The following is a 137137-nucleotide window of genomic DNA, read 5'->3' on the forward strand; positions in this document are numbered from 1 at the left end:
CCTGGTGAGGAAGGCACAGCTCAGGGGAGGGCTCAGGAGCCACCAGTTCCATGCCCCCATGCAAGGGCGGGAGGGAGCTGGAACAACCAGCCATAGGGCCTGTCAGCCCTGACACTGGCCCAGCCTGACACCCTCCAGAGGTCAGCCAGGACCCCACGGGGAGGGTGGGGGCTGGAGGGACACAACCCCTCCAAGCCTTGCCCTCCTCTTGCTGGAACCCAGGCCTCTGGGGGCCCAGTCCCACCCTGAGGGAGGTGGGGTCCAAATGAGGTGTGGGGGGAGGGGAGAGGGCAAAGGGTGGGTGTGGCGGGAGGGCAGTTGGCGGGCAGGGGAGCTGGGGTTGCCTCTGTAAGAGAGGAGGTCAGGACCCAGGACCACAGGATCAGGAAGCCTCAGGTTCAAGTCCCAGGGCCTGTGGCTGCTGAGCAGGGTCTCCCTAACCAGGGCAAGAAGCCAGGAGGCCTCCCGCCTGGTCCCAGCCTGCCTCCCCGAGACTCCCCTCCCCCAAATCAGGGTCAGGGGTTGGGGGGAACCCTGGGCAAAGAGGGTGTGCCACCTGTCTGCAGGCCTCCCACTCCCCCACAGGACACAGCAGGTGGTGGCATCTGGGACAGAGTTCCCACTGCCCACCTGGGACCCCCCTGCCCCAGCCAGCCCAGCCGTGCCCGCACACACTCAGAGATGCACACACTCCCGGCCCCAGTATCCAAGGGCCATCCTCACTGCAGGGGCTTTATTACCACTAACATCATTAGGAGGCAATGTGAACACAGGAAGACTCATTTCCAAACTGTCACTCCAGGCAGGTGGGTGCAAAGAAAACCTCCCGGCAGACGCCAAGCTCGAACGACTGTCCTCTGGGTCACCTGGGCCCGCCCCCCACCCCAAGGGCAGAGCAGCAGGAGACTGAGGGGCAGGGGGCTGGGCCGGCCCAGGAGGACCCTACATGGCAGGCTCCACCAGAAATGTGTCTACACACCTCTGCTACACGCTCCCACACAATTAGTGTCTTAAACACATATATATTTTTTCTCTGAACTGTGTCGGTTACCGAATTAACAACTGACCACTTCTCTTTATGTTAACTTCACAGTAACTGTTTGCAGAAGACAATGAATCCAGTGTTGATAACTCAGGGCAGACTTCCTGCCCCAGGAAAGTAAGTTTCTTCCCCCCTGGAAACCCCATGGGGAAAACCAGGGCTGCTGCCACATCTCCCCGCTGCCTGTGGGGGTGGGCGGCACGGCTGCCCATCCCTGCCGGCTCCGCTCAGGCCCTGCCATATGCTGGATAACGCACACACACACACGGACAACCGATCATGCCAAGCCTGAGGCCCCACCAGCCCTTCTGGAGGTGGAGGGCCGGGGCCAGGACAACCAGAAGCGGGGAGTCCCCTTCACCCAGGTCTCTCTCTGGTCCGCAGGCAGCCCAGGGCCTCTGAGGCCTGAGCATCACGAAGAGGCGCTGTGCAATGAGGCTGGCCGCACACAGACCAGGGGAGCCATGGCGCTCAGGGAGACGAGCCCGTCTGTCTGTCCACCCACTGTGAAGGCCCACGGTCCCTTGACTCCAGACAGGACAGACGAATAAATATGACATCAAGTGTTGTCAGAAGAGAAAATAACTTAAACTTGGTGGACTCTGTCCTCAGCGTCACTTCCAGTTACAGCAGAAATAGCCCCCAGGGGCTGGGGATCCACGAGTCCAGGCAGCTCTGCCACCTTCGGGACACCCAGAAGCTGGGGCAGCCCCCCTCTGCCCACTCCCCTGCCATAACTACTGAGCTTCCGGGAGCAGGATGTGCCCAGTGAGTGGGCGGGCGAGGCCGGGTGACCCAGCCAACAGCAAAGACAGCAGCTCCTCACTGTCTAGGAGCGTCAGCCTCCCAGGGCTGTGGCTGAAGGTGCGGGGCTGTGACCCCAGGCCAGCAGCCACCTGCCCTCCCCCTACGGTGGCTGCTTTCACCTGCACCCCACTCTAAGGCAGGGAAACCTGCAAACACCACTGCTTGTAAAGGGAGCAGCCTTTGGCCCCCTGCTCAGTGCTCTGGAAATGACCAGTAGCTCCAGGGAGACCCGGAGCAAGAGAAGGACCTTCAGGGTCAGCCCTACCATGGCCCAGTGGTGGCTTGTGATACTCCAGGAGAGTGGCTGCATTCCCAGGCCCCTTCGGCCCCACCCTGGGGATGCTGAGAGGCGCCCTGGCCCCTGTGTGCAGGCAGGGAAGCAGCACGACCCATCACCCACGGGCAGACAGCTGGCAACCACCAGGATGCTCTTTGTGCATCTAGAGAATCGTTTCCAAATGCCGACTTTCTCTGCCCTGAGTTACAGTGCGGTCAGGATGGAAAGCTCGGGGGACCCACCCCTAACCCAGCGCCGGTAACTCCAGAGCCACTTGGCTTCCAGCTGGTTCTGCCCCACCACCCTGGGGTCCCTGCTGGGGTCTGCACCCCTCTGCAACACCAGCTGTGCCCTGATGGTCCCCGCTGGCACTCACAGTGCCCGTCAGGGACTCACACCGACAACTTCTGTGATGCACGCATCCTGCACCAAGTGCGGTGCCAGGCTCACGAGGGTACCCAAGTGTGCAAGTGAGGTGGTCTGGGAAGCCCCTGGAGGGAGGACAAACACGCCCTCACCCCAAGACCCCTTCGGACACCCCTCGGAACCGGCTGGAGGGGACGGAGAGGAAGACAGTGTCATGGTCAGGGCATAGCCTGGGGGCAGGAGTAAGTTGGAGGGTGGGAGGGCAAGGTATGGGGGAGGGTTGCCCGCATCCCTCTGAGTCATCCTGAATCTGAGGCCATGTTCCAGGAGCAGCAGGGTTCTTTCTGCTGGGCAAGTCCAGCCGCAGGGGCTTCCACAGGGCTGAGCTCTGGGTCCCTCACCCTCCATCCCAGTGTCCCTCTGGGGAGGTCTTGCCCCTCCCGCCCACCCCCAGCCCCACAGGGAGGCGTCACACCAGCAGGGACTTGACCAGGCCACAGTGGAACTTGCGGACGTGGCGGTAGAGGTCCCCGGACTGCGTGAAGCGGCGCTCACACCAGCGGCAGGCGTGCGGCTTCTCGCGCGTGTGCACCACGGCGTGGCGGCTCAGGTTATGCGAGTACTGGAAGCTCTTGCCGCACTGCACGCACGTGTAGGGCTTCTCGCCAGAGTGCGTGCGCTCGTGTCTCTTCAGCGTGTACGTGCAGGAGAAGGTCTTCCGGCAGAGCGGGCAGGTGGGCACGGCGCCGTCGGGCGAGAGCCGGGCCCGGGCGCCGTCCCGCTCACGGAAGTGGGCACTGAGGTGCAGCTGCAGCACGTGGGCGCTGGGGAACAGCCTGCTGCACAGTGGGCACATGCAGAGGTGCCCGCCAGGCCCCAGCTCCACCCCGCTCACTCCCCGCTCTGCATCCAGCTGCAGCTCCCCGCTGCCCACCACGCTGACAGGCGGCGGCTCCAAGCCCCCTGCCAGGCACGTGGCCGAGGGAACACAGGGCGGCTGCAGGGAGCTGTGGGGGCTCCGAGGACCACTGCTGTCCTCCTGTTCCGACAGTGAGTCTGGCTCATCCTTCACTAGTGGCTGGGCCCCTGGCTGCATCTGGCTGCTGGGGGGCGTCTGGAGGATGCAGGGTGGGTGGACTGACTTCCTCCTCAGGCCAGGCTTCAGCGACAGGTCCAGGGCCAGGTCTGACTCTCCTGGAGCCTGCCAGGAACAAGGCGCCGGTGCTCCCGGAGAGAGGGCAGCCTTGACCCCAGCCCGACGGAGCCTGGCCTTCTGGGCAGCTGGGCAGAGCTCAGGGGTCCAGGCGGGCAGGGGGCACGGGGGCTGGCCAGGCGGCTCTGCCCCAGGAGCGGGCGTCTGCGGATGCAGAGCGCGGTCCTTCTCCCTGAGCCGGCCCTTGCAGACCTGGACGATGTCGTACATGTGCAGGTAGCTGGCGGCGGCCAGAACGTCCTCGACAGGCAGGCTGCGCAGGTCCAGGCGGCCCTCGTACATGAAGTCCAGCAGACGGCCGAAGGCGGGCGCCGTGACGATGTCGCCGTTGAGCCGCACCGTGTCGCGGCTGCCTGCGGGTCGGTCCCTGTAGAAGAGATGGAAGTAGACGCTGCACGCGGCCAGCACGGCGCGGTGGGCCGGGAAGCGCGCGTCGCCCACCAGCACGGTGCAGTCGCACAGGAAGCCAAGCTCGCGCTGCTGCCTCAGGCGGCCCAGCAGCCGCCCGCCGTGCTCCGGGAACTCCATGCCGCCGCCGTCATCACCTGGGCACAGACGGGACGCCCGTGAGCGCGCCTGGAGACGCCGCGGCCGCCGCTCGCCCCCGGCCGCCCGACGCGTCCTTCCCGGGGGCAGGCAGCGCGGGGAGAGGGGCGCGGGGCGCCGTGCGTAACTGCCCGCCCCGAGCCGCCCTGGGCACCTGCCTCGAGCAGGAAAAACTCGATCGAAAGTAAACAGAAGCCGCTCCGCCGCGGGGGCGGGTCCTGGGGCGCGGGCGAAGGGGGCCCGAGCCGCGCGAACCTGTTCGCGTCCCCGCCCGGGACGCCTCTCCCCGCCAGGGCACCCCTGAACTTCACTCTCGGGCGGCCGCCTGCCGCATCTCCCCGACGCCCGAGTCGCCGCGCCGCCGCCGCCCCCGGCCCGCGCCTCCACGCCGCCTCCAGCTGCCGCCCGGCCCGCCAGATGCCGCCGCCGCCGCTGCGGGCCCCATTTATGGCAGCGCGGCCGCGGGGAGCGGGCCGGCGGGCGGGGCGGGCAGAGCTGGGCGCCCGCCCCCGCGCTCACCTCCGCCGCCCCGTGCTTCTCTCCGGCCGCCGCCCGCGCCGCGCGCCCTCCCCGGTCCGGCCCCGGCGCGCGCGGAGCTACGGGCTGCGCGCCCCGGCGGGGAGGGCGCGGGGACGGGGAGGGCGCCACGCCGGGCGCGCTCCAAGTTGGCCGGCCCGGCACCGCCCGCCGCTCGCCCCGCCCCGGAGAGAGCGAAACTCGGGGCGGGGGCTGGAGGGGGCGGGCCGAGGCGACTTCCCGGAGCGGCGGAACCGCTGAGGTCACCCTTGCCGCCCCTTCCCTGTCCGCCCCTCCCGGCTGGGCCCCGCGCGCCGCCAGCTGGGGCACTGGGGTGGGAGGGGATTCGGGGCGCGGCGAGGAAGGGGGCTCTCTCGCGATACTTGTCGCCTCGGCCTCGGTGTACCCCCAGGGGGTCCCAACTGCGCCCGTCTGCTAAGGGACCCTGTCTGAGGACCAGCTCCTCTTCCAGCCGGCGCTGGGGCAATCACCCAAGGGCGAAGCTGCGATCACGGCCTCCTGCCACCTCGCGGGGCGCTGGCCTTGGGATGGAAGAAGGGGTGCGTGAGAGGGAGGTCTTAAATTTTGAAAAGGTGGCATCCCCTTCTTGGTTGAAAGCCTCTTTTTGAATTTAAGTTAATTTAGCTGGGACCCTCTTCCGAACACTCAAGCGGGGTCCTGACCTTGGAGTCCAGAACAGGGGACTGTCACCCTCTCAGCGGACCCTAGCTCAGCGTTTGCTGGGGGCCAGGCACGCAGAGCTGTGTCCTAGTGTCTCAGGGACACAGCGGGGTGGGGGGATAAACGCTGTGATAGAAGGGCCCCCAAGCGCCTCCAGAGCCCAGAGCAGGTGGAAAAGTGTTCAGGGAGGGGGAGACACCGTGGAGGGGCAGGGTTGACAAGCTGGGGACAGGGTATTTCAGGTGCAAGAGCACCATGAAGGGGTGAGGGGACACCTAGGTCTGCAGGGAGAAGGACATAGCCCAAGAGAAATGGAAAGCAACGATTTTGGAGAAGTTGGGGCCCCCAAGGGGGGTGTATTGCTGGCTGCGAGTCTTGCCCAGGGGCAGGAGGCAAGGCGCTGCCCTTGACGGAGCAGGACTGAGGCACTCTGGACCGCTGCTCAGCTATCTTTCCAACAGTCCCGTTAGTTAGATGCTCTTGTTATCACACCTGCTTTGGTGGGCAGGTTAGGTAAGGTGCCTACCGCCACACAGCAGGCAGTAAGTAAGCTAGAATCCCAGCAGTCTCCTGAGTTCCCACCTGCATGTCCGGCAGCCCCGGAGGCAGGATGGTCTGGGGAGGGGGAGCCCCAGCCAGGAGAGGTTGGGTAGAAAGGAGGCCTTGATTAGTGGCGGGAGTGGCACTGGGGGAGGGCCTGGATTACAAAGGATGGGACACCAGCCGGCCTGGTATATGCAGGCAGAGGAAGCACCGGGAGGAGGGGGGAGCCCTCCAGCCGTGCTCCTTGATGCTCCAGAGGTGGGAGTGCTGGCTGTGAGATGGGGGGTCGCCACCCAGGAATCCTGTTCAAGCCTGGTGGGTTGGGGGCCTGAGGAGCGGCCAGAGGGCCTGGGGCCCACCACAGTCTGTGTGGGAAGGAAAGCCACATTCTTACACTAAAAAATTATGCCTTGTTTATCTGAAGTTCAAATTTGACTGTGTCCTGTATTTTTATTTCCTAAATCCAGCAACTTCAATGTGGAACTCTGGACTCACACTGCACTGAGCCACTGAGACGGCCCTGGCTCCATTGCCCTTCACCTCGGGGACCCTTCTGAGGAGGGTCAACCCCCTCCCTCCACCCCCTCACCCAGCCCACAGCAGGAGGAGCTGACTTCCAGTCCAGTCAGAGGGAACCCAGAGGGAACTGCCTGTGGCTTCTCGCCTGTGTCAGAGTCCTGCCCCTGCCCCCTCCCGACCTCAGGCGTGACCCTTAGCCTCCTCGAACCTTAATATCCTCATCTGCAGAAAGGCAGATTCAGGGCAGGGCCTGGCTCACAGCAGGACCTCAGGCTCCTCCTCCGAAGGCCTTCTCTGGCTCCTCCATTCCTGTCTCTGTTCCAGCAGCACCCCAAGAGTGGTCTTTCCTGACCACCCCACCGAGGTCCCCCCAAGCCCACGTTCTCTTCTCCTCGTCCTTCTCCAGAGCACTCCCCGTGCCGTGTGACTGTGCTCTCTCTCGGCTCCCCTGATGTATCCTCGGGGCTAAGAAGCCGTCGGGGCACAAAGTGGGGTTCAGGAAAGGTCTCTTGAGTGAATGCATGGCGGTGGCTTCCGTGAGGGACGTCCACTAGGTGCTGCCATCTGAATTCTGACTGCTCTGTGGTGCCACAATGCCCAGTGTGGCCTCCCCAGGCCCGGCCTTGAGCATGCGGAGGCAGGGAGGGGAGGCTGGCCTTGCTGGGGCTCTGGACCGACAGCTCCCCACACAGGCCGCAGGCCGGGAGGAGGCCCCCGGGGTGGGCAGAGTGCCCTGGCCTGCCCTGCCTGGCTGGTGGGACGAAGTGCTCCTTGGGGGCCAGACAGAGGCTGAAGCAAATTAGGACGCTGCCTGTAAGAGCCTGGGGTTGGGCCTGGGAGGCCGGCCCAGGTAGGGATGGGCTAGAGGAGGGACGTCACTTGGGGAGGGGAGAGTGGGAGAGAGGCCCCTGAGCCTCTCAGGTCGGAAGGTCTGAGTAGGTCCCCCTGTCCTGATACCCCCCACCCTGAGGAGGGGCTGTCTCAGGCAGCCCGGAGATGGTACTCAGGAGCCGGCCGCCCCTTGGCCCTTGGATCCTCTCTCCGGCCCTGTGCAGTCCCAGTCACAGGGATGACAGGAGGTTGTCGCAGTGGTGCGGGCAGAGGCTTCCCAGACGCAGCTGGCCAGGCGGCCATCTGGCCTAGGAGCTGCCCCCAGGCCCCGCCCTGCAGCTGCTGCTGAGACTAGGCAGCCGGGGCACCGGCCCACCAGTCCTGCTAGAAGGCTGGCAGCTGCAGAAGGTGACAGGCCCGGAGGCTCTTGTGCTCTGGGAGGGGCAGGCGGCCACCCTCCTCAGGGGCAGTGTAGCAATTTTTGTTGGAAACATCTGGCCAAGGGGCATCTCAGCGGCCCCAGCAGCGGCCAGCATGGGCTGGCAAGCTCGGTCCTCTCCTTGCCATTCTGTCTGGGGGTTGGGAAGGGGGTGTTCTTGAGGAGAGGGGCTCTGCTTTCCCTGCCGGAGGCCAGAGGCGGAGGGGGCTGGCCCTGCCTTCAGGGATACCCCAGTCACAGGGCAGGGGCATGCCAAGGTGCAGACAGGACTGGGCACTGCATGAAATGGGGTGTGGGGCACACAGCAGGTCACGCACAGTGGGGGCTGGCCCAGAGCGCCGTGCAGAACAGGCAGGGAGACCTCTTGGAGATGGGCCTGGAGGTTTGGGACCACTGTGATGCAGCCTCCCAGCCAAGATGCGGTTCCTCAAATGGCCAGCAGGCCCCAGAGCACCTGGGGAGCTGCCACATGTTCCACAAGACGGCGCCCTCCCGGCCCCTCAGTGGCCACTGGCTGCCACCCTGCCCGGTTCTCCTCTGGTCCTCCACCTCCTCCATAGCACTGTCAGTTCAGGATGGGGGGTGGGCACGGAAACCCTTCCTGGGAGAGCAGTGGGTAGGTGGGATGGTCCCAGGGGGCCCCAGGGGGAAGGTGTGCAGGGTGAGCGATGGACAGACATTGGACATCAGGGGCTGACCCTCAGGTCAGGCATCTGGCCCCAGCGGCACGGTCGGGGCCTCTCACTGGGCCCCCTGGAGGCACGGCCCTGCCTGGAGGTACACAGTCAGAGCTGGGACAGCTGCGCTGCAGTGGGAGGGTGGGGGGCAGCAGTGCCAAGGGGAGAGGCCGGGAACTGGGAGTCCCCTCCCCAAGGAGCCAGTGTCCCCTAAGCAGGAGAGAGTGTCCTTCTCTGAGGAGTGTCCTTCTTCAGGTCAGCCCCAAGAGGCAAGGATGGAGCCCCAGTGTTGGCTGTAGATGCCGTCCTGGACACTCAGCTGGGCTGCACCTGCCTCTGACCCAGATGAAGTGTCCACGCCCCCTCAGGTTGAACTCTGACCCTGGATGAAGAACAAAAATGCCCCCCCCAACACATACCAACCTCAGGAAGGTAACTTACAGGAGTCTTCCTTTCACAAAAGGATAATATCAACTGGGAGGCCTCAGGGTTGGGGGGAGGGGCAGCTGTTGGAGAAACTAGTGGCTCTAGCCAAGGGCCAGGGCCCAGGGAGGGGTCACGGGTGGGAAGTTGTCTGCAGATCCTGGGGATCTGTAGGAGGAGGGGGGTGAAGTCTCTCTGCCTCCCTGGCCGTTAGCTGCCTGCCAGTGGACTGTGGGTGCCCAGGGCCCATTTGCACAGCAGGGAGGGTCCTGGCGGCCTCAGCTGGCACAGCCCTTCTCCTGAGTCTGCTCCCCCTCAGCTCCCCCTGCTGTGTGTCTGTGCCCAGCCCCGGTGGGCACCTCAGGCCAGGTGTGCTGCATGAAGCCGGGTGCCACGTGCATGCCCCTCCACTGGTTCCTGCGGCCCTCACTGTCACCACGTGAAGTCCCCATCCACTTTTATAGGGCCATGTGTCACATCTTTCTGGGGAGGGGAGCTCCTGGAAGACTCCCGGGAGGGATTGAGGGCCCAGCCCAGGGCCAGGCCCATGGCAGGCCTTCAGCACAGAGATGGACGACCGAGTCCCGTAGCCTGCCCTCTCCTGTCCACGGTCCAGCCAGCCTTCCAGGCCCACCTCAGACCTGACTTCGCCCAGCCTCTGGCATGCCCTCAGGGACCAGCACTCTGCGCTCACCTGGCAGGGGCCTTGGGTTGGTCTTTCAGGAGAATCTTGGCTGCTCCCTCCCCGCCACCAGCATGTGGCTACCCACTTGGAGCACCTTCTGAAAGTCAAACTAACCTGCCCCCTCCTATCCCCCCGGGGGAAGCAGAAGCCCAGGATTCGGCCCAGATCGGCCCTTTTAATAGGGTCGTGGCAGAACTGGGCCGAGAAGCGCAGGCTCCCTGGACAAACCGGGCAACCGAGGCCAGAGGGGACGTGGCCTGGGCCCGGCCCCAGCGGCGGGCGGTGGCCCGGCTCCGTTAGCGGGCCCCGGCCCCGAGAGCCGCCCGCCGCGCGCTCCCGGCGCCGCGCCCTCGCCCCGGCCCGCGGTGGGGCGCCCGGGGCGGCGGAGGCGGATGTGGGCGGGCGGCCGGGCGGGGCGGGCGCGGGGCGGGGAGAGGGCGGGCCGGCGGCGGCGGCACCGAGCGCGGCGGGCGGGCGGGCGGCCGGCCCAGCGCAGCCAGCGCAGCCAGCGCAGCCGGAGGACGCGAGCCGGCGGCCGCGCGCAGCACCGGCCCCGAGGCGCGCGAGGCCCGCCGAGCAGCCCGCCGCCGCCGCCTCCAGCCCGGCCCCGCCCGCCCGGCCCGCGGGGATGCGGAGCGGCGGGCGCCGGAGGCCGCGGCCCGGCTAGGCCCGCGCTCGCGCCCGGACGCGGCGCCCGGTGAGTCCCCGCCCGCCGCCGCCGCCGCCGCCGCCGGGGCCCGGATTTCCTCCCCGCGCCCGGCCGCTTTGTTCCCGGCCGGCGGGGCCGGGGCGCGGGCCGCGCGCAGCCGGAATGAGGAGCGGGAGCAGGAAGTGGCCGAGCGCGGCCTGGGCGGGGAGGGCGCGGGCCGGGCCGGCGCCGGGGGTGCGGGCCGCCGGCCCCGGCTCCCTCATGACCTTGGGGAAGCGGCTCCGCCGGGCGAGGCCTGGGCTGGGGCGGAGGGGCGCGGCCCGGCGCCGGGGGCCGCGAGCTGGGGCGCCCCTGCTGCCCGGGGCTCCCCGGGCGCCTGGCCAGCGCGGCCGCGGCGCCCAGTAGGCGCCCAGGGGCCTTAGGAAAAGGCTCGCCCCAGCCCTCCTTCAAGTTTATGGGTGGGCCCTGGGAAGGAGACCTCATTTTCCCATGGCCAGAAAGTTGTACATGGTGGCGAGGTGCCCAGGCCAGCCCACAAAGGACTGCTCACCCTCCTGGGCCCGCAAACTGCTTCCTGACCTGGGAGGGCCGTGGAGGTGCTGCCTAGCCATCCCGGAGCTGGGGCCCGGAGGGCGGCGGGGCCTGCCCCCCGGAGTGGGGGGTCCAGGGCAGGTTTGCCGGCGGGCGGGACTGTTCCCAATTACTGCCATGGTGGACAGAGTGGGGGGCGTGGGCTGTGCTCTGTGGCCAAAGGGCCCCCTACATTCCCTCCTGCTGCCCCGCCTTGCTCCAGGCCCCTCCTTGCTGTTCTTGAGCCCTTCATCCAAGTGAAGGGCGGGTTGTTTTGATGGGGGCTTGATTCCCTGCCCCCGAGCTGACCATACAGTTCACAAGTCAGTGTTTTGGGGGGGGGACCCTTTCACAGCACAGATTGTTTTTTTCACAAGTTGTGGCTTAAATAATAATAGCAGTCGTACATGTTGATGGTAAAGGCACTCACAGTACAGAAGTAGCGGGAAACAGAGGTCCCCTCCCTCCCGCCGGCCGTGTGCCCAGAGGTGGCCCAGGCACTGGGCTGGTGTGTACATTTCTGTGCAGACGTACACCACCCTATGTGTGTGCACAGATATATTTTTACACATGGGGCTCTCAACAGCTGTCTGACTCTGTCAGCAGCAGGCCCTGCTCAGGCCGGGGTGGGGGTGGGGGGATGTCCAGAGGTCTTTGAGTCCAGCCCCCTGCCCCCAGGCCACGCCCACTCAAGTGTCACCAGAGCCCCCTGTCCCCGGGGCTCAGAGCCCTCTCCTCTGCGGTATCTTCGGGGCTCACTTGCTGCCCGTCGCTGCCCCTGGGCGTGCTGAGCATGTCAGCCACTTTCTTCTTTGGGCGAGTGTGTCTTCCCTGTCCTGGCACCAGACGCAAGGCAGTGGGGTCTTCTGCCCTTCTAAAGTCAGCCTAAGAGTGCAAAGCGGCCCTCTGGGTGCCCAGCCCCTGCCTCAGGAGGCCAGTAAGGAGGGCTTCAGGAGGGTGTCTAGGCGGCTGTAGGAAGACCCAGGTTGGGATCCATTCTAGAGGTCCTCAGGGGTCTCTGCCTGGCCTGGATGTCCCAGAGAGGAGTCTCTCTGGGCCTGCCCTTAGGAGTGCCCGTCTGGAGGGGTAGCAGAGGACTGCTCATGGGAAGAAGGCTTTTTCCCAGGATGCCCAGAATGGGTGATGTGGGAACTGGGTTTTGAGGGATGCCTAGGAGTTCGTACAGCAGGGGAGCAATGGGGAGGGCTGTGCAGGATCAATGGCCAAAGTGTCTGCTCAGGTGAGGGCTGGCTGGTGGGCCACTGCAGGGCGGGTGCCAGTACCTCTGTGCTGCTGCAGTGCCACCCGCCATTTTTGGCCTCGTGAATGCTGTAATTATGGGTCTGTAACCACCCTGGACTGGGTGCTCCTTACAGACAGGACCCGTCTGAGCCTCTCTTTGTCCCCCGCGCCCAGCCCTGAGTCTGGCAAAACCAGAGATGCCCGGTACGTGTTGGCCGATGAATGAACCAGATTCAGACCGGCAGGGGCGCTGTGGTTTAGGAGGGGCCTGGGGTTTCTTGGGGGAGGGGTTTCGTGTCCCCCTGGAGGGCTCTGGCTCTCATCTGCGCCAGCTGCCTGCACTCCTGGCCCTGCCTTCTTTGTGTTTGAATTTCTCTCCTTTCCCAGTCTGGGGCAGGGAGGAGGAGCCAGGGCCCTGCCCCGGGAACCCCAGCCCGTGGGTGGGAGTACCACAGACAGGGAAAACAGGGGCACCCTTTCCAGGGACTTGGGGATGCTGAGGGGCGTGGGCCGAAGCAGTCAGAGGGGCTGCCTGGAGGAGGTGGCCGCTGCTGTGCTGGCAGGTTAGGGAGGCTGGGATCTGCTGGGAGGGCCTCTTGGGGATGGGAGTGTATAAAGGCCAGGGGAGGTGGGAATGGGGGAGGTGGGGGGGCCAGTGAGCTCTGAGGGCCTGGGTGTCCAGGAGGGGTGATGGCAGGGGCCTTGATGCCCAGGTCGAGGAGAGGCCCTGGCTCAGGGAGCAGTTTGAGTAACGGGAACTTCATGTCAAGTGCCATGGCGGGAAGAAGGCGATGGGACGGCTGTGCTCTGAAGGCTAAGAGGTGGGCAGGCCAAGGGGGAAGGGAGACCCGGGCTGAGACCCCGGGTACGATGGGCCTCCTGGGCTGCCTGCAGGGCCAGAGGAGCGGCCCCCAGCCGGACACAGCCTCACACGCTTCCTTTGCTTCTTCCAGAGGCACCGGCTGGGCTCGGGGAGACCCTGCTGAGAGAGGAGCGGGAGTGAGACCTGGGCCGCCTGGCCAGCCGGAGCCCGGGCACCATGAACGACGTGGCCATCGTGAAGGAGGGCTGGCTGCACAAACGAGGTGAGTGGCCGCGGGGCTGGGCCTGGGGTGGGGGGCCCGGAGCCGGCCAGCATGCCGCCCTCAGGTGGTGGCTGCCAGGGCCCGTGCCCAAGCCTGCTGGGCTGGAGGGGCCTCCCCGGGGCTCCTGGACCGGCCCCGCTGGGTATCCAGGGCCCGATGACCCCTCGGCGTGGAGGGTACGGCCTCTCGGGACCCCCTGGGCGGGGGATGTGGGGCCCGAGGCCTGGTGTGCAGCGGGTGTGGTGTGGGCCGCCGGTGTGGCTGCCTGGCTGGGGCCCTGCGGGTGTGGAGAGCTGCTGCTGCCTCCCACCCCGCTTTCCTGGAAGGCAGCGAGGACACTGGGGCCGGTCCAAGGCCTGGCTCGCTGGCGCCCGGGGCACTGCCCGAGGGCTCCTGAGGGCAGGGCAGGGCTGCTCGGCCTGGCCCAGTGCCGGCTTTGGGCCTGGGCTGCAGGGAAGGGGGGCTCCTCACCACCGGGGGCCCAGGCCTGGGGCATGTTTGTGCTGAGCTGCAGAGCTGGCGGAGCCGCCCAGCCTCGCTTCTCCTCACTCACGTGCCCTGCACCCAGGGAGGGGCTCTGCGAGGCACTGGCAGGACGGGCGCTGCGCCCCAGGCCCCTCACCTTCCTGCTTGCCCATGGCCTCCAGCCCCACCGCCCTCAGTCGCTCAGGGAGGGCAGTGGGGGATGGACGAGCCTCACATCCAGGTGCCTCCAGCGGGCGAGTCCCTCCCTCCTTCCCTGGGGCGGGGATTGGCCAGCCACCCCCTTGCCTCCAGACTTCCTCTTCCTCTAGACCTGTTCCTTCCCAAAGCTCTGGTGATCCCAGCTGGCTAGCTCCCAGCCACTCCTCACGCATGCCCTCCAGCAGATGGCGTGAGGTTGTCCCCCTCCCCCCCCCAGGATCCCACAGACAGAGATGGAGCGGACAAGGAGGTGTGGCAAAAGTGGGTGTCATGAGTTGGGTTTTGTGGGATGTATAGGAGCTCCTCAGCGGAGCAGGCTGGGAAGCCGCAGGAGCTGGATTGGGAGGCAAAGAAGTGGAGATGCAACCAGGGGGGTTGCAGAGGGCTCGAAGCAGGGGATCCAGGATGTGGTCAGCTGAGGGTTTTCAGAGCTCACTTTGGCAGCTGTAGGGAGGACAGTGCACTGGGCCTTGAGAAGGAGGTGAGGAGGCTGCAGGGGCCTGTGGTCTGTGGGAGACCCTCCACCTGGCTTCCCCCAAAGCCACCTCACCCCCCTGGCTTCTTGGTCGTCTCCCCCATGCTCACCCTGCTTGTTCCCCAGGAGTCCTGCTTCTTGTGCCTGGAGCCCCTCCAGCAGGTCCTCTCTCTCTGCCTCCCCTCATCACCCTCTTTGGTGTCAGGGACCCTACCCCCCTGCCCTGGCCCCTGTTCCTCTCCTCTGTGCCTGGTGGCAGCACAAAAATAGTCTCCTACTTAGGACCTGTACCTCTTGGCAAATGTTTGTTGACTGACTCTTAGATTAAGAGCTGGCCCAGGAGATGCCTGGGCCTCAGGGCTGCCAGGGCCCCTGCCCCATTTACCGGGGCATCCAGTGGCCAGCCAGGCTCGGGCAGGAGTGCCCCTCCGGTGCCTGGGCGAGTTTCACGTTGCCACTCAGGGTGCGTGCCTTCTGAAGAGTCTGGGGGAATGGGGTGTCAGGCCCAGTGGGACATCCAGAGAGCTGAGTTTGAACCTGATTCTGCTCCCCTGTCACTGTGTCCCTCTCCAAGAGCGAGTCCGTTGAGCTCCTCGGGCCTCAGTTTCCCTATCTGTACAATGGGAGTGGTGGCAGAGAAAGGCCTAGTGGAGGAGTAGAGAGTGTGGTTTGTGGGGGCCCTAAGTCTGGGTGCCCCAGCCTCAGCAGCCTCAGGCCAGGAGAGAGGGTCCCATGTCCCCGTGCGCCTGCTCTTACTCCCCAGCCCATGTGCCACCCAGGCAGTGTGTTGTGAGGTGGCACTGGCCCCTCATAGCCTGGGAGGGGACATGACTTGTGAGGGTGGGTGTCCCGTTCTGGGCTGGGCCCCGAGTCCCACCTGCGCTCCCTGCCCTCATCACCCCCACTCCTCCTTCCTGCTGACCCCCGGGGACCCCTGTATGTTGCAGACTCCTCCCGCTGCCCCTGGCCGGCTGCCTACCCCCTAACTCTCCTGCCACTATGTTCTCTGCTGTCCTCTCATCTGCCCGCCCGTCTGTCCTGTTACTAGTCTGTTCTTCCCCACAAACGTTTGGGCCCTTCCTGTGAGCTAGACTTTGAGGTGACCAGGCGAGAGGGCAGAGGTCAGGTGGCGGGGGGTGGGAAATGGGTGGTGTGGATTAGATGATGGGGGAATCAAGGACGACCCCTGATTTGGGGCCGGAGGCAGGAACAGTGCCATTTCCTGAGATGTTCTTTTTGGGGTGGGGGTTGCATCCCGGCCTTGCGTCTGTCCACGGCAGGTCGACGTGCAGGTCTGAGCCCCACTCAGCAGACAGGAGGGGACGGTTTGAAAACCCTTCCCGTGCTCGTGCGGGCCGCCTGGCCATGCAGGCCCCTCACCAGAGTTCCTCGTCTCACCCAGCTGGTGAGAGAGGTCCCGCCTCCCTGCCACCCGCTCCGAGAAGCCTCCCTGACTCGCCCTGTGGCGCGTCTTCCTCCTCCAGCCTGGTGAAGCTCCTGCTGCCGGCTGACCCTCCGCCCACCCCCTATGGGGAAAGCTTGGAGGACGGGGATGAGGCCCCCTGTGGGGGCAGCTCTGGGTGGAGTGGGGGACTGCTGGGCTGGGAGGGCCTGGGAGTGGGCAGAGGGCTCCCCTCCAAATGCTGGTGTGAGGCTCCACCCCCCTCCCATCCCGGGTAGGGCCAGCAGGGCCGTGGTGGCCTGGCGCCTCCCCTGGCTGAGGGTCAGATTCTGCGTGGGAGTGGGGGGAACTGTGACTGTCCTCCAGGGCCCAGCCCCACGCAGACCCCGGAGGCCCCCGTCTGGTGCCTCTCCTGCTCCTTCCTGTGTTAGAAGGTTAGGGAGCGGCTGTGGACCCAGGGCCTGCGCCTGTCCAGTGTCCACTTCGCTGCGTCTGCCCCCGTCCAGCCCGGGGCCTGGCACCTGAGGGGTGGCGACGCCTTCAGGGGCTGTGTGGGCGTCTAGATGACAGCTGAGGGCGGAGGCCTGGGTCAGTGCGGGTCAGACCCCGGCCTAGGCTCCTTCTCCCGCTTCTTGGGGAGGGGGGCGCCCATCTCTGGGGAGTGACCTTGGGCTGCTTCCCTGGTGACCTTACGCTGTGTGCTCTGGGCCGGAGCAGCCTCGGGGGCAGAAGGGAGCCTCGCCTGGGTGGCCAACGCTGGAGCTCGTGTTCCAGCCCTGCACTGACCTGCTGTGGGACCCAGGCGAGCCCTCTGGGCCTCGGTGTCCCCGTGTCCCTAGGAGAGCGAGATCAAGCTACTGAAGACCCAGAAAGGGTGAGGAGGCAGTCAGGCCGCGTGGGGCTGTAGGGATGGTGGGCACATGTCCTGCGTGACGGGCAGACGTCCCGAGCATGAGTGGGTGTCCCCAGAGATGGACAGACTTCCTGAGTGACAGGCAGACACCCCAAGCAGCTGCAGCTCAGCCCCAGCCATCGGTGCTGGGGCCGGTGGGCCCAGTGTGGCTCAGAAATTTGCATTTTCAGAGATTTGGTCTGTGATGCGCACTCTGCTGATTTTTTGAAGGTTGACAGTTTGAAAAACCAGCCCCACTCCAGGAAGCAGGTCTGACTGAGCTGGGCCTGCAGCCTCCCACTTTGTCTTCAGACTGCGTGCTCTGTGCTAAGGCTGTGGCCTGAGTCTGCACAGCTGTTTTGGGGTGACCCCCACTCGCCCTGATGCCGCTGGCTCGTGCACTGCCCAGCCTGCAGCCCTGCCCGCAGAGAGCTGGTCTAGCAGAGCCCCCCGTGGGGTCCTGCTCTTAGATCTTGTGCTGCGGGCACTGTCTACCCAGCCAGGCTTGTGGTCCTCCTCCTGGGTGTGACCAACCCCCCGACAGGCCAGCTGGGCCAGTTGGGCCAGGAGAGGGGAGGAGGGCAGCAAGATGCTGGCCACAGGATGAAGGAAGGGGGTGTGGGCTCGGGAGAACGGGCTGGGCCTGGGTAGGGAGTGGGGTGCCGGCCTCAGGGCACCCCCTGGGCTCATGCAGGCTGGTTGCTGGCTGGGAGAGACCCAGCAGAGGAGCAGGCCTGGCTCTCTTCACTAGCCCACGGTCTGGCAGCCGGGGTTGAGGGGTGGGGTCGAGGAGAGCCAGCCTCTGGGTGTGGGGTTCCTCTGTCCTCGGGACCCTGCCTGGCAGTGGTCACCTGCATGGTGCCGGCGTGTGTGTGTAGGAGTGTGGCCGTGCCTCAGTTAACTTCACCCTTGGGTGCGGGTGCCTGGCCAGGGGCCCTGTGTTCACAGGGCTCAGCAGGTCCAGTCCCTGGTGCATCTCTGGCCTTGCTCTGCCCCTACCCCGAGCCCATTCCTGGCCCAGACCCTCCCCCAATTCCCATCTCGGAGGGGGAGGCCCTTGCCACCACTCTGGGTTGGTCCCAGGCATCCTGGTGGGGAGTGGGCTCGGGGGAGTGTGGCTTCTCCCACCACCCCTCCCTCAGTCGTGGCAGGTCCTGCTTCCCGCCGTGACCGTGGGTGTCACCTGTGCCCCTGATGTGGCTCTGAGATGGGGAGATAGCAGTACACCTTGCTGACACCGATGTCTGCCCCACCCTCAGTCCTGGGGCTCCCACAGGGGACAGGGGCTGCGGGGGGTGCAGCTTGGCTCCTCTTTGGAGGAGGTGGCAGCTTTGCCGAGCAGACAGCAGGGGGACAAGGCCTGTGGGGGCCTGTTGAGCGCAGACTGCCCCGGAGGCCCTGTAGGTTAATGGTTTGTGTGCACGTGGACACTGCTAGTGCCGCCGGGGGCAGGGGCTCAGGAGGCCACCAAGGGACGGAGCCTGCTTCCCTCACGCTGTGCCCAGGCTGGAGAGCAGGGCTGCCCCGGGCCTCTGCGCCTTGGTTTCCCTGGCTGTCGGGTGAGGGATGGCCCCGGCTCTTGGCCAGGTTGCGCCGCGATGGCTGTGGCTTTGGTCCCAGCAGTTCCCTCAGTCCACTGAAGCAGCTCCTATAACGCCGCACGTCCGCGAGGGTCCAGAACCGCCCCTGGGGCAGGTCAGTGTGGGCCAGGCCTGAGGGCGGGCGCAGGTGCTGGGCCCCTGCTCTGAGGGACGGTGCGAGGCCGAGGCCGAGGGCGCCTGCCCTGGAGGCGTGCTCCTGGGCCCGCGGGCCGTGGCGTGAGGCGTGGCGCGTGGCTGTGGCTGGGACAGGCCGCGGCTGGTTTGGGGGCTGTTTCCTGTTTTGTGAGTGTTGAGTTCTCCCTTCAAAACAAACAACAAAAGAGGAAGCTTGGGTGGCCTTGTGCTGGGGGTGTGGGGTCACTGCCCGCCCGGCCCTGGGTCCCCGCCCGTCCCTGGGTCCCTGGGCCTGCGCCTGGTGGGCCCGAGCGGGCGGAGCTCCTGCCTCCTTCCTATAGCCCGTGCTGTCTGTATAGCCAGCCCCAGGGCTGCCACATGGGGTGGGGGCTGGACTCGGTGGGGGGTCATGAGGAGGGGAGGGACCGGGGCAGCACAGTGTGCATCGTACAGAGGGGAAACTGAGGCCTGGAATGAGAGGAGGCCGGAATGTGGTGGCGCAGTCCCGAGCCCGGCACCCAGACCCACTGCTGGTTCTCGCGGGCTGTGTTCCTAGAAGTGCCACAGAAGGCGAGGGGAGGGAGCTGGCTCGGCCGTGGCCGGCTGGCGTCCCCTCTGCCCAGGCACACCCGGGGAGGCTCAGGGCCAGCGCCTTCCCCTCGGGCCCTCCCTTAAGTGGAGCCGGAGGCTGTCACTCACTCTATCACTCTGTCCCCGCTCCCCAGGGCCACACCACGGTGGACAGCCGCCTGCTGCTCCTGCCCCCTCGCCATGCCTGGCCCCTGCCCGGCGGCCCCACCAGAAGGCCCCCCAGCCCAGACCTGGCCCTTGGGGCTCCAGGCTGGGATGGCCCCGTCAGGGTGAGCCCCAGGCCAGCTCCTGGAGCTGCCCCCGCCCCCCCGCCTGGCGTCCTGTCATCCTGCCTTCAGGTGCATCTCTGTAACCTTGAGGAATAATTGACCTGTGTCTCGGAAATGTTGGAATTGATGGGGGGTGGTGGTGTTCTTTGGTGCTCCTTCTGCCAACCCTGGGGCTTTGGGGTAGGATCCCCTAGGTGCTGGGTTTGGGGTCATAGATCACCAGGTGGGCCCAGGACCGCAGCCCCTGCAGCCCCCAGTAATCTCCCAGGTGGTCCTGCCTGCCCAGAGGCTTCAGCTGGTTGCCCTGTCAAGAGTGGGGATTTCCAGGGCACTGGAGGATGCCTCGGGTGGGAGCCTGGGTGCAGGAGACCCACACAGGGCAGGCCTTGAGGGGGAGCCCTCCGGCTGGCGTGGGGCTGGCGCCTGGCGTGGGGCTGGCGCCCCCGTGTAGGGCACATGGCAGCCGGAGTTTAGCGGGCTGTGATGAGCTGGGTGGGGGCGTGGGGGGTGAGGCCGAGTGGGTGTGGCCTGGGAGCTGGGAGGGTGTGGCCCGCCACCATGTCACCGGAGGAGAGGGGCTGAGAGAGAGTGCGCCCTGGGAGCCAGGCCTCGCTGCCCTCAGGACTCTCCCACCGCGGGTGTGGCTCCCAGTTGGGGCAAAAATAAGTAAGAAGGCCACGGCGGGGCCGGCCCCGTGGCTTAGCGGTTAAGTGCGCGCGCTCCGCTGCTGGCGGCCCGGGTTCGGATCCCGGGCGCGCACCAACGCACCACTTGTCCGGCCATGCTGAGGCCGCGTCCCACATACAGCAACTAGAAGGATGTGCAACTGTGACATACAACTATCTACTGGGGCTTTGGGGGAAAAAATAAATAAATAAAATTAAAAAAAAAAGAAGGCCACGGCGAAGCGGAAGGCTCTTCCTCTGGAGGGTGCGTCCTGGCCTGGCATGGAGGACTCGGGTCCCTCCTTGCCGGGAGGCCTTTTCCTGGGGGTGTCGGGGATTGAGGCCCTCATCCGCGGTCAGTGCTGGAACTCCCCACCCCAGCAGGGAGGCCCTGGCTCTGGAGAGGCTGGGGTCCCTTAGACGCCAGGGTCCTTGCTTCTGCCTCCTGAGTGTTTGCAGGGAGGGGCCGTGGGCTGGTGCCCCTGGGGACTTGCACATGGTGTCACCGTCCTGGCCCCGAGGGCTGCTCGCTGGCAGCCGGAGCCCTGGAAGGAGCCTGCTGCGGCGCTCCTGCTGCCCTTTCCGTGGCCGTGTCTGCAGGAGGGCTCGCCAGCTGTCCCCTCTGCCCGCCCTGGGGCTGGTGCTGCCTGTCCCCTCCCTCCGTCTGGCCCCTCTCCTCGCCTCCTCCGTCCTGCCTTCACACCTTTCTTGGTTTGGTTGGGTCCGTCCTGGGCTCTTGGCACAGAGTCAGAGCTGTGTCCTGGGGAAATGTTCTGGAAACCCAGACCTCGAGTGTCGTGTGGCCTCGGGCAGGGGCCGCTGGGGGGCCTGGGCCAGGGCCGGGGGTGTCAGGAGCCCCCTCTCCTGGGCCTGTGACCCAAGGGGCCAGGGTGGACTGATGGGCTCAGGGCTGCCCGCTCCACCCCCGCCCCCTGGGAAAGTGTTGGCTCCCGGACACCCCTTCAGGCAGAGGTGTGGCTGTGGCTGCTCCTGAATACCAGACATAGCCCAGGTCTTTCAAACACAGCTCCCCGAATCCTGCCATGGTGAGGCCGGGCGCACGTCAGGTGAGGAGGGCACGTGAGGGCAGGTGAGGCTCGACTGAGAGAGAGTCTGTGGGAATGGGCTGTTGGGGAGGGCAGCCACGCAGGCCTGGGTGGCTGGATGAAGCCCTTGGGCCCAGCGCAGAGAGAGGTAGTGGGGGCCCCATGCGGGGGCGCCTGGGCAGTGGGGCTGTGGCCTTTTCTGAGGAGGGTCCCTGAATAAGCAGTGACATGGGTGGGGGTGGTTGGGCTGCTGGGGGCAGGGAGACTAGAAGTGAAGCAGGGGGCCTGCTCACCAGAGCAGAGGCCGTGGGGACTGAGCCAAGTGGGCAGATCCTCGGGGCGTGACGTGGCACTCAGCTTCGGCAGGCTGGGCGATGGATTGGGTGTGTGGTGGGGTGGGGTCAAGGGTGGCCCCCTTTTCTGGCCTGTGGGGACGTGACCTGTGGTGCCTGAGAAGGAGGCGGGGTTTTCGGGGAAGATGGCCAGTTGGGTGATACGTCCAGGCCAAGGCGATCAGGCTGCAGCTGGAGGGGCATTGGAGGTGGTGGTTGGTGAGATTTCCCAAGCCAGGCGCTGTCCTGGGCCGCTGGGATGGGGCACGGCGGTCCCCCGCGCCTAGTGCTGTCCTTCGACGGTGGTGGAAGGGGGCACGGCAGTGCCCTCTGACTGTGATCCTCCCTCCCACCCTGCACGCCCCCATTCCTCCTGAGTGTGTGTGTACTGTGCTGTGGCCTGGGGGCCCTGCCTGCTTGATGGCAGAACCAAAGACCTGTGAAGAGTTCTTGGTTTGGGTCAAGGAGCGGGCACAGTCGGGGCATCGGGACCTGGGTCTCTGGTCACCATCTGTCTCTCTGTGACTTTGAGAGTGCCCTCAGTTGGGCCTCAGTTTCCCCGGGGAGGTAGTGGGGATAATGATCCCTGCCTGCCAGGCGGGCCTTCTGGGAGGGAAGGGCGGGATCATGGGCTGGGGAAGGGCCCAGCCAGCTTGGGGGCCATGTCGGGGAGATATGTCCTCCTCCACCTGTCAGCCCTCTGCTGGGCTGGGCGTGGACACCGCTCCTCTCCTCTCTCGTCCACACTGGCCGTTCGTGCCCTGCCCCATGAGGACCCATGAGTACTGCCCGTGGGATGCTCAGTCTCAAGGAGAGGGTCTGTGAGGGTCACGCTGACAGGCCCCAGGCTCTGCCTGAGCGGGGTGTGGCCCCCCTCCTCCTGCCTGCCCCATCGCTGCCTCACGGGGCTCCAGGGCTCTCACCGTCAGTGGCTGGTGGGACGTGGGACCCCGGCCTGGGCATGGGCAGAGACCTGGCAGGCTGGGCCCCTGGAGGTGACCCGTGCCCGCTGCCCACCCCCTGCCTGGCAGGCGACGATGGATGGCGGCGTCAGCGGGCCATTTGCTCACTGTGCCGGAGAAGGTAGATGGGCGCCCTGCAGCTGTCGGTGCGATGGATGTGTCGGCGGTGGGGGACTGCGCGGTCTCCGCTGTCAGCTGGCGTACGCTCCCCGGGCCTGCTGGGGCTCGCTTTGCTGTGGAGAAACAGCTCGGTGCCGCCTGGCACCCTGCCAGCCGCCGCCTGCCACCGCCACCACTGCTGCGGCAAAGTGTTTATCCAGCAGTTTCCCCCAGAACCGAGGACTTGAGGAGAACACGCTGGGAGCTCAGGGCGCCGTGGCCTGAGTGCCGGGACGTGGTGGCCTGGCGGCCGCGTGCAAAGCTCAGAGGGGCCGAGACGCCGGGGAGATGGGAGGACTCACATGTCAGGCCCGGGCCATGGCGAGCCCAGGGAGCCTGCCCACAGCACCTGGTCCCGGCCCCCAAGTCGGCCTGGACACACGGCTGGGAGGGGTGGAGAGGGCAGGCGCTCAGCCTGTGCCCATCTTGTCCCCAAGCCCTGGCCTGGTGGCCCTGTTGGGGTGATTTGGGCTGTAGGAGGCCAGGGCTGCTGGCAAGGAATCCCCCTTCCTCGGGGGTCCTCCAGCACCTTCCTGGGGACGAGCTGGCTCCTGGGATGAGCAGGGATGGTGGAAGGGTAGAGAACACACAAGGACGCTGAAGGGGCCCGGGCTGGGAGCTGAGGGGCCCTGGGGGGCAGGAGGAGGTCAGGGAGCCCCGGTCCAGCCCGTCTAAGCCTGTGCGCCCCCACCCCACCCCACCCCACCCCAGGCAACTGCTTCCTCAGGCCTATAGCCCTCGCTGCGGGTGGGCTAGCCTGGGGGTTAAGGTTTTGTGGGCCACGGGTCCCCCTCCCTGGTGACTTGGCAGGATGCAGACTCAGAGGGGTGGGTGTGGTGCCGCAACGCCCAGAGGCAGGCTGGGCTTCTGAGAGAACCTGGAGCTGCCACCCGTCTTGCCTGCCTGCTTGGGACAGCCCCTCTGGGTGGGGTGAGCACCCGACCCCCAGTGCCTGCCAGTGCCTGACCCCAGCTCGGCTCTGGCTCCCGTCTCCTGGCAGCAGGCGTGGGGTCCTCCTGGCTGGGCTGCTGACCTGTGTGAGAGGAACCGAGCTGACTGTGATGTGGGACCCCACGGCCCGGTCCCGGGGCTGTGCTGAGGCCCCTCTCGGGCTCCAGGGCCCTGGTCTGAAGTGTTTGCAGGGGGCGGGATGGAGTGGGTGGGGATCCTTCTGGGATCTCGGGCTGAGCACTGGGTGTGAGTGGCAGGGACGGAGGACCAGGGCCTGGAACTGGGTGCAGGCCAGGTCCCGCTGCCCACCGGAGTGGCCACTGCCGGGAGAGGACCCTGGTTGTGGGCAGGCATCAGGCCCGAGGGAGCAGTGGGGACCCCCATTTATGGAGCAGTGTCCCGAGGGGCAGACCTGGGTTCCCTATTTGTCATCGCCCATATCTGTGCCCAGAGTGAAGGCCGGCTCCTCCCACCACCAGCTCTGGCTGTGTGTGTGTCTGCCCCCACTGCCCCAGGCCCCCGGGGCAGGTGCCGCCCATAGGCATCCTGTGGCCGAGAGAACGGCGGGGGCCGGGCCCAGGGGTGGCCTCCTCCACTCACCCCCTCCTATGTCACCTCCAGCCCTGGGAGTGAGCGGGGCCTTGGGCTCCCATCCGTCTGGGCCAGCTGCCCACCCAGCATCCCGTCTGGGCTGAACTCATTCATATGCAGGCCACGGCCCAGGCCCCCGGGTGACTGCCTGGCTGGACCTCTGCAGGCGAGAGTGTCCGAGATGCTGAAGAAAGGGGTCTGTGTGTCTCAGAGCCTTGGCCCCGGCCTCCCCAGGTCCCCCCAGGGTTCTGCTCCTCCTCGAGGGGTCTGTGTGCTGGGCGGCTGAGCGGGACTACCTTCCCTGGTCCTTGCTCCCACCTGTGCGTCACCCAGCTCCTGGGCCCAGCCGTGTGGGGTGGGGGCAGAGCGGGGCCAGACCTGGTCCCCCTTCACTCGCCTGGGTCTGGGGGCTGGCGGAGGGCCCAGCAGGCTCACAGCCCACCCCTTGGGCCCCTCCCTACGTGCTCAGTGGGGTTGGGCACCTGCTCCTCAGTCTCTTCTCAGCAAGGGCTGCTCCCTTGGGCTGCTCCCCCCAGTTCTGGGTTCTAGAATCTTCCCAGCCCTGGGATTGGGCTTGTGGGGTGAAAGCTGGTAGATGGCAGGTGCAGGGTCACGTGGCCGCATGGGTCCTCAGTGCTTAGCTCTGGCACCCCTGTTCCAGGGGCTCCTGGACCCCAGTGGACTGACAGGCTCACCCCCAGTGGGGAAACTGAGGCCCAGTCTTGTGTGCAGGTCCCGCCGAGCACGGGGCCTGCGTGTGGACTCTCCGTGTGGACGCACACGTGCCGACTCCACGCGCGGGGTGCGGCACTGGGGGGTGGCACTGGCACGGTGGGGGCCGGCGGCAGTTGGTGCATCAAGATGGATTTTCGGGGCTGCTCGGGTGAGGCGCTCATCACTCTCCCCGCTCAGTTAGCATCCTGGGGAGCGGCAGCTGGCGGGATGGGAGGCACTCCATCAGGGGCCGACAGCTCCAGACTGGCGCGCAGGCGGGTGGGAGCAAGCGGCGGGCGGCCCAGGACGGCGCGGGTGCTGGGGCGCACACAGCCCCCGGAGCCTGCTCTGCTCGCGCCCACCCGCTGCACCGGTGGGGAAGGGGTGCCTGGGAGGCTGAGTGGGATGGCGTGGGCGTGGGCATGGGGCGTCCCAGCCAGGTGCAGGAGCCAGTGTCGGAGGGTGGCTGGATCACGGCCTTCTCAGCTGACCGTCCCCAGGGGCTCGGAGGGCTCAGCAGAACTGAACGTAGACCCTGCTAAACGCTGTGGGGTGGGGGGCAGCTTACTGGCAGCTGCTCGAATCCTCCCTGTACTGGCAGTGTCTGGGCTAGTGGTGACCCCCACCTGGAGCCGGGGAAATGGCCTGCGGTGGGCTCCCTGGGGACGGGCGCTGGGAGTGGCTGGAGCCCTATTTCCCCAGCATCCCCCCAGCGGCTGTGGGTCATGCAGAGTGAGGGCTGGGCCTCGGAGGCCACACCCAGGGGCTCTTGGCTGGAAGGGGTCTGGGGGAGGAGGAGCCGACTGAGTGGCGGGTGGTCCCCCATGCCCCTGCCGGTGCCCGTGTCCAGGGCTCAGCCTGGCAGGGAAAACCTGGGCCCAGAGCTCAGACCCCAGCCCCTACCCGCCCGCTGCCCAGTGGCCCCTCGGATGGAGCAGTTGCCTAATTAGTAAGTTCTCTGTTGTTGTTCAAACTCCTTGCTCTGCAAAATGTAAACGGCACATTTTTTCTGGGTGACAGTATGAAAAATGATGGTGGCTTCGGATATGGCAGAGGACATCTGCTTGGGCTCCTGAGCGTGAGCTGGCACACGGCTTGTGTCCCACAACTGCGGGGACTTTCCCGTGTACCTGGGTGACTTGCGGGGGCCAAGGCGGCAGGTCCGAGCCCGAGGACCGCACCGCCCACTCCCGGGTCTGGATTTATGACGGTGTCTGGGCCCCTGGACAGCGAGTGTTGTCACACAGGCAGCAGGGGGCCCTGTCTTGAGGCCCAGCCTGGGGGTGGGCTGCAGATGGGCCTGCAGCTGCTGGGCGAGCCCCTGAGTCTCAGGCTGAGTGCGGTGTTGTCCCTTCACCGCTGGATGCTGTGCTCTGTCCTCAGCCAGGGGCCAGCTGTGGTAGGCAGCCCACTGCCATTGTCACCACAGTAACTGTTGTGGCCACCCACTGGCCGGACCAAGGTTGGGTGGGGAGAGGTCTTGGCCCTGCAGCCCCGGAGGGTGACTGCAGCTGGTGCCTGAGCTGTTGCTGGTGCCTGCTGGGGACCCGCTGGCTTGGCACCACCTCCTCCAGGAAGGCCCTCTGGATAGGGCCAGCCTCCTGTCAGTCATGCCCCTCCCCCATGTCCGGGGCTCACCTGGCCCCTTTTCCAACACAGGCAGGGGTGGGCCCTTCATCAGAGGTGGGCGCTCCCACACTGTAAGCCCTGCCTTCCTATCCATTGCCTGCCGCCTGGGGGGTTCGGGGTCGGTGCCGCGAATTTGGGTACAATCAGCCGCCGATTTGCCCCTGGGATGGGGCCTGTGGGGGGCTGGGAGTGGGGTCAAGTGGCCACAGCCACTCACGGCCTGCGTGTCCTCAGGGGAGTACATCAAAACCTGGCGGCCCCGGTACTTCCTCCTCAAGAACGACGGCACCTTCATCGGCTACAAGGAGCGGCCGCAGGACGTGGAGCAGCGCGAGTCCCCGCTCAACAACTTCTCGGTGGCGCGTAAGTGTGCCTGTGGCACCCCGGCTGGGAACGGGGCGGGGGGGAGGGCGGGAGCTGGCCTGGGCTGGGCAGGCAGGTGGGGCTCGGGAGCCCTCTGTGCCCGGCAGCCCCCATGCTGAGGGCCCCTCGTGTCCAAGGCCGGCCGCCCGCCAGGCGCCGAGTCACCTGGGGGACTGGCTGGTGGCCGGCTCCAGCTGGTGGGGTCTCCATGCTGAATCCCAAGGCTGGCAACCCTGGACCTGTTCCTGGGCGTTCCTGCTCTGGAGGCTGGATGGCCTGGCCGAGTGGGGACAGAGCCCAGCCTGGGGCAGCCAGCCAACCGGGGCCCCTCCTCCAATGGGGGCCCGATGGAATCCGTCAGGCCTCTCTCCTGGGCAGGGGGTCAGGAAGAGAGTGCTTGAGGGGCACCCAGCTCCCAGGAGCCTCTGTCACCCCCAGGAAGAGCCTGTGGCTGTCCTGGCAAAGGTTCTCAGACCCCTGTGGTGGTGCATTTGCTTCCACTCTCAGCTGGGGTCGGGGGTGGGCTGCCCCTGCTGGAGGGGCGAGTGTGGCACGGCTGGCCCAGGTCATCTCACAAAGCTGGACAGACGGGCAGTTTTTTAACCCATGTGCTCTTGTGGCCTCATTTCGTACCTGTGAGGGGGACCACAGGTGTGACCTACCCACGGGGCTGGGGAGACCCAGGCGTGGAGATGGGCCGGTAGGTGGGATGCTGGGCAGGCGGGCCTTCCAGCCCGGTGCCCGTTCTCGGTGCAGCTGCCCTGGAGCCCAGCTCTGCCCCGGCGGGTGGCTGAGTGATGGCCTTATTGACTGGCAGACACCCAGGTCTGTCTCAGGCTGCCATCTGGGGTGCAGAGTGCAGTGCCCACCGTGGGGGGTCCCGGGCTTCACCCCAGGCTTCTTCAGACACCCCCACCCTCCAGCCGGCTCTCCCCTCCTCGCCAGGTGGCCTGGGAGCCTGGGGTCCTCCAGCCCCCACCTCGCCAGACCCCAGCTTATGGTCCAGGGTCTCAGGAGGTGGTGGCACAGGTGGCCTGTTCCCAGGCTGACAGGGAAGGACTCGTAGGCTTTGTGCCTGCAGATGTATGGTGGGGGGTTCTGGCATCTTGGCTACCCGCCTACCCCCCAGTGGCCCTGCGCTGGAGGGCGAGGGGCACTGCCAGTGTACCCCACCCCAGGGCTGCTGTTGGGGAGGAGCAGAGCCCCTGTCCTGTGAGGCTCTTGAGGTGGAGGGATCCTGTGAGCCCTGGACCCTCCCCCCAGCCCCGACTCCTCAAGCCTGCGCAAAGCAGCGAGTAGAGCAGGGGCTCTGTGGAGGGGGGGGGGCAAGGAGGCAGACACTCCCCTCCTCACAGCCTCGTGGCCCAGCGGGAGATCTCACTGCAGTGTCTGGGCTTCCCCTAGCGCCTCCTCGGCCGGGATCAGAGGCTTCAGGGCTTGGGAAGGAGGCTCGGCCAGGGTGGGTGCTGCCTTTCTGGAGGGCAAGGCCCCTCAGGATTGTTCCCCAGGCCGAGTGCAGGGGGCCTCTGGAGGCACACCAGCCAGAGGGGCTGCCTGAGCAGTGGGGGCTCTGGGGCCTTGAACCAGGCCTTGGCCAGCTGGAGCTCAGGACAAGGAGCAGAGCCATGCCAGTCAGGGAGGCGGCTGTGCCAGGGCCTCTGCATCCAGGAACTTTTCCTTGCGGATGGATCCCAGGGTGGGGAACCCAGGCCCTGGGACGGGCGCACCTGGTCCTGGAGCACCTGGTGGCCTCCGATGAGTGAGTGGGAGGTGGGTGTACAGAGACTGAGAAAGCCGGCCACGAGGGTTTTTCATACACCACCCCCTCCCCCCTCCCCCCGCCCCCGTGTTGACACGGTGACCTTTCCTATGAGGCCAGCCCCAAGCCCCCTCCTGGCCTCCAGGCCTGGCAGACCGCTCCCTTGCACTCGGCTGAGCCCGGCCGGGGCCCCTCACAGTTGCCAGGGCCCAGACACTGGAATGTTGGAAGCCCTTGCACTGGCCCACCCACCTCACACAGGCTGGGCCAGAGTCTGGCCTAGCAGCCCCCAGCAGTCCCCAGCAGTCCCCACACTCACTTACGCCTCTCTCTCGGCCTGGTGCATCCCCACAGTCCCTCAGCTGCATGTGTACGTGTGCTCCAGGTGTGCGTGTGCTCCAGGTGTGTTTGTGTGCTCCAGGTGTGTTTGTGTGCTCCAGGTGCGCGTGTGTGTTCCAGGTGCGCGAGTGCTCCGGGTGTGCGCCTGCTCCGAGTGTGCGAGTGCTCCGGGTGCACGCGTGTTCCAGGTGCGCGAGTGCTCCAGTTGTGTGTGCTCCAGGGGTGTGCACACTCCCAGGCCTTCCAGCCTGTTTATAGTCCTGTACGTGTCTGGACTCCCCAGCCCCTGGGATGCTGGTGGGGGTGGGCTTCAGAGGCGGTGCGTACAGCCCGAGCAGCCTCCTGGTGGGTCATGTCCTGCAGCTGCCTGCCAGGACAGCCGGCCTCTCTGCAGGGTGTCACCAGCAGCCAGCACCCTGGCATTGGCCCTGTGCGGAGAGGGCGGGTGGGGCTGGCAGTCATCGTGTGGTTGGGAAAATGGCAGGACGTTGCTGCTCCGGTGGGGTGAGCTGCTTTCCCACGAGGCCCACCCTGCTGCCCCCCCCACCCCGGGGCCCCCATACTCCTCACCCTCTGGCCAGTCGAGGGCTGTGGCCTGGCACGCAATGGGGTCTCAGACACTGAAGGAAGGACCGCGGAAGGAGATGATGGCAGGGGGTTGACCTGACCCAGCCTCAGACACCCCCGTGGGGGTGCCTCGCAGCTCCAGAGCACAGTGTCTGAGCTGGAACAGGGTTCCAGCCCCATTTTATAAGGAGGGAAACAGGCTTGGAGATGGGACGGGACAGGACTTCCTAGGACCCAGAGGGTGGGGTGCTGGTGTGGGGGCAGGTGGGCCGAGTGGGGGACGTGTGTGCAGACAGGACACCCACGTGCTGGCCCCGCTCACAGAATGCCAGCTGATGAAGACGGAGCGGCCCAGGCCCAACACCTTCATCATCCGCTGCCTGCAGTGGACCACGGTCATCGAGCGCACCTTCCATGTGGAGACACCCGAGGAGCGGTACGAGATGGACGTGTGGACCCTCTGCTCGTGGTGTCCTCCTCCCCAGTGCTCCTCCTCAGAGTCCGCTCTGGAAAGCACTGGTCCAGGCCCCCAGCGGGGAGGGGATGCAACCCTGCTGGGGGGCCGGGTCTTAGGGTCCCCAGTGTCTAGGACCATGAGCGTGTGTGGCCGGCCCAGGTCCTGGGGTGGGTGGTCTCCTCGGGCCTCTCTCTCTGGGGTCTCTGAGCTGGGGCTGTGGAGTGGGGGACCCTGGGCCTGGGCGGGGCTGGGGGCCTTACCTGACTGCCCTGCAGGGAGGAGTGGACGACCGCCATCCAGACAGTGGCCGATGGGCTCAAGAGGCAGGAAGAGGAGATGATGGACTTCCGGTCGGGCTCGCCCAGCGACAACTCTGGGGCTGAGGAGATGGAGGTGTCCCTGGCCAAGCCCAAACACCGCGTGGTGAGGCCTGTCCCTCACCTCTGGGGGGTCTGGTGGACACGGGTTCCCAGCGGGCCGGCCCCAGGGGAACCTCTGTGCTCCGGGTCCCTTTCCCCCTGGCTCGGCTCCCTCCTGAGCTCCCTCTGGACAGCACAGTCTGACCCTCAGAGCCCTGTGTGGAAAGTGAGGCTCCAGAAGGCCCAGGCGCTGTCATTCCCACTGTCCCCCAAGCCCCAGCACTTTGAGTTGGGGCACACAGCCCGGTGTTCTCCCACAGCCCTGGACTCCCCACGGACCCCCAGGCCTGTAGTGAGGAAGGGGACCCGCCTGTGCCCAGCCCCAACCCCGGCTGTGGTGGCCCTGGCCCCGTCACCTGCACTGCCATCCGGCAGCGGGGTGACAGCCCTGACCCTGGGCGCCTGCCCGCTGTCCCCGCAGACCATGAATGAGTTTGAGTACCTGAAACTGCTGGGCAAAGGCACCTTTGGGAAGGTGATCCTGGTGAAGGAGAAGGCCACGGGCCGCTACTACGCCATGAAGATCCTCAAGAAGGAGGTCATCGTGGCCAAGGTGGGGCACCGGGCCGGGGCGGGGGGCTGGCCGGGGCTGGGGCGGGCGGCTCACGGGCCTGTCTTCCAGGACGAGGTGGCCCACACGCTCACAGAGAACCGCGTCCTCCAGAACTCCCGGCACCCCTTCCTGACGGTGAGTGGCCTCTGGCTGTCTCGGGTGGGGCGGTGCTGCCTGGGCCTCAGGGCAGGACTCGGCCCCTCTGTGCCTGGCCCTCACTCGCAGCAGCCTGTCTCTGCAGGACGGATGTCCTGTTCTCCATGTGCTCCAGGACTCGGGCCAGCTGTGGGCGGGCCTCCCAGGAGGGTTGGGGTGGAGGTGCCTGATGCGGGGCTGGTGGGCTGCGCTGGCTGCCCCTGCTGCGCAGTGCGGGACAGGTGGCCTGGGTCTTCCCTCCATTCTGCGTGAGGCCCTGGGATACCCCCCAACTGCCCATGCCACCCTTCTGCACATGGCCCTCTGGCTGCTTCCCTTTGAGACTCACACCAGGGGTGTCCCTGTCCTCGGGGGGAATCGGCCCAGGAGGAGTGTATGGACAATCCTTAGCCTTTGGGAGCAACACGGGATTCGCTAGAAATTAGTTTGCCAGGCTCAGGCGGCTCGACTCCCGGAAGGTGGGGCGAGCTGGCCAGCAGGCGGGTGGACGGGCCCTGCCCCTCTGGGGTCAGGACTTGGCGATCCTGCTGGGCCACACCCCATGGGCTCTCGCCAAGACCACCCCAGGCCCTGTCTCCTCTGCTCAGCACGGTGTCCTCGCCCCAGGGGACCACCTGATCCAAAGCAGGGTCAAAGCGGAGAAGCCGTCCTACTTCTCTGGCGTTTTTGTTCCTTAAAACATTTTCCATGAGAAACGTTAGACACTGTTAAAAAGTGGGCGTTGTATTTTTTCACCCGACTCATTCATTGTCGTGGTTGTGCCTCATTTGCTGCATCTCGCCCTTCTTTCCCTCCGTCTGATGAGGGATTTTGAGGAAAAGCCCAGGCTTTATGTCACTGCCCTCCACCCTTCAGTGTGTCCTCGACAGACACCACTGTTGAATTGGACAGAAATTCCTGGGTCCATCCTGCCCAGCCCACCATGTCCGTCCTGGTGGTGGTGTCCCCCTGGGTCTGCCCTCGTGTCAGGTGTCCGTGGGATGGGGTGTGGGGGCTGGAGTGTGAGGGCAGTGGTCCCACGGTGCGGCTTGTCCCTGCTGCCTGAGGTCTGTAGCTTGTCTCTCGTCTCGTATTTCTGTGAAGGGGGCTCAGCCCCCTGATTAGGTCCAGAGTCAGCATCTGAGGGGGAGGTTGGTCCTCAGGAGGTCCTCCTCATCAAACAAGGCCGCCTGTGGTTTGCGATGGGAAGGCCCTGGGCCGCCTTGCCCTGGAGGACACATCCTCCCCTTGCCGGGGCTGCTCCTAGCTGCTACCCCACTTCCCAGGTCAGTGGCCTCGGGGCTGGGAGCTCGCGCCCCGAGGCCTGCCCAGCAGGGGAGCCTCTGCATGGCACTGGAACCGGCTGGAGACTTAACCCAGACCGCATGGTGCTCGTCCTTCAAGCGCGGCCTGTGCGGCAGCGTGCCAGCAGGTGGCGTCCTGGCCCAGCTCAAGGCTGTGATTCCAGCTCTGCTTCCTTGCAGGCCCTCAAGTACTCCTTCCAGACCCACGACCGCCTCTGCTTCGTCATGGAGTATGCCAACGGGGGCGAGGTAGGGCGGCTGCGTGGCCCGGGTGGGCTGTCCCCTCCCTGGTGTGGGACAGTGCTGCCCCAGCTGTGTGATGCCCGCTCGTGGGTGACCTGTCCCCGCCCCCCACCACGAGGCTCCCAGCTCCCCTTACTGAGTTAGGGTCTCAGCCTGTCCACACTCCTTCACCCTGGGACCCTGGCTGAGGTCGCCGGGGGGGAGGGTGCCCCGGCCTGGGTGCTGCTCAGGCTCGCTGTCCCACAGCTCTTCTTCCACCTGTCCCGGGAGCGGGTGTTCCCCGAGGACCGGGCCCGCTTCTATGGCGCCGAGATCGTGTCGGCCCTGGACTACTTGCACTCGGAGAAGAACGTGGTCTACCGTGACCTCAAGGTGGGCCTGCGGCGCGGCCAGGAGTGGGGGTGGGGCTGGGGACCGCAGGGCGCGGGGAGGGCGGGTGCTGACCTGGAGGCCGCCTCCCCGACAGCTGGAGAACCTCATGCTGGACAAGGATGGGCACATCAAGATCACCGACTTCGGGCTGTGCAAGGAGGGCATCAAGGACGGCGCCACCATGAAGACCTTCTGCGGGACGCCCGAGTACCTGGCCCCCGAGGTGCGTGCCTGCCTGCCGTGTGCCACCGAGTCTCCTGTCCTCTGTGTCCCCCATATGCCCCCCACGTTCCCTGTGATCCTGTGTCCCCTGAGTCCATGTCCCCCCGTGTCCCTCTGTCCTCCACGTTCCCGTGTCCCTCATGTCCCCTGATGACACTGCGTGTCCCGAGTCCCCCCGTGTCCCTCATGCCCCCGGGCATTCCCTGACCCCGTGCCCCCGCATCCCCCAGGTGCTGGAGGACAATGACTATGGCCGGGCGGTGGACTGGTGGGGGCTGGGCGTGGTCATGTACGAGATGGTGTGCGGCCGCCTGCCCTTCTACAACCAGGACCACGAGAAGCTCTTCGAGCTCATTCTCATGGAGGAGATACGCTTCCCACGCACGCTCAGCCCAGAGGCCAAATCTCTGCTCTCGGGGCTGCTCAAGAAGGACCCCAAGCAAAGGTGAGCCCTCCACCCCAGCGCCCTGTCCTCCAGTGTCCCAGAGAGGCTGCGCTGTCCCCACTGCACTGTCTCCCCCACCCTGAGACCACTCGTCCACTCACCCCATGGGAGGAGGGGCCTGGCGGACGAGTGTGGGCCCTGGGCCGCGCAGCTGGTGGTGCTGTCACTGGGCCTCCGTGTCCTCCCCAGGCTTGGCGGGGGCTCCGAGGACGCCAAGGAGATCATGCAGCACCGCTTCTTCGCCAGCATCGTGTGGCAGGACGTGTACGAGAAGAAGGTACGTGGGGGCCTGGCGTGCACCCACCTGCTCATGTGCACCTGCTCATGTGCACCTGCTCACCCACCTGCACACGCGCCCGCTCATGTGCACCTGCTCACACACCTGCACACATGCCCACTCCTGTTCACCTGCTCACACACCTGCACACACGCCCGCTCACACCCACCCGCTCACCCACTGGCACACATGCCCACTCACCCCGACCCGCTCACGTGCACCTGCTCACACACTTGCACACATGTCCACTCACACCCACCCACACACACCTGCACACACACCCGCTCACACCCAAGCGCTCATGTGCACCTGCTCACACACCTTCACATACGCCCGCTCACATGCACCTGCTCACACACCTGCACACACATCCGCTCACATGCACCTGCTCACACACCTGCACACACGCCCGCTCACACCCACCTGCTCACACACCTGTACACACACCCACTCACGTGTACCTGCTCACATACCTGCACACACGCCCGCTCACACCCACCCGCTCACCCACTGGCACACATGCCCACTCACCCCGACGTGCTCACGTGCACCTGCTCACACACCTGCACACATGCCCACTCACACCCACCCACTCACACACCTGCACACATGCCCGCTCACACCCAACTGCTCAAGTGCACCTGCTCACACACCTGCATACACGCCCACTCTCATGCACCTGCTCACACACCTGCACACATGTCCGCTCACACCCACCCATGCCCCTGCCCGGGCTCAGAGGGTCTGCACTGCCCGGTTTCCTCCTTGGTGCCGTCCAGGGTCCTCCCTCATTCCCCCGGGGGAGCTGTGTGCATGTGCACTCCTTGCACGTCCGGCCCTGTCAGGTTTGGACCCCTGGGTTCCCTTCCCCGATGCTGCGTGCTGAAGGGTGGCCGTGGAGTGGGGGCACTACCCCCTGCTTTCCCAGTTCCTCAGGTTGTCTGACCTCAACCCTTCCTCATTTCCTGGGGAGGAGTTGGGCAGGGCTGGCCCAGGAGCCCCGTGTGGGCTTGGGAGGCACGTGAAGGCAGAGCTTGGGCAGAACAGTTACCCTTGTACCCAGGGCTCCTGGCTGGGGCTGGCCTTGGCACTGGACACGGCTGGCTGCTCCCTGGGTCCCCTCCCAGGGTGGTGGCAGGCCCCTCGAGCCCTGCCCTCTGCTTGGCTGGCCTTGGCCTCTGCTACCCGGGCCTCTGGGAGGCACGGCTGCCTCGTAGGCCCACTGTGTGGGAATGCCACCCTTGGCCCAGGTGGGTCAAGGGACTGTGGGGATGTGACTGTCGCTCCATCATGAATTATGGAAGTGGGGCATCCTGGGCCCCAGAGCAGTCCCCGGCAGCTAGGCTGAGTGGCTCAGGAAGGGGTGTGAATGGTGTCTGGGGGGTAGGGCTGGGAGCCCACCCTGTACACCTTGTTCCATGGTGTTCCTCTTCATCCCCTTCCCAGTTTGTCAGAAAACCAGAAAAAAAGTAAGAAAGGTAAAAAAAAAAACAAATAGAAAAATGGACTGGTCCCCTTCTGTCTGGGGGCATGAGAGGTCCTGCAAAGTTGGGCTGCGCTATCTCCTGTCACCTGCAGGGGTCGCTGTGAGCAGAGCTCAGACCCCAGGCCACTGCCCCCTCCCCTGCGTGTCCCCTTCCCAGAGCTCTGTCTGTGGGTGGGTGACGGCTTGCCCCTTTGTCAGGCATCAGTACCGCCTGGAGACAGTCCAGGAGACGTGAGGCACTTCTCAAGTGGGGGGTTCAGCTCCCCAAGGCAGCGGCCAGGCCAGGGTGTGCTGAGCAGTGCAGAGCAAGCCCTGTAACCGGCCCCCACCCCTCCCGCAGCTCAGCCCACCCTTCAAGCCCCAGGTCACTTCAGAGACAGACACCAGGTATTTTGATGAGGAGTTCACGGCCCAGATGATCACCATCACGCCCCCCGACCAAGGTGAGGGGTGGGCCCCCAGACGACTCACTCCCCAGCCCATTTCTTCCCTCCTCTCCAGACCACAGGATGCGGGCTGCCCTCTGTGGGGAGGCCTGTAGTGCCCAGCATTTGGTTGGGAAGGTTCCCTTGGCAGGGTGGTGATCTGGGCGGGAGGGCCACTATCCCTCTGCCCCGGCATTGTGAGGGTCGGGGGTCACCGAGTAGAGTCTGGGAGGCTGGCCTGCAGGGGCCTGCCTTGGTTTCCCCGGATGTGTGGCAGCCCTGCTCCTGGACCTGGGGTCTGAGCCGCCTCCCACCCCCACCCGCCTGCAGATGACACCATGGAGGGCGTGGACAGCGAGCGGAGGCCCCACTTCCCCCAGTTCTCCTACTCGGCCAGCGGCACGGCCTGAGGAGGGCCAGCCGGGCCACGCTGGCGGACACCGCCTGGGCAGCCATGCGCTCCGGACACGGCTTCCACGGATCGCGAGGACGCCTCGCACAGATGATCTCTATTTAATGTTTTTTATTTCTGGATGCATTTGGGAGGAACCACGCGCTCCTCTGTGCACGGATGGGAAACGTCTCGTGCTGCGGGCAGGGCTGCCTGCCTTGGAGGCGGCGTCCTCCCGGCCAGCCGGGTCGGGAGAAAAACTGTCCTGCGGTGTTTCTTAATTTATTTCATCTGGTTCTCCAGACGTGGCCTCGGCCTTCAGAACAATTAGATCCACGTAGGAAAACAGTGAGGACTTCCGCAGCCATGTGCAATCAGGGCTCCACGTGCCCTGCCCATGGCCCCTCAGGCCCTCTCGCCGGCTGTTCTGGCTGCCACTAGTTTCGGCCCCACCTGGGGACGCTAGAAGCAACCTGGTTGTGGCATGCCGGCCTGGCGTCCTCTCCCTCGGGGTGGGGCCCATGGCAGCCCCTGGCGCTAAGGCCCGAGGAGGAGTGGCCCTGAGATGGGGCCTGGGCCCAGGCTGGGCCAGGTTCGCCCCAGGAGACGGGAACAAGGCTGAAATCTGTTGCTGTGTATTACGCTGTTCACGTGCATTCTGGGGTTTCTCATCTTAGTGAGAAGAAAGCCCCTCTTTCCCTGCGGGACGGCTCACTGCGATGGCTGCCCCTGGTAGCACTTGTCCTTATAGACGCTTCACTCTCCCAGCTCCCTGGACCCCCCGTGCCCCCGGAGGGGCCATCACTGTGCCCTCCGCGCCCCGTCCAGATGCTGCCCTGCACCATGGCGTTTTTTACATTCAACTTTAGTATTTTTACTATTATAATATGAGACTCTCCCTCCAAATTCTTCAATAAAAATTGCTTTTCAACTTTGTGGCTTGTTTTGCTGGGTGGCGGGTGAAGGAACGTGCGGGCTGGCCTGCTCATGGGGAGCACCCGTCCTTCCTGCCCGGCCTGTGCCCAGGGTCAGCCTCTGAGGAGAGATGTCCCTCTCTCAGCTTGGCAAGGCTTGCTGGAGGGGGAGATGCCCTGGCTGTCCCTGTCCCCACCTGGCTTCACCCCAGCCCCATGCCCCCAGGGAGGCCTCCCAGAACATGGCCATCTACCCACCAGCCCTGTCCAACCAGGAAGGACCTGCTGAAGCTCACACAGCAAGTCTGGGGCAGGGAGGAGGGGCTGCTGGCTGGTGGGGCTGAGGGCGCCCCTGATGCAGGGACCAGCCCTGAGCCCAGCAGCCCAGCAGGACGTGCTGTGGGCGCCACCTGGTGGATGCCTGGCAGGCGGCAGGTAACATGCAGGATCACTGCCAGGGGCCCAGGCTGCGAGGGGAGCGGGTGGGGCCGGCTGGGAGCCTCAGGTTCCGTCTCTCCAGCAGACCAGCCCGCAGGTGTGGCCGGACGTCCGGACATTTATCAGGCCTGGGCCTGGAGGAAGAGGCAGCCTCTCCAGGCTCCTGGGCGGTTGGCCTCCTCTCAAGGCATTCCCTGGGGTGGGGTGGCTGCCCTCTTCAGCTGGAGGGGGCAGCAGGGGTGGGGGACAGTCCAGGCCTGGGGGCACATCCGGAGCGGCAGCCAGTTCTCCTCTGGGCAGTCCCTTACCACCTCTGTTTTGACAGGCTGTGAATGACGTCACACCAGTACACAGCTTTTTTGGAAATGACAAACACACATGGAACGTTAGCGACGAAACAATGCTTTGGAGGTAAGAGACACCCAGATTTCAGATACATGAAAATGCACACCAAATTGGAACACTTGTGTACTGCTGGTGGGAATGTAAAATGGTACAGCCACCATGGAGAACAGTATGGAGGTTCCTCAAGAAATGAAAAACAGAATTACCATATGATCCAGCTATCCCACTTCTGGGTATGTAAGCAGGGTGTCAAATATTTCTACACCCATGTTCAAAGCAGCATTATTCACAACAGCCAAGAGGTGGAAGCAACCCCAGTGGCCATCAACCAATGAATGGATGAGCCTACTGTGGTAAATCCACACAATGGAGTATTACTCAGCCTTAAAAAAAGAAGGAAACCCTGTCACATGCTACAACATGGATGAACCTTGAGGACATCATGCTGAGTGAAATAAGCCAGACATAGAGGGACAAACACTGTGTGATTCCACTTGTATGAGGTCCCTAGAGGAATCAGATTCATAGGAACAGAAAGCAGAATGGAGGGTGCCAGGGGCTGGGGGAGGGGATGAGGAGTTAGTGTTTCATGGGGACAGAGTTTCAGATTTACAAGATGAAAAGAGTTCTGGGGATGATGGTGGTGGTGGCTCTGCAACAGTGTGAAAAGTACTTAATGCCACTAAACTGTACATTTAAAAATGGTTAAGATGGCAAATTTTGTTATGTGTACTTTAACACAATAAAAAAAGGAAAAAAATGTGTATTGTAGAAACCAGAAAATACAGCAATCCCCTTCCTCAAATTTTGAGCAAACAGCTATCAAAAAAAGTGGCAGATGTGGTGTGGAAAACAGGGAAGTGCCTTTGAAGCTGGAGCTGGGATGTCAGGGGGGTGCCTCGCTGGCCAGGCTGAGGGGCACAAGCTGCTCCTTCCCACGGGACCCCCTTGGGTGATGGGGGGCTGCCTTAGGGACATTCCTACGGCCCTGGAGAGGCTTCAAGGTCATGGGCATGGACACAAACAGGACCCTACCTTGCATCCCCATCCCAGGTGGGAGGGGCCAGGAGGGAATGAGTGAAGGGCTGAGACCCCCTGAGAACTCCTGACGTTCCAGGAGGCCAGGGCGTGGGCCCTGTAGGCACCTTGTGCAGCAGCCTCTGCGGAGAGAGCCATGGGGGTGCAGGGAGACAGGCATCTTGGAGAGAAAACTGGAGGGCCACCCGTCCCGGTCAGCAAGGCCAGAGCAGACCAGGAGGGGCAGGCCCTATGGCCATGGCCAGGGCCTGGTGACTCGTGGACTGGTGTGGTGAGGGCCAGCCAGGCCGGGGGCCGGTAACCGGGGCCTGCACCTGTGTCCCGGTACCCACACCTGCTCTTCCCAGCACAAGGCCAGCCTTGGGGTGGGGGGAGAGAAGACAGAAACAGAAGTGACGTTAGCACGTGGTCTGCCCACATTCCGGCAGGTGTGAGTAAAGGAGGCCCCGACCCGGGGCTGCGGGCCAGATCAGCAGCTCCCAGCAAGGGGCTGACAGGGCCAGGCCAGTGTCCAGCTCGGACTCGGGGTCCTGCTGCCGAGGGAGCACAGCGGGGCCTGCCCTCCAAGGACGCCCCCCCGGGAACTTCTGCTCAAAGGAGCTACGCATACTTGTTCCGCCCTTTTGAACTTGTGTCTTTACACCTGTAACAACATGGAGTTGGGTCCTGCTTTTCTGTTGCTGTTTTAGACAGTCGAATAGCCTCTGCCCTGAGGTGTTCAGACACCCTGAACCACGACAGACACGGCTGAGCTTCAGCGCCACCTTGCTGTGTCCCATTTGTTCCTTGTCCCTTCTTTCCTCTTTCTGCCTTATTTTGGATTAAATGAGCATCTTTAAAAACATCCCATTTGATCTCCTTTACTGGCTTATTTCGATCTCACCCGTTTTTTCCACTAATGTTCCTTTTTTGCTCCAGGATCTGATCCAGGACGCCACGTTGCATTTAGAATAAATGAAAGAATGTAGCCTCAGCCTGGCTGCTTTAGGATTTACCTTTTATTTCTCAGTCTACCTTCAAGTGATGGTTCCGCTCTTCACACGAGAATCTTAAAACAGTGTACTTCCATTTCTGGGCTTTGTGCTGTTCTCATAAATTTTGTTTCCACATATGTCAAAACCCCCAAAATACACTGTTATTATTTTCACTTTCAAGAGTCAATTGTCTTTTTAACATTTTAAACATTTTTTATCAGTAAAATATATGTAAGTTTTACCATTTTAACCATTTTTTAAGCGTGCAGTTCAGTGGCATTAAGTACTTCACATTGTTGTGCAGCCATCACCACCATCCATCTGCAAAACTTTTTTTTTTTGCTGAGGAAGATTGGCCCTGAGCTAACATCTGTGCCAATCCTCCTCTATTTTGTATGTGGGCTGCCAGCACAGCATGGCTGCCTACAAGTGGTGTAGGTCTGTGCCTGGGAACGGAACCTGGGCCACTAAAGCGGAGTGTGCCGAACTCAACCACTAGGCCACAGGGCTGGCCCCCATCTCCAGAACTTTTCATCTTCACAAACTGAAAACTCTGTCCCCATAAAACACTAACTCCTCCTCCTCCCCCAGCCCCTGGCACCCCCCATTCTGCTTTCTGTCTCTGAATCTGACTCCTCTAGGAACCTCATATGAGTGGAATCACACAGAATTTGTCCTTTTGTGACTGGCTTATTTCACTGTGAACATAACGTCCTCAAAGTTCATCTGTGTTGTAGCATGTGTCAGGATTTCCTTCTTTTTTAATTAAGGCTGAGTAATATTCCATTGTATGGATGGACCACAGTTTGTCTATGGACATCAATGGACACTTGGGTTGCTTCCACCTTCCGGCTGTTGTGAATGATGCTGCTGTGACGTGGGTGTGCAAATAACGTGCTTTCAATTCTTTTGTGTATACACCCAGAAGCTGGATTGCTGGAACACATGGTAATTCTATTTTTAATTTTTTAGGAGCCACCATACTGTTTCCACAGTGGCTGCACCGTTTTACGTTCCCACCAACAGCGCACAGGATTCAATTTCTCCTCATCCTCACGAACATTTGTTTTCTCACAGTGGCCATCCTGATAGGTGTGAGGTGCTATCTTCTCGTGGTTTTGACTTGCATCTCCCTAATGATTAGTGACGTGGAGCAGCTTTCCATGTGCTTACTGCGGTCATGGTCTGCAGGTGGACACCTGGGGGCCCCAGGCTCTACAGGAAGCCAGGTGAGAGGAGGCGGCCCCACGAGGACAGCCAATGGATAGCTCACTGTTTCTGGTGCTCCTGGCACAGACTGCCTGTCAGCCATAGCACTCAGGCCAGTTGCGCGGGAACAGCTTCAGAATGTTCCCAATTCAGAAAGCCCCCAGGGAGTCATCTGCAATCCCACTCTAAGTAGCCTCACCCCCCACCAGCAATTGGCCGGCCCGACACCCCTCTCTGTAGCCTCCCTGTGTGGCCCCCCATCCCTGTTTCAGTGGTTTGATGCTCCGCCTGCGGCAGCAAACCTCACTCTGGGCCCGGCTCCAACCCATCACCCAGCTTCCTCTAAGAATCCGTACCTGCCCTCCGACCATCCCCGGGGGGCCAGGGGCCCACAGTGCTGAGGTGGCCCTGCAGGGGACCCTAATGTGTGGGAAGCAGGACCCAAGCGCCAGCCAAGGAGGACCCGCAGCCTGCTCATCCGAGACTCCGTCTGTGCTTCCTCTTCTGTCCTCATGGCCACCCCACCACCTCCCACCCCGACTCCTTTCTCTTCAGGTCACACAAACGGCACTACCCCAAAGAGAGTGAGGACCTTGCCCCCATGGCCAACACTCCTGGAGGGCAGGGACTGTCAGGTCACCTGGGGCCCCTCCATGCAGGCACCTGGAAAAGCAAGTGGACACCCAGATGGCGATGTTACAGTGGCACTTCAGGGACATCAGCCCTCTTCCCGAGGTACGCTGGCACCATGGTTACACACTGTGTGGTCAGAGCACCTGGGTTCAAATCCTTCCTACCGTCCTGGCTGGGTTATGATGAGCAGCCCACCTGGACTTGTTTCCCCACCTGTAAGATGGGGTGATGGGCACGCGCCTCACACAAGCTTGGTGGGCACTAACTGAGTTGCACGTGTGAGAGCAGGCACGGAGGCCTGCACACCTCCGCGGCTCCCTCCAGCCCCGGCCGCCACGCACTCCAGGAGGCGACACCCTCACAAACTATTACCGAGTGAGCCCTCTGTCCAAATATAAAGGGGTTTATTCATCTCTATCCTCAGGAGTACAAAATATAAAATGCAAGGCCGCCCCGCCCGCCTGCCCCGCTTCTCCAGGTTGACACCGGTGCAGCCGTCCAGGCAGGGCTGCTGTCCATGCACGGCCCTCAGGCTTCAAACATGGCACAGCTGGCACAGAGCACCTTCTCGTGGACGTCACTGCAGCTGCGACACCACAGGGAGGAGAGAGAAGAGCTGGTGTTAGGGGCCGAGTTGTGTCCCCCCAAATGTCTACGCTGAGCTGCTAACCCTCCACGTGGGGACCTATGTGGCTACAGGGCTGCTGGCTGCACTCCAAACTAGTTCAGATGAGGCCACACTGCAGTGGGTGGGCCCTGACCCCATAGGACCGGTGTCCTTAGGAAAAGAACACCACACGATGAGGAAGAGCCCCCCCCCCCACACACACACAGAGGGAGGGAGACTGGAGGACACGGGGAAAAGGCCTGCAGATCTTCCCTAACTGCCGCCAAAGGAACCAGCCCTGCGATACCCCAATCCCGGAGCATGAGAGGATAACTGTCTGTCGTCTAAGCCACCTGTCCACCCGTGGTGCATGTCAGAGCAGCCCGAGCTGACTGGGACAGCCGACCAGCCCGTCTGGGGCCCAACCCAGGTTTCAAATCCGATGGAAGCCCCCAGAACCCTCCCAGGTGTCCAGGTAGGATTTATGGATCACGATGGTTCATGTTGGAAGCATGTCAAATAGGTAAGAATGAGGAAATTCAGCAAATTGTCAGGAGATCCTGAAGGACAGGAAATCGGCAACGTGCTACAGGAAACACAAGGCAGGACCTTCCGTCTGAGGGGAAGGAAGCCAGGGCTGTGGCTGCCCGGTCTGTAGGACCAGGAGCCCGTGGACTGTAGGTGAGCTGTGACCTGCAGCTAAGCGCTGAGCCCCAAGGATGACCAGGTGAGGGCAGGTCACCTATGACCACTAAGCCTGGAGCAAGTCATCTGTTTGTAAAACGGGGCAGAGACCCCCAGCCCTGGGTGTGGCCGTGTGCCCACTGCCACGTCGCCGTGAATTCTGTGGGTAACTGGGGAGAAGAAAGCAGGAGGAGAAGCAGGAAGAGAGACAGGAGGAGACTAGCGTGGGAAGTCCTGTGAGGACCCATGCGGGGCAGGAGGAAGTTCCAGCACAGGCAGCCGGTGGGAGGAGGGTGCCTGCCTCTCTCCTCAACCTGCCCTCTGCTGTGTTCCACCCTGCCCAAGCGAGAAGGCCGCTGGGCACTGGGAAGGCCCTGCCCTCTTCAGTTTACACACAAATAGGAAGAGAAGAATGAAGTTGGTGGAAACAAAAGAAAGAGAAGTCCACATTCATAATTTGCCGACACATAATCCCCAAGCTGGGTGGTGTGAGACTCCCCCAGTCCCGTGTCCCACTGCCCAGGCCTGCCGCCGCCCACCCTGCCTGGCTCCCCGGTCTCTGGCCGCGGCCCACCTAAGAGGTGTGTTCTCAACTTTCCGAGCGTGGTTTCAGACTGCTGGGACTCAGCCAGTCTGAGGTCCACGGAACCGGCTCCGAGCCTGTCGGGGGGACTCGCCTTTCTTAGAGGGCGCTGTTCGCCCCACCTGTCAGCCAAGAGTGGCTGCTGGGTGGGACCGGGACCTGGTGCCTCACGAGCAGGGACGGGATCCAGACACACACACTCACGGAACAAGCTGAGCAAACACCACATCTCCTGCTCCAGACAGCCTGTACCAACTGGATGCACAGAGACGGGCTAACTGCCACGTGCGTCTGCTTCCACCTGCCGGGGTTTCCTCCTATAGAGGAAAACCCACAGGAAACGGTCCTAACTTGAGGGCTTAAAGGACCAAAACATGCACGGTAAGATAGAGGACCGACAATCTGGGACAGAGCTAGCTACCTGTGAGACCTGGATTTCCTTCAGAAAGGACTGCAAAGACTTCAGAAAAACTTCAGGTTGGGTGAAGCATTTATCGCCGTCACGGCACCCCACTAGGCCATGCCAGATGGGCCCGTTCTCCCAACTGCCTAGCCCCCAACCTGGCTGGGGCGCCGCCTGCTTGGGCACCCTGCAGTCGAGCACTTACTCCACGAGGGCGCACAGCGCGCAGACCACAGCCCCACAGCCGCAGCAGGTGCGCACGCACAGCCCGCACAGGGCACGCTCACACTGGCCACACGCTGCCTTCCCATCCACGGCTCGCACGCACGAGGAGCAGGCTCCGGACGCCGTCCCGGACGCGTCTGTGAGGAAGAAACGCCACCCGTCAGCCCTGGGAGGGGACTCGCGGTGCTGGGTGCTGCAGGACCACCGCCTTCCCCAGCCGAGGACAGAGAGCTGACCCACCTCCCGCAGCTGATCTACCACTGGGTCCTCACGACAACCAGCAAGCAAGTATAGCACAGAGCCTTGTGTCTAGGGGGAGATCCCAGGGGCCAGGGAGCACGTGACGGGGTGGTTTCCATGATTCTGGGCGAGCGCTCCTTCCCTCACCGCTACCCAGACCTCCCGCTACCAAGATGTCAGGACTGGAGGGAGCAGCTCCTCCCCCGACTGCCTGCACCAGAACCCTCAGGGCCTCCACCCTGTGTGTCTAGCGTCTGTGCCTCAAACCGTGGCTCCTGCGCCACCAGTTAACAAAGAGGTTCCTGGGCCCCACCCAGACCCGGGGGTGGGCCGGAGACTGTGGTTTTTAACCAGCGGCATGGGTGACAGTCTGAGACACACACAACACTGCACAGGGACCTAATCGGGAGGGTTCCACCCGGACGGGACTCTGTGGGGGAGCTGCAGGTGGCGAGCAGGTGGGACCCCCAGGTGGGTTTGTGCTCCTTTTCTGATCTCGCAGTTAGAAGCTGTTTCACAATGCCCAGATTTGGATGGTGGCAGAGGCAGAGGCTCCTGATGTCAGGAGCCTTCCGGTGTTCACCCAGCTCCTGAGACTCTGGGCCCAGCTCCTGCCTGCCCGGGAAGGTAAAGTTCCTGGGCAGACAGTGTCACAAATGCAGAGAACTGCACTTGCCACATCCATCCTGGGCACATAGCTGTGAAGTGCCGGCTGTCAGCCTCACTCACCAGCTTCAGAGGCCTGGGCTCGGCTTCTGGTCAGTCGGCCGTCCGCTCCGATTAGCATCTGCCCACGTGCAGCCCGAGAGGCCTCCGTGGGGCTGGGCTTTGGGGACTCCGGCAGGTCAACAATGGCACAGCCTTCCTCCCACACGTGGTCCATGTAGGCCTGGGCCCCTCGAAAAAGGAGTTGCTTGGTCTTCTCTGGGGAAGACAAATCATTCCTTCCATTTACACCTTTGCAGCATGGAAGCCCTCGCATAGCCAGTCTGTCCTGCAAGCTGGGCATGGTGAGGCCTCCTTCGTGCTCTGTCATCACGTCACCCTGGCCTCTGCTGCTCCGTGGTGAGCTGAGCCCCACTCTGCCCTCCCACCTCTCCTTTCCTAGGCTCAGCTGCCACCTCCTGCAGGAAAGTTCTGGACCCTGCAGCTGCAGCCGGGCTCCCTCTTCTGTCACTCTGCTCATTATCCACAAAGCTCTCTGGATGAGCGGCCTCACCTCACTGCTGTTCCTCTCCTCCCCAGCACCCTGCAAGCCAGCTATGTATGGCACAGAGGGAGCTCTGCGCTGTGAGGCACTAATTCACAGCTGGAGGCTCAGAGCTGTGCCTGCGACCCCCGGCCAGTGTGCACCCTCTTCCCCTCCCGCAGAGCTGCTGGCAAAAGATGAGGCAGCACCCAGCTCCTGACAAAGGTATCCCCAAAATTTCCAGACCTCTCTGGGCCGTGGACACTCTCCCACCCCTGGAGGTGAAGTGGCTGCTCAGCACCCAGAGCAGTGGTTTTTCATTGGACTACATGTCAGTCACCCAGGGGCTTTCACAGGACCAAATGCCTGGTGCCAGCCCCAGAAATGCTTTGTTTGTGTTCTTCTGCCTTGTCCCAACAGAGCCCGAGTGCAGATCCCAGAAGCTGCTGGCTCTATGTGAAATCGACAGGAAAACAGTTATCAGGTAACTCAAATAGAGTGGCTGATGATGGCCCTGCCACACCCAGCTCCTCGCACAGGAAGGAATTATAATGGGATGGGAATGGGGGCGGTCACGTGGTGACGCTAATGCTTGTCTTCAAGGGCTTCTAGTCCATTCAAGGTAAGGAGGCCAGGGTTTGGGCTTGGAATTCGTTACACATGAGTTCAAACTGGGTGTCCTGCTCTGATTACTGAACGACCAGGGGGCCCAGCACTCTCCCTGACAGGGCCCTGTGAGTGACAAGCCCCTGTAAACGCCCCAGGATGATGTGGTCAAGAGAGAGGGTGAAGAGCTAGACTGAGTCCCGTTTGTTTTTAACTCTTCTTTCTGCCTGCTCAGTGTTTACACATTTTGAACGTGCTGACGGGGGCGCACACAGTCCCCACAGCTTCACTCTTCTTTATCTGATGAGGGGAGCAGCAGGAGAAAGAGAACCGGGGCCTCCTGAGGCTGGGCTCTTCCCCACATGCCCAAAGCACAGCAGCACCACTCCATTACAAACAGCCAGGTCATTTCCTAACTCGGCCATGGGGATGAACCTTGTGCCCCCAACCACTAGATAAGTAAACTCCACTTTGTAGCTGCCTCAGGGTATTAGTCACCCCAAACTGATAATCAATAATATCGATGCACCTAAAAATCTGCGTCAGAAAGCCAGATGAGAAGCCCTCCGATAGCTCACTACACTCACACATCACTTTGAATGGGACATTCCAGCCACACCGAGTCCTACTGCGCTCTCCTGCTTCCTTGCCTTTGCATACTCTGTTCCCTCTCCCTGGAGTTCCCCTTCTCTCCCTCCTGCCTGCCTTAACTCCTACTCACTCTGCAGGGTTCTGCTTAGTCTCTGTTCCTCCAGGAGACCTCTGACACCCCTGCAGGGGGTTCTGCCCTGATGACCTCTGGAGATTCCTTCTCCTGCTGGTCCCCCACTGGACCGGGGAGCTCCCGCCAGGCAAGGTCTCTGCGCGCTGCAGTACCTGGCAGGGAGGGCGCGCTCCACAAACACCTCTGAGGTTGGAATGGGTACTTCTGCCGGCTTACTCCACCCAGGACGTCCCGCTCCCCGACCTCTCTCTGGGCTTGAGGGATCCTAGTGCTAACGAGACCAGGGCTGGTCACTGGTCGAGCACCTCCCGCAGGACAGAGCCCCCAGGCAGTACGTTTAGGGGGCCAGTGGGCGCCAGGAGCAGGGACACTTCCTGTGGCCAGCGCGGGTGGACGTGGACGCATTCAGGCCCCACTCACTGCTCCCAAGCCCCGGCCGGACGGCTGGTCCCGCAGCCTCCAGGCTCCCGGGGGCGCGGCCTGCGGAGACCGCCCGCCCAGGGCCCGCTTCGCCCGAGGACGCCCAACCCCGCACTCACCGAAGATCTCTCGTGAGTACCGCTCGGCGCACACGCCGCGGCTCAGCTCCCTCTGGCCCACGCGGACCTTGAGCTGCAGCGGGGCCGCGTCCGCGAAGGGGCAGCCCCGCTTGGGCATGGCCGCGGCCGGGAGCGGCGCAGCTCGCCAGCCGCACCTCGCCGCGACCCGTGACGTCACAGCCTCGCGCCAAGTCCCGCGCGGGACGGGGGCGGGGCTCGCGCGCGGCGCCGTGCGGGATAGGCCGGGAGCGAGGGCGTGGGCGGGGCTTGTGCGAGGCGCCACGCAGGATAGGCCGGGGGCGAGGGCGGGGGCGGGGCTCGTGTGCCGGGGGCGGGACTCGGCGGCGCGGGAACAGCCACGGGCTAGGTCGAGTGTCGGAGTGGGCACGTCGGGGGCGGGGCGAGTTGGCGGCGCGGGAGAGGCCGAGGACGGGGGCGGGACTCGCGCGCGGCGCGGTGCAGGATAGGCCATGGGCGGGGGCGGGGCTCATGCGCCGGAGGGCGGGGCTCGGCAGGGTGGGAAAGGCTGAGGGCGACATCGAGTAGAGAGTCGGCGTGATGGCGCAGGAGGGGGAGGGGTGTCCCACCTTTCTTTTTTAGTCCATAAACAACTGTCGAAACTGGTTATATTTCGTCGTTTAAATCACCAAAATTCTAGGATGATTCACTTTTTCCTAATTTTTAATTTGGAGGAATTCCCAGCCCTCCCGGAAGTGGAGGGTGACGTATGAACGCCCCCGGGTCACGTCATCGGCCGCGCTCCTGACCCCGCCGCGTCATGCGGAGCACGCCTGACGTCACGTCCGGACCCCGCGACGCGGGCGCCGGGCGTGTTCTGACGGAGCCACGCGTCGGCCCTGCGCAGGCGCTCTCTGCGCGACTTGCCTCTGTGGCCCGGCGGTGCGCTTTCCAGCGGGTTCGTGCCGTCGCGTCCCACCCCGGGCTCCCGCCTGCCAGGCGGACGCTGCCTTGTCGTTCAGCCTGCCCCTCTGTGCCCTGCACTTCTCGAGACGAAGGCCGGATGCCTTGCTCTTGCACACTACGTCACACGCGACACCGCGTCACATGCGACGTCCGCGTCTTACAAGATATCGCGTCACACGACGTCCACGTCACACGCGATGCCGCCTCACACGCGACGTCCACGCCGCACGCGACGCCGCGCCACCCGTGTCACGCACGACGCGGCGTCACTCACGATGCCGCGTCCCACCGGCAAGGTGCTCGGCGGCGACAGGCGCGGGCAGGGCCGGCCTGTGCTCCGCGCCCCGCCGCCTCCCTCCCGGGGGGCGCCCCTCCTCCTGGGGGGGCCAGGCCGCTGGCGGCTCCTCGGGGGCTCCTCGCCGCGTCGCCGGCATCATCGTGCTTGCCCTGTTTCAGGGAGACGACTTGAGGGTGCGCGGTTCTAGAGCCCCGTGTGCGGAGACGCACACTTGGTTTGTCCTAGCCCAGAAATCGATGAATGCCCGGGAGTCTTGCTTTTAGTTTTAGGGGATTTTTTAAGATTTGTGTTGGGATTTGAAACTGCCTTAGGATCTTTTAAGACACAGCAAATAGATGCAAAACGTGGTGATTAAAAGAGAATCTTGTCATCTTTTACATCCCAATCTAATTTCAGTGTAAGAAGTATGTGTCGGGGGCCCACTCAGTGCTGTATTAGTTTGCTAGGGCAGCCGTAACCAAGTGCCCAGATGGGGCAGCTTAAACGCTTACTCTCTCCCCATCCTGGAGGCTGGAGATCTGAGGTCAGGGTGTCTCAGGGCTGGTTCCTCCCAAGGCCTCTCTCCTGGGCGTGCAGACACCGTCTTTTCCCTGTGTCCTCACGCGGTCGTCCCTCTGTGCGTGGCTGTGTCCTGATCTCTTCTTATAGGGACACCAGTACTATTGGATTAGAGCCCACCTGTATGAGCTCTTTAAAACTTAATTACTTCCCAGTTCCTCAAAAAATTGAAAATAGAACTACCATGTGATCCAGCAATCCCACCTCTGGGTATATGAAGGCAATAGACAGGATCTCCAAGCGACATCTGCACCCCACCTTCAGTGTGGCACTATTCACAATAGCCAAGACAGGTGTTACGAAAGGTTCGGGGATTTGATCGGAGATGTAAAAGACACTTTCCACTCCAAACAAATGGACCGAAGGTATATTTTATTATATAGAGGATAGTAAAGGCGACAGTCTGCAAACAGATCCAAATAGGTCAAATATTAAGAGGGAAAAAACATCAGCCCGACTGGAAAGGGAAAACACCCACATCGGCTGAAGAGAAATGACACAAATCAACTGGAAAGAGAAACACCAGGTTGACCGAAAAGAGAACACATCAAATCAATTACTTCATATCAAATCAATTACTTCACATCAAATCAGTTACTCACAACATCCACGCCCCACTGCCGGGAGAGCCCTGTCAATCGACGTGGCTGGGCAAGGATCACACGTCCTGGGCAAGGTGTCCCTTCCACAGGTGGAACTCTCACTAGGTCTCAGTTTCCAGCAGTTTTTATACCATCAGTAATTTTCAGAGTAAGCAATTACAGAGTTTGCAGAGCAAGCATTTAGTGCTTCCATGCACAAAATAGTTATCAGTGGCATACGTGCACTGAGACCCCTGGCTAACGTCCCAGCCCAGTAGTTGTGTACGTGCATTGTTCTCTTTGGTTATCGTCTTAGCCCAGCACAGATGGCCAGTCCATTCCGAGCTACGACGCTCCAAGAGCCTTGAAATGTTACAACTTGCAACTCTCTCCGTGGGAGAAAGGCCAGTTTCCGGGAAAAGGCCAGTTCCCACCACACAGAAAGCAGCTTTGTATTTCTTTGTGTGCTGGTGGCTATAGGTCAATGGAGCGGCCAAACATGGCTGTATTCATGTCAAGACAACAGGGAACAACCTAAGTGTCTGCCAACAGACGAATGGGTAAAGAAAATGTGGTGTATGTGAAGGGTACCTGAGGGCTACTGTAAATACTCCGTAAGAACATGGTTACCCTTTACCCTTATTCCCAACACAGCCACAGACGAAAAGAAGTTAGTACCCACGAAAAACCTAGATAAAGAACCTCAATCCCCATTATACGTATTTGTTGAGCAAATGCTTGCTTCACAGCTCACACGTCATTATAGCTTGTCAATTTGCTGTTTTCTTGTTTAACCAGAGGGGTGACTTAGTGGTCACAAGGATTATGAGCTTGTTTTGTAGAAGAAAAAGAACGCCTTTAAGGAAGTTATGACCACCAGATGACCCGACCCCGCTGCCACTGGCACCAAGAAGTCTAGTTGTTCAAGGTCTTATCTGAAGTGAAAGAAACACGGACTTCCCCTTTGTTTTCCTTAAACTCCACCTCCCAAGCCCCTTAGCCCTATAAAGTCCCCCTGCTTCCTCGTTTTGTTAAGGTGGATCTGAGAGAACCTATTCTCCTTCCTTGTTTTGGCCAACTTGAATAAACCTTTCTCTACCTCCAAGCACCAGTGTCTCAGTGATTGGCTTACTGCACATCAGGCACACGGACCTGAGATTAAGAGTTTGGTATGATATATATACTGTGAAAATTAATAAAGGTAAACCTCATTTAAAATGGAGTCAGGGGACAGCCCCATGGTGTAGTGGGTAAGTTAGGTGTGCTCCGCTTTGGTGGCCCAGGTTCACAGGTTTGGATCCCAGGCATGGACCTACACCACTACTTAGCCATGCTGTGGCAGTGACCCACATACAAAATAGAGGAAGATTGGCACAGATGTTAGCTCAGGGAATCTTCCTCACCAAAAAAAGAAAAGAAAAGAAATGCTAAAAATAAATAAATAAATAAAACGGAGTCAGGAGGCCAGAAGGGGGATCTCCCATGCAGTACCACTCTTGGTCAATTACAGGAAAGGAGAATAGTCATTACAGACCCTAACACAAGTCCTCAATACAAAAGAATCATCAATTATAGGAAGAAATGTATATTGCATCCCAAATAGAAATCGATGACCCCAGCAGCTCAGCCAATGAGCAACCATTACCACCCTGAACTCTTGCTTTTCTCAGATGGACTTTCCTTCAAAGCAACCCCTCCCAATTTCCTCCTTTTTCCCTATAAAATAACATTCTTCTCCTTTGGTTGTTGGATTTGTCTATGCTCTGCCATAGCATGCATATCCCAAACTGCAATTCTTTTGCTATTCCTGAATAAACTCATTTCGCTGGTAAAATAACTGGCTGTTTTTTTTTTTTTTAAGGAAGATCAGCCCTGAGCTAACATCCATGCTAATCCTCCTCTTTTTGCTGAGGAAGACCGGCTCTGAGCTAACATCTATTGCCAATCCTCCTCCTTTTTTTCCCTAAAGCCCCAGTAGATAGTTGTATGTCATAGTTGCACATCCTTCTAGTTGACGTATGTGGGATGCCGCCTCAGCATGGCTGGACAAGCGGTGCATTGGTGCGCGCCCAGGATCCGAACCCGGGCCACCAGTATCGGAGTGTGCGCACTTAACCGCTAAGCCACGGGGCCGGCCCCTGCTGTTTTGTTTTTAAGGTTGACAATACATATGCACTGGAATATTATTCAGCCATAAAAAAGAAGGACATCCTGCCATTTACAATAACATGGATGAACCTGGAGGACACTATGCTAAGTGAAAGAAGTCAGACAGAGGAAGACAAATACTGTATGATCTCACTTATATGTGGAATCTAAAATCATGGAACTTATAGAAACAGAGTAGAATGGTGGTTGCCAGGGGCTGGGGTACAGTCATATTTTTAGGTACTGGGAGTTGGGACTTCAACACATGAATTTTAAGGGGATACAATTCAGCCTATAACAAGTGCCAGGATCTGTGCTAAGCCCTTGGGGGTGGTGTTGAGTACAGCTGTGGAAATTAATAAAAGAAACCTTAACTAAATTGGAGTTGGGAAGGCCTGTAGGGGGAGCTCTCATGCCCTATCACAAGTCCTCAATTACACCAAACAGGAAGAGAGGGCTTGCATCTCCCACTGGAAGTACCACTACTCTACTACTGAAGGAAGATTTCTCTCCCCACCTGGCAACAGCCCAGCCAATGAGAAACACCGCAGCTCAGCCAATGAGAAATGCTGCAGCTCAGCCAATGAGAAACACCATAGCTCAGCCAATGAGAAATGCAGCTCAGCCAATGAGAAATGCTGCAGCTCAGTCAATGAGAAACGCCACAGCTCAGCCAATGAGGAGCCGTTGCCACCCTGAACTGCTACTTTCCCCCAATGGACTTTCCTTTAGAATGTCCCCTCCCTACTCACCCTTCTCTATAAAAGCAGCTCCCCTCCCTTGTTTGCTGGATTTGCCTATGGTTTGCCATAGTGGGCACATCCTGAATTGTGATTCTTTTGGCTATTCTCACGTAAACTCATTTTGAGATAAAATAACAAGCGAATTTGCTTTTTAAGTTGACAAAGCCTGGGTCCCTGCTCTCCGGTAGGGCAACTGTCACAAAAGGGGAAGCCCAAGAGGCTGTGGAAGCACAGAGTAAGACCTGCCCTGCCCTGGTGGGGATACCCCAGGAGAACGGGCTGGTGAGGAACTGAGCTCATGTGAAGCATTTGCTGAATGGCATAATTTGACCTCAGAAAGTGGGACGTTCTGGAAGTGAATATTTCTCAGACTGAGGAGGAACACACTTTCTGTCTTCCCATGAGAAGTGCAGCACATTTCCCCTTCCAACAAATGCATAGAAGATCAGGCTGGCAGGAAACTGTCATTAAAATGCTTAATCGAAGTTGCCTCAGGGTCCTAAAATTTCGAGTAATATGGTCTCAGCTGTTCCAAAGTTGTGTAATGTGGTTGTATTACTTTAGTAACTTTTAAGCTGGGGTATAATTTCCTTATAGTGAATTGTATGTATTTACACCTAGTGGAATGTCCAGATGGTAAGTGTACAGTTCCATCCGTTAGGACAAATGCACACGCCTGGGTGACCCAGTCGCCCCTCCCCACCCCTGGCAGAAGCGACCATTTCTCCCTACAGGGTAGCGTTGCCGTCCTAGAACCTCACATGTGCAGATTCATCCTGCCCTTCTGTGCGATTTTGTGTCTGGCTTCTCTCAGCACGCCGACGTTGAGACCGTCCGTCTTCTTGCAGCCCTCGGTGGTCCGTTCCTTTGGTCGCTGAGTGTATTCAGTGTGTGGTAGACCTCAGCTTGTCTACCTGTCGATGGACACCTGGGCTCTTGCTGTGATGAAGGCAGCTGCTCTGAACATTCTTGTTTAAGGCTTTTTCTGGACATTGGTGTTCATTTATTGTGGGCCGTGCCTGGAGTGGAACGGCTGGGTGGTAGGGTGGATGATGTTTAACTTCTTAGGACACTGGCAGCTTTCCAAAGTGCTTGGACACACACACATTTTATCAAACAACATTATCAAATCACTTATTTGTCTTTACCTACGTATTAAACTGAGACCATTATGAGCTCCTCTACACTGGGGCTGTGTTATTGGTGCAACATAGAGAGAGCACCTTATTGTAATTACTCAGACCCTCAAAACATCTGGTACTGAAAAAAGGGGGGCTGCCTCTATGAACCTATCCCTCCGAGAACAGAGCCTCCTGTGCCTGGGCCACATGAGAGTGAGAAAGTGGGCACCGGGGGAGAATTATTTCCCCTCTAAGTTGGTGTCTTCCACCCTGTAAACTGTCTACAGACACTCGAGGACATTGCCTGCAGCTGCCTCCTCAAGGTTGTGTCCAGAGATGGAAGAAAAACAATAACTTGTGTCGAGTGGAGGATTCAGCAGCCCCTGCAAAATACAGATTTGAAAACCTTTTTTGCAGCTCTCTAATTGGAACTGCAGGCTTGTGGCTTTTTATGTAGAATGAAACGATTTCTCTTTCTTTTGAAAAAATGCCTACTCTGGTTGATTGTCAAAAGTGTGCATCTCTCTGTTGTACAAGATGCTACCACATGGTCATCTCGTAAGAAGCACCGTCCCCCAGGTGGCAGTGAGGAGTGTTGGGGTCCAGCGTGGCTGAGGGCGGCTCCTCTCTCCCTAAGAACCTACCCTGCCTCAACGCTCTCTCCTTTCGTCTCTCTTGCTACATCATAGAAAGAAATAATTCTCAGAAAACTCAAAGAACAGTTTCTGCTTGTGCTTCTGACCTGTGCCCACCAGTAGCCATGCTGCTGAGTGACGGGAAGGCGGGAAGGCCCAAGGAAGCTGGCACGTAATGTGTTTGCTTGACTTCCTTCAAATCCCTGAAGGCCGCGCTCGGCACTGTTTGGACGAGTTTGCTAGCGTGCGTGAAGTCACAGGAGTTTCCGAGTTTGGCCCGCTCCCCCGGTATGCTAGTCACACGAGTTAGCATCCCCACGGTGTGAGCCAGCCAGACTGGAGCCTGTGGAACCTTCCTGGACTGGTGGGTCCACGAGAAGCCAGCAGAGCAGGCACTTGACCGATTCTAGTGACCCCAGCTGACATTCTTAGCTCCAAAAAGCCAGGATTTAACCCGGCGGACTGTGTCTCTCCATCTAATTCCTTCCCTCTCCGAAATGATGTCGACAAGGCCGTTTTTCTAAATTTGCCCCAAACTCTGAGGAGTTGTTGAGGGTGGCTACTCACTTTCAGCTGAGACCACACAAGCTTGTGGCCGCTATGGCCTGTTCCCAAGTGGCTTATTCAGTCCAGTGACATTCAGAGGGATGATGGCAGAGTGAACCCAACAGACACAGAAAGAGGCTGCTGTTGTGGCTCCACCAGCCTGGGGCACAGAGGGCTCAGGGCTCTAGAGTGACATTCATTTGAACCTTTAGTTATTGGAAAACATATTCAGTGCCCATGGTCTCTCTTACATGGGCTGGTTCCATTTTGTTGTCTCAGCAAACAGATGCCCTGGCTTTGTGGCACCGAACACATGTGTCATCCGGCTGTTCAAGCATCAGTGGCACCGTTTAGTGTTTAAAAGTCAAAACAAAATGACGACGTCAGAACAAAACACGCACTGACCACACAGCTCAGTGGCTACTGGATGGGTTTATTACTGAACTGCTCCAACCAGACACACAGCCGTGTGACAATAAACGTGCCTCAGAGGTCTCTGTGTTAAGCACTTCAGCTCATTTTAAATAGCAAGATTTTAAAAAATGTACACAATGCTGGCTTCCAGATGTTTCAAATCATTGTAGAAATCAGTGGGTTGAGCTGAAGGCTTAAAGAGAAATACAAAACACAGGAAAGAGTTTTCATATTTCTTTGTTTACAGCGTTGGTTTTGCCGGTGAGGAACACGATGGCGGCTGTTTCTTTGGGATGGGGACCTGCTGCTGCCTGCTGGGCTCAGCTCTTTCATTATCTAAAACAGCTGGATCATCGAATCTCTGGATTTGCCAACACCAACCCATTTCACTGAAAGGGAAAAGGGTCGTTCAGACTGGGGCACGGCCAGGAGAGGGACAGTGGGCCGTGCGCAGGGCACTCACCTGCCACTCCGACGTGATTCTCCACGAACCGAATGTAGTTCTGGGCCTGCAGAGGGAGGTCCTCCCACTTCCTGGCGCCCGTGGTGTCCGCTTTCCACCCAGGCAGTGTCTCGTATTCGACCTCGACCTTCTGCAGTATCTCCTGGTTAGCTGGGGGAAGACACAGGGGCGGGATAATGTCTTGCAGACGTCCGCTCCATCCCTGGAGCAGACACTGGGTGGCTTGGGACCCCCAGCCCAGGGCCTGCTTGCCCGAGCGGGCTCAGCAGTGAGGAAGGCAAGTCGCCCTGCTTGGTTTTCTCAGGGTTGGGGAGCCATTCTCTGACACTGGCTGTACCCCTTCCAGACCAGGGGGACACGTCCACCCTGCACAGGGATTCACTATGTGCTCTGCTGGAACATCCACGGGTGACTCAGCTGAGGACCCCTAAGGACCCTGCCTGGAAATTCTAAGGGGCTCTAGGATCTGAAGTGTTCAGGGATCCTGAAGGACCTATCCCCCCACCCCCACCAGGGCAGGGATTCCACTTGGCTGGGACTCCGAGGCTCACAGCAGATGCCAACCACCCCTTATTGAGAGAAGATGCTGGAAAACGCTGTCCACTGCAAGCGTTGAGCCTCAGTGTGCTCCGAGTTTGCATGTTCCCCTGGGCCCTGGACCCCCAGAGGTCATGCCACACTCCTGCTGCGCCCTCTCAAAGGTCAGGGGTCAGCAGGGCTGGGGGACACTGGCCGACAGGGCACATGCGGCTCCCATAGCCAAGTGGCGCTGGTGGGTCTACACTTGTGTGCTCGAAGGAGAGCGAGGGCAGCTCCCCACGGTTGTGGGGAGGAAGTCGCCCATGGGAGTGGGGTCAGAACGTGAGCCTGGTCCAGATGCATCAGTAACTGTGAAATCCAGGAGAACAGCGTCGCCGTCACAGTTTTTAAAAGAACGGACGTGTGGTAGCAGAAACCTCAGTCAGGTCTTGAACAGCCTAACGGAAAGTGTGCTTTCTCAGGTAAAGTGTCATTTTTACACTTGCACGGGACTTCCGTTTTCCAGAGCAGTCCACATCTGCTAACTCTGGCGGGCTTCCAGCGCTCCCAGGAGGTGGGCCTTGACGCCAAGGCGCCTGAGGGTCCCCAGGGTGCCGGGGTTGTAGAGCTGGTTCCCTCCTGTCAGCCCAGGCCCATCCCTCTGAGCAGCTCCCAAACCATGGGACGCGCCTGCAGCGCCCGGAGACCCGGCCAGGCCTCCCCCTCGGGTTGTGAACCTGCGAGGTGGGGCGAGTCTTGAGACAAGCGTGCACTCTTAGTATATTTAACGTGCAAACCCTTTCCCCTCGTCTCCAGAAACCCCAGGTCCCTCCATCCCCGTGTCAACCGTCCAGCGGACAGAAAAGCCGCCTCACGCACGCACCCGGGAAGTAGGGGATCCTTTTCCCGTTCAGCTTGTACGAGATGCCAACTTGAATCTCGTCCAGGGCATCCAGGATGTCCAGCTTCGTTAAGGCCAGCCTGTCCAAAAACCGGCAGAGACAAAGGGGGAAGCTGGAGCAGTTGCTCACTCTTTCCTTTGGGTTCCGCCCCTCGCCTCTCCTCCGCCCTTTACAGTAGAGAGAAAATAAAGATTAGGTGGTCTCAGAAAAACGCAGTGACAGGCGGGCCAGGACCACGACTTCTGCCTGTGCAAGCTGTCCTCACCTCGAATGCCCCCCGGGACCCTTCAGTGGCTCCTGCCACACTTGCCCTCAGTCACGACCGCGTTCAGGTCTTAGCACTTGTGAGTGGCCAGCGTGTGAGCCTCATGGCCCGTGGCACGTTCATGCTCCTCTGTCCTGCCCGCCCCAGGCTGCCCCATGGAGACCCGGCGACTGTGTCGAGACCACTGGCGCCAACAACGGCGTCGCCTTTTGGCAGCCGGCCCTGAGCATAGGGCTTTACTGACGCGTTTCCCTTTTCCTTTGATCTGCCCTCCATGGGCAAGGCCTGGAGGCCTCCTGGGGGGTCTCTGTGCTCCCCGAGCCCATGGTGGCCGGTGTGCGTGGCGACGCCCGGCCTGTGCTTTGCCGTGACCCTCAGCACCTCGTAGGGCTGCATGTCATCTGCTGCCCCCCTGACCCTGGGGGTGCTTGCTGGGGCGCCCCCCTGCGGGAAGCCTGCTTTGCGGCTCTGGGGGCCCCTGTCTGGGATCTCAGCGCTCCGAGAGCAGAGGCACTTGGTCATACGCTGTGTTGGGACGGTGTCTCCCTCCCACAGCCCAGCCCGGAACACTGACAGACCCGACAGGCGTCTTGACAGTCTGGTTCAGCCAGGCCCAGGCCAGGTCCCACTCAGCAGAGTGTCGGGTCCATGAGGACCAAGGTCCTGGGCTTTTTCTTCATCTCTATATTTATTTTTTCCCCCAAAGCCCCAGTAGATAGTTGTATGTCATAGCTGCACATCCTTCTAGTTGCTGTATGTGGGACGCAGCCTCAGCACGGCCGGAGAAGCGGTGTGTTGGTGCGTGCCTGGGATCCGAACCTGGGCCGCCATCAGCGGAGTGCACGCACTTAACCACTAAGCCACGCGGCCGGCCCTCTCCTCATCTCTAGATGAACCGCTGTAACCTCCTACAGGTGCCAGACACCCTCTGGCCTTCACCGTGTCGCCTTCCCTGCGCATGCACTCAGGAGCAGACGGCAGGGTCAGTTCTGACACGCCCTGGATGGGCCTCCACATCACCCCCATTGTGGCCCTGCCACGCAGAGGGTCCAGATGGGGTGACACACCCACACAGGGAGACTCTGTGGCCCTGAGCCCCAATACCCAGCTCCACTTGCTCCCGTGGTGTCGGGGAGGCAGGGACGTCCCTGGTGTGGACGGGCACCGGGGTGTCCAGGCGGTAACAAGCGTGCTGCTTACGCAGTAAATCCGTTGAGCATGTGGGCGTATCTCAGAATCATCAGGTCCAACCAGCCACAGCGCCTCTTCCTGCCCGTGGTTACCCCCCACTCGTGGCCGCGGCTCTGTAGCAGGTCTCCGATCTCCTGCGTGAGAACAGAGCAGGTCCATGAAAGGGAGCCTGCCCTGGCCCAGCTCTGCTTGAGGATTCCTCTGCCTCGGCCACCTCATCCCTTCCCCACCCCCCACCCATCGCCCCTGTACCCCCCCCTTCCCCCGTCCCCTTCCCCCTCCTCCTCCCCTTCCCCCTCAGCTCAGGGGAAAGCTTGAGGCTGCAGCCCCTAAGGAATTCCCTCCTCATGCCTGGCTTCCCCCATCCCGTGTTCCTGGCCCACATGCCCCCTCTGAGTCTCCCCCTGGCGGGGCCTTGCTGACGGCGGGGCTGGTGTTCCATGTGTTGAGTGCCTCCTCCCCAACACTCGGCCTTGTCGGGGGCGCACAGCCTCACTCGCCTCCCCCCTTACCACTTGCTCGTGCGCAGAGAGGTGAGGCAGATCTGGTCTTGTAGCTTAGCTTTGGGGTGGGGGCGTGTGTTTATTTCTCAGGAGTCGCTATCCCTGAGCCCCCTGCCCTGTTAAAGCTGCTGGATACATCTGGATACAGCATGCTTCCCTTCCCGCTCTGGCCCTCACCTGCTCAAGACCAGAGCCTCGTGTCCTCACTGGCCGTGAGGGCACAAGGCCAGGCTGAGAAGGAAGGCCAGTGGCATCCTGAGGATTCCTTCCTGAGCAGACGGGGGCCCCAAGCTGTATCCCACTGTGAGTTGCCCCACTCGCCTGCAGCATGCCCCGGGGAAGCGTGTGTGCACAGCACATCCTCAGCATAAGCTCATGTGGTGTGACATTGGGGGAGCACCTTGTTACCCCCGCGCGCCCTGGGCGCCACTGCTCGTCCCCCCATTGGGCGCCCCGCCCACCTCCGTGCCCCGACACGGCCCCCAGGCTGCAGACTCACGTTGATCTGCTCGGTGGGGAAGGCCCCGATGCCCACGCGTGTGGTGTAGGCCTTCACCACGCCGTAGACTTCGCCCACGTTCTGCGGGGGGATGCCCAGGCCTGTGCACACGCCGCCCACGGTGCAGTTGGAGGACGTCACAAAGGGGTAGGTCCCTGCAAGACAGCAGGTCGGGGAAGCCTGCCACCCCGCAGATCACCCTGGCCCAGGGGTCCCTCTCAGCAGAGGGCAGTGGGCGGTGCAGCCCCCTGTTCGTGCCCTCGGTGGGGTCTCCAGGGCCAGCGGTCTGAGAGATCATCCTGGGGGAGTGGCCAGCCCCGGGGCGCTGTGTGCCGGCCGCTGCAGCTCACGTACGAGTCTCGGGGGTGACAGGAGGGAGAAGATGGGTGCCTCCCCTGCCTGCACCAGGCCGCCTCGGTGCTGGTGTGTCTTGGTCCTGGGGACGTGCAGGCTCTGACCAGCCCTGCCGGGCTCCCTGGCCAGGCCCAGGCTCTTTTGTCCCCATTCTCTCCTGTCCGGCTCAGCCCTCTCTCCTCTCCCCTCCCGGATGAAGTTAGGAAAACCCAGGGCAGCCTGATCATTCTCATGGGCAGGGACAGCAGCGTGGCCGTGGAAGGTGGCCCTGCCACGCCCCGTCAGCGGCCGGCCTGGTCCCCCTCAGACAGGAAAAGGAGGGTTCCTTGGGTCAGCCTGGCTGGGACGTACCGAAGTCGATGTCGAGGAGGGCTGCGTTGGCGCCTTCCACGAGGATTTTCTTGGGGGGGCCGTGGAGTGCCTCGTACATAAAGTAAACGCCATCTCGGACCATGGGTCGGATCCGCTCAGCAAAGCCCTGCACGAAGGAGGAATGAGGCTGTGGCAGGGCCAGGCCACATCCACTCAGCCCCGGCCTCCACCCCACAGCCTCACTCTTCCAGCACATTCCTGTCCAGTGAGGGGCCTGGCCTGCAAACCTGTTCCAAGACAGAAACAACCACTGACCCCGGCTGGGTCTCGTCTGTGCGACTCAGCACCAGCCTCTCGCTGGCTGTCATGGGTTGAGTTGCGCCCCCCCAGCTTCATCTGTTGACTCCCTTATCCCCGGGACCTCAGAATGTGACTGTATTGGGAAATAGGGTCTTTAAAGAGGTGATTAAGTTAAAACGTGGACATTAAGGTGGGCTCGAATCCAGTGTGACTGATGTCCCTATAAGAAGAGGGATCAGGACACAGACACGCACAGAGGGATGACCACGTGAGGACGCGAGGAGAAGATGGCGTCTACACACCCAGGAGAGAGGACTCAGGAGAAACCTGCCCTGCTCACACCCTGATCTCGGACCTCCAGCCTCCAGGACCATGAGCACATATATTCAATCCTCCCAGTCTGTGGTTCTTCATTATAGCAGCCCGAGCTGAGACAGTGTGAATGAGTTCACGTGAAACTTTGGGTGCTGATCTGATTTGAACGTGGGGGGACGAGCCGGATTCTCACAATCCAGTGATGTTCCCTACATGCGTCGGGGACTGTGTCTGGGAGATTCCCAAGGTGAGCACACTGACCCACGTCCCTTGGCAGCAGGAGGCACTGCCCCCAAACCCTGCTTTTTGAGGACAGGCATCTGTGTGCTTCTGATGCACCTCGTGTGGGGGTGCACTGAGCTCCCCCAGCCGCTGTCTTGCCCCTGTGGCAGTATTGGCCCAGCCTGTCCTCATTTACAGCCCCAGACCAGAGCTGGAGGAGCTGGGTTCCCAGCCTTGGAAATTTCCGGAAGGACTTTGCACTGCTGACATCATCCTGTCCCCTGCCCGACTCTGCCCCTCTGAGAGGGAGCTGGGACACCTTTACCTCCTGCCCCAGATAGGACAAGATCGGCCTCCTTCCCCAGCACGTCCTGGGCAATTTCCCCAGAGAGGAAGCAAGGGTCCAGGCCGAGCGGGTGAGCCCCTCCAGCCTCCTGAGAGGACTGCCCTGACCTCCACTGGCCAGGGGCTCACAGAGGAGGCCCATGGTCCCCAGAAGGCCAGCCACCCCGGAATAATGCCCCATGACGGGTGCGCTCCACGAGCGTTCAATGAACGTCGGATAAGATGTCAAACCTTGGTAGGGTTGACCTGCCTGTTTCCTTGCCCCCGACACCATCCCCCTACTCCCCAACACCACTCCCACCACACTGCTCCCCAACACCACCCCCTGCCACCACCCCCCGACACCGCCTGCCCTACCTTGAGCCTTTTGAGTTGACCCTCAACGTCTATTTCCAAGGTGGGGAACATGGACTGGTGCTGATGGGCCAGGTTCTTGAATCTGCAGAAGCGACAATGACTGTGACCCCTTGCCCTGCCTGGATCCCCGAGTGCCCTCCCCACTAGTCGGTCTCCCCCTGGGCTGCACACGGCTCAGGCACCTGGTGGAAAATTCGTCGAAGTCTGACAGGAGGTCGCAGACGCGGAGGCCCGTGCGGGCCGCCTTGGAAGAGTAGGCTGGTCCGATCCCCTTCCTCGTGGTGCCAATGCTGAAAGACGGGGAGCGGTTGTGAGCACGGGGGGGTGTGACAAGCCTTAGGCATTGCTGACCCTGCCCGGCAGCCTGCTGGGACCCTGGGGAGGAGCCTGGAAACTCGGGGTCCCTAGCCAGCCCCCTAGACCTTAGTTTCCACCCCATCAGTAAAGGGTAGAGCTGGTGGCACCTAAGGTGCCTTTGCAGCAGCAGCACTGGGAGTCTGGGAGAGCCGACCAGACTCCTCAGACGGCCAGCTTTCAGGGATCCAGGGGCTGGGGTGGTGGCAGATGGTCTGGGCCCCCCGCCTCCACTCTCAGGCCCAGGGCCCCGCAGTGCTCTCCCTGTCCTGTCTGCAATCTGCCTGGACTTCCCTCTCGCCTGGCACTGAGGACGCTTCTCCTGGTATCTGCTGCCTCCCTGGGATGGGGGGCCGGCTGTGCCCATCCTGTACCCACTGCCTGCCCCATCCCAGGCCAGCCTCAGTGAACCAGCATGCTGAGTACTGCCACCTGCATCTGACCAGGCCACATGTGTGAGCGCGTGCACATGTGTGAGTGCATGTCTGCATGTGAGCATCTGTGTGTACTTGTGTACGAGTGTGTGGATGCGTGCAGGGCATGCATGTGTGCATGCGTGTGTGCACATGTCAGTGCATGCACGTGTGTGTTGCATGTGCGAGTGTGTGACTCCACGAGGCAGGACGCTCGTCTGCTTCACCCTGTCCCGGCTTTGAGAACCACAGTCCCGGCATGTTCTGATACTGTCTTTGGAGTACACATGAACGACCGTCGGGTGCTGGGTGCCCTGGTGGGAGCTGTGGCCTATGTGGGGCCAAGGCTGGCCCAGGGGTCCAGCAGGCACGAGGGCGCAGACGGGAGGGCATGTCCACTCCTCGGGGGTGGCCGTGGTGTGACCCCGGGGAGAGGTGGGCTCGTTGGGGCTTTGGGACTGGGGAGGCCCTGGGGTGAACCGACGGGCGCTGTTCTCATGGGGCTTCGTGTGGATCCATGTTCCCCACCCTCGTCCCGCTGGACCGGATCCACCCCCAGGTCACCAGCTGCCGGATCCTCGAGACACTCACTTCTTCCCCTCCTGGGCCTGCCGCTGCACCTCCTGCAGCCCATCAACAGCCTGGTGAAAATCAAACACTGCGGGCAGGCGGGAGCGCAGGCAGAAACAGACAGAGGGTTAGGGCCCCACCCATGCATGCCCGGCCTCCCGGAGGGGTGGTCCATTTTGAAAAGGGACATGCTGGAATCGGCCTCTGCTCCTCACCGACTTACTGTGACCCTGAATCCCCCTGGGCCTGTCTTCCCGTCTGCCAAGGGGACAGTGAGCCTCACCCAGTGCCCACCTTGAAGCTCTCTGAGACACCCTCGAGGAGTTGCGTGGGCTCGGCGGCCATGGAGGGAGTCAGTCGTTCACGGGGCAGGGGGAGGGTCGAGCCCTGCGCCAGCCTCAAGTGTGCAACTTACCGAGGTGGGCTCGGTCGGAGATGACGAGCCTCTTCTCCCAGTCCTTCAGACCTGCGGGGACACAGCACAGCGGTCAGCACTCACAGGGGAGCGGCTGGCCAGCTCGCCCAGCTCCCACCAGGCAAGAGGCCACAAAAGTCACCCCTATCACGTGGCAAGTGACGGGTCCACCCCTTGTGGCCTCTCCCTCGGCTGGGGTCCCAGACCCTCACCCCCAGGGGACGCCCACGCACATCCCGTGGGCTGGCCCATCTCCTTGCAGGCCCTCTGTCCTGGCACCTCCTGGGGCCCAAGTCCCAGGCTCAGGTTCCCACTCGCTCTTTTTGTGCCTGCCCTGAACTTGAGCCCTGAGGCCAAGGCTCTGTTTCCTCCACGGACCCTCTCGGGGTCTCAGGGCTGCTGCATCGCCAACCTGCCTCTCGACAACCTTCACAGGGTCCGACTTGCCCGGACGCCCTGGCCGGTGGCCTCGGTCACTGCCTGCCTGCTTCCTGCCCCCAAGGAGCCCCAGGAACCACATCCTTCCCTGCAGGCACAGTCGGCCCAATGGTCCCCAATCCTAGCTGGACATCAGGGTGCCCTGGGGAGCTCTGTCAAATTCCAGGTCCTGGGGCCCCTTCCTGAATCTGCATTTCCAAGGTGCCACCTGTCCCTCGTGTCATGAAATCGTCCCTGAGACACCGAGGCCGTGGCCTGCAGCCAGAGTTTGGGGCCCCTGGGCTGCCCCGCTCTCTGCTTTCTGAGCCATGAGCCGTCTCTCTGCTCAGGCAGAGCCAGTGGGTGGTGGGGCAGGGCCCAGCGTGGAAGCTGCCCCCGTCTGCCCGCCTGCCCGCCCACCCTCTGGAGAAACCGCACAGCGAGGCGCTGGCCAACACGGCCGCTACGAGCAGTCACATGTCTGGGACAGGTGAGTCTGCAGGGACTCAGACCTACCTTTCTTCTCATTCTTTTCTGCTTCTTCAAACAAGCCTGGTAAGTGGACAACCACCCCATTGCCTGCAACACACGGACGTGAGACTGAATCGTATCACAGATCTTGGGGACTTATGGTTAAAACAGTGTGAAATCTGCACCCCATGGTCATAGCAGTGTAATTCACAAGAGCTAAGACGTGGAAGCAACCCAAGTGTCCACAGATGGATGCATGGATAAAGAAAACGTGGTCCATTCATACTATGGAATATTACTCAGCCTTAAAAAGGAAGGAAAGCCTAACATGCGTCAATACGGATGAACCTTGAGGACATCATGCTGAGTGAAATAAACAAGACACAAAAGGCCAAACACCGTGATTCCACTCACATGAGGTCCCTAGAGTCGCCAGATACATAGAGACAGAGAGTAGGATGGTGGTGCCAGGGGTTGGAGGAGGGGATGGTGAGTTAGTGTTTAATGGGGACAGAGTTTCAGTTTGACAAGATGAAAAGTTCTTCATGGTTGCACAACAATATGAACGTGCTTAATGCCACTGAACTGGACACTCAAAAATGGCTAAGATGGTAAATTTGTTATGTGTATTTTATCACATAAAAGACATGGCCCAAACAAAACAAAAGCCAGCATGAAGGATTTACAGAGTCGGAGAGCAGCTCGGCGGTGGCTGGGGCTGAGTGGGAGGGAGACCACCAGAAAATGGGCATGAGGGAGTTTTCAGGGCGATGACAATATTCTAGAGTGGAATTGTGGTGATGGCTCCACAGTCATGGGTGAATTTCAGGGCACATAGATTATACCTCAATAAAGCTGTTACGTTTTATTTAAAAGGCATGAAAATGGGAAAGCAGGAGGCGTGGAGAAATGCAACCCAGGACCCAGTAGGCCTCCGGGGAGCCGAGTGTCCCCTCCACATAAAGCTGAAGTGGGGTCCGCGCAGACATTCTGCACGGCAGACTGGCCCACGGCCCCATGGCACGTTAGTGAGGGTCCAGGCTAGAGCTGGATGCTGGGCCCCTCCTCTAAGACCAAAAGCAGCTGGGCCGGCCCACCTGCTGCCCACCTGGAAGGAGCCCTGCTCCTATGCGTCCTGGCCGGGACTGGCGGAGGCACAGGCTCGGCCCAGGGAGACGGTACATCGGTCCAGTTGGGAGTGACTCAGGGACTATGGAAGCCACACCGAGCACAAAAGGTCACCTAAATGCCACAGCGTCCTGAAATGACCACGTGGCAGGGGCCTGGGGTGTGTCCCAAGCTGAGGGAGCTGCGTGCGCTCCGGCACGTTCCGCCCTTGCTCGTTGCATTCCTCGGTGTTGTCTGGCCTCACTGACCGCTGAGCCGACCCTCTGCTGATGCTCCCTGGGGACCGCCCAGCTTGGGCTCTGGCCCTGACCTCTCCCCAGCTCCTTGGAGACTGGGCAGAGTGCCCTCCCGGGCAAGCGGTGCCTCCTTGGCCTCACTTCCCGCCAGGTGGGGCCCAAGGCCCTGCTGACAGGCTGCTGCTGGAGAAGGCTTCCTGCAGCAGAGACCTGCCCCGCTGGGCTCCGGGCCGGGGGTGCAGGCTGGGGCCCCCAGTGTGACCTGGGGTTGTTGCTCCACTGTCCTCACCCACGGCTGGGGCCCGGGTCTGCACCCCGTGAAGAAGGCCCTCGGCGCCCCACTCCTGCTCAGCTTGACCGCACACAGTCACCTCGGCCCTCCGCTGACATTCTCCTTCCTGTGCGTATATGGAGCGGGCCAGACCCTGTGCCATCACCGGGCACACCCCTGCAGCTGCGGCCTCCGCTTCTAGACCAGGGAGGGGTGGGCACAGATAAGTCACAGTGTGATCTTGCTAAGTCGTGGAAAGGGCCGGGAGGAGAAGTGCTGGAACCTCTGAGAGGGCGTCCCCAGGCCTGGCCTTGCTGAGGGGACCAGGAAAAGCTCCTGAGCAAGGGAGCCACGACCTGACGCCACGACGGGCAGTCAGGCCTTGTGACCCAGAGAGAGAGACAGAGAGAGACAGAAAGAGAAAGACAGAGAGAGGCAGAGACAGAAAGAGAGAGAAAGACAGAGAGAGAAAGACAGAGACAGGCAGAGAGAGAGACAGAGAGAGAGAGAAGGACAGAGACAGAGACAGAGAGAGAGAGCAAGGGTGGCTGCAGTGAGGGCCACGGGGAGGGGCTGGGGGGCAGAGGAGTGAGGCAGTCCCTCTACAGCACGGGCCTCAGGCAGGGGTGAGGGAGGCCTGTCGGGAAGCCAGCCTGCGCAGGGGCCAGGAAAAGCACAGCTTCACCACACAGGCTCAGCTTCACACGCACACTCACACAATGCCTACATACACACACACTCGCCCGCACACGTGCACACACACACTCACATGCATGCACACATGCATACAGACCTATATGCATACACTCAGCCACCCACGCAATGCACTCATGAAGCACACTCACGTGCTCACACTTGTGTACACACTCACACATGTATACACAGCCCCCTGCACAATGCACTCACTCACACACGTCCATACAGGCTCGCACACACACTCTCGAGGTCTGAGAGTTCAGCTGAGCCTCCTGCACTCTCTCTCCCTCGGCCCAGGCTGGGCAGGCATCCTGGGCTCTGAGGACAGGCTCCCAGATCAGACCCCTCTGCAAAGGCTCCTGCACAGGAGCTGAGGCCTTGAATCCCCCAGCCAGGGCTGAGGCCCCAGCCGAGCAGGTCATCCCTGTGCAAGCATCTGGCCAGGGGCAGGTGGGCCAAGGTCCAGCCAGCTCTCCTGCTGTGTCCAGCCCCGCATTGGACCCCTGGGCCAGATGACGTCCCGGGCCTTGCTGGCTCATACACTCGGGATCTAGGCGTCTGCGGCTGGTCCTGGGGCCGGGCGGCGGGGCACTCACCGATGAAGGACACAGCCTTGGTGTTGATGATGCCGCTGGGCAGCAGGTGGAAGTCGTACTCCTTGCCGTCCACCACCACGGTGTGGCCAGCGTTGTTGCCCCCCTGGGAACAGAAACCCGGCTGAGCATCCAGGAGCCCAGGGACTTGGACACACCCTGGGAGGGCCTGTTGGGCGCCCAGCCTCACTCCGGGCCAGCTCTAAAGGTAGGCACTCAGGAGCCGCCTCTGGGCTGCCCAGGGCAGCGGTTCTGTCCCCCAGGGCACTTGAGACGCTGTCCACGCTTGGACTTGGGGAATCTAGTCCAGTGGTCGGCTCTGATGTGCATCTGGGCCATGCTGGGTTAGTGCCCTGCTCCTTGGAGGGGGTGCAGGGGCCCGGCCGGTGGACTGGGTCAGAGGGGTCTGGCCCAGGCTGGTCCCAACATCCGGGAGTGTCTCAGGGCATGTGCTGATGCCCCAAGGAGGCTGGCTCAGCACAGGTCCTGAAGCCGCAGACATGCTCAGAGCCCAGCCCCGCCCATGAGCCCCTCTGATGCAGGAATGAGGGGCCCGCCCTTCCGGAAAGCACAAACTCAGGCACCCACCGCCCAAGCTGCCACGTTCCACACAGTCCGAGCTCCGTGGTGGCAGAGGGTGGGCCAGGCAGCACCACGCCTCTGGGGCCGGGTGACGGGAACAGATGCCATCACCGGCCAGCAGGGCCAGCGCCCCTCACCCCCCAGCCGGGACCCCTCCCTTTGGGCCTGCGCCTCCTATCTAAGAATAAAAACGAAAAAACTATTCTGAGGCCAGCCCTGTTCTGGGGACACTCAGGAGACAGGCTCACTTTTTCTGGAACTTCTGCTGACCTTGGGCTGAGGCAGGCTTCGGGGTGCAGCAAGCCCCGCTGGGGGGGTGGGGGAGCTCCAGGAAGGTCCCACCACAGGAAGGATGCCGGGCCTCCAGCCCCAGTTCCCGCCACTAGAGGGCACTGTGCTCCCCCAGGCGGGGAGTCCCTGACTCTCCTGGGTCCTGAGCACCCAGGGCCCAGAGAGAGGACACATTCTGGCTGGTGCCCACCTGCCCCGCCCCCTGCACTAGCCCTGTCCCCAGGACCCTGGAGCCCAGCCCAGCCCCACCTTGCTGCCTGAATCTCCTGCAGACACAGCTTATCTGTGGGGCCTCTCCACACTGGGGTCCCCTCCCTGCCACACCCCATGGTCCTCCTACCTTGCAGCGGGGTTGATGGGGCCCCCATGCCCCCTCTCCTTGCCCCGCCCCAAGCAGACTGATTGACGGCAGCCTCCTGCTCCACCTCCCCTCCCGCAGGAGCACCTGTTCCTCACGCTGCTGCGTCTGGACGAGATTCACAAGTCTCCCAGCCCGTGGGGTGGGAAGAGTGTGCCGGGGACAGAGAGGAACAGCCTCTCCCTCCTGGACCCCACTTCACGCATGGGTAAATTAAGAGGTGGTGCTGGAGCCCTGATACATCCCCTGACCTCTCCTGTGAGCCCCTCACACCGGCTCAGCCCTGCGATCTGCACCAGCTGTCCCACACACGGCCCTGCTAGAAACCAGTTCCACAAGGTCCCCAGACCCCAAGCCTTCTGGTGTAGAGTGCATGTGTGGGTCTGTCTGGGTCTGCTCCCCGCGTCTCTGACACAGGGTCAGCTGGAGGTCAGCTGGAGGACTCTGAGGCAGGTCTGCCGTCTCTAACAGACTCCTGGGTCACTGCGGTCCAGGTGTGTGTCCTGGGCCCTGCGGCACGACTGTGCCGTGGCCCACAGCTCCACTGTCCCCGGAAGGCGGGCCTGCCCTCTCAGGCACCCGGCAGCCAGCGGGGGCCAGCAGGCCCTGGGACCTCCAAGCGTTTGGCTGTGGGAACTGATCGCAGGCTCTGAGCAAATCATGTGGGAAGCGGGAAGGACAAAGGCACGGGGTCCTGGGAGCCAAGGAGGGGTGCCCCCAACATGGGAAGGGACTCCAGAGGGGCTTCGAGAGGGAAGGGAGCTGATCTGACGAGGTGTGGGGAGGAGGGGCAGTAGAGGGCACAGGCTCAGCCCTGAACGTCAGGGTCGCCCTGGCGCTTCCCGCAGACCCCAAGTCTGCCCGGGGGATCAGCCCATCGGATGGATGCGGCGGGATGGCATAGCTGGGAATTCAGAGAGGCCCACGCATGACTGAAGGGCGCCGGGTTTGGGGTCATGGCCCTCCCAGACACCTCGTCCTTGCTCCACCCTTGCCTGGGAGTTAGTCCCCCCGCAAGGTTCTCTGTGCACGCTCACATCCACAACCACATTTGCTCCCCACGGGGGCGTGGTCCATGACAGAGGGGGAAACTGAGGTCCTGGGAGAAGGGAGTCTGCAGCAGAGCCCAGGCCAGACTGGATGGCAGCCCAACTGCCTCCACGCAGATGCTCTCTTCCATGTGTCAGACATCCCCCCAGGGCCATGTCCTGTCTGCCTGCACGGCCGGAGGCCAGATGAGCCCAGATGAGCCCAGACACCCGCCTCCCGCCCCCTGCTCTCCAAGGGCCTAGTGCCATTGTCAGCTGGCCGAGGACATACACATAGACGAGGAGCACCACCCAGCACACCCCCCATTGTTGGGGGTAAACACAGGCGCCTGGGAACAGGGGCAGCGGTGTGGGCCAGTGGGCATCAGATGACCACTCAGCTGCAGGCCCCGGGCGTCAGGAGCCAGCCCCGGAGGCCAAGCCCAGGGCCTGCTGCTGTGCAGGGCACACCTCCAAGCCGCTGTGCAGAGCTCCAGCGTGACCATCCCAGAGACCCCGTGTCCTCCCCCAGGCGCACGTGGGCAAGTGGTGAGATCGGGGCAGGAGCACCCCAGCTGCCCTCCTTAGACCTGCAGCTCTGCCCGCGGTCTGCGCGGGGCCGCGGCCTGGTTTGGAAGGCCACTTGGAGGGGGAGCTTGTCCAGGGTCCCCATGGGAGCGTGGGGGACAATGCCTGTCCCCGGCCAGCCTGGCTGCCCCTCGGGGCCTCTGCTCTCAGCCTTCGGGTCTCAGGTGGGCAGGTTCTGGGGGCTCTGAGCCTGGTGCCCTGTGAGAGTGAGGGAGGGTGGTCCTGGACCCTGGGGCTGCTTGGGGAGGGGGAGGATTCCTGGGCTCAGTTTCACCGTCTGCTCCTCTGCTCGTCTGCTGTCTGCTCGCCAGCTCGCCAGCTCGCCACCTCGCCGAGCTGGCCTGACCATACCTCCGCGCCCCTGGGGGATGGGCCAAGTCAGGCTGGGAGCTGGGCACAGAGGCAGGCCTTGTGTCATCCCCTTGGGGCTCTGCCCGCCTCCAGGTTCTCCCCTCTGAGGGAGCCTCTGATGGGTCAGGCACAGCTCTGAGCCCCCTAGGGATGCTGACGACCCCCGCCACCCCCAGCCCAGCCTGCTCTGCCACATCTGCAGGGGCCTCTGCACACCAGAGGTTTTATCACGCCCTCCTAGCCTCCACTTGTGACTCTGACAGGGCTCCACGGGGCTCCCCTGATGGAGCATGTTCTGTGAGCCTTGTCCCCATGCGTGTCCCCAGCCTCGCTCTCCTGCAGCTGCTCATTTCTGCTCCCCCTTTCACCAGCCCTCGCCTATGTACCTCACCATCTGCTTGGTAGGTCTTCCGCTGACCTCTGACCTGCCAGGGTCCCACCCCCTCACCACCCACTCAACTACTACCCCCTGCATTCTTTCTCTGACCTCCACCACTCAGTCTCCACGCTGCTCTGGACGGCTCCTTTGGCCCCGGGTTCTCAGGGAGGCACTGGCCTGGCCTTTATCCCCTGCGACACAGCCCCTCTGACCCCCCAGCTCCCCTCCCCACCATCGGAGGCACTGGGGGGCCGAGGGGAGTTATCTCTTTGGCAGGGCCCCAGGCCTCCGAGCTCCAGGCCCCTCTCCCTGACTTTGTTTCTCTGGCAGCTCCATGCCCCCATGCTCCTGGGTTGTTGCGGCATCTCCCCCAGAGCACACAGCCTGCCTGCCTCCCCAGTTCAGCTCACCGGGGAGAGGGACCAGCTCTTCCCTCCCTGGGTCCATCCCCAGCCCTGGTCCGTGTGCCTGACAGTGGACAGAGGGAGCAGAGAGGTGAATTCGGAGCGGGGGAAGCGCTCCTGGGCCTGTGCTGTGGCCTGGTGGGGGAGGAGGCCTCTTGGTGGCAGCCTCGGTTTTATTAGGATCACGCACAGACGCAGCGAGGGCCCTGCTCTCAGGGCGGGGACACACTTGTGACTCACCTATCTGGGTGAAACCCCAAAGTTCACCCACACATGCAGTGCTTCACCTCCTTTTGGTATCTGCTGGCAGGCTCCTATCATTCATTCATTCATTCATTCAAACCCAAACACAGTTGCTCTCCGCCCATGAGGCACTGGGGCGGGGCCTGGGAGGGAGGGGCCAGGGGCCTCAGGTGGTACACAGGTCTTACCAGCCCAGGGCAGACGTCCTCATGGCCACGAGGGGCTGTGTAGCCCTGGGGAGGCCTCCCCGTGGAGCCACCGCTGTGTGACCAGAGCCATCAGAGGGTTAGGATGTGGAAGGGAGGCTGCTTCTGGAAGCAACACTTGGCATTTCCCGCCTAAGGTAGCTGCCCCTCGCCCCCCGGGAGGCCCCTGGACCGGCCTGGGGTCCACAGCAGGGCGTTTCCCGATACCCCTGTGGAGGGAGGTCCCAGAGCAGCGACAAGCCACAGGACAAGGCCCCTCAATGAGCGAGACCACCGCGTACATCGCCACAGCTCTCCACCAGCAGCTCGAGGCCAGCTGGCCCTTCCCAGGGGGCGACCCTGGCTGGACAGGGCCCTGGCTAGACGGGGTGGTGGCATGCGAGCTCATGGTGGAAAGCAAGAGAAATCCACCCTCGCACCCTTGGCTCAGAGTGGTGGGCACCCGGAGCCCAGGGCCGGTGCACTGCAGTTGGATGGGGGGAGTTGTAAATCCTGACAGGCATGCGCCTTGGCCATCCTGGGCAAGGGGAGTGAAGGGCTGCCTCCCAGCCTGGGGCCGACTCCAGGCGGGGACAGGGGGCAGCACGAGAGAAGAGGTCACGACGGCCAGTCCAGGTGAGCGGTCCTGAGGCTCCTATCTGGGTGGGGGGTCAAGCAGCAGGAATGATACTAGGTAGACACAGAAGGAGGGAGCCCAGCGGAGATGCGGGGACTCCTAGGAGGGGTGGGCAGAGCTCACGGTCTGAAGAGCCGTGCACAGAGAGCACAGAGGGGTCCCCTGAGTGATGGGAGTGGGCAGGGCCTGGCCTGCTGACCCAGGTGGCAGAGCAGGGAGGGCCCCGTTCCAGAACCATTTCCACAGCTGGAAGGAGAGCCTGGCAGCTTTAAGATAAGGGCTATCAAGGGTAACTGCAAAGTCCTCTGGACACTTCAGGAGGGAAGACGGGCCACAGATGGGCGTGCGAGGCTGACCAGGGCCAGCAGGTTAACCGGAAGGCCCTGGGCATCACTGCAGCAGACAGGCCGAGAAGCAGACGCCCTGTGCTGGGAGCGGAGAGCGGCAGCCTCCTGACCACACGCCCAGCTACAGGGGGACCAGGGCCCTTGCTTACGCAGCAGGGCTTCGGGGGCCGCCTCTGGCACCTGCAGGCTCTCAGGGGAGAGGAGAGGGTTTGCTCACTGAGGCTTAGGGCACAGCGAGGCGGGGAGACTTCCCGCGATCCCAGGAAGCACCTTCCAGGAATTTGCTGTCCGCATAGGGCAGGACTGGTCCAGAGAGCTGTGGAGACTCAGGTCCCTGCGCCAAGCGCCTGGGGCCCATGCCCTTCTCCGGGACGTGACCCAGCCCCAGCCCTCCTGGCCGCAGCTCAGGAATGAGGCCACAGAACCTGGGAGAAGGGGCTCACGGATGCCCTTTCCCCATTTTGGGCAGCATTCCCAGGCGTGGCTCCAAACCCCAGCAGTGCCAAAGCGTGCACCCCAAAGCTGATCCCTTTGCACCCCGAGCTGTGTCAGCCCACAGCAGCAAGCGTGGCTCGGTGCCCCTGGCCTGAGGGAGTGTCGGTCAGAACAGACCTGGCCCTGCCCTGGGCCCTCAGGGGACAAAGTCTGTGTCTGGCCTCCTTGGTAGCACTGCCAGCCACTGGGTCACCCTGGCCAGAAGTCTGTGGCTCCTCCCTCTCCCCGAGTCTGGCCAGGACCCTCCTGCCCTGCCTTCCTTCAGGTCCTGGCCCACTGTCCTGCCCTCGCCTCTGCCTCCCCTTGGCTGACTCCCCTGGGTCACCCCTCTCCCAGAGGCCTTGCTCCTCACCCCTCTGGCCCCCCTCAGCGTGCTCTGACCCCTGTGTGGAGTCAGCCAGCCCATCTCAGACTCAAACAGAATGAGGAAGGGGTGGTGTCTGGGTGGTTCCCCCCCACCCCCCACACTGCAGGGTCAGCGTCACAGCCATGGCACACTCCCCCCCATGAGGATCCGGTGTCCCCAACTCAGCTACTTGTATTTATAGCTCTGCGCTGGCCCACTGCCCTGGGGGGTGGGGCTGGGTGGGGAAGGCGGGTCCCCGGGGGAGAGAGTGGGCGAGGGGTGTCAGGTGCCGCGAGGGAAGTGTCTGTGCGTCTGAGTGGCAGGGGGTTGCGTGAGTGGGTGGTGCATGCGTGGTGAGTGGGTGGGGTGGCCCCTGGGAAGGGTGTCCCCGGCAAGGAAGGAGTCCAAGATGCGCGTCTGGGTCGGGATGCGGGAGAGCAGGGAGAACAGGGTCCCTCTGGGTGCAGGGGAGGGGAGGGACCCGGCGCCCCGGCCCGCACCTGGCAGCGGCTGATGATGTCGGCGTCCGTGGCCAGCAAGTCCACCACCTTGCCTTTGCCCTCGTCCCCCCACTGTGCGCCCAGCACCACGGTCACCCGGGAGCCCGTCGCCGCCGCCTCCTGCTGCAGCCGCCCCCGCTTGACGCCGCCCGTGCCGGGGGGCCGGTCGTTAGAGGCTCGGGTCCCCGACATGCTGGCTCGCTCGTCCGCTGCGCCGGGCCGCCTGAGACCCCGCCGCGGCCCGCGCGCCCGCGCCATTAAAAGGAGCCGGGCCGGGGCGGGGGGCGGGACGGGGGCGGGCCCGGCGGGCGCCGTGACGCGCCTGAGTGACCTTTGGGCGCCGGGTTCCCGCCCCCCGCCGCCACCTGGGAGCCGAATTGGGCTGCGGGCACTTCTGGGGGGCGCGCTCCAGGGAGCCTCCGCGCGGGCCTGGCCGGGGGCGTCTCGCGAATGCTAATGGGGGGCATTCCACTCGCCGCCCCGAAGCAGGGCCTGGGCGCTTCGCACCCACCCTGCCCGGGCCCCGCCTGGCCCACGACCTCGGGGTTCCAGAAACTGCAGGGGGTCCCCTCCAGGGCGAGAGTGCAGTTTGCAAAAGGGGAGCTGCGTCTCTGCACCCCACCTGGAGGGTCCGCACGCTCGGGGTGCGCACCTGCCCGGCGGTGAAGCCCCGCCACCTGGACGGGCGTGCGCGCCCTCTGGTGGCCGCGGAGAGTACAGCGTGTCGTGTCTCTCCGCACCGCCCCCCGCCCCCCCAGCCTCCCACATGTGCAGGGGCCCGGTGTCGGGCACAGGGCACGCTGTGGAGCCTAGAACTGCCGGTACCAGCAAGCGGGCTCCATCCAGGATCCGGGATGCCCTCGGTCCCCTGGGTCCTGAGTCCGGGGAGAAGCGACCGGTGTTGTCAGGTCACCTGGCCCGGCAGGGGAGCAGCCAGGGATGCTCACCAGCGGGACAGGACCAAGGTCTTCAAGAAGCCCCACACCAGGCTGTGGAGGGACAGGTGCCAAGAGGGTGCACGATGGTCCGTCTGCTGGGCTCCTGTGTTTCAGCTGGGTACACTGCCTCCCCCGCCTTCAATGGACTGGGCTTGGGCGTGGCTAGCCCCATAAGGGGCTAGGGGATAAGGGGCCAGAGATGGGCCCCTGGGGGCAGGAGGGCTTGTCACCCAAAGGTCACTCATGGAGAGTTAACGATTCAAGCGGCAGCAGAGGACTGCACTAGCCCATCCATCCCCTTGGACTCTCTCCCTCTCCCATCTCCCTCCTGGCCCTGGCCCCCACCGATGGGAGCCCTGGCTCTGTCCTGGCCTGGTCACTTGGCCCCACTGTGTCCCAGTCCCTCTTCTCTCACACGGGGACATCAATGTCAGTACTGTTGTGGGGTAAATGCCACAATGTGCGTTACCAGCAGTGAGGGGACATCTTGAGTTGTCCATCATTGTTCCTAGGAAGGAGATGCAGGTGTCACATGTAAACTAACATCCTCAGCTGGGAAGTGTGGGGGGTGACAGCCAGCGGGGGTGGGGGGGAGTGAGGAGACCCCCCGCCACCAGCCCCTGGGAAGTGGCTGGAGCAGGGGCAGGAGGGCCGACTCGAGGCTCTGAATGCCACCGAAGGCTGCGCAGGCTGAGGATGGCGCATACTCGAGCTGGCAACCAGGAGGGGGCTGTGGCCAGGGATCCTGTGGGTTTCAGGGAGTGAGGGGGGTGGGAGGGAATTTGGGGCACAGCAGCTGGCTGTGTAGGGGAGGAAAAGTAGAGACTGTAGTGGGAGGGGTCCAGAGGGTTACAGGAGGTTTCTTTGTTTGCTTGGTTCCAGATGAAAGAAGTTGAGTCTCTGGAATGCCCACCAGGAGCCATGGAGAGGAATGTGCTGGAGTCAGGTCAGATGAGGGGGTGCTTCCCCCTGTCCACCACTGGGGCGGTGTTGAAGGCCCGAGGGAGGGGCGCTGGCTCTGAGCCTTTCCTGGGGAAAACCCGGGGCTCTGGGCCCGCAGGTGTGAGGTGGGGGCACAGGGGGGCCAGGAGGACACCATGGGGATTTAGCCGGGCTCTGCAGGGCCAAATGCTGGCCAAGGCACTAACTCCCCCAGGCCCGGGTCTATAAATAGCCAGCAGGCCTGGGGGAGTCAGGCTTTTCTATAAACAGCCCTGTCCAGGCCCAACAGCTGGGGCCCTGCCAGTAACACACCCAGCCCGAATTAGAACACCCCCCCTGGTGTTGCAGTGGCCCTGTGCACAGTGGGCCTGTCACCAGGGCAGTGACAGTACAAGTCACCAAGTTGCGGGGCCCTCTGTATGACCTCGGGGAAGCCCTCAGGGGAGCGGGTGGGTTGGGCCACCTGGGGTTTCCACTCTCTGGGGCTGCAACTCCCTCCAGGGCCGCGTTGTGCACGGTGACCCAGGACACAGACACCACAGATGCCGACACATACCCTCGCACCCTCAACTGTGAGGGGGCACATAGCAGGAGTGAAAAATGGTGCAGCCGCTTTGCAAAACAGTTTGGCAGTTTCTTAAGAAGTCAAACGTACACTTAACCTATGACCTGGCCATTGCCCTCCTAGGAATCGGTCCCGAGAAACGAACACAGACGTCCACACAGACCAGCACACAGGTGATCACAGCGGCACTGGTCACAAAGGCCTCGTGCTGTTAACAACCCGAGTGACCATCAAGGGGTGCATGGATGATGAAGTGTGGCCTGTCCACACGCGGAACGTTACTCAGCTGAGAAAGGAAGGACTGGCACACGCTCCAGCCCGGATGAATCTTGAAAACATGCTAACAAGCCAGTCACAAAGGGTCACGTACCATATGACTCCATTTATATGAAACGTCCACAAAAAGCACATCCACAGAGACAGAAAGCAGAGCGGTGGTTGCCAGGGCTGGGGGAGGAAGAATGGGGAGTGAATGAGGGGGCTTTTGGTGATGGAAATATTCTAAAACTGGCTCATGGTGGTGACTGCACTACTTTGTAAATCTGCTGGAAAGAGTCACTGAGTTGCATACTAACGATGGGTGATTATGCCCCACAGAGCTGTGCTCACCCCCCTCACTATTCTGGGGTCTGTTCACAGTCTGCTGTGCCCCTGCTCTACATGCGCTGTGGGAGCAGCTAGGCCTACCACCATCTCCTCAGGCCCACCCCTCCTCCTCCCTCTACCCATCCATCCACCCGCTCATCCACCCACCCGCTAATCCAGCCACCCACCCATCTTTCCATCCATCCATTCACCCATTGTCCCACCCCTCTCTCCCTCCCTCCACCAGTCCACCCACCCACCCACCCACATCATCTCAGCTGTTGTGAGGGTCAGACCCCTCAAAGCACTGTCCAGCCCCCACGTCCACCCCCAGCTTCTTAACACCACACAGCTGCGTGCTGGGCCAGCTTTGATCTTTATTGGTTCAAGTCCTTCCAGCTTCCTCCTTGGCAGCACACACCTGGTGGTGGGGGGGGCAGAGGACTCTGGCAGGCGGCCCCTTGCTGGGTGAGGCAGTGAGAGGTGGCAGCCCCTCTGGCTGGACCCTTCCTGTCTCCTAGGCCTGGCTCCAGGGCCTCCTCTCAGCCCAGCGGGAGGCAAGCCGGGCCCCTCTGGAGTTGGGAGCAGAAGCTGCAGGGTGGGTTCTGTTAACGGGGTGGGCAGGCCTCATGGCAGCCAGGGCAGACACCTCCCCACCCTCAGGGCTGGGTGTACCGGTATGGGGGCCAACTCCATGGGGTCCCGCATCCGTCTACTGAGTAGGGGCACCCTGGCATGCCCATGGCACTGCCGGCCAGCCTGCCTCTACCCAACGCCCTGGCGTCCTCTGACCCACCCTCCTATCCCCAACTCAGCCACCACAGAAGAGCAGAAACGCATAAACAGTCATATTTGGTTAAAACCACTCTCCGCTCCAGCCCAGCTGAGCAGTTTGGGAAGCAGGGCTGGGGAGCAGCGGCTGGGCTCCGTTAATGGGGCAGCGGGGGCTCCACCTCAGCCAAGCTCCCATGGCTTCAGGCAGAGGGGTCTGTGAGGGGCTCTCCCCAGAAGAATCTGGGTGCTGGGTGGGTCACTGAAGAGCAGGCTGCAGGCTTGGAGGGACCCCCAGGGGACGCAGCTGCCCGACCTGTCCCCGCTGTGGGCGGGCGCCGTGGTGCATGCGAGTCCGGGGTCAGGTATCAGCATTTAGGAAGCAGACCATGAGGGACCAGGGGCGTGCAGGTGGTCCAGGAGGGTGCCAGGCTGGCTAGGCCCCGGTGTCTGCTGGGGTCCCGGACGCAAGGCCCCAAGAAGGCTTGGGGAGGCCCACGTCCCTGGCTGGGTAAGGCACGGAGTTTTGGCTTCCCAGGGGCCCAGTCCCAGCCTGGCCCCAGAGGACACGTCCAGCGGGCCCCTGCCACGCGGAGGCCGGCGGCCTGAGGGCTCTCTCACTTGGCTTTGGGCTTGGGCCTGAGGCCTGTGGGGAGGGAGAGGAGATGACGTGGTCAGGAACAGCCTTGCTGGGGGCAGCACCAGGGTGCCCACATCTGGGTCCCCAGGCCCCTGCTGTCCTCCATCACCACTGCCCACTGGGCTGTGCCGTGTGTCCCTGGGGCCACTCTGACCCCAGGCCCTTTCTCCAGAGCAGCAAAGCTCATGCAGGTGGAAGGTGCTGGGGTGACCCCAGGAGGCTGCCTCTTGCCCACCTGTCCAAGCTGGGTCTCTGCGCCTCACTCTCCCTGTCTCAGACCTGGCTGCTCTTTGCCTATGATCCCCACGGTCCCTGCTTCTCTCTGGCTCCTTCAATCGCTTCCCAGTGGCCCCTCGCGCAGAATCCTCCTGCCTCGTCTTTCTCCAGCTCGGTCTTGAGGGCACCAGGGCCTTGCCCAATGGCTCCTGTCACCTGCTCGGCCCCCAGGTGGCCCTGCAGGCCACTGCGCACTCAACGCCCGCTGTGCTCTCTGGTCCAGGGACCCTCGTTCGGCTGGTCCCCCAATGCCCCGCCCCCATGGCCACCCCGGAGCCAGGCGCTGACCCAGGCCCCATGGGTCTTGGGCACAAAAACAAGTGGGGCAGAAATGGGCAGTCACCAAGACCCTCACAGCGGGGCTTCAGTGCCACTCCCCCTGCGGGGCTGGGGCGAACAGCGGGGGAGCCAGGATGGTGGGCTGTGCCAGAGAGACGAAGCCTCAGGGACTGAAGGGGACAAAGGAGCCAGCGTGGTGGCCCCACTCGTCCCAGTGGCTGCAGGGGCATCACAGCGGATGAGGGTAATGGGTCACCACACGCTGGAGAGACAACTAAAAAAGGGGGGGAGAGGGGAAATTCGTGGAAGGAACTATGGACGGAAATCTCTGTGTTGCAACTGCCAAGCAAACCGCGAGCCGTGGCTCGGGGCATCCCCACGGGCCGATCACCACCCACTGAGCGGAGCAGACTGTGCAGCCGGGCTGTTGCAACCACACCTCAACCACGGGGTCGTCAGGGTCACCAACCACGGGACAAAGGGGCCCCCGAACCCCTCTCTCGATGCTCTGGGGAGGACACGTGTCACGGGTGTGGAACGCCTGCCCCAAAGGCAACCTGGACCCAGCCAGAGGGCAATGGGACACACCCAAAGTGAAGGTGTCCCCCACGATGTTACACAAGACAAAAACGGGTCGATGTGTGGTCCTGGGTAGGATCTCATTTCCAAAAACCCAAAGCAATGACTACGAACAGTGTGGCGGGGACGGCTGGGCATGTCTGCCCGGGCTGCGACATGTGCTGGGTGTGGGGGGACGGCCTTGTTCTTAGGAGGCTCCTGGGCACACATTCAGGGGCCAAGTGCCGCGATGTCTGTAAGTGACTTCCAAATCGTCCAGTAAAGTGGGGAGGTGGGGGGTGGGCAATGCAGCAGATGTTAACAATTTTGCTATTTTTTGCAAGTTCTTGCCATTTCAGGGTGAAGCGTAGGTGGTGTTCATTACGATCTCATTGCAAACGTCCTGTTGGGCTGAAGTTTTTCCAAATAAACAGCTGGGGAGACGAGGAGGTGGGATTCCGTCCTCCTGACCTCAGCCACCAGGATGGCAGGACGGGGAGGGTGGAGCGAGCTAGCAGAGCAGACTGGCCCACCCGCAGACGGGGAGGCGCATGCCCGGCCAGGAGTGACCCCGGGGGCACAGACCTGCATTGGGCACGTTGAATTTTCACTGGACAGTGGCCACCTGTGTCTGCCAGCCCCCCGGACCCAAAGACCACACGGCCCACTGTCCCCCACACCTGGGCCAGCAGCCAGGGCCAGGGCCGCAAGGCCAAATCCCAGCCCCTAAGGGACATGCCAGCACCATTCTAACAGACAAAGCCAAGCTCAGAAAGTAACCCCACGAGCAAACCCCGGAGCGGAGGGCTAAGCTGTACGCATAGTGAGGATAAACTGTAAAGAGAGTTGCAGCCTTGACTTCACTCCTGCTCTGCTCTGCACCCTGGATCCTAAGCCCCAGGCCCAGTCGGTCGGCACAGCACTGTGGCCCGAGCCAGATGCTGGGCCCGCCCTGGCATGACTACAGGTGTGTGGAGACAGCCTGCGCTCATGGGGATAACAATCGGGCAGGGGACCCCTGCCCTGGAGCCCCCTCCACCCAGCACAGGCCAGGACGCAGCAGGGACCCGGGCCTGTCTGTCTGGTGCATCTGTGAGCCTCTCAGGCCACATCAAAGACCCTGACTGTCCTGTACACAGGCCCAGTGCCACCTCCCTGGGAGAGGCCTGCATCTAAACAGACCTGCCCACTGTTTCCAGGACCTGGCCTCCAGGGAGAGGAGGCCTGTGTATCCACCACAGGAATGATGGCCTGCCTGCTACTGGAGCCAGCCCTTAGGACCGTCCCTGTCTCTCACTGTCTCCCTGGGGACACACGTGGCCAGCACCAGGGCTAGAGGGGGGCTGGGGTGTGCTCTGTGGACTGACTAGGAGTAGAGGTGTGCGCCCCGTGGGCTGCTGGGTGTCAGTAAAGCCCAAGGCTAGCGGGGATTAGAGCCAGTCAACCTCAGCCTATCCCGCCAGGCCCTGGAGGCCAAGCCGCCCCCACCCTCACAGGCCCTGCTTCCCGGTGGGCTACTCTGAGGGTGCACCTTGCCGCAGCAGAGGAGACGCCAGCTAAGCGAGGCAGAGCTCCCGCCCTTCCCGGAGAGGAAGGGGGGAAGGAGGGGCGCAAGGAGAGGCCCACCACCAGCAGCACAGGAGGGCGGGATGCTTGCTGACGCCCTAGGCAGGGTGGAGGGAAGCCAGGTTAGTGCCCAGGAGGGGCCCGGCGCGGGCCGGGCCTCTGCCGCCCCGTTAGTGCAGAGCCAGGCGGTGTACGTACCTTACTGGATCACACAGAACCTTTTTGTTTTATTATCGTCAGTGTCTGGGGCAACCTCTGCTTTCAAATAAAAGAAACGCGCTCAACAGCTGATCACTAGTGAGCAACCCTGAACTTGGAGCCGGGGCCACAAGTGCACCGAGCCAACACGCAGCCGCGCCCCAGGCCCCACGCTGCGGCAGCCACCTGGCACTCCCTGCCGGAGGCGGCGTGAGGCAGGAGTTAGTGGGTTAGGGGCAGAGCAATCTGGGCGGTGGCCCCCCAAAAGCTGCCCCCCGGGTGTCTCCTGTCCTGCAGGATGTGGGGATGCCCTGGGAATCACCCACTCTCAGGGGGAAGAGGAGGGACCGGCCGGCCACAGGGAGGGGTCCAGGGACCCAGCCTGGGATGGATGAGCTTTGACTGCACGCAGATGCCCCCAAGTCCTGCGTGACTCACCCACCCGGCCCCCTGCTCTGGGGGTGACAAGATCGCAGAGCCCCGATTTACCTTCCTGGATTCTCCTGGACCGCTGCTTCCTCCTCTTGCCTGGTCCCTTCGAGGCCCGGCCCCGGGCCCTGGGGAGGGTGCCAGATCCCGAGGAGTCGGTCACTGTGTCCTCCGAGAAGGACTTGTCCAGGGATGTGTCCAGTGCGGAATCTGGGGCTGTGTCCTCCTCGTCCCTGTCCCCATCCTCACCGGGCACTGTGGCGGGGAAGCTGGCATCACAGCCATGGGCAGCTGCGTCCTCTGGCCCCTCGCCTGTGCTGTCGGCCTCAGCCTGGTGGGCGCCCCTCGGCGCTGTGGGGTCCTCAGTGTCTTGGCTGGAACCCATGGCCCCGGGGGGCTTGTCACTGGAGAACTGGAGGGGCTTCAGGGCTCGAGTGTCTCCCAGCCCCACTGAGCAGGCCTCTGCAGAGGGCTGGGGGCCCTGGGGGTCCTCCATGGCCAGGAAGTCACAGGCATCGATGTACCAGGAAGACCGCCTCTCCAGCGGACCCGGGCCGCCCTCCTCTGATGGATCTTCGGCGGGGGGCGGGCTGGGGGCGGTAGCATCCATAAGGTCCCAGCCTTGGGGCTCTGTGGCCACTGGAGTGTCAACAATGGGCTTAGAGGCTGGGCAACTGGTGCCTGCCTTGGGACCTCCCGTGGGGTCACTGGTGGCCACTGTGGATAGAGAATGTTATCAGCGGAGGGCAGGGCCCCACCTCCTGAACCATCCCCACGGCGCCCTGCTCAGGACGTGCTCTCCTTCCATCTCAGCTTCCACCCCAATGCTGCCAGCCCTGCAAAGCCCCCACCCCCAGCACCCTTCCCAGGTGGCCTCCAAGCACGGGTTCCCACAGGCTAGGCCCAGGCCTCAGCGTCCACAGTCTGTCCACAGTGTGGGACAGCAAGGGAGAGCAGGCCCCACGGAGGCAGCACACGTCACCCCTGTCCCCAGCGGCCCGAGGCAGCTGCCCCTGGGGGGGGAGGGCCCCTCCCCCAGGCCCTCATGCCTGCCTCTCCCACCACCTCAGGCCCCCCGAGCCCCAGGGGCATCTGTCAGTGGGCCTACTGGCCCATCAGTCCTGCCAGTCCTGGGGGCTGGACGGACAGCTGTCTCCCGGTGGGGAGCCCTCAGCTGCAACAGAGACACGTGGGAGCACCATCAGGCCGAGCTGACCCTCCAGCCCCGCCTCTCGGCTGACCCGTATCTCAGGGTGGCAGGGAGATGAGAGGGCTCTCCCAGGTGGTCAGGGAAGGCTTCCTGGAGGAAGGGAGGTGCTGGGCCACAAGGATGGCCTAAGGCGCGGACGGCGGACAGGAAACGAACAGAGTTGGGCGAAAGTCTCACCAGGCGCCCTGTCCCTCGGGGGCTCTGCAGCGGCTGCCTTGCTGCCCCCATCTGCGTCCCCTCGGCCGCGGGCTGTCTTCCGCAGCTGGAAGCCCTTCCTGATGTCGGCCAGCAGGGCATCGATGACACACACCTCCTCCTGCTTCCTGCCTCCCTTCCTGACTGAGAAGCCACAGAGACCCTCAGAGACGCTGCTCACGGGGTCCCCGGAGCCCACCCGGGTGGCCTTGAGAGGAGATGACCCAGGGGCGGGGGTGGGCGGTGCTGCAGGACTTTGGGGCAGGGAGGAGAGGATACGGCCCCTGCCCGCCCCAGGCCAGGCCTCACCAGGCTTCCCGTCCTCGTTCCGTGGCCTGCGCGCCTCCTCCTCTGCCAGCTGCTGTTTCCTCCTCTCGGCCTTCGCCGCCTGCTCCTTCCGGTCCTTGTTCTCCTGCGCAGGGCAGACGCGGAGCCGGTGACCCCGGGGCCCTGGATCCGCCACGCAAGCCTGCCCCGCCCGAGGACAGCAAGCGGCCGCCGGACCAGCCCCGGCCCCGGCCCACCTTCAGGGCGCGGAGGAAGAGGTCCCGGAAGGTCTTCATGGTGCTGAACGTGTCCTCCAGCGAGAGCTGCTGGGCGTCCTCGCACAGGTAGTCGGCCAGCTCCAGCTTCTTCTGCTCGATGGCCTGGAACACCTCCTCCAGCGCCTGGGAGCCCGCGATGCTGGCCTGGGGGCACGGGGGCGCGGTCACAGGCCCGCGAGGGCCCGCAGCTGCAGGAGGGTGACTGCCACCGGCACAGGCCCTGCAGCAGTGGTCTCTGCGCAGGACCAAGGGTCTGGGCTCTTCGGCCCCCAGGATCAGGGAAGGCCCCTCACTCTGGCTCTCTGCTCCCCCACACTCACCTCCCCACCCTGGCTCACTCCTACCTTACCGGCCCCAGGCTTGGGGCCTGGCAGACACCCTGGAGGGGCCTGCCTCCCTGGAGACCGCTGGGCAGTGCTTCCCCGGCCCAGGGCCCGCCCGCCTGCTGGGCACTTGCCTGGAGGCGCTGGGCGTACTGCTCCTGCACCTCCGGGATGGAGGAGGACACCTTCCTCTCCATCTCCAGAAGCTTCTTCAGGTTGGTGCTGGACTCCGAATGGATGATCTCCAGGTTGATCCTGAAAGGTACAGAGGGCCGGCTGGGATCAGGTGACAGCTAACGTCCAACTTGCTGGACTGCACACTGCAGGTTGCCAGAACCAAGTTAGAGCTACAGGACGGGCCGAGTGGTGTTGGGGTGAAGTGCCCGCCATGGCAGGTTCTGGGCCTGTGGCGTTAGGACTGTGACCCAGCAGCTCAACCTCTCTGCACCTGATCCTCCTCGCTCGACCCTTAAAGTTCAGCAGCTCCGGAACCAGAGAACCTTCCACAGCAGTGTGGACCCTAGAGTTGGATGGCCTGGGCTGCCCTCCCAGAGCTGCCCCCTCCAGGCTGTGGGACCCTAGGGACGTGGTCCTGCTTCCTCAGGCCTCAGTTTCCCCGTCTGTGCAATGGGGGTGGCACGGCCTTGCTCACTGGTTAACTTTGTAAAGAGGCCATGTTAGACCTGCCCCTAGTGTGACTGTGGCCAGGTTACTCCCTGCCCCTTCGAGGCCTCTGTTCCCTCCTCTGACTGACACGGGGACAGGCCACGGTGGACACGAGGTCCTGCCCCAGAGTGAAAGTGAGCGTCTTTTCGAGCAGTGGGTCCTGGGGGCCCGAGTTGTGCTGCAGCCGTGAGACCCAGCCTGGTCCGGCCACCTGCTGGCCGGGTGAGACGGAGGTGGTGCGGGAGGCGCCTACCCTGCCGCCTGGGAGGGCTGCTCCAGGTCCTGGGGCAGCTGCAGGAGGTCCGGGTGGCTCTTCTCCACCTCCTGCAACAGCACGCGTCCAGTGAGCCCGCTGCACCCATCCCACCCTCTGCAGCTCAGGCCCATGTCCCCGGGAATGCCTCAGCGCTCTGGGCCTCCAATCCCCGCCTTGGGCCTGGTGTGATTCTGGACGTTCGTGCTTTTCTTGGGGACTTGTCGGGGGGACAGAGGTGGTCAGAGCAAGCGAGTGCTGCCGGGGGCAGACAGGCCGAGGGGGGTGGTGCTGCGATGGGGGGGGCACTCCCGAGAGGGGCTGTGGGTGGTGGGTGTGGACTCCACCCTGAAGGCCCAGGGAGGCCCCAGAGAGCGGCCACCTCCAGCACGTGGTGCAGCAGCGTCACGCGGCTCTGCTGGGACTTGGTCTCCGTGAGCTTCAGCAGCGTGCTGATCTTGAAGCCGTCGGCGTCACCTGTGTGGCTGCCCTGCGAGGGACAGGGACGGGGTGAGTCTCCCTGTCTCCCAGGGGGTGTGGGCGGGCCGGGGCGCAGCCCACTTACGTAGTTGAGGAAGTTTCCGATTTTCAGGATCAGCTGGCAGAAGACGGGCAGCTGGTGGCTGGTGAGCAGGCCTGCGGGAGGGCGCCAGGGCTGAGGGAGGGCACGGCGGTGCAGAGCCTCCAAGGGCCTGGCGTGGGGTCTGGGTCCGCTTCTGGTTTTCTTCACTCCCTTGCCCCGGACCCTTCCCACACTCAGCCCAGAGGTGGGCAGGGCAGCTGGAACGCCCCACCACAAACAAGCTCGGGGGCCTGGGAAGCAGGTCTCCCCAACATCAGGGTTCACTAAACCCTCCCAACCCTAGGGGCAGATGACTGCTGCCCTGTTATGTGGGTGAGGATGCTGAGAGGAACTTTCCAAAAGCTGTGGCCACCCTGTTTCTCAGCTAACCATCCCTTGCGGCTTTGGGGAGGGCGGTCCTCCTGGCTCTGTGGCCAAGATGGGAGTGGACGTCCAATGTGTGCGTCCCCCCAGAAATGAGCCGCACCTCGGTGGTCAGGCCCAGCTGTGCCCCTGGCCCGTGGCTGCGGTAAGTCCCTGCTGACTCCTTGCTCAGAGAAAGTGGTGCATGTCCATGTCTGTGTGCACGTGTGTGCAGTCTGTGCATGCATGTGTGCAACAGTGTACACATATGTGTGTGTGCGTGCGTGAGTGTGCAGGCACAGTGTGTGTCTCAGAGCCAGGGGTGGCGGTCCACGGCGAGGTGGAGAAGGTCAGAACCCATGGCTGTGCTCGGTGGCTGTCACGACACCGAGGGAGCAGGGGCCGATGGGCGCCCCTCCTGGCGCCCCAGCCCCCAGGGCTTCGTGGCCCCACTCACTCTTGCAGGCGGCGAGCACCAGCTGGGCCTTGGGCCGCACCATGTCCAGCACGACGGCCGTGCCCTCACACAGCAGCATGCACTCGACCCGCAGCTGGTAGCTGGGACAGCAGAGCAGGAGGTCAGGGGCCGGGGGCCTCCACACACACGCCTTCCCTGGGCCCGCAGCTTGGGGGCTGAGGATCCACTCAGCGCAGGGCTGGGGGGAGCGGCGTCCCAGAGCCCGTCCCTGTTCAACATGCACATTCCCTGGCCAGGCCCCACAGGTTTCGGCAGGGCTGGAGTGCAGCCCAGGAAGGGGCATTTCAGACAAGCACCCAGCGGCCATGGAGGTGCAGAGCCTCCCTGTGGGCAACCCTGCCTCTTAGAACAGGTGGGAGTCTGAGCTGGGGTCTCCCAGGAGGACCTGGGGCAGCCTCAGGAGGCCGCAGGGGCCCTGCCCACCCCCACCCCGACCCCCACCACCGCTGGCCTGGAGGAAGACCCCAGCCACACAGAGTCCCCTCAAGAGGCCCCACGGCTGCGGGTGTATGAGTGATTTCCCCGCCTTCCTCACGGAGCCCTGGGGGAACCGTCCGCACAGCCCCACTCGCTCCTCCAGGTCTGGGCCAGCTCCCGCCCTCACCCCCTGCCCCTTCTCCACAGGCGTGCCCCGGGGTTCCAAGGGCTGCCGAGCTCACCAGGGAACGTCCAGCAGGAGAACGTAGAACTGGTCAGCGACGGCCAGCTTGGCTGGGTCCTCCGTGAAGGAGCGCAGGTTTTCAATCTGTGGGGAGGCGGCCCACCTGCGGGATTCCAGCTTCTGGCCCCCCAGGAAGTCCCCCCAAGGAGCCCTGGATGCCCAGTGGCCTCCACTGCTCACTCCAGCACCTCTCACATCCGGGCACAGCCCATGTGGCTCTGGGCAGTGGGGTGGGGGCAGAGCTGGGTCCCCCACCCCCACCGCTGGGAGCCCCCATGGCAGGCCCGGCAACCTCTCAGTCTCCCATCCCCGCTCACCTCATGCTTCTCAGGAAGGAGCTTGAGGAGCTGTTTGAGCACCTCCACGTCAAACTTGGTGGTGTCCCCCGCCCGAATCATAGCGGTGACCTCCTCATTGGAGCTGGAGGGTGAGAGGACGGACGGGCGCGGTGGGGACGGTAGAGGGAGACATGAACCACCGCCGCCTTGGCCTTCTCGGGACCCTGCCAACTGGGGATGGCCCTTGGCCCACGTCACCTCTGCTGGTCACACCAGGGTCCCCTCCCACACCCACGAGGTTGCTGGGACACAGAGAAGGCAAGCCACCTGCCCGGGGTCACATAGTAATGAGGCTGGGGGCTGAATCACACACTCCCCGTCTGCCAGAGCACCCTCTGCCTCCCCATTCAAGGGGGCTGCTCAGGACACAGGCGGGATGGCTCAGCGATACCCAGCGAGTTCCCTTGTGTGGGCCAGTGCCCAACATCTGCAGGGAAGGACTCGGGGCTGAGAAGCGGAGCCAGGTCTCCACCCTGGCTTGGTGACCACGTGTCTGTGGCTACTTAGGGGGTCCCCAGCTGCTCTCTGGATCTCAGTTTCCCCAGGGAGTCTGGACTGGTGGTCTCCAGGGTCCCTGGCTGGGGCAGTCTGTGGCTGTTACCCCACTGTCTCCAGCCCCAGGGAAGGGATGTGCACTTCCCAGAGCAGCCCGCAGAGGGCACTGCCGAGCCAAGATGAGGGGGCAGCTGGTGGGAGGGGCTGGCCCTGAGACGCGGGCCCCCTCCCAGATCCTCGCTGCTCACCATTTAAACTGCTTCAGGAAGATGTTGAGGCTTAGGCTCTTCTTGGAGTCCAGAAAAGTGATCTGGAAAACACCCCTCGCTCATCAGGCTGGTACCCGGAGGGTGGGCACAGAGCCCCCCCCCCAATCTGAGCCTGACCCCTTCCCCACCTCCTTGGGCTCCTTCCTGGTCTGGGCCACTGCTGGCTCCTTGGGCTTGGCCACGGGGAAGGAGAATAGCCGCTCGATGCTGGAGAAGTCGGGCTCCACCACCTCGGCGCCCGGGCTGCTCAGCGAGGACCACATGGAGCTGCGTTCTGTGGATGAGGTGCCCCCGTGAGGTGCCCCCTCGCGCCTGCCCGGGGGGCCGAGGTGCAGGTGGGCCCCACAAAGGAAGCCCTCCAGCTGCTGTCACGCTGGGTGCATGCATGTGGATGCATGCACGCATATGTCCAAGTTGGTCGGCGACCTGGCCTCTAGCCGGCCCTGCCCTTGACCTCAGCATCAGCACCCCAGCCCCCAAGGTGACAAGCACCCAGGAGCCTGGGCAGTGCAGGGGCAGTAGCATCAGAGACACACACCAGCCTGCAGGGGTGCGTGCAGGGGGAGAGGGCCCTCAGAGGTGACCTCTGACCTGCCCTCGTGCTGCCCCCAACTACACAGGAGCTGAGCTCAGAGCAGGGATGGCCTGCCCTAGACACACACAGGGGGCCCGTGCATGGGGGGCCAGGCCCAGGTGTGAGCACACATGCTCCACGTACCACCTGCCACTGTCCCCAGCAGGGCCCAACCCCGCCCCCAGGGGGAGCCACCTGCGGGGACCTGGGGGTCCTCACCCCTCGCCACGTTGGATGGCAGCTTCTGCCAGTTCAGCTTCTTCATGCGCAGTGTGGGCGGGTTCACCCGCCGGTGGCTTGGGACCCAGGCGGAGCCCAGGCCGTGATCCACCTGAGCCACGATGACCTCCTCCACGCCATCCACTACAGCGGGGCCGGAAGTGCCAGGTAGGGGTGGGGGTGGGGGTGGGCACCCCATGCCAGGCAGTGGTGGGGGTGGGGGCGGTAGGGTCCCACTAGAGTCAGGCAGTGGGGGTGGTGGAGGGGGTAGAGGACACATGGTTGAGCCTGGCAGGGGGGGTGGTGGGGGTGGTGGAGGGGGTGAGGGAACACGGCCTGGCCTGGCGAGGGGGTGGTAGGGGTGGTGGGGGAGGAGGGGGCCCAGCGGTGGAGCTGGGGAGGGGGGGTGCAGGCGGGAGGGGGGTGGGCGCTGGCTGCTCCAGGGCTGTGGGCTGTGGAGCCATCACGTCGCTGGTGCTCTGGGCGCTGACAGCGTGCAGGCTAGTGAAGGCCTCCGCTGGCTGCTGGTCCTCCATCCCCGCCTTTGCGGCACCAGTGTTTTGGGGGGAGCTGCCCCTCTGACTCAGGCCTAGGTCAGCCTGGACGCTCTTGTGGGCCTTGTCCAGGGAGCTTGGGCGGGGCCGCCCCTTGACGGACAGGAGCCGCTGGACCATCTCCTCCAGCGTGCATTCCTGGGCTGTGAGGGGGCATCCAGGGTCAGGGCAGAGGGCCAGACGAGGCAGGCAGGGCATGCATTAGGGGCCAAGGATGGGCACCCTCCCCCCACGGTCTAAGACCGCAGTGTCTGCCCACCAGGCTGAGGTCAAGGAGGAGGATGTGGGCCGGGTGCCCCTCCCCTGCCCCCGTCCCGCCCACTCACCATCACTGGCCAGGAGCACAGCCCGGTTCACCAGGCTCTCCAGAGCCTCCCAGAGCAGCTGGCTAGAGCGGAGGGTGGGCTCCAGGTGCAGGAGGCCCTGCAGCACGGAGAGCAGGTGTGCGGACGCAGGGGAGCAGCTCACCTAGGTGGGGCCAATGAGGAATGGCTGTCAGCAGCCATCCCCTCCCTGGGGCGGGCTGACAACCCCTGGCCTCGGTTTGCCAGGAGCATCCACCCATCACCACTCTGTGCCTCAAAGGGGCCCTGAGTCAGGGCACCCTGACCACCACACAGGTGACATCTGGGGCCGGCTCACTCTGTGTTGGGGGCTGCCCTGTGCACTGTGGGACCGTTTAGCAGCATCCCGATCACCACTCACTTGAAGCCAATAGCACCCCTGCCCAGTTGTGACAACCTCAAATGTCTCCAGATGTTTCCAGATGCCCCCTGGGGACACTCGCCCAGGCTGAGAGCCACCGGGTTCAGTGAAGGACAGGAGGTCCCAGCCAGGGAGGGTCTGAACCGGACTGAACTTGGCCTCCTGGCCTCTCATTGGTCCCAAAGCCCCCCTTAGTCCACCTGATGGTGGCCACTCTGCTGGAGACCAGGACAGCACAGCCACCTCCGGGCAGCCCTGGCCTTTGGAATCCTGTCCTCCTGTGTCTTGGGGCCCTGGCTCTGTCCCGGGGATAGCCCAGACCAGCCCCCAGTCTGCCCAGTCAGGCTCTTCCTCTTTCCAGCTCCTTGACCCCTTGCTGCTCCCCAAGTCTGGCTCCAGATCTGGCCCCACTACCCTGTTCACGGGGAGTCTGACCAAGGCAGGGAAGGTGGCTATTTCTGGCCCCAGACCTCAGGTCACAGCCCACACGGGCCCTCCTCCCAGAGAGAGTCCCTGGAGGGGCTCCCCCACCTTCAGCCCACCTTGTGGAACAGGGAGGCGAAGACCTCCTGGTGGCTGTTCATGTCGATGCCGCCACAGACACGTAGTAGCTCCTCCTCGTCCTCGGCCTTGGCCTCCTCGAAGGCCTCGAGCTGGATCAGCAGGTCGGCGTCTTCCAGATCTCTGAGGTGGGAGGGCCCCGGGCAGGCTGAGCCTGCTGCTCCCACCAGCCTCCCCCCACCCTGGACAGATGCCCAGACAACCCAGCTGGGCCTGTGGCCGGCATGTGGCCACCGCAGCCAGGGGTCGGCCGTGGTCTGTCGGGGCGGGCCTCTCTGGTCAGGGGTGGCGGGCTCACAGGTCTGAGCCTGGCGCCGTACTGGGCTGCCCACGGGTCAGAGGGCAGCTCTACGTCCCTTGGGAAGGGAAAGAGCAAGCTCTCACACTTGCAGAGAGAGATGAGGAGAACGTGCTGGAGGTGGCACAGGATAGGGGGGAAGGCCCTCCTCGGGTGCTGGGAGAGCAGCACTAAGATCACACCAGAGGGGGTCCTCCACCAGGAGGGACAAGGCTTCTGGTCTGAGCAGCAGCAGCTTGGGCGTTCACTGGGCCCAGGACCTGCCAGTCATCTCAGCCTGGCCAATGAGCTGTGCCCTCAGCAGCAGGGCAGGCCCCTCAGCACCTAGCTGACCTTCACCTGAGGCCAGTTCAGCACCAGTCCCTCCAGCCTCAGCTCCTCCTCCTGGCACCCCGCCTCCACCAAGCTGACTTCCCTGGGGGTGATCATGATGAGGCCTGGGACGGGGCTTCTCAGCTACATGGGTACCAGGTACTCAATAAAATTGGAATTCAGATAAACAATGAAGGATTTCTAGCCTAAGTATGTTCCACACAATAGCTGGGATATACTTACACAACAAAAATGACCTCTTGTCTACCTACGACCTGATTTAACTGGCTGTCCCAGAGTGTACCTGGCAACCCTAGTTTCTAGGGGCAGCTGCCAAGCCCCTGGGCAGAGAAATTCTGCAGAGCAGCATGTCCTGCAGTGCTAGGGATGGCCAGCTGGGTCCTCATTGGGACCTGGCCCTAGAGGGGGTGACCCCTCAGGGCTACTCCTAGAGCACCTCCCTGCCCATATGGAGGGGCTGCTCCAGCGGGACCCAGGGGGAAGGGCGCCGGGCTCTGGGGAGTCCAGGCAAGTGGGGACTCACCGCAGCCGCGTCAGAATGTCCAGCAGCTGCAGCCCTGGGAAGGGACAGACGGGGTCAGTGGGCCTCGGAGGCTGCTCTGGCCAAGCCCCCCGGGTCACCTGCACCTTCTGACACCTTCCCCTCCACCCTCTCCCGGGGCTCAGCCCCACCACCCGGAGCACCCGGCCGTGGAGTAGGACGGAAACTCTGCCATTCCCACGGGACACAGGGACACGAGGCTCCAGAGGGCACACAGCGGTGCTCGTTAAGTGGTCACTGCTGGAACTGGGGGTCAGGCTGCCTGCCTCCCTCCACTGCCCCGTCAGCCTTGCACGGAGCCCTCCAGGGTTAAGGCCCAGGGTCCTGAAGGCCCCAAGGCCACCAAAGGGAGCAGGTGGGGGCAAGAGGCTTCCCAAGCCCGCAACAGACCCTTCCTCTGGGGCTCTGGGGGGTCGGGGGTGCGGGGCACTTCCCGGGAGAGGGCAGTGCGGGCCGGGCCGGCCGAGGGGACTCTGTAGCAGAGGCCCGGGGCGTGGTTACCGATGAACTCGCTGCGCAGCTGGGTGCGGGTGCGGAGGTCCTCGGGGCCCAGGATGATGGCATTAATCACGCTGAGCAGAGTGACCACGTATGGCACGTTGCTGCTGTCGGAGAGCTCACTCATGATGACGCTGAAGCGGTACTGGCGGCTGCACACCGTCTGCGGGGAGGCTGGGGTCAGGGTGCAACCCAGGCCCCACCCAGGCGCCGGCCACCCCGCCGCTCACCTTGTAGTGGTCCAGGGCGTCCAGAGCCAGGGTGTGGCCCTCAGGCGAGTAGATGCACAGGGCGGCCAGCAGCTCAAACACCTGCTTCTTGACCATCACGTTGGATGTGTCCAGAGCTGCCGAGGGCCAGGGGTGTCTCAGCGGGGCCCAGCGTCCCCAGAACGGGGCTCTCCTCCTCCCCGTCAGCCCTTCTCCCACCCGTGCCTGCCTGCGGCCTCAACTCCCACACTCGAGCTGGGAAAGTGGGCAGACACCAGGGGGCGCTGTGCACTGGCCACGGCCCACATCAGGACCTGGCCCCTCCAGGGCCCCTGACCCACCTCCGGACCACAGGGCCAGACCCTACACTGAAGGGCTTGGAGGCAGGGGCAGCCCAGTCACCCTGGGTCTGCTCGGGCTGGCCGTTAGTTCTGAGAGGGGTCCCCGCTGGCTCTGGGCCCTCGGCCCACATCGGCACATCTCCCTGGGCTGAGCCCACGTTTCCACCAAACTTGGCAGCAACTGTGTTTATGACAGACAGCTACAATGCCTCCTTGTCCCCAGGAACCCCTGCCTCCCACCTCATTCCCTGAGCTGGGAAAGTTCTGGGGTGTCCCTTGGCTGGCCCTGCTGAGAGCAAGTCACAAAGGACTCTACAGAGGGGCTCAGCCAGGCCTGGGCTGGGCAGGAATGAGGCGGCCTCTGGCTCACTCACCCCTACAGGCACTCGCCCACCCCCATGAACCAGCCTGCCCATCACTGCCCACCCCTAGAGCCCCAAGTATCAGTGGGACTGGTCGCTGCCAGGGAGCAGCACAGCCTGGTGGGCAAGGGACACACAGTGACCACTGTCCACCAAGGGCCACCTGGGGTCTCTCTTGAGGGTTGAGGACCAACTCTGGGTGCAGCCTGGGGAGACTTCCTGGAGGGGGTGACCGTGAACCAGAACTTAAAGGGTGAGCAGAACTCTGCAGGCGCACAAATGTAGAGAACAGCCCGAGCAGGAGGTGGAGGCCAGGGCCAGCAGCTCGGGAAGGAGTAGACCCCAGATGGCCGGAGCAGGGGACAGGGTGCTAGTGGGGAGGGCGGAGGAGGCTGTCAGCAGGGTTGGGCTGGACTAGAAGGGCTGGGGCTTGAAGCCAGGCAGAGTGTGAGCACGGCCAGTCAGGTGGACTTGTGTTTTTGACCCAGGTGACTCCAGCTGACATGACAGGGACGGGGGCCTATAGAGAGGGACCTGGAGACCGGGTAGAGGGCAGGGCCAGAACCAGCACAGGGCTGGGTGGAAAGGCAGAGCAAAGTCACAGAACAGAGGGGACAACTAGGTGCAGCTGGTGCAGACCACCGGCTCCAAGGTGACCTGGAGGTCTCAGACTCGGGGCTGATGGTGGTGCTTTCCACCATCATCCACTGGAAACTGGTTCCTCCTCCAAGAAGCCCTCCTTGCCTGCCTGGCGAGTTCTCTCCTCCTGTGCCCCCAGCCCTCCCACGGCCTTTCTCGGCCTGGAGCCTCCGGCTGAGTTACTCAGGTCCGTCCAGCTGCCCGTGGCTCACCCAGGGAGAGCTGGCGCACGTAGGCCTGGTTGCTGAGGATGTACTGGATGCCCTGCTGCGAGTTCATGACGGCGCGCACGCAGCTGATGCAGGTGAGCTGCAGCAGGGCGTCGGAGATGCGGGCCACACCGCGGCCGGACAGGCGCGCCAGGGCCTCGAGCAGCAGGTCCAGGCCGCTCTGCTCGAGGAACTGCACCATCCAGCCGCCGTCGCTGCTCTCCAGGCGCTTGCGCAGGCCGGAGTAGTTGACCACGGAGGGCATCTGGAGCAGCCGGATGCACAGCTCGGGGTCGGCGTTCTCCAGGTTGGCCTCGGTGGGGTCCGCATCCTGCGGCCCCAGCTTCTCCTTGAGCGCCGCCCACTTGCGCTGCGCCCCCTCCTTCACCGACATCTTGCCAAACTGCAGGGACAGAGGGGACGGAGCGTCAGCCCGGAGCCCGGCCCCAGGGATGGAGGGGACCCACGGCCGAACAGAGGCAGTGTCCTTCCTCTGCCTCAGTTTCTCCACCTGCCAAACACGTGCTTCCCGATGACCCCCAGGCCTGCCGGGAGGACACGCTGTGCTGGTAAACCCTCGTCCTACCCGGGCTGCCACTGCCCATGGCTTCCCCCGTGCCGGGCGCTCCTCATACCCGCCCCTGACTGCATCGCCATAGCAACCAAGGAGGCAGCAGCACCAAGGACCTCGAGGCGGCTACACTGGCAGGAACACCACTGACCCAGTGGTGATGATGCAACAAAAACAGCGTCTCTGAGGCTTCCTTATCTTGCCCCCAGGGCACTTCCCCTGCCCAGTGCACAGGGTCAGATAGGGACAATAGGGTGAGGGCGATTCCAGACCCTGGGAATTTCCAGGCTGCCCACAGCATCAGGAGTGTGGCTGGGGACGGGGGCTGACCTGAGGATCATGCCCGATGTCTGCCTAATTCGAGCAAGACCAGGGCCCTGTTGGGGAGCAGCCTTGCCAGGCCCCCATGTCTGTGGGCCTCCGTTTGTCAGTCTGCGTGCAGGCGGAGGACCGGGAGTCCCCCAGGCCCTCGGCATGTGGAGATTTACCTGGATTCAGCTGCGACAGGCGTGACCCCCACCCAGAATATCCCCCCAACACGCTCCTTTCCCCAAAACAGAAGAGCAGGATAGGTGGGCTGTGCCTGTGTCATCGGCACACCCACTGAGCCCCCCTCCCCGGGGCCCTCGGCCATGGCACTGTCCCCAACTACAGCCCCTGGGGACTGGCCTCAAAGGTCGGGCAGCCCAGGCTCTCCTGCGACCATGTATGGCTCGGCTCTTATATTTAGCGTCTGAGAAGAGCAGCGTGGAGCCGCTGGGAAGGAGGCCTGAGGGGTAGGGCATGGTGATACCACTGCACCTCATGCCCAGGGCCTGTCCCCAGCACTGCCCACCCCTGACCCGCAGCCCCCCACCACCCAAGGCAGGCACTGAATACCGCCCCCCTTTACAGGAGAGGAAACGGGGGTGACACCCAGAGAATCCAGGGCAAAAGCCCACAGCCCCAGAGCTGGAAATGGCAGAGCCAAGCGAGACTGGACCCCAGAGGGGGGCCTGGAGCCCGTGAGACGCTGGACATCCAGCTCGGCTTCACTCTAAGGCTGCAGGGCCTGGTAAGTTGGAGGAGGTCCCCAGGGGCCATCTGAGTCACGCAGGAGACAGAGGCCGAGTGGGGATGAGAGCCCAGGTGCCTGTCCCCGGCTTGGCTCTGGGTCCTCAGTGCTCGCTGTGGTCACTCCCGGAGGCCCTGTTCCCACTCTGCCTGGGTGAGGGTCTTGGACGTGCTCCCTCCCCGGAGCTCCCAGAGTCCACCCCCTAGCCTGCCGGGAGCACAGAGAACAGCCTGGGTTGCCTCCTCTGCCTGCAGTGGATCCTCACCAGGAGTCCGACCCCCACCCAGCCCCTCATCCTCCTGTTTGGTCAACTGCTCTGCAGGGCTGGGGGGTCCTCCTGGGAGGCAGCCTGCTTGAGGCGAAGAGAGGCTCCGACCTGCATGAGCACCCAGCTCTGGTCCTCCCTAGCAGACTTTGGTCAAGTAACTTGTGCAGCCTGAGCCTTGGGGTCCTCACCTGGACCTCTGGCATCAGCCTGCTGGGAGCATCCTGAGAGGCAGTGGGTGTGGGGGCTGTCAGAGTGTTCATCAGCCCTCCCTGGGGGGGCCCACAGCCTGGGTCCTGCACTGGCCTGGTCAGTGGAGAGCCTGGAACCCTCCCCAGGACCCCATGGCTTCCCCTACCCTCCCAGGACTGACCCTCTCAGCCCCCCACCGTCCACTCACCCAGATGCGCAAGACCTTCCGGCCGCCTCTGCCCACCCATTCCAGGCCCTGCCTTGGGCTGCCCCTCACACTCTCCTGGCTTCTCATCCCTGCTGCCCGCTGAGCTGCCCGATGCCCGCAGCTCCTCGGTGGCAGGGGAGGGGGCCGCTCCCACCACCACGAAGAGCAGGCAGACGGGCTCTGCACACTCTGCTGCCCACCTGGGTGCTGCCGCTAGAAGAGGCGCCCAGAACTGACCCTCCCCTCCCAGCCCCGCCTCCGCTGGCCTGAGTCCCTGTTCCTGGCACAGGCCAAGTGGACGGAACATGAACTCTCTCAGGCTGCCTCCAGCATCCCAAGTCTTGTCTCCAGCCAACAGCCCCAGGGGTCCCTAGACGCAGACAAACAAGCCCTTAGAGATGACAGCCAGGGTTGCCCAGCATGGCCCAGTCCTCCCTGTGCATCCCCAGTCCCTGGGGGGGGGTGTCACTCCTCCTAAAGACCCCACCTACAGGGTGCCCGTGGTCTGTGGGTGGGACCACAGCAGGAGGTGACTGGTCCCGTCAGCCCGCGTCCACGAAGGATCCTATGCTGTGTGCCCCAGCGCCACGCTCTCGGGCTGAGCTGCACAAGCTGGCTGTGCCCCACCAGTGCTGTGCAGGGCAGCAGGTGTGTGCAGGGCTCAGTTGGCTGTGGTCCAGTGTGGACGGGGCATCCAGCCAGGACAGCAAGCTCAGCTGGGGTGAGGTAGGGGCTGCTGTTCTCCCTCTGTGATGCCAACCCCATCAGGTCCTGGGCTGGGGACGCCTCTTTAGAAATGTTTCAACTGCTTCTTGGGATGAGAGACTGAACACACAAATGGACAGTGGCCAGACCGCACATGAACACAGAGCCCTGACCACAACCTGCAGCCATAGCCCAGGACCTACCGACCCCTCACTACGGGGACAGCCGGGGCAGCGGCCTGCTCTCTGTGCTCAGACCTGCAGGGAGTCAGACCTCTGTCTCCAGAGACAGCCCAGGGAGTGAAACCACCACCCCGTACGGTCGCACCAAACCTCCGGGCCTTGATCAGTAACTGACGCTTCCCTAATGTTTGTCCCCACTTCCAGCTTAGGACTGATGGGAGAAAGCCAAATGCGCTCCCCAAGCAATCATGGGACACCCCGCTTCCCCAGACCCTCATCAGGTGTCCCTGAGTACCCCCATTTCCTATAAAGAAGCTTTCTATGCATAGAAAACATTTTAACATGAACATATATATTACGTGATATGTATTACATGTACACGTTATAGACGCGTATATGAATATATTATACGCACATAGTAACAATTAACACACCTACATGTAACAACACTAGAAAGGCTCCCACGCTCCCTCCTGCCCCTAGTCTCTGCCAAGCCAGGTGCTGATGACTCCCTGGCTGCAGCAGCTCCGAATAATCGGCCTTTGCTTGTTCCCATCTGGGTGGTGGTTGAATATTTCTGCAGGAAGCATGGGAGGGAATCACGTGTTTACTGCTCTGGGTAGCACGGGGAACGTCCCTTCCTGAGGACATGGGACCCACGTGGGAGGCAGCATACTGGAAGGCAGGCGGGAGCCTCATTCCTGGGCTTACCGGCTGTGTGCCCCGGGGGAGGTGACTCTGCCCCTCTGTTCGCCATCTGTAAAGTGACAGCACACGTCTCAGAGGGCTGCAGTGGGGGTCCCTGTGGATAAACTAGACCTGGTGTGCAGAGTGGGTGCTCAGGAACGCTCACGGCTGCTGTAATCCTGTCCACGGACGCCTGGCCCTCCGCCCTTGCCCAGCCCTGCCCAGCCCGTGGGCTGAGTGTCCCGCCCGCAACCAGGCCTGGCGCCACCTGGCGGGATTGCAGGGACCTTCCCAGGCTCAGTACTGCCCGCCCCTGGGGTGGGGGCATGGCCAGCGTGACCTGGGCGAGGCCTGCGCAGGAATCTGCACTTGTAGATTTTTTTTTCAGCAGCACCACTGGCTGAAGAAGAGCAAGACTATCTGGGGCTGCCAGAGTCCCAACCACCCTGCAGCTCAGGCCAGACCCTGTCCCTCAGGCAGCTGAAGGGTCAGGGGTGCTTCAGAAACCCCGGGTGACCCCCAGGCAGTCCACACCTCCCCCGGCACCAGTGGAAGACCCCGAGGCTCTGACATTAGTGGGATGTCACCCATGGTTCTTCGGGGTTCACTTTTTTCTATCTATAACATGGGGTTTCCCCTGGAGACATGCCTCTCGCAGACTGGGACTCCTGAGGGGAGGGTCTCCCTCGGGGCTTTCCTGGGGTCCACCCACTGATGTGGTTGTCCTGCTCACGGGCACTCACCCAGCCCACACAGGGGCTGCCTCGAGGACCTGGAGGCGGTGGGGACACTGGTCCAGTGGGCTGCTTGGCACCTTCTCGGACACCCATCGGCCTTCCCGCCGGCACCTGGCCAGCCTGGCATGGCGATGCCAGCACCTCCACCTGGGTGCCCACACGCCCGGGCAGCTGTGCTGACTTGTGGGAAGCCGCCGCCCCTGCCTGGCACTCATCTGTCAATCTAAGTGTGTGTGTGTGTGTGTGTGTGGGGGCAGCTTTGACCCTGCCCCCCACAGACCTCAGAGACCAGCTACCCAGGCCCAGCTGTGCAGATGGAGAAACTGGGCCAGAGACAGCAAGCCTCTCGGGGTGGACACCGGGCACCAAGTTGTGTCCTGGGCACAGCTGGTGGGCGGCCCTGCACGGCCCTTCGGCTTGGAGCAGTGTGGCGGGGTGGGGAGCCCGGGCTCGGGCTAGAGCTTGGCGCCCATGCGGAGGTGGTGTTGCCTCCTGTTCCTCGACCCCTGCGGGGGCAGGTGCAGGGGCTCTGGGGGCCCAGGGGTGGGGGACAGGTTAGGGAAGGTGTGGGCACCTGTGAGGAGGGAGGCCACCTGGATTGGGAAGGCAGCCCCAGCGGGCCCCGGCAGCATCAGCACGGGGGCTGGGGTGCTTCTGGGCCCAGAGCCAGCGAGGGTGGGGGCAGGGTGCCAAGAGTGAGCGTGCCTCCACAGGGTGGGTGGGTGAGATGGCAGGAGCGGGATTCCGGAACCCGGAGGCAGGGGCTGCCTCACTGTATTTTTAGCTCCTCCAAGAAACCAAATTTTTCCACTGCCTGGCAGCCCTCGGATTGCATTCCTGGCAGCTCCCTGGAGCTCAGGGGCAGCGCAGGCCCTGCGGGGTGGGGGAGGCCCTGGAGCTGAGACTGCTCTTCTGTGATCCCCCATTACCTCCCTTTCAGAATCTCGGCTCCTTCTGAGGCTCCAGTGCATGTGTCATCTTCCTCCCCAGGCCTCTAGCCCTCGACGGACCTCGACGGACCTGTGTGGGTCACCTACTGTGGGCTCCTCCCAGGTAGGGGGTCCAGGGCACAGCAGGCCTCAGGGGAGGAGGCAGAACTGAGTGTCCCCCACCGCCTGCCCACAGGCACGGAGTGCACAGGACCTCGGGTGGGCAGTGTCCTCACTGTCCCCAGGGCTGTCTCAGGTCCAAGCAGCACCCCAGCCTGCTGCCACCTGCAGTCGCAGGACGCAGGGTGAGGCCCCTGCCGCCCCAGCCCTCCCCCGAACTCCGCGATGCGTGGGCAGGGGCCAGCCGGGCTGCTAGGCGTCCACCGGCAGGACAGAGGGGCCTGCTGGGAGGAGGGGGGGCACCAAGGCATTTACAGCAGTGTCAAATCAAAAAACAGGTGAGAGGCAGGACACCGAGTCACACTATGTGGGATTTCAACCTCATAAGATGTGACGTGTCACAGAGGACACATGCCCCATACTAACAGAAGTTAGTGAATGTTGTCATTTTCATGAGAAAGAGAGCAAAACGAGTGAAGAAGGACCAACAGCATCTCATGGAGGGAGGCTGGGCCCAGAGCAGCAGCCCCAGCTCAGGTCGCCAGGGAGGGAAGGGCAGCGCTGGGGGCCAGGCTGCTCTGAGACTCTACAGCAAAGTGTTGGGAGAGGCCCTGACAGTGGACACGGGCCGGGGTCTGGGCTGGCCAGCGCCGAGAGCTAGGACACCACTGGTCAGGGAGCCAGGCTCGGCCCACTGTGTTCTCAGAATGTGGGGGTAGGTCGGATGACATCAGAAATGCAGTGCCCAGGCCTGGCACGACTGCATCCTCCGCAGACCCACCCCCTGGGTTAGGAATAGAAGCCGGTGGAAGCCACAGAGAGGGCGGCCCTGGCTGGGGGGACAGACTCACAAACAGGAAACGCCTGCCGGAGGGGTGGCGGTGCTGCCCCTGCCACGAGCTGACTGGAAGGAGGGTTGGCAGTGCAGCCTTGAGCCCCTGAGCCAGGCTCTGTGCGCATCTGGGTTCCCGAGAACAGGCTGGGAGGGGTGTGGGGCCCCCTCCCCCAGTGGAGTGGCTGGCTCGGCGAGGGGAGGACAGGAAGGGTGTAGGCACCCACACCAGGAAGCCAGGCTTTCGCTTCCACCTGCACTGAGGGCTCAAAGGGACAGGATCTGCCCTCGGCTCCCAGTCACTGGAGGGGCCCACCTCTGGGCCTCGGTCTCCCAGCCGCACAAAGAGCAGGGCCAGTGGGGAGTTCCTGGAGGGCCTGGCCACCTCCGACGTTCTCAGGGCTTGGGTCCAGAGTCTGGCGGCCCAAGGCCGGGAGGGGCTGCCCGCCTGCCCCAGCACATGGGAGCGCCCCAGGGGACTGAGGACGAGAGCGGCCACCTCCGCCTTCTGTGGCTGGGTCAGTTCTGACTGTGAACGCTTGAGGGGTGCGACGTGTACAGACTGTGGTTAGGGGGTGAGGGAGGACGAGGAACTCGGCAGGTCTCGCAGGTGGCAGGGTGACGTTTGCACCTGGTGCTGCATTACCGCAGGCCCCGGGGCCTGGCCACAGCTTCCACACGCCAGCTCCACTGGGCTGCCTGAAGACCTCAGGCTGGCCGCCAGAATCCCCTCTGCCTGGGTTCTCTCCTCCCAGACCTGATGCAATTCAGAGATGCCTTCTCGAGGAGGCCCCATGTCCTTCCCCTGTCCCCTGCTGCCCTCAGGAAAGGCCTCTCCCAGCCTGGGAGGATGCTTGGGGCCCAGGGAGGGGAAAGGGTGGCCGGAGACAGGCTCTGGCTTCAGGCCCTGATTGCTGTGTGTTTGTCTAGGCCTTGGGTGTCGGGGCAGGACATGAAAGATGCCTACTGCCTATCCAGGCGGTCCCCACCCCCTGCCCAGATCGCATGGCCCAGCTCGAGGCTGCCTGCCCAGAGCAGGGAGAACAAAGCCGCAGATTGAGGGTGGAGGAGGGGCCCCAGCTTGCACAACCCGGCACTGCCAGGGGCTGCAGCCCGGGCCTGGAGGGCAGGGGACAGCTCAGGTTCTGGGTGGGACCAGGCTCCGCAGCTGACCGGTCATGTCCCTTGGACAAGATACAGGACCACCGCCCCCTGATTCCCATCCCCAAATGGGGATGAGCATGTCAATGCCTACCGCCCAGCCTGCCGACACATCTGCAAAGCAGGGCCCATAACTGCCGGAAAGCGCCGCACCTCCCGTCCACCCGTCCACTACGCTGCCGTCTCCTTATGCCAGGGCTGACATCAAGCTGGGATGCACCGTGTGCCTCCCCAGCCCATGCTCAGCGTCCCTGGGCCACCTGGCCCCAGACAGCCAGCGCCAGGAGCCCGGCCCGACTGGGCGAGCCAGATCCTCAGCGTCAGGTGCAAGATGCTGTGTGGCATTCCCTGCTAGGCGCCGAGGGGGCCGGGCCCGTTCAGACTTGGTTTTCTCATCTGTAAAATGGCCAGGGTGTTCTCCAGGGACCCTGGGTTGGCTGAGCCAGTACCATCTACACGGCCACCCGGCTGGCCTGGCCCACAAGGCCCCTCCCGGGCTGCTCCCCCACCTCCTCTCAAAGGTGACCACCTGGGTCCCATCTCTGGCCTTTGTCTTGGCTGTCCCTCCCATTGCTCTGCCACCGCCTGCAGGCAGCCCCCTCACTCCTTTGCCTCCACCTCCATGGCCTGCCCAGCACCTGGGGGTGGGGGTGAAGCCTGGAAGCACCAAGTGGGGGCTCCAGGGGCCCCCCAAGTGGGCAAGATCCAATCTGGGCACCCGGGGCTCCCGTTCTCAGGCCACTCCAGTCCGTGCACGTGAGGAGGCAGAGCTGGGGGGGACAGGCAGGGGCCCCTCCCCACCCCGGGCCGGGTGAAGAGCAGAAGTCTGCCTCTCTGCTGCTGTGCGCAGGCGGCAGCACCGAGCTGTACTTGGAGCAGAAACGGGGACACGGGGACACGGATGGCGGGGGAGGCAGGCTGCACACTGAGGCCACATCCCAGGGCCCGAGAGGACCTGGGACCAGGCACAGACGGGGGGACTGAGGCTCTCTCACACAGCTGGCCAGGGTCCACGCCAGCATCCATGCCCACCTCCCCAGCACTCAGCAAGGGCCACAAGGGAGCTCAGGGGCAGAGGGACCCCTGCCCCACCAGCCGAGTCGGCCGAGACTCCGTGTATGTAGGTGCAGGGGGTGGGCACGCTGGGCACGGCGAGAGGCTGGGCTGGCCTCTGCCCACAGCAGCCGAGTGGGGGCTCGGAGGCAATAAAGACAAACCACCACCCGGGGCTGTGCCTGCAGGTGGACCTGGGGCACGGTCCCCCCTCCTCCCTGACCCAGCCCTTGTCCTGGCTGCTCTGTCCTTAGATAGCTCTGGGAGAGGGACCTCTGCGTCAGTCATCCCACCTGGCTCTGATCCCCCCACGCCCTGCCAGGAGGGCCCACTGCCGATGGACCAGTGGCTCAAGGGGCAGGGGTCCAGGGCAGCCATCTGTCTGCCTGGGCTGCTCAGGAGCCACACAGGTGGGCGCCTCGAGCGTGGCCTGGCACCTGCCCCTCCCCTGTTTGGAGGCCGGGGTTGGGCGGGGTGGGCTACCTGGCCAAGACAAAGTTCTACTCCCAGAGCGGCCGTGCCAGGACCCTGAGGCTGCCGCACCCCCGTGCTTGCTGCTCCTGTGGAGACTGCGGTGGTGACGAAGGGCAGGGGGACAGTGTGGGCCTCCAGGCACTCCTCTGGGGCTGGCCAGTTCTCATCTGACCCCCGGGAAGCACCTTCTATGTGGCAAGCGTGGTGCCAGTGCAGCGGGCTCCCTGCTCCGGCCCCTGGGAACAGCGAGGTGGGCACAGAGGCCGACACAGTGGGGGCTTTATAAACACCTCCAGCCAGAACAGCAGCACTGATTCTTAACCCGACCACCTCGTGCCTCAGTTTCCTCATCTGTGAAGCCGACGATAATTGCAGTACCCACACCTCACTGCGTGGGCCTAAGGGTTGGAGACCGTGTGGTGGGATGTGGCAGCCTGGTTCATTCATTCTGTCACTCATTCAGCACACAGACCCTGTGCAGGGCACTGGGGATGCCACCGTGGAGAGGCCAGGCTCGGGAAGCACCTGGCAGAGAGGGGCCCTGAACAGCTCCCCACCCCAGTGTCATATTGAATCACACCTTGGGAAGGTGCTGTGAGAGAGGACCAGCAGCAACAGCCCCTCCTGGGAGGAGAGGCCCATCCTGCCCAGCTCGGGAGGCGGCTGGCAGTCACCAGGGAGGTCTCCCCCTGTGCTGGGCAGGTGGGACAGACCCCACACTGCCTCAGGACCGAGGCTGTCCGGTGTTCAGAGGTGGACTGGGCAGGACCCTCCTTACTAGGGTGAGACTGGCCGGGGTCGGGGCCTCCCTAATAGGAGGCCACATGCTCGGACCCTGCTCTCATACCTCCAGTAATGGGGAGCTCACCCTCTCCCACGCACTCCTGCCTTCATAATGGGTTGAAACTAGCCTCCTCATCTCGGACATCTGGGGTCCCCTAGGGACAGCCCTGCAGAGACTGGCTCCTGGACTCAACCTCCCAGCACTCCTGGCCTGTCTCCCCTAGACACACTCCCGTCCACTGTCCTGAAACAGAGGTGGGCATGCCTTCCCCAATCCACTGTGTCCACTGGGCCATGAACCATGCAACTATTAGACACCTGCTGTGTGCAAGCCTGCAGTGGAGGAAGGGGCCAGGTAGCAGAGTCAGGCCTTGTCCCTCAGACCAGGGGGAACTTGGCTCCTGGTCCTTCTCTGGGCACCCTCAAAAGCCAGGGTCCTGAGCTCCCCTCAGAGAACACCCACTGCCCCATCCATAGCCAGGCCTGCTGGCCCGCGCTGGGGGGCTCAGGCCAGGCCAGCTGTGGCATGCCCTGCACCCATGGGCAGCACGCTGTTATCATCCAGTTACCATCCATCCCCCGCTGCCCTCATGGACCCACTAACTCTTCCAAACTGGCAAATAACTGCACTTGGATGAAAGGTGAACAGAGTCTATTTAAGGCAGGAGCTTCCAGGTCCTGGAGTGTGAGGTGGGTGCAATTAGCTCCGACAGCCCGTCAGCACCTCCACAAAGTGGGGGCTCACCCAACGGTTAACTGTTTGCTGTGAAGAGCAGAACCCTCAACAGACAGGCCTCCTGGGTAGGTCACAGGAGGGCAGCCCCACTCGGTCACCTCAGTCCACTCTCCCCGGCGGTGTCCCCTTGCCTGCCTGCTGACCCGTGATGACCTGTCCATCAATCCAGAGCCACGAGCTCTTGGGGAAGCGAGGGGGGTGGGGCCTGGGCAGTGGTCAGGAGGCGCCTGCCGTGCCAACTTGGCTTTTTTAACAGAAAGGTGATGCTGACCTGGTGATGGGGTGGAACGGTGTGGGGCCTCAGACCCCAGACCCAGACCCAAATGCCCCTATCTGCTCACTAGGGCTGCAGCCTCCACCCCCAGAAGACCCCCTGCCTTGCACAGCACCGTGAAGGGGTTTTGGGCGTTTGCCCTGGCTCTCTGCCTTCTCTGCTGCAGGGTGACACGGGGGAGGTCCACACCTGAGTGACTGTCCCCACCCTTCAGAATGCAGACGGGGAAAGTGAAGCCAGAGAAAGCAAGTGTCGTCCAGGTCCCACTGCCCAAGAGAGCAGTGGGCGCGGCTGAAGAGAACTTCCCAACTCCAGCTCCGGTGTGGGTGCGCCTGTCAGCAGTGGCAAGGCTATCTTCCCCACTCCGACTCCTGCTGTGTCCGGCTACGGTGGGGCACTAACGCTGTGGTCACCACTGCCGCCAGCCACCATACAGCCTGGGGCCCTGGGTCGCAGGATCTCAGGAGGCCAGGCAGACAGATCCCCTGCATATGCTCCCCAGGAGCAGCTGGGGGCTGGCAGGGCACAGCTGGTCACCCCAGCTTCCCTCCTGAGGTCATGGTCACTCCTTGGGTCCCTCCCCAGAAAAGGGGTCCAGGAGTGGGACTGGAGGCTCACAGGACCAGCCTCTCCCACCCCCAGGCCGACCAGCCCCCCCCCAGGAGGAACCAAGAGCAGTGATGGGGGCTCGCTCCCCCAAGGCCTGCCTGTGGGGGTGCCAGGACCCCGTGTGTGCCCACCTGCGCGTGGCCAGCTACAGAACCCATAGCTCAGGCGGAACCCCAGGCCGGCGCGCGCCTCAAGGTGGCACCCGGGCAGCGGACCCGAAGTTGAAGTTTATTTTCCCAACTGTGGCTGATTCACGGTCAGGATGTGGCAGCCGCGAGGCGGGGAAAATCTTGCCGGCACCAGGCGGGGCGTAGGCCCGGCTGACCCTCGGCCCACTATCGCGGGCAGTGCGCGCTCGGGCGGCGTCTCGGTACCCGGCCGGCAGTCTGGGGTGGGGCGCGTGCCGGTGGGGCCAGGGGCGCCCTGGGGTCCCCGCCCGGGAGCCGGGAGCCCGCCGCCCTGTGCCGCGGGGCTGCTCGCCGCCACCTGGGTGCACACGCCGCTGCTCCTCCCCACTCCCCGGCCCCAGACGAGCGTCCCCCCACCCCCAACTGCCAACCTAGACTCAGTTTCCTCCGCGGCTCCTGGCGGGACCAGGGGGTGCGGACTTACCCGGCGGGGGCGCGCCGGCGCTCAGTCCGGTGGGTCAGGGGCCGCGGGCAGCCAGCACCGCGGGGTTCCGCACGGCTGGGGCTCGTCTCCGGCTCCGGCGGGGCGCGCGGGAGGAAGAGGAGGCGCCGCCCGGCCCCGCCCCGCCCCGCCCGCCCGCCGGCGGCCACGTAGGGAGCGGGCCGGGGGCGGAGTCGGGGGGGGGGGTCGCCGGGGAGGCCCCTCCCGCTCCGGCCGGGCCCAAGGGGGCACCTTTGGGGGATCCCCCCACGCCTGGAAACACCCCCGCCGGCTCCCCCAGAGGTGGGCCCCTCCCCTCTTGGTGGGAGGGGTGGCTCTGTGGGTGGCACACACGGGGGGGGGGGGCCTGGGAAACATCTGGAAGCTGTCCCCCCAACTCAGACCTCACTGTCGCCTCCCTCCGTGGTCTCCACTGCTCCCCCAAGCCCACCTCCTCCAGGTCCATTGCCCACTGGCAGTGAGCCATGTGACCGGCTCACCGACTGAGGCTCCCGGACAAAGTCCGGCAGGTGGGACTAGCTTCCCAGGTGTGGTCACTCATCTCAGGTCACCCCCTGCATGGGACCCCTCCTCGGGCTGGCTGATCCCACCTTCCCACCTCCGAGGTTGGGTCGTGGGAGATTAATCTTCCCAGTCGTCTGGGATGGAGAGCATCCTGGTGATGCCTCCTCCCAGCAGGCCTTGCTGACCCCACCTGAGATGGGGTCTGGGTGGTCCCTGGGCAGCCTGGACTCTGCTGGGCTGTGCAGGCAGCAGGCCTGAGGAAGCCACCCCTGCCCCAGCAGGCATCAATGCTGTGGCCATGTTCTCTGCCACCCTCTCTTGCTGTCCTGCCTCCATAATCCTGCCAAGTAGGGGCCCTGCACACCCCTGATGCCCGCATTGCCCAGCACAGGGCCTGCTGGTAGTAGGCTCCGGAAACCTGGCTGACTGGCTGGAGAGAGCTGTGCCCCCACCTCTGGAAGTCCCTTCTGACATCTAACCCTCAGTCAGAGCTCACAGGGAGCAGGCTGCACCAGGCCTGGGGGCCAGGGGGCCACGGGTCCCTGAGGGGGTGGCTCCAGTCCCCCTCTGATGGAGGAGACACAACCCCTGCTGCAAGGGCCCTGTCCAGCACCCTGTGTGTGACCTCAGGCTCAGCCATGACATGAACTGCCGAGCCTCAGTTTCCCCATCTGTGAAAGAATGACAGGTACCTCTAAGGGTTGTAACCGGAGTGAGATGAGCTGACGTGAATGCAGTGTCTGCGCTGGTTGGTTTTGTCTTGATGAATCTCTCCTGAGACCTGCGGTGTGCAGACGTGGGGAGGCAGGGTGAGTGGGTGGGGCTCACGGGGTGGGGACGGTGGGAGGGGCTCGGGGCAGAGGGAAGGGTGCTGGACACAGACGCTTCAGACCAGGGTCTGGCTGGCTTCCCAGCCTCGCTCCAGCTTCTGTTCTGGGGTCAGTCTTGGTGCTGTGTGCCCCTCTGTCGGGTGGGAGTAATGCCCGGAACTCCTGGCCTGTAAATGCCCCCTCCCAGTGAGTGCGGCCCCTGCCCAGCCCAGCAGTCCCCGGAAGTCTCCTCGGCTCGGCCCCACTGTGGGAGCGGCTTCTGGCAAGAGGCCAGTGCCCCTGAGTGCCGGGCGTGCTCTGGAGAGCTGGCCAAGGAGGGTGCGTGCTGCCTCTTGGACACTCTCCAGCCTGGGGACATGTGCATGTGGTGGCCGCTCCTGGACTGGGACTCACCACCCTTCTTGGAGTGCGCCGAGTCCTTGCACGGGCGGGCGGGGCGGGCCTCTGCCTGGAAGGATGGTCAGTCCTCTCCCTCCTGGCTCCCTGCCCCTGTCCTCGACCCTCTGAGTAGGTGGGGGCTCCTCGTGGAAGCCTCCCTGCCCTCCCCCTGAGCTGGGTTTTGGGCTCTCTGTGCTGGCACCACCTGGGGGTGGGGGTGGGAGGCACGGGTGGCTGACTCATCACTGTCCAAAGTGGCGCCTGGCTGCAGCCGGCTGTGGTCAGTGGGTGTGTTTGTTGATCCGGTGGATGGAGGAGGTGGATGGAGGAATGCAGGGGAGGAAGGTGGGGAGTGACCTTCCGGCCTTCAGTCAGGGCTGGGGAGGGTGGCCCAGTTGGTCAAATGGGAGCTCTATGCCCCTGATCCCCCTCTCTCATCCACCTGGGCCTGGGGAGCCTCACCCTAAGACTGGAGCTGGGGTCTGGCGTGGGCTGGGATCTGTGTCTCAGCCACCTCGCCAGCCTTCTGGGGCACACCTGGGTGTGTGGACCCCTGCCCAGATGGAGGTGAGGGAGGCTGGAGGGAGGCCAGCGCCCCCTCGGCTGGCTCCTGCCCGGGGCTGTCTTCCCTGTGCACCTGCCTGGGGCAGGTGGGTAGGTGGCTCAGGGACAGAGGGCCCCAGTCCAGGCTCTCACAGTCCAGTTGGTGCCCTGGGAAGGCGCCACAGAGGAGGTTCATCTGCGCTGGACCCTGAGGGTTGAGTGAGTTCTCCGAGGCTGACAGGTGACAGGAGCAGGGCGAAGAAGGCAGCGAGCCTCCAGCAGGGTGTGTTTGTGTATGTGACTGTGTGCGTGGGCAGGTGCGTGTGTGTGCGTGTGTGTGAGCATGTGTATGTATGTATGTTTGTCTGTGTGTGTGTGTCTGTGGGGGGTGTGTCCATGTGTAGTGGGTGGTTGGAGTCAGAGGTCTGGCAGGCTGTGGGCGTGGATGCTGGTCTCAGAGGGGCTTTCCCTCAGGCCTCGGGCCCCGACCCACCATGCCCAGGGTCCCAGCCTTGTGGGGCTCATCCCACCTGAACCACTGATTTCTGAGACATACAAAGCCACCCCCCTCCCCGGCCCCATTTCTTTTATTGGCTCTACCGCTGACCCTCTGCACCACCAGGCAGCCCACCATCCCAGCCACATTCTGAGTGGGTTTTCTGTCCCAGAGGGTGAGGGGAGGAAGTTCTTTCTGGAAGCCATTGCCTACTTGGCACGTCCCATCCAGGGGCCTGTGTCTGTCCTTGGAGCTGGGGGTGCACACACACCTGCCACAGCTCTGGATGCCCAGATGCCCCAGGACAAGGGACATGCTGGAGGTGCGACACCTGGCCACACCCACCTGCCTCCAAGACTCCGGCAGAAGCCCACTCACCGGCCTGAGACTGACACGCAAAGTGCATGCACCTGCCTTGACACGCTTGGGCCATGGGAGCCTGGGGAGAGGTCCCACCGCCTCCTGCTGGAAGCAGAAAACAGAGGTGGGGATGAGGGAGAGAGCAGGCTGAGGGTGCCACCAATGTGAGCTCTGCTGGCAGCAGGCGCAGGTGTGGGCATTTCTCAGAGAGAAGTCTTCCCAGCCCAGCGAAGATGCAGAGGAGAAAGCCAGGACAGACCCGAGTGTAGTGGGCGCGCACTCTCCAGTTGAGAGGGGCTGCTTGGGTCCCGTCCAGCAGCAGCCTGGCCTTGGGTTTTATTTCCTTTTTCAGTTCAGCACCCAGGATGCTTTTTATCTTTTTTCTTTTGAAATGTTTTTCCTTTTGTATCCTCCTGGGGTGCCCTGAGATGACCTCTGATGCTGCTACAGAATGAAGTCAGTGAAATCCACCCACCCGTGCAGCCATCCACCATTCATCCATCCGTCTATCCATCCACCCACCCACCATCCATCCATCCACCACCTACCCACCCATCCACCCACCCACCACCCACCCACCCACTCACCCACCCACCCATCCACCATCCATCCATCCACCCACTCACCCACCCACCCATCCACGAGCCATCCATCCATCCACCCACCCACCCATGCACCATCCATCCATCCACCCACTCACCCACCCACCCACCCACCCACCCATCCATCCACCCATTCACCATCCATCCATTCACCCATCCACCACTCATCCGCTACCCATCTACCATCCATCCATCCACCATCCATCCACCCACCCCTCCACTGTGGGCCTCCTAGCACCTCTGCCTCTCCCTCAGTGCCTTTGCTCTGTAGCCTGCAGCTTTGGCCGCTGTGGTCTCAACACCCTACAGGCCGCCTTTCAGAGTTCTCCAGATTTCTCCTGCATTTCTCAGTTCAAAGTCCAGAGAGCACCTGAGTGCCAGCCTACGTGTGCCTGCCTGGCTGCGTGAGATGGACCTCAGTCAGGGTCCATCCCTGGTCTGGGAAGGGGAGGCTGGAGCTGGGACCAGACAAATGCTCAGAGAAGGGACAGTGGGCGGGTGGGTCAGTCAGAGGCCCAGGTCAGGCAGTAACCTCTGCTCTCTTCATTTGCATACTACACACAGAAGATTCTCATCATTTGCAGATTTCTTATGTGTGAACTTGCCTACTCCCTAAAATGTGTTTTGTAACCCTGAAATCAATCCTTGCTTTTACAGTCATTTGCCAACACGTGCAGAGCAGCACAGACTTTGAGTGCCCAGCTGAGGTGAATGAGGGGACTCTGCCTTCTTGTTTCATCTTATACTATAAACATGTTCTTCTCCTGGTCTATTTAGTGCAGTGTTTTCGCATTTTGGGGTTTTTGTGGGAGATTTCGCTGTTTAAAGTGGCCCCAAGCCTGGTGCTGCAGTGCCGGCCAGCGTTCTCGAGCGCAGGAAGGCTGGGCTGGGCCTCACGGAGAAAACATCTGTGTCAGGTGAGCCTCCTTCAGGCGTGAGCGGGAGGCTGCGGGCTGTGAGTTCGATGTTGATGCATCGACACTGTGTACTAAGGTGTCTGTGAACAGGAGCAAACGTCAAATGAGGTGATGTCTTGATCAGCTGATGGAAGTGTTGTGCCCAGAGGCTGGCAGGACCTGACCCTGTTTCCCCAGGAGCTATGGTTCAGTGCTTGCTAATCCAGGGTTAGCGGTGACTCTACAGACCATCACCATTTTGCCCGGGGGCTGACTGAGACTGTGTGTGGATCGTGCAGCTGGGTGTGTGGCACTTGGGCACCTGCTCCTTCGGTGTCCTCTCCATGTCTGCAGGCGCAGCCAGCCGTGGCCTCTCCATGGGTGGTATGGCCCAGCCAGCAGAGGAAGCTGTGCTGCAGAGAGGCTGGGATGTTGGCAGAGCTGGCTGGTATCCAGGCCCTGGGTCCCTCTGTCTGTAGTCTGCCTCCCCTCCGGCACGTCTCTGAGCCGGCTGGGCCAGTGGTCCCACAGGCAGTTAGGGGCCGGCCCTGGGGAGTGCAGGAGGCCATGCCTAGAGACGCAGCCTGCAGAGCCGAGCGGAGCATGGCTGCTTCGGGGCCAGTGGCCCCCGGGCCTCTGCTGACCCACAGAGAGGCTTGGGCTGTCCCTCACCTCCCCGGCCTCCCTTGTTACCTCTGTTGCCCAGTGAAGCTCTAGACGGACCAGTGATTTTCTCCTTGGTTCTGCACGAAGACTCAGCGTGCGGGTGGGGAGAGCAGCCCTGCTGTGAGGGGTTTATATATCCGGGCCGCATCATCTTTTGCTCAAAGAATGTTTCTGCAGCTAAAGAGGCGAGAAAACACTGGGCCTTGCCGCCCTGGTTCTGGGACTGGGGGGGGACTGTGTGGGGGCACACCAGATGGAATCCTCGAGGGGCTCCTTAGAGCTTTGCAACCCTGGAGCACTGTCGTGCTCACCCTGCCCTTGGCCTTGAAGCCGCAGACTCAGAGGTGGGGGGTCCCCTCTCCCCTCTGGAGAGGCAGGGCTGGGGCAGGGGGGAAGGGCCGGGGGCTGAGGGGCAGAGACGTGGTGGGGGAGGGGAGAAGGGCGTTTAGGCTGAAGGATTGGATCCTCCCTGGTGTCCTTAGAGTGGAATCAGTCTGTGATCCACTGGTTTTGGCCACTGGACTGTGTTTCTTGGGCCGCGTACATCTTGGAGGTTTTATTTTGGGGCTGGAGCAGGATCACAGAAGAATTTATGAATGGAACTGCTGAATGGAAGGAGGACATTGCTGGTGGCGGGGACCTGCAGGGTCTCCAGCCTCCACTTCCCCTCCAGACCCCCACACGCTGCAGCCACCTGCTCCTCCCAGGATAACCCCTCCCATCTGGCTCCGTTTTGGCCCAGCCATCCCTGAAACAGGCTCTGAGCCTCATCACCCTCGTGAAGAATCCACTTGCACCTGAGCTCTCCTGTGGATGAAGGGTACAGGTTTTACTCAAAGGTGGAGGAAGGGGCTCCTGTGCCCCGCCGGCACTCTCCACTCCCAGAGCCCCCGGGGATGGGTCTCTGACCCCAGCGCCTCCTGGACCCATCCTCCCAGCTGTCTCCTCACCATCTTCCTGCTTGCCCATCATGGCTCTCCTTTTCTCCTGTAGAGCAGCCAGGAGGTTTGAGGGTTAAAAATAACCAAAAAACCAAAACCCAAATATGGTTCTACATACACTCACCGTGTTGATTGCTGGCCTAAGATCTCGGTGTCTTTCCCACGCCTTTGCACGGGCTGTTGGCTCTGCCCCAGTGCCCCCTCACCCTGGGGACTCCCTTTGGCCCCTCAAGGCCCCGCCTTCACAGAGCCCTTCGGGGGACGTGTTCTCCCCTCTTTCCCACTGAACTTTGATCTCGCACAGGCCTGTGTGTGCTTAGTCTCCCTGCTCAGACTGTGAGTTCCAGGCGGGTGTGGCCAAGGGTCAGGGGTGGGAACAACCTCAGGGGTGTGGGGCTGTGGGGGTTGTAGGGGTTGGGGGTGGGGGTACCAATGAGCTCTAGCCCCCCGCTCCACCCCCAGCTCTGCCCATCCTGCCTCTACGGGGGCGGGGGCCTCAGAATGAACCCCAGACTGTCCCCCTCCATGTGCAGTTCAGGACCCCGGGGCTTTCCAAACTGCTGCATGTCTGTTCTCTCCCCAGGGAGGCCCTCTATGGCCGCCCCAGGTGGCGCCACTGTTTCCTCTCATCCATCGCTTCCTTATTACCTTGGCCGTAGTTTTGAAATCAGCTAGAAATCAGGTTCTAAGTTGACGAGCGGTGTGGTGACGAGCGCAGCAGCTAGCTGGTGGTAATGGGACCTCGGGCGCAGCTGCGCCTCTCGCCAAGTTAGGGAGGGAGGATTGTCCCGGGAGCGCCTGGGTTTGGAGGCCCCGTGCCAGGGGTGCGGGTTGCTGAACGGGGTCCCTTCTGTACTGGGTCCTTCCCGGACTCGTCCCCAGCCCACACCAGCCCAGCTGGGGTGTAACCAACACCTCAGCTAGAGCCACGCAGGCGAGGGATGCGTGGCGCCAGGCTTTCTGTTGATGGCTATCACGAGGGCGTTCTTTTCCTTTTTTGCATTCTAACTTGGATGCATTTATTTACTGAACACAGAATGCGTTCGTAAGATCCAGATTCGAAGCCTGCCCTGTGGAGGACAGGGAGACGCCCCCTTCCTGCTTTAGCTTCTTGGGAGCCCTCATCCCCGCGTGCATTCCAGTCTGGTGCTTCCCCTCCCACCCCCCACCCCCCACATCCCCCAGCTCTGTTTGCTCATCTGTTTCTGCTCCTGCCTGGCTGGGGAGGGAGCGGGTGATGTTTGCTGAGTGAGTGAGTGAGTCAGCGGGCAGCTCAGTTCCGGAGGGGCCAACTGGGTGGGCTGCGGTCTGAGTGGGCCTGGAGAGCAGCTCCTCCAGCCAGGAGACCCCGCCTCACTGTCTGGCTCCTCTTCCACTGGCTGGCGTTGGTCCAGACCGACCCCCTGGATGGCGGGTTACGTGTGTGTAAATTTTCCCCAGGAGAGGGTTTTGGGGCTCCAGTCCCCACCAGGGGTGTGGCTGGGTCAGTCCTGGCCAGGGGTCCCTGCTGACTCCAGCTAACAGAGCCTGAGCCCTTCTGGCACACACTTCGCCCCCCCAGCACCCCCCAACCTTGTGTTGGTGAAGAGGTGGCCTTTCCTTTATCCTGAAGCTGCTGACTCAGGGCTGAGTCATCGTCCACCTCCCTGGAGCCCTGCTGAGGGGAGAGTGGCGAGTAGGGGGATGGGCAGGCTGGGGCGTGTTGGGGGTGCAGAGGCCCGGGGGGGATGGGTGCAGTTTGACCACCCCCCCCCCAGGGCCCTTTGCAGATGGGGAGTGCCGCCCACAGGCCTCATTCCAGAGCTGTGGCCCTGGCTGGGCCTGGCCTGCCTGGAGAGGGCCCGCTGGAGGCCGGTGATGCCCCGGGGACAGTGGGCAGTGTGGCCCAGGGGTCCAGCCCGGGGGCACCGTAGCTGCACAGCCTGGGCGCAGACGCTGGCTCTGTGCTTATGTGCTTTCTGGCCCTGGGCAGGCGCCTTGGCTGCTCAGAGCTGGCTCCCCCCACTAAAGTGAGGATGGAGATCGTGGTCCCGCCTGCCGCTCCTGGGAGGTTGAATGGGGTGAGGTGTGTGAGGCCCTCTGAGCCATGAGCTCGGCGTCATGAGGTGTGGGTGGGAGGTGAGGCAGAGCTGAAAGCAGCCCTTCAGTGAGGCTGAAGTCCAGGGATGGGGGCGTCCAGGCCACTTTAGACTGAGGGGGGTGTCAGGACGCGCCTAGGGGAAAGAGCGCCAAGAAGAGCAGAAAAGGTCATGCAGGGCGAGGAGAGTAGGTTTTACTCGGAGAGGGGGGAAGGTGTGGAAGGAGTGTGAGCAGGGGCAGGGGTCGGGGGTGGGGCCCTGGCTTACCGCTGGGGAGAGGAGCTGGGGCAGGGCCAGGCGAGGCGGTGATGTGGGGGCCCGGTGGCAGGATCGGGGAGGGGTGAGACATGAGTGTGTGTGAGTGTGTGAGCATGCACGTGTGTGTCGGAAGTCAGCTTCTGGTCTCTGCAGAGGGGAGAGTGGGCCGCCACCGGGCCATCGGGAAGACAGTGGGAGACGTGGGTTCCGAGCACTGAAGGCGGCCAGGCCCCTCTGGTGAGGATGAGGTAAGCTTAGGTTATGGGGGCACTTGGCAATTTACAAAGGTTGGGGACACTCAGGAGCCTGTCTTGAGCCCTGGGCTGACTTCCCCTGGGGATGCAGTCCCCGTCCAGTCTATGACCCCCGAGAGAAAGGCTGGAGCACCCAGATCCCTCCAGGGGCAGCCCGCGCCCCCGCAGCCCTTGGCAGGTCCCTGGCTTGAAACCACCAGACCAACAGAACCACGCCAGGCCTGGGCCCTGGGAGCTTGGTCGCGCCTCTGGCCCTCTCTGGGCAGCTCAGCCAGGGCCTGGCCTTGTGGTTGGCCTCACTGTGGGGATGTGGGTCAGTGCCCACGGCCCCAGAATGTGCAGCAGGCAGCCCAGCAGGCAAAGTGTGAAGAGGAGCCCCAGCTGTGCCCTGGAAGGGCTCTCAGGGTGGCACACCCACAGTGGGTGCTCGGCATGTGACACAGGGCGCCCGCCGCGGCTCGGCTAGTTCCACCCTCACACAGCGCTGCCCAGGTGTTGTCACCCGTCGATAGCCGGCACCTGGGTCCAAGAGACAAGGGCTCACTCGAGGTCACATGGAGGGCAGGGGCTGAGGCCCGGCTGGAGCCCACGTCCGGGAGTCTGCCTGCCAGAACAAGGCTCCACCTGGGGGTTGGCGTTTCCCACCCTGGAGAAAACCAGCACCCAGCACTCCCTCCCCTGGCTCCTTCACATCCCTCACCCCCGCCCCCTCCTCCCATGGGCTGGTTGGGACAGGGGATCTGGTTACCCCCAACCTACAGGTGCAGAAACTGGGGCTCCGAGTGGGGGCAGTGCTTGGTCAGGACCTGGGAGGAACTGTGGGCCGATGCTGGAGTCTGCCTGCCAGCTAGGGGGAGACAGGCCTCCGGGTGGCTGTCAGGGGGACCTCCTGGGGGCAGAGGAGGGCCCGAGGACCTACCTGGACATGTGAGCATTGGCGTCCCTGGCTGGGAGCTGGCCCTCAGGTCAGCCTCAGAGCCCTCCCAGCAGGAGGCCTCGCCTGGCCTGGCTGGTCCTGGGTCCTGGGCACCTGGACAGGCCCAACAAGAGTAGGTATTTCCATGGAGGGAACTGTATGCTGAGGTCTGGGGTCCGTGGTCCCAGACCACGCCAGCTCTGCGGCCCTGGGCAAAGGGACTTCACCTCCTTGGGCCTCAGTTTCTGTAGCTGTCAACTGGAGCGGGGGGAGGGCAGTGGGATGAGAGAGGGTGCAGCTGGGCCCCTCAGGGTCAGCCCAGGCTGGGGGGACAGGCTGCCCTCCCCCACCCAGGCCTGGGGTGAGGGGTCTTGGCAGAGATTTTCCAGCTCCTCAGCCAGCGTTCTCTGGGGGCTCTGGGGTGGGGGTTGGTGGAGGCAGGCTGCAGGCTGCTGTGTGGGGCTGAGGAGGCAGCTGCCATCTGAGTCATGCTCCGGAAAATGAAGGAGGCCGTTTCCACCACCATCTGTCTCCTTGGAAAGAGGAGGAGGAGGGGGAGGAGATGGGGGAGGGGGAGAAGGGCAGAAGGCAGGGCTGCGGGGGGGTGGAGGTGGGGGACAGGGTGACACCTCACCTGGGCCTGACGGGGGCGGGGGTGGGAGGCTCTGTCCCAAATTCCCAAAGCACCTTTCCCCTCAGGCCCCAGAAGTTCCCCACAAGTCGACAAGGAGGGTATCCAATGCTCTGTATAGCAAAGCCAGGCCACACCAGGGGCTCCAGCTAAGGGGCTTCTCAGGGACCCCCTATGGGGACTCCCTCGCCCCAGTTCAGGGACCCCAGAACCTGCAGGGTCTCCTGAGCCCAGCACAGTGCAGGGCACCAAATACCAGGCCCTCCTCCCTGCCATGTGTTGTAGTGGACCAGATGTCCCCTCCCCTGGGGCTGTGGGAACCTCGGCTCAGAGCCCCTTTGCAGCCACGAGCCTCCCATTCCCACATCCCTGAGAACCACCCACCTGGGCAGCTGTGGAGGTGGGGTGCTGGGTGTGAGTGTGGTGACTCTGCAGGGGTCCCCTCCTCTTACCTCTGTGTCAGCCCCTCCCCCTCCATGGGGCCCGTTCGGCAGGTTGGGGGTGGTGGAGGGGATGCCTTCTCTGGCCAGGGGCAACCGCCCTAGGCTGCACTGCCTTCTCACCCTTCTGGAATTATGACAGTCTGCCCCATCATGTTAGTGCAGATGGGGCACTGAGGGCCGAGAGGGGAAGGGCCTCCCGGACCCCCTAGTCTTACCACAGGTCCCTTCCCAGCTGTGAAAACAGGGGCTGGGCTGGGTCAGTGGGTTCCGGGCCGTGGACCGTTAGGCCTCCTTAGCAGTGGAAATTTCTCTTCAGATGGAAGCTTATACAGATGCGAAACGCTGGGAGCCGAGCTTCAGCCTGCCCTCCCTGGTGTGCCCCCTGGAGCAGACCTGGGTGGGGTCCCCTCCCTTCCTCGGTGTGTTCTTTGCCTCTCTGGCCTTTGGGCTCCTTGTCTAAAATGGGACTGGGGGAGCAGAGGACGTTCGGGGTGATCCTGCGCTGTGCCTGACACATGTCAGAGCCAGCAGGAAGCCACCAGACGTCGGGGGATGGGCCCGGGTCCCCGCAGGCCGGTGGAGGTGCCTGCAGGGCCAAGTCCTGGTCAGGTCAGCGCCTGCTGCTGTTTGTGGTTCTCCTTACAGAGACTCGGAAGTAGTCAAGAGCCTTTGGTTGCAGAGACCAGAAACCTACCTTAGTGGAGGCAAGGAGAGAAAGAGGAATTGAGTGACCAAGGTCACAAGGAGGCAGGAGCGGGGGCCCAGCTCAAGACAGCCTCTCCCCGTCTCCTGTTTCAGCTTTGCCCCTCAGAGTTGTCCTCCCCCAGCCTGATGCCGTATCTGCCCGCAGCTGCTGGCTCACTGCTCTTTGCCTGGGGGCCCTCAGAGGAAGGGTGATGTTGATGATAAGACACCCTGCCCCCAGGAAGGATCCTGGGGATGGACTCTCATGGACAGTCTGGGCCCCACACCCACCCTGGAGCAGTCTCTGTGGTGGGAGGACTGGGAGAGGGAGGTGCTACCAACAGAAGACCTTTCCTACAATGGCTTGGTTCAACAAGACGGGCAGTTCTCCAAAGAGGGGAGGCACGAGCTGGCTAGCAAGACATCTGCAGGTGCTGTGGGCCTACCTGGGACGGCCCTTCCCTACAGGTAGAGGTGGGCCTCGCTGGAGGGGCGCAGTTCCCATGGCTCCCACCCCCTAGGTGGGAGAGGTGTATCCGACTGGATGCTAGGACTGAGCAGGCTTCTGATGGGCTGCTGGTGATATGCTGGCAAGCTTGACCTTGGCCATGGGAGTGGTCAGCTGTCTAGGAGCAGCTCCTTGGTGCTGGGAATGGAGAGGTCACCTTTTATGTGAGGTCAGCTGGGGCCTGGGAAGTCAGGGACCCCAGCAGGGCTTTGAAGCAGGAAAGTCCCCCCATTCCCATGTCAGGGACACATAGCTCACGCCCCAGCACACTGGGCTTCCTCTTGTCTGGGGCACAACAGAGCATTCTCATTTTACAGATACAGAATCTGAGCAGGATAGTCCCAGAGATGGTGAGATGTGCCAGAGCTGGGGGTCTTCCCATCAGCAGGCACTTCCTTTACTCCCAGCCGGGGTCTGTCATGGGATACTTAAGGCTACTTAGTGTTAAAACCCTTACAGATCCCAGCATCTATCCATCCATCCATCCATCCATCCATCCATCATCCATGCATCCATCCAACTGTCCATCCAACTGTCCATCCATCCATCCATCCATCCATCCATCTGTCCATCCTTCCATCCAACTGTCCATCCATCCATCCATCCATCCATCCTTCCATCCAACTGTCCTTCCATCCATCCATCCAACTGTCCATCCATCCATCCATCCATCCATCCATCCATCCATCCATCAATCATCCATGCGTCCATCCAACTGTCCACCCATCCATCCATCCAACTGTCCATCCATCCATCCATCCATCCATCCATCCATCCATCCATCCATCCAACTGTCCATCCTTCTATTCATCCATCCATCCAACTGTCCATCCATCCATCCAACTGTCCTTCCATCCATCCATCCAACTGTCCATCCATCCATCCATCCATCTACTCAACTGTCCATCCAGAATTTATTGAAAGCCTGCCATGTGCTGGGCATAGGGTTGGTACTGGTCATACCAGGGAAGCAAAGGCACAGCATCACTCTTAAGTAGAGTTGCTGGCTTTAGGAAATAAAAATACAGGACACCCAGTGAAATCTGAATTTCAGATAAACAATGACTACTGGTTTAGGTCAGTATGTCTTGTGCAATATTTAGTATAAGTATGTCCCAAATATTGCATGGGACATACTTATACTGAAATTTATTTGTTGTTTATCTGAAATTCAGATTTAACTGGGCATTCTGTATTTTATTTGGTAACCCCACCCTGAGGCACTCACTATCAGCTGGTGAAATGATGCCGGGCGGTGGATGTATCGACAGTCCCTGAGAGAGTGCAGTTCTTCCCGCCTCTGAGAGTTGGGGCACGCCTGGTTGAGGGGACCGCCTGTGTGCTGAACATCTTCTGTCTTCTCAAAAGTCTTAATCTATCAATCCCGCCACCCCTTGGCTGCACCTTCACTATCTTCCTCCCAATAGAATCTCTTCCAATAGCACTTCAATGAATTCAAGTCTCCGTTGAATGTTGTCTATGGCACCAGAGCGAAGCTGCAGGTCACAGGCACCCATGTCCGATATGCCAGTCTCTGGGGATATTGGAGCCTTCCAAACCTTCACCCTCCTTCAGACAAGCCCACCAAGGGCACTCCCCTGGTGGAGCTGGTGTGGGGTCACCCCACCTCTCTTTAAGGCTGGGGGAATCTGGGTCCAAGAGTTCCTGACTTTCTGGTCTGGGGGCCCAGCACTGAGCCCTCCATGCCCCCAGGACAGGACGCCAACTAAGATCCCGCCAAGTCTGTGTGGTCACAGGGTCCTCAGGAGGTCTGCGGCAGCCCTCTCCTCTGGCCCATCCTTCCATACTCTCCCGGCCCTGCTATCCCTGCCTTTCACACCTGGTAGCCACCTCTAGGGCACAGATGGTTTATCTGGGGGTCTGCCCACGTCTCCTTCTGCTGGAATGTAATCTCCTGAGAGTAGGGCCGAGTCTTCTTATTGTTTTATCTCGTTCATGCCTGGCAACAATGATAACAGCTCCTGTGTATTAAGGGCCTTGACTGTGTACAGTTGTCTCTTGGTATTTGCGGGGGATTGGTTTCAGGACCCCTTGTGGATAAAAGATCTGCGGATGCTCCAGTCTCTCGTAGGCCCTCTGTACCCGTGGGCTCTGCATCCTAGGATTCTACCAACCATGGGAATGATGCGGAACCCATTTATACTTTGGAAAATTATTTAATTCAGTCTTATAGAAATCTATGAACTTGATAATATTATCTCCATTTTAAAGTTGTAAATACTGAGGCTCAGAAAGTTTAAGAAACTTGCTCAGGGTTACCCAGCTAGTGATGGCTAAACCAGGAGCACAAAAGAACAGTTTTATTATTTTGAAAAACATTTGTTATTAATCAATTAATGCTAAAAATTACAGAAGAGAAAATCTGTAAAAGTCCCTTTAAACCCAACCACTAAGAGATTACCATTGTGAAATGGCTCCACCTTGTTCCACACATCTTGCTTTGCAACTTTGTAGAGAGAAGAAAGTTGGACATAATTGAAAAACAGAACGGGATAATACTATAATGCTTTACTCTAAAATATAAAATTTATTTCATTTGGATTTAAATGGAAGGAATTGCTGAATTTCAGATAAATATTTTTATCATGACAAAAGATATTGGTTCCTAAAAGATCTGTACGTTTTCCAGGGCCATTTTTAAAAATCTAGGAGTCGCTATGTTTATGTATTTACATATTTTACAGCTATTGAGGTCTATTGGGCCCTGTATGAATACAAGGAGGGGCACCCTCCCCCATCCCCTCCTCCTTCTGTCTCTGTGTGTGCTGGTTAAATGGTCATGTTTCGTACACTTTTATTGAAGTGTAATAGACATAAAGAAAACTGCATCTGATGTACACAGAGGGCTTGATGCATTTTCACAAACTGAACCCACCCTGTAACCAAGATGCAGATCGAGAAGACCATCCCTAGCCCTCCCCAAAGCCTCCCTTATACCCCTCTCGTCAGCGCCCCCACCCAAAGACAGCCATGTGTTATTTGCCCTCTTGGTTTGTTTGGTTTTAGCCTTCCTGAAAGGGAATCATAGTGTTTGTTTCCCTGAAGTCTTTATTTCATGGTCATCTCAGAAGGATATTTGTACTGGGTATAGAGTTTTAGGTTGTCTGTGTTTTTCTTCCAGCACCTTAAAGATCTACTCCTTTGCCTTTTCACTTCCATCAACTTCTTTTCTTGAGTATTGGTCACACTTTCCTGCATCTTGTGTGTCTACCAATTTTGGGTTATATTCTGCACATTGCGATGATATGTTGTAATGAGGCAGGATTCTGTTATGTTCTCTTTAAGATTATTAATTTTTTTTGTTTGTTTTTTGTCTTATTAATTGATTAACTCAACTGAACTCAAAGTGTGACCACTGTCTCCTCTGTGGTGGCTAGCAAGTAAAATCTCTGTTCTCTTAGCTGAGCTGCTTGGAATCTGTCCTGGCAAGCACAGCCCACAGATCAGCCAGAGATGTGAACAGGGTTTATTATGGAGTGTCTGGAGCTCTCTCTCTGTGGCTCCCTCCGTTCTGGGATTTCCCCCTCACTTTCTACCCCAAACTCTGACCTCTAGTATTTCAAATAAGCAAGACTGTGGGTTCCACCAGGGTTTTAGCCACCCTGCGGGGCCCAGACAGGGCCTGCCCTCAGATGGAAAACCACAAACGTGGAGACTCAGCCAGCCATTGCCTGCTCCCCAGTGTCCATCCTCTGCAGTCTCTGTCTGGTGTTGGCTGCTCTCCAGTGCTGTTGGACAGTTGTCTTCATGTCCAGCAACCCTAGTTGTTATCTGCACAAGAGTCGGTCCAGTTGGAGCCACTTGGCCATTCCTGGGACCAAACCCTCAGGCAGTTAGGACAGGAGGAGGGACTGACCTGGGGCAGGATGGGGCGGAGTTGGGGAGACTCCCTTTTGCTCTGGCTGGCTTGGTGTAGGGATTGCTCTCTTCAGAAATGTGACTGAGAGCCTGGCAGGTCTTAGTCTCCTGCTGTGCACAGCACCAGGATTTTACAAATGTTCTGGGACGAGAGTTCACTTGAAGTCTCCAATTTTGCCACTTTTGCCCCCGTGGCTTTGGAAAGTATTGCTGATTTCTCTGCTCCTCCCTGCCCAGGCCACACCCAAGCCTCAGCCTAGCACCCAGAACCGACAAATGTCCCCAGGGAATAGACGGCTGTGAATCACCAGCCCATCTGGAAGGTTCTCTTCTTTCTGGAATTTCAACCCATTAAGTCCTCACGCCTCACGGGCCCCTGGGGTTCTCTGATCCTCAGCAGTAAGATTTTGTAATGCACCTGGCCTCTTCCAGCTGTTGTCAGCACGAGTGACAGCCTCCGTGTGGGATCCACCCTTCCCTACTCAGAAGCAGAGCCCAGGTATCATTCCATTGATTGTTGTCTGCATTCTGGTCTGCGCCTAGTCGTTCAGCCTTATTTCCAAAGTAGAATGGTTCTGATGCTGCCCTCCAGGCTCAGCATCCGCCAGCCTCCTTGGGGTTCTCAAGATCAAATGAGAGACCAGAGAGAAAGCTGTTGAAATCTGTGCTTTACAGCTGGTATTAAGAAAACAAAACAAAACAAACCTTTAAAATGCAAGTGACTGTTGCCCCAGCATTACCAATCCTGGGACTTCATCTCTAGATGAGAATCTAGAATGTGCTCAAAGGTCACGCTGCCAGGATGTTGATGGCGGTGCAGTTTATTTTTTATTTATTTTTTATTTTTACTTTTTTGAGGAAGATTGGCCCTGAGCTAACATCTGCCAATCCTCCTCTCTTTTTGCTGAGGAAGACTGGCTCTGGGCTAACATCCGTGCCCATCTTCCTCCACTTTATATGGGACGCTGCCACAGCATGGCCCGACAAGCGGTGTGCCGGTGCACGCCTGGGATCTGAACCGGTGAACCCTGGGCTGCCGCAGTGGAGCGCGCACACCCAACTGCTTGCGCCACCAGGCCGGCCCCGGCGGTGCAGTTTAGAACATTGAAAGGAAAACCCGAGAAGGAGTGAATTTCCAACAGCAGGTAATTTGTTGAAAACAATTTGGTTTATGCACACTGTATAAAGTTCAGTAGTCATTAAAAATATTGTGGCAGAGTGAGTGGAAACTCGACCTTGTTTTGTTATTGACAGAAAGTAGCAGGATCTGGAGCAGGTGTGTTGTGTGGTGGCCTTTGTGTGCCCATCGTGGGCAGGGCGGGATGGGGCGGGGCATCTGGAGGGAGAGGTGTCTCTGCTTCTACGGCTGTTGATTTGGGGGGCAATTGCAGGTTGTCTGTATTTTCTGATTTTTAACAATGACTACTTTTTGACTATGTCTCTTTGAGGTATGATTTACATCCAGTAGAATGCATTGACCTAAAATGTGCAGTTTGACAAATAGACCCTATAAGCCACCCCCAGAACAAGATGGGGAGCATTTCCACCACCTCAGAAGGTTCCCTCGTGCCTCTTTCTGGTCTACGATGTATTGTGGATAACAGATGAATCAGAGAAACGTATTTCGAGGCTAGGAGAGAGGCACTGTGTTGACAGCCTGGGTTCTCAGAGAGGCGGGCCCGATCATTCTACTCCCCGAGGGCCTGCAGCCAGGTGGGCATTGGAAAGCCAGCAGCTCCCCTCCCTGTGCCAGGTGCCCTCCAGCTGGGGTGGGGGTGGGCTCTGTGGCAGGAGGGAGCCGAGGGAGCCGCGTGGCCGCCCGCCCACTTGAGGCTGCCATTCCTCCGGCTGCCGTGTCAACTCGGGCCACCTGGCCAGAGGGACAGAGGCCTTTCTTTGTGCCAGGGCTGTCGCCTGCCCTGTAATGGGGTGGGAGGGGAGAACGGGCTGCATTCCTGGGGGCATGGGGACAGGGTCACAAGGCCTTTCTTTCTGAGCTTCTGGCCGAGTGTCAGCCAGTTCTCGGGACCCAGCTAGGGCCTCAGTGGCCTCCAGGTGGCACTTGTAACCAGTGTCATGGGCAGTGGCAGGCGAGGGTGGGGCCTATTCTGGCTGGAGGGCCAGAGAGAGGAGCTCAGTCTGGGGCACAGTGTGGTGCCTGGGCCCCTGGGACAGTGTCTCCATCTGCTCGGTCTGCCGTAACAAGAGACCACAGACTGGGCAGCTTAAAGAACTGTTGATGCAAATAATCCATAATCAATCTATAGATCAAAATTGGGGTGAGTTTATTTTGAGCCAGATCTGAGGGCTAGCCTGGGGCCTTCCTTCCCCAAGGAAGGCAGGGCACCAAATATGTGGGGTGTACAGAGTGGTTATATACCATCTTGGAACAAAGAGGACATGTCACATACGATAGGAATGTCCCTTTTACAACAGTCATGGGATTGCTTTGCTGGTACAGCAGGTTGGTGGTCACAAGGTGAGCACAGCAGGTCGGTAACTAATCCTTGGTTTTTAGGGAGAGATGCTTGTCCTTAAAGGAATGCTGATATGTGCAGAGTTACATCCCTATCTTTAAGGGCATCATTCTTGCCTTTGAGGCATTGTCAGTGTTTAAAGCAGTTGTATGATGCATGCTCAACAGGCCACGTCAGGACCTTTTGGAAAAACAAGGTCAGGCCGAATTAGTTTTGCTCCTCTTCTTATAACGACACAAGTCTGTGGAATTAGGGCCCACCCCTATGACCTCATTTAACCTTTATCGCCCCCCATCTGCCCTATCTCCAAAGACAGTCACGCTGGGGGTTGGGATTCAACAGGTGAATTTGGGGGGGGACGCAATTCAGCCCATGACAGACAGGCCTCATGCCAGGGCCCATAGGGAGGGCATCGGTGCTCCCTGCCTCGGAGGGTCTCCCCAGGGGATTCCACGCTCCCTTCACACTTCCCCCCCGGCGGCCTGGCCTCAGAGGCCAGGGCGCCTGCAGAGAGGGGAGGACCCAACCTGGCTGGAGGGGTGGAGGTGTCCACTCGGCACTGGGATGTGTGCGCCACTAGAGACCCTGAAAGCAAACACCCGGCTGGCAGGAGGATTACTTCTCCACTCAAAGTGAGCAGTGAAAACCCCCTCTGTTAAGCACCTCCTGCTAGTATTTACTTATTTGGGCTATGAATGCCTTGGCTTTCCCAGCTAGAAGAGTACCTGCCACTCCCTGCCCTGGATCTCCCCACCTGAATCTGACCTTGGGAAATGCCAAGTAGGAGGGGCCGGAGAAGGCTGTGAAGGTTGTGTGCATGTGTGTGTGCGTGTGCTTGTGTGTGTCTGGAGGAGGTGCCCCAGCTCCCTTGGAGGCATCAGACCCCCTCAGCAGGCCCCCACCTTCTCTCCCCATGCCCTGCCTTGGGATGGCAGATGACCTCCTCCACGTGTCTGGGCAGGTCCCCCCTTTAACTAGATACAGGTGCCTACTCTGCTGAGGCCATTATGTGGGGACATTTTGGATGACAGAAGAGGGAGAGCAGAGCTTTTGGGGGGCCGCAGGCTTCCCCATCCAGGGCACGCCCAGGGCCTGTCCTCCCCGTCCTGTCCAGATTCGTGGCTAATACAGGCTCCTCCCCAATCACTGTGGCGAAACCACCGAAGGCAGGCAGGGATGGACTCAGGGAGCTGTAAAAACCAAGCAAGACCCCAGGGAGACACCTTGGACGGAGGTCGTCTCCATGGAGTGAGTGCAGGAGGGGACAGCGAGAGGAGCGGGGAGGCTGTCCCGCTCTGCTTCTGCTCTTCATGGGACCTCGGTGCCACGGCCAGGCTGCAGGGGGTGGGCGTGGTAGGTGCACTCGCCTGCTGCTGTGAGGGGTTGATGAGCCCTCGGTTGGGGTGGGGGTGGAGGTCAAAGATGAGGCCCTGACCCAAGGGCTTGTTGGAATAGCAGTTATAGAGGAAGGATGATTCTGACAGCAATTCCCATGTGGCTTTTCTCCCACACCAAGCAATTCTCGGGCACCAGCTGGGTGTCCTACAAGTCAACTCAATTCTGACAACGTCCACCTGGAGACAGCGTCAGGTCCCACAGGCTAGGGGCTCAGTCCCGCAAGACTGCACCACTCCACCTTCATATGCCAGTCACAAGTCCAGGTTGTCACCTGTGCTTCTGACCAACCAGCTGTAGCTGGAAAGTTCCAATGACTTCCTGAAGAGGGGCCAGAGCCGCTCACAGAACTTGGAGAAACATTTTTCTTACTAGATCACTGGTTTATTATGAAAAAAATATAACTCAGGGACAGCCAGATGAAGAGACGCACAGGGCAGGTATGGGGAAAGTGTGCGTAGCTTCCACGCCCTCTCCCAGTGCCCCACTCCCCCCAGTCTCCATGTGTTCACCAGCCCTCAAGTTCTCCGAACCCCGTCCTTCCGGGTTTTATGGACGCTTCGTAGCCATGATTGATGAAATCATTGGCCACTGGCGACTGATTCAACCTCCAGGCCCTCTCTCCTCCCTGGAGTCAGGGAGTGGGACTGAACTGTCTAACTCCCACCCACCAATCACAAGATTGGTTCCCTGGCAACCAGCCCCCATCCTTCAGTGACTTAGGGGCTTTCCAAAAATTACCTCATTAACATAACACAACACACCGTTGTCCCTCTCCTCACTTAAAAATTCCAAGGGTTTAAGGAGCTCTGTGCCAGGAATGGACAAAGACCAAATATGTGTTATTGTAAGTCACCATCTTACAGGGGGCACCTCACTCGCCCTCCTTGGGCTCTGAGGAGGCACGGGTAGGCCAGGCAGCCCCACCAGAACCAGAAGCAGAACCCAAGTTCTCAGGCCAGGGCACAACCCCAGAGAGAAAGAAAGACAGCTCCTGCAGGACGCCCGCTATCACTGGGACAGGGGACCAAAAGTGGAGACAAGCGTGAAGACGTCAACCAAAGTTAAGCAGCTGGGACAGGTCTGCGGAAGTAGATAAAGAAGGACGTGATCAATAAGAAGCGAGACGACATTCACGAAAGAAAGAACCTAGTGGAAATATGAGGATTGACAACCATAACTGTTGACATAAAGAACCCAGTAGGTGAGATAAAGAGCGGGGTGGATACCGCCCAACACACGGGCGGGTCGTAAGGGCAGCAGGAATCCACGACCAGATGAGACTGACGCATGGAAGGAAAGCTGCAGGACACAGGAGGAAAGCGCCGGTGCCAGCCGCTGGTCACTGGGTCCCGGAGGGGAGGGGAGGAAGCGTCTGGGAAAATCAGGAAGATGCATATTCCAGAATCAATGTTGGAAGAACTCGCAGGGCTCAGAGGGTGTGATGGAAGAAGTGAGGACAGCGGGCAGATTTTTGTTTCCAAATATTGAAGTCAAAAGGAAAATTCTAGGGGCCGGCCCCGTGGTGTAGCGGTTAAGTTCTCGCGCTCTGCTTCGGCGGCCCGGGGTTTGCTGGTTTGGATCCTGGGTGCAGACCTACTCACCGCTCATCAAGCCATGCTGAGGCGGCATCCCATATAGAAGAGCTACAACTCTACAACTATGATACACAACTATGGACTGGGGCTTTGGGGAGAAAAAGGAAGAAAAAAGAGGAAGATTGGCAACAGATGTTAGCTCAGGGCCAATCTTCATCATCAGAAAAAAAAGTCAGGTCTTTATTTTTCACCACCCGCTGACCTAAATCCAGTTCCCCAGTTGTGCATGCTGGCCAAGGAGCTCGGCAGCATTGGCGGAACCCACGATCCCACAGTGAGAAATCCTCCGTGCTGTCCCACCGTGTTTCGATGCTGCAGTGATTTGGGCATCACTTTTGTTGACACTTCCACTCTGTGGGCGTCATTAGACTTGCTTTCCTAGAGTTGGGGAGGATGAGTTGGTGACCACACATCCGTGTTTGGGAAGGTGCCTGCCGTGTGTAAGCCCTCTGCACACAGCAGGACTTACTGCTACTGCATGACCACCGGCCTAAACAGGAAACCAGACAGGAAAGTAAGACGTTCTCAGAATTAAGTAATGGACGCACCAAGTGCCAAGATTTGTAGGACCCCGCTTGTGTGGTACTTAAAAAGAAATTTATAAAATACTGTATATTGTGATTTACAAGAAATATATATTTGGTCATCTGAATGAATGGTTATCTGACCACATAAATGTGGTCTTCATCCACAGTCCCTGGCTCACAGCTCCCCACATCCTTGGAATTTCTTGTTTATGTTAATGAAGGTGACTTTTGGACCGCACCCAGGGTGGGGGCTGGCTGCCAGAAGAACCAGCCGTGTGATCAGAGGATCGGAACTTTCACTCCCGCTCCCTGATTTCCGTGGAGGGGAGGAGACTTGAGGTTGAATCAATCGCCAATGGCCAATGACGCAGTCAACTGTGACTACATCTTGAAGCCTCCATAAAAATCCTCATTGGCCCTTCTTTTCAGAGAGCTTCCACGCTGGGGAACCAGAACGCTTCCACGTGCCACCACGGCGCGCCCCAAGCTCCAGGAGGACAGAAGCTCATTTGTTCAGGACCTGGCCCTATGTATCTCTTCAGCTAGCTGTCGACTCACAGCCTTAATATCCTTTGTAATATATAGGTAATCTAGTCAGTAAACGGATTTTCTTGGGTTTCGTGAGCCATGCTAGTGTGGGAGATCAAGATTTGGCCACCCTGAAATCTACCTTAAGGAAAAGGGCAGAGGGAGATTCTCCCTCTTCCCCCTACACTAGCAAACAGACCGAGGAGGGTCCTGGGAACCTCTGGCGTACAGCCAGTCGGTCAGAAGTGCAGGGAGCAACCTGGACTTGTGAACCGCATCCTGAGTTGGAGGGGTTGTCAGAACCTCCAGTTTGTAGCGAGGAGGGGAGGAGGTCAGAAGCACCGGGAACCACCTGGGCTTGCGACTGGCGTCTACAGCAGAGGCCAATCTTGTCGGACTGAGCCCTTTCCCTGTGGAATCTGATTCTATCTCCGAGTAGATAGTGTCAGAACTGAGCTGAAGTCTCGGCCTCCCTGCTGGCATCTGAGAACTGCTTGTTGGTGTGGAGAAGCCTTCACACACATGTGCTAGAATTGGGTCCAGGAACCCCTTTGCAAATACACTAGATTGAAAATTAGAGGAGGACAATGCACAACACTATTATTTCATATGATAAACCTGAAAACCTAGATGAAATGGGTCAATTCCTTGAAAAATATAGAATACTAAAATTGGCGCAAGAAGAAATAGAGACTTGAATAGACCAACAAGTAAAGAAATGGAAATGACAGTCGATCTCTCCCCACCCTCCCCCAAAAAACGCCAGCCAAGCCCAGCTGGGTTTACTTGTGATTCCACCAAACTTTAAAGGAACAGCCAATTCCTTCCTTATACAAATTGTTTCTGAAAACAAGACAAAACAACCACAAAAAGATTGCCCAGTTCATTTTATGAGGTTAGAATAAATCTCGACTCTAAAACCAGACAAGTGTGACGTAAGAAAATGATCTGTCCGTTTCCCTTGTGAGCTTAGGCTAACTGTAAGCACGTTATTAACCGACAGGGCCGGGCTGCTGGCTTCCCTGTGTCTCTCCCACCCCACCCACTGCCCTTGTCCCCGGGCCCGGGAGCCTGAGGCCCCACACCACTCTGAGTCGTCACGTCTGCTGGGATTCTCCACGTGCAAACTCTTTCTCAGACCTGTCTCAACGTCAACAGGGCTGAGGAGGGCTGCTCAGGTGTTTTGTAGAAAGTCCCCCCATTGGAGTTTGTGTCTGTTTTCCTCATGATTACATGAGGGTCACAGGTTTTGGGAGTAAGACCACAGAGGCAACGTGTCATTTCATCACGTCCTATCAAGGGGACACAGTGTCCTCATGACGTGTGACTGTGGACGTTGACCTGGATCCCCTGGCTGAGGTGTGCTGTCAGGTTTCCTCTGTAAAGGGACTCGTTTCCCCCTCTCCACACTGTCCTCTTTGGAGGGAAGTCGCTGCACAGCCCACCCCTGAGCAGTGGGGAGCTGTGCCCCACCTCCTTGGGCTGGGGCCATCTACATAGTTTATTTGGAATTCTCTGCAGGGTGATTTGTCTCTCCTCCTCCATTATTTGTTTATTCAATCGTTTATTTATATTCTTGTGGACACACGGATAATTATTTTACCCTTTGAGTTATAATCCAATTCCACATTATTTATTTTGTTGCTTGAACTCTCCCTGCCTCGGCCAGTGGGGGCCCCTAGACTGGGCTCCCGTGTCCTCTGACGTGCCCTGTCATCTTGTGTGCTTGTTGAGCGCTTTCTTACTTTCTGGCCCTACAAGGAGCTCCAGGCTCCCCTTGTGGATTTCCTGCCCCAGCCCTAGAATCAGCTGTTTCTCTGGGGATCCCTGGTTCCTTTCACTGGAGAATCCTATTAGAAACCAAGATACGGGCACTGGGTGTGCTTGTTGCTGCTGGGGCGTTGTCGCTTCTAGACCTTCTCAGCTGACAGAGCAAGGGGATGTGTGTGTGTAGACTAACTCCTGTGTACACGCACAGCTATACATATTTTTATATGTGACCATCTGTGTCTATATGTAGCTGACCACGAGTTCACGCTGATGTCTCCACCTTGAATCCATCACCACGTGGACCACTCTAGTCTCCTCTCCTTGATGCTCTGTAACCTCCCTCCCCAACAGTGGAAGCCTGGCCCAACCATCCGCCATCTTTTTACTTGATTGTCAAACTCCAGTGTATGTGGATCGCAGTTTCAGAGTTGCTAACCTGTGTCCCCGTAGGAAACAACAGTGCTGTGTACTCTTTTTATTTTAGTTTTACAGTCTTTAGTCTTTATTTTACAGCCTTTAGTCCTTCCCTCCACCCCTTCTGTGAGGCTGTTTCATACGTGAGTGACACAGTCAGATTCTCTTGTCACAGTTTGCATTCCGTCCTGGGACACTCCGGCCTCTTAAATGAGTTTTTGGATTTGCGAACATTAAGGTTCACTCTTTTGCTGTAAAGTTCTCTGGGTCTTGACAGATGCACGGTGTCGTGCATCTGCTGTCACACTGTCGTCCAGGATAGCTTCACCGTCCTAAAGCACCCCCGGGCTCCCCTCTCCCCTTCAGCACTGGCAATCACTGATCTGTTTACCTGAATACACTTTTGCGGGGGGTTTTGGGGAACAACTTTATCAAGTTGAGAATGTTTCATTTGCCTCTGTTCATAATTTGCTGAGAGATTTTTATAAAAGTCGCAAATAAGTGTTAAATCTTCTGAAATGCTCTCTCTGCATCACTCAAGAAAATTATATGTTTTTGTCCTGTAATCTCTTCATATGGGATTTGCATTGATGGTTTAGGATATGGAGTCCTAAACCTGGGAGAAACCCTGAGATCTATCAGCAGGAAAGGGATTCACACTCAGATTAGGTTAATCGCATGAGGGCTTAATAAAGGGGCGCTTTATAAAGGTGTGGGCAGGGTGCAGGGGACCCTCGAGGGGTAGTGCACCCCCAGGGCTGCAGTGTGACGGGGACAGAGGTTTCTGAACCTGAAAGGAGAGTGTTGTAGACAGAGGGACACCTTGAGAGAGGCAGGACATTCCCAAGTTGACTCACACAGTCACCTGTCATTACTTGCAGCCAGCTAGGATGGCTTTGGAAAAGAAGAGTGAAAGGCGGCTTGCTTCTCCCAGATTTTAAGATACACAAACCCCAGGCATTGGAAGAGCAGGTCTCTAGCTGGAGAGCAGGCAGTGGAAGAGGTCGGGTGCCCAGAGGAAGAGCCAGGGCATTGGGGTGGGGTGGGCTGGGGTGGGGAGCGAGGCCCCGACAGGCATCTCCTCCCGAGTCTGGGGGTGCTGAGGTTGGCTCGTCGATACCGCCTTTGGTGGGGAGGAAGTGAGAGTGGAGGGTGAGGGGCCATGAGGGGCCACTGCCACCATCTGCTGGGACTCCAGAGCCCACACGGGCAGGTCCTGTCACGCCCCTGGTGGGCCTCAGGGTCCCTGCGTTTGAGCTAGTGGGCCCCTTCCAGTGCCACCAGGATGCTTGCCAGTGTGGTTATGTTCTAGCACCGTGTGAAGCGCAGGGTGGCACGCCCGCCTTCTGGAGTTCTCTCGGTTCTGCAGGGGCATCTGCGCTTGCGTCTGTCACAATGTCACTGCACAGAATTGGGGTTCTCTTCCTGATGCGCATAAACAGCCAATTAATTACAGCATCAGCCTGTAAGAAGAGAGATCAGCTTTATTCTGTGAGATCCACCTGCACGGAGACAGGGGGTGTGTGCCCTCAGATCTGTCTCCCTGATTCAGGATTTGGGGCAAAATTTAAGAGGTTAGGAAGAACAGGCTGGCACGCAGAAACGCTGGTGGGACAGGTTTTGATTGGTGCTCTTCAAGCATTTATGGTAAGATTTTAAACATTTATGACAGGGTTCTAAAAATTTATGATGGGGTTCTAAACATTTATTATGGGGTTCTAAACATTTATGATGAGGCGGGGAAGAAATTTTAACACCAGATCTTCCAGAATGAGGGACCCCTCGCTTCTGATAAGAGTCCGACTTTAAAGTTCCCATAGTGTCCTGGTCCTTGGGTTCCACGGGAAGGAGGATCTTTGGTTCTGAGGTCATTTCAGGTCATTTCTTCTGCACATGCTCTGGCTACCTGACTTTGCACATCTTCTGAAAGGCAATTTTTAATCGCTCTCTTGTTAAGAGATGGGGTCAGGTGAACTGGTCCTGGAGGGCCCGCAGTTACAGCCCCCGAGGTGGGAATATTTATCCCCCTTTACTGAGGAGGAAACAGGTCCTGGGAGGGTGACAGCTTTCGGAAGGGCAGGTGGGCCAGCATTTAAATCCAGGGCCCTGGGAACCCGGAGCCTGTGCTCTTTGCCCTCCCTTTGAGGTGTCCTCTGGGGTTGCCCGGTTTGATAGGAGTTAGCATAGGCCCTCGAAATTCATGACACGAGGAAGGGGACACCCAAGGGTCACTGGGAGTGGGGGGCTTCCCTGGCTGGCGATGCGGTGGGTGCCATGGAAGGCAGGGAGCAGTGCGTCTGGGGGAGGTGGGAGGAGGGAGGCCCCCAGGACGGCCGACCCCAGAGTGGGGACCAGGGGACTGGCAGGTCTGCCGTGAGCCATCAAAGCCACAGCTGTGCAGGAAGTCCCCTGGCCTCCTGCCCGAACCTGGCTTCCCAGGCGGCAGCCCATAAAAGCAGAAGTTGTCATCTCTTCCTGAAGGAAAGGAGCGGGTTCTGCCATTTCTAACACATGTGACCTTAGCTAAAAACGCTGAGGGCAGGCCGGGCCAGCTGGGCCCCACCGTGGGTTGTGGGATGTGCCCAGTGTCTGCGGGGGGTGGGGGGCAGTCTGAGCACGGTCAGGGACAGGCCTCAGGATGCCCCGTCCCACAGCCCAGCTCTACGTGGGAAACCGAGGCTGGGCGGGCAGGAGGACACCTCCAACAGCTTTGAGACCTGTGACCTCTGAGTAGGAAGAACCCAAGGGCAGCAGCGGGGGCGTCTGGTGGGCCTGAGAGCTCCAGAATCGCCAGCCAGGACTTCCTCAAACGCTCACGAGCCTATCTGAGCATGGGGCGAGGGGTGTGACACACTCAGTGGGGTGGTTGCGGGGATCAGCAGGGTCAGCCCCAGCCCCGTGGGCCTCAGAGGAGAAAGAGCCGGGAATAGACCCAAACTGGGAAGCACAGGGACGACAGAGACAGAGGAGAAAGAAGTCCAGACCAGAGAGGGCAGGAAGGGAATGGGGAACACGTCACCACAGCAGCACTAGAGGAGCTCTAGGGTCGTGACTGGAAAGCCGTGTAGACCACACCTCTGTCCCAAAGCCCAGGAAACCCGATTTTACATGAAAATGAGTGGTAGAGATGAGTCATAGGCAGATCCTGCACAGGGACACTCTAAGAAAGAAACGGGACACGGAGTAGGACCACGTCCCCGAAGACCATGACAGCACGCTGGACGAGATGCCCCCAAGACCGACTGTGCCGGTTGCCTACTGCTGTATAACACCCCCCACCGGGTGGTTAAAACAACAATGACAGGTTACTGTCGGCATGGTCTCTGGGTCTGGCATTAGGAGCTGGGCTTGGGCTCTCGTGTGGGCAGATGTTTGCTGTCGTCCGAAGGCTTGACTGAGGCTCAAGGGTCCACTTCCAGTCACTTCCAGGCTGAGTGACTCACATGGAGGGCCAGTTGGGTCCGCTCTGTGTGGGCCTCTGAGTGACACTGCTTGAGTGTCCTCACGACATGGTGGCTGGGTGTCCCCAGTGGGCGTGCTCCATGACGTCACGGGGAGGCTCCAGGGCCTTTTATGACCTAACCCCAGCAGTCAACAATGTACCATCCCCCATTTGTTACTATCACACCAGTCAGCCTGATTTTAAAGTGGATGGGACCACACGAGAGCAGGAACACTGGGAACCGGGATTAATGAGCCCGTTGGAGGCTGGCCATGATACAGATGAAAACACAACCTAATACTTCAAAACAAGCTTGAAGAGAGTAAGAAAACGATACAATATATGAAAAAGTAACGTAAATCAGAATTAGAAAAACTCAGAAAGGTGATAGAACTTAGACAAGAATTAGAAATAAAATGAAAATTATTTCAGAATTGAGATTAAACCAGAAGGAATATGAGGACGGATAAATACAAAAGAAAACATTTTGAGAAAGACATGAAAAGGATTCCAGACAAAATGGCAAATACAGAAAACAGGCAAAGAAGACCCAAAGGAAATTTCTCCAAAAGAAGAGGTACGAATGGCCAATATGCACATGAAAACATGCTCAACAACAGCAAAATGCAAATCAAAACCGCTTCACTCCCACTAGGGCGGTTCTAATAAAAACGACGGGCAATATGGAGTGTTGATGAGGAGGTGGCGCCGGCAGACCCCTTGTGTGCTGCCTGTGGGGACGTAAGATGGGGCAGCTGCTGTGGAAACCAGCTCGGCAGGCCCTTGAAACTCAAACAGAGTTACCTTGTGACTCAGCCTCTCCACCCAAGGGAAGTGAAAACACGTCCACACACAAACTCGGATGTGAACGCTCAGAGCAGCGTTATTCACAACAGCCCAAAAGGGGAAACAACCCAAATGTCCATCAACTGATAAACAAAAGATGGTATATTTATATAATGGAATAGTATTCAGCTGTAAAGAGGAATGAAGTACAATGAGAATGAACCTTGAAAACATGATGCTAAGTGAAAGAAGCCAGCCAGAGAGGGCCACATATTGTACGATTCCATTTATATTGACAAAAGAAAGAGATAAGAACGAGGCCAGAGTTGGCATGACGGTTACCACGATCACCTCAACGCTGGACTATGGGCAGAAATAAAAAATTACCTTTTAACCTTGACCGTCACCAGGTAGAACAATGCAGTGGTCTTTCCCCGAAGTGAGGGCATTTGGAAAGCCCTGGGCACCTGGTACGCTGTAGCCGGAGAGGGCGACCAATCGGAACTGGACTCAGCCTTAACCTGGCACATCCTGCACTTTTTGCCTTTAAAAACCAGCCACCCCAAGACCGAGGGGGCGCTCACCTTTCAAGTTGCGGGTTGAAGTGTACTTTCCCGGTTTGCAAACCTTTTAATAAATCCTCTCTTTCTTTAAAACTCATCTTTGCCTTGTAAAGCTGCTCATTTCAGTTAACGCTATGAAGTGTCCAGAACAGGGCCATCTACAGAGGCAGAGAGTAGAGAGGCAGTTGCCAGAGGCTGGGGATGCTAAGAGGTCTGAGGTCTCTTTTTGGGGTGATGAAAATGTTCTCAGAGAAGATTATGGTGATGCTTTGGTTGCACAACTTTGCAAATACACTAAAACCATTGAATTGTACATGTGAAATGGGTGCATTTTATGATATGTAAACTATATCTCAATCAAGTTGTTTAAAAAGAGAGAAAAGGAGCCAACACACATATAGGAGTTCTTGGGAAAACAAAACAAAGCGTTGGAACAGACCAGATGCTAAAAGTTAAAATCCAGGACAACTTACCCGGCATAAAGATTTGAAGCTTGTATATTGAAAGGACACAGCCCACACTCAGGGAAATTGACCCAGAATGACCAACACCGAGGCACACGTTTGTACGTCAACAGCACGACAGAACTTAGGATTCTGTTCCCATGATCCTCCCACAGGATTCCACTACAGGACACTCCAGACAGCCGATGGTGGGGAGGCAGGAACGTAAACAGGGGCTTCCCTGTGCAACTAAGAGGAAGGAGGAGTGTCATGACAGCTTGGCGTGGATCCCTCCAGGCACTGGTGATATGGACATGGTGTAGTTGTAAAGAGATGGGGGGAAGAAGGACTGGGGGCTCGAGGCCCCCATTTTCCTCCTATCTTCTGATGAGGCCCAGCTCACACCAACCCTGCCAGAAGCATCCAGAGTCCCCTGTTCACAAACTCCCTCTTTCTAAGCTCCTTATCTGGGAAAATGAAAGAAAAAAATGTCCTCAGTGGGGCACCCCACTGCGGAGAGAGGCCCCACCGCGGAAGGAGGCGGCTGTCCTGCAGGGATCCGCCCTGCTCCCTAGTCGGCTCCACCCAGTGTGTAGGAAAGAACCCTGTGCTTCCCTTCCCCGCCCTTCTTGCATATTAGCGGCAGGGGGCGGTGGCCTTTTCCCTTTCGTTCAGGGGTCTTTTTTACAGGAACTTTATTTTCAGGACAATTCTCCACAGTCAGCAGGACCCAGGGCACAGAGCAGGGGGGAGGGGAAGCCCAGGAGAGAAGGACATGAGGTTCTGGGCCTCGGTCCTTTGTCACTCATTCTCCTTCCCCTTGCCTTTGGGCTGCCTGGGCCGCTGTCCCCTGAGACAGCTCTGTGGT

General features: G+C 61.2%; 5 protein-coding genes across 6 annotated transcripts; 1 reads left to right on the forward strand and 4 right to left on the reverse strand.

Annotated features, from left to right (window-relative positions):
- Positions 1-698: 698 nt before the first annotated feature.
- On the reverse strand, positions 699-4491 carry ZBTB42 (zinc finger and BTB domain containing 42). Its single transcript, XM_004434314.3, has one exon. It carries the CDS (start codon positions 4231-4233, stop codon positions 2962-2964), a length of 1272 nt encoding a protein of 423 aa, XP_004434371.1. The 5' UTR covers positions 4234-4491; the 3' UTR covers positions 699-2961.
- Positions 4492-10096: 5605 nt separating this feature from the next.
- On the forward strand, positions 10097-36876 carry AKT1 (AKT serine/threonine kinase 1). The gene is made up of 14 exons (XM_087447831.1): positions 10097-10262; positions 12980-13111; positions 26423-26551; positions 29541-29652; positions 29949-30096; positions 30514-30645; positions 30715-30780; positions 32265-32333; positions 32574-32699; positions 32794-32922; positions 33152-33366; positions 33556-33643; positions 35470-35572; positions 35885-36876. The coding sequence occupies exons 2-14, from the start codon at positions 13066-13068 to the stop codon at positions 35962-35964; spliced, it is 1443 nt and encodes a 480-aa protein (XP_087303957.1). The 5' UTR covers positions 10097-10262; positions 12980-13065; the 3' UTR covers positions 35965-36876.
- Positions 36877-41883: 5007 nt separating this feature from the next.
- Positions 41884-47457, reverse strand: SIVA1 (SIVA1 apoptosis inducing factor). The gene is made up of 4 exons (XM_004434312.3): positions 47297-47457; positions 44968-45162; positions 43979-44135; positions 41884-42082 (listed from the first exon to the last, which is right to left on the reverse strand). Exons 1-4 carry the CDS (start codon positions 47412-47414, stop codon positions 42025-42027), a joined length of 528 nt encoding a protein of 175 aa, XP_004434369.1. The 5' UTR covers positions 47415-47457; the 3' UTR covers positions 41884-42024.
- A 7787-nt stretch (positions 47458-55244) lies between these two features.
- Positions 55245-74367, reverse strand: ADSS1 (adenylosuccinate synthase 1). Of its 2 annotated transcripts, XM_004434310.3 has the most exons (13): positions 74110-74367; positions 67379-67481; positions 64497-64559; positions 63564-63614; positions 63170-63236; positions 61994-62101; positions 61812-61893; positions 60312-60438; positions 59607-59761; positions 58614-58738; positions 57130-57227; positions 55728-55877; positions 55245-55653 (listed from the first exon to the last, which is right to left on the reverse strand). In XM_004434310.3, exons 1-13 carry the CDS (start codon positions 74365-74367, stop codon positions 55601-55603), a joined length of 1440 nt encoding a protein of 479 aa, XP_004434367.2. In that variant the 3' UTR covers positions 55245-55600. The 2 variants fall into 2 exon arrangements, with proteins under 2 accessions (XP_004434367.2, XP_087303958.1); XM_087447832.1 differs by lacking the exon at positions 55245-55653 and having other exon boundaries at positions 55753-56704; positions 74110-74305.
- A 3129-nt stretch (positions 74368-77496) lies between these two features.
- INF2 (inverted formin 2) lies at positions 77497-106535 on the reverse strand. The gene is given in 23 exon segments (XM_087447833.1): positions 77497-78556; positions 81917-82573; positions 83244-83405; positions 83571-83673; positions 83786-83950; positions 84264-84384; positions 85049-85119; positions 85431-85538; positions 85614-85684; positions 86431-86531; positions 87111-87196; positions 87430-87532; positions 88194-88255; positions 88343-88488; positions 89008-89360; positions 89362-89704; positions 89888-90029; positions 90809-90950; positions 91982-92015; positions 92501-92660; positions 92728-92843; positions 94261-94660; positions 106442-106535. Coding segments are annotated over 22 exon segments (3666 nt in total). The 5' UTR covers positions 94652-94660; positions 106442-106535; the 3' UTR covers positions 77497-78527.
- Positions 106536-137137: the final 30602 nt, after the last annotated feature.

Source organism: Ceratotherium simum, chromosome 24 (assembly GCF_057802395.1).
Source record: "Ceratotherium simum simum isolate JZ-2026a chromosome 24, ASM5780239v1, whole genome shotgun sequence".
Lineage (NCBI taxonomy): Eukaryota > Metazoa > Chordata > Mammalia > Perissodactyla > Rhinocerotidae > Ceratotherium > Ceratotherium simum.

Bases quoted from the DNA above. Each gene is read 5' to 3' on its own strand.
- SIVA1 (XM_004434312.3), bottom strand. From the start codon at position 47,414: ATGCCCAAGCGGGGCTGCCCCTTCGCGGACGCGGCCCCGCTGCAGCTC. The intron at 45,163-47,296 runs GTGAGTGCGGGG...TGTCTTCCCCAG, and splicing joins GTACTCACGAGAGATCTTCG to AGAAGACCAAGCAACTCCTT. The intron at 44,136-44,967 runs GTGAGTGAGGCT...TCTTCCTCACAG, and splicing joins AGCCCAGGCCTCTGAAGCTG to ACGCGTCCGGGACGGCGTCC.
- ADSS1 (XM_004434310.3), bottom strand. From the start codon at position 74,367: ATGGCGCGGGCGCGCGGGCCGCGGCGGGGTCTCAGGCGGCCCGGCGCA. The intron at 67,482-74,109 runs GTGCGGGCCGGG...TTCTGTTCCCAG, and splicing joins ACATCATCAGCCGCTGCCAG to GGGGGCAACAACGCTGGCCA. The intron at 55,654-55,727 runs GTGAGTGCCCTG...TTTCCCTTTCAG, and splicing joins GAATCACGTCGGAGTGGCAG to TGAAATGGGTTGGTGTTGGC.
- ZBTB42 (XM_004434314.3), bottom strand. From the start codon at position 4,233: ATGGAGTTCCCGGAGCACGGCGGGCGGCTGCTGGGCCGCCTGAGGCAG.
- AKT1 (XM_087447831.1), top strand. From the start codon at position 13,066: ATGAACGACGTGGCCATCGTGAAGGAGGGCTGGCTGCACAAACGAG. The intron at 32,700-32,793 runs GTGGGCCTGCGG...CCTCCCCGACAG, and splicing joins TGGTCTACCGTGACCTCAAG to CTGGAGAACCTCATGCTGGA. The intron at 33,644-35,469 runs GTACGTGGGGGC...CCCCTCCCGCAG, and splicing joins AGGACGTGTACGAGAAGAAG to CTCAGCCCACCCTTCAAGCC.